At 41.4% G+C, this 144,179-nt stretch overlaps 2 protein-coding genes across 3 annotated transcripts; one reads left to right on the top strand and one right to left on the bottom strand.

The window, feature by feature from the left end:
* Nucleotides 1-37,142: 37,142 nt before the first annotated feature.
* On the top strand, nucleotides 37,143-114,187 carry RAP1A (RAP1A, member of RAS oncogene family). Of its 2 annotated transcripts, XM_032881451.1 has the most exons (10): nucleotides 37,143-37,228; nucleotides 44,358-44,451; nucleotides 50,402-50,471; nucleotides 93,104-93,187; nucleotides 97,567-97,635; nucleotides 99,656-99,712; nucleotides 102,020-102,160; nucleotides 103,956-104,099; nucleotides 109,415-109,530; nucleotides 112,502-114,187. In XM_032881451.1, exons 4-9 carry the CDS (start codon nucleotides 93,131-93,133, stop codon nucleotides 109,499-109,501), a joined length of 555 nt encoding a protein of 184 aa, XP_032737342.1. In that variant the 5' UTR covers nucleotides 37,143-37,228; nucleotides 44,358-44,451; nucleotides 50,402-50,471; nucleotides 93,104-93,130; the 3' UTR covers nucleotides 109,502-109,530; nucleotides 112,502-114,187. The 2 variants fall into 2 exon arrangements, with proteins under 2 accessions (XP_032737342.1, XP_032737341.1); XM_032881450.1 differs by lacking the exon at nucleotides 50,402-50,471.
* An 11,313-nt stretch (nucleotides 114,188-125,500) lies between these two features.
* INKA2 (inka box actin regulator 2) lies at nucleotides 125,501-137,430 on the bottom strand. Its single transcript, XM_032881449.1, has 2 exons — nucleotides 137,108-137,430; nucleotides 125,501-126,567 (listed from the first exon to the last, which is right to left on the bottom strand). The coding sequence occupies exons 1-2, from the start codon at nucleotides 137,141-137,143 to the stop codon at nucleotides 125,740-125,742; spliced, it is 864 nt and encodes a 287-aa protein (XP_032737340.1). The 5' UTR covers nucleotides 137,144-137,430; the 3' UTR covers nucleotides 125,501-125,739.
* Between the last annotated feature and the right edge of the window lie 6,749 nt (nucleotides 137,431-144,179).

Here is a 144,179-nt window from a genome sequence, read left to right as displayed (position 1 = left end):
CTCCTGCCTCAGGGATGAGCATCGCCATCCACACAATTGTCAAGCTGGAGATGTATCTACCCCCTTGTTCTCATCCCTCTCTTGCCTGTGCTGCTGATCAGTTACTTAGGCTTCTAGAACCTTCTCTTACCTTCTCATGAATCCATTTCCACTGCTTTTACTTTAGTGAGGCCTTCGTCATCCATCACCTGGATCATTAGAGTGGTCTGCTAATTTCTTCTTCTCCAATCTACCTCCCACATTACTGCCAGAATAATCCTTCTAAAATGCAAATCAGATCATGTTATTTCTCTGCTTAAAATACTTTGATGGCTCCCCAGTAGCTTACAAGATAAAATTAAAACCCCTTAAACACCTAATCCTTCATAATGTGCCCCTGCCTACATGTCTGGCCCTTATTCCACTAAGCATCCCAACACTTTCCTTTTTCTAATCATACTTACCACATGCATGGGCTGTTTCATTTCCCTGGGCCCCCTCCTCGGATGCTCTCCTACTCTCTCTCAGTGGTCCAGCTGACTAACTGCTAAGTATCCTCCTCAAACATCTCTTCCTCTAGGAAACCTTCCTTACCTCCCTGATTAGCTGCCTCTCCTCTGTTCCATGAGGACCGCCTATGCACACCTTTATCACACGGTCATCATAGCTAATGGGTTCATATGTCTGGTCCTAGAAAAGATGCTCCAAGAAAGCCAAGACCAGGTATTATTTGGCTTAAGCTGTTATAAATAATAGTAGAAGGAAATGAATGAACAAATGAGTCACTGAGCCTTCAAAAACAAGTCCAAGTGAATAAAAAGTTGTTTTATACTCAAGACGGGGGCAGAGTGTGGATAAATTAAGTAGTGACAACAGTGGAAGAAGTACGAAAAAAGCAATGCATTAAATTAGAGATCTTCACACACTGAACATCTTTCTCTAAGATGTATCATTCCCAGGGTGCCTGGGTGGCTCAGTTGGTTAAGCGTCTGCCTTCAGCTTAGGTCATGATCCCGGGGGTCCTGGGACCGAGGTCCGAGTCAGGCTCCCTGCTCAGTGGGGAGTCTGCTTCTCCTTCTCCTTCTACCCCTCCCCCTGCCCTGCTCGTTCTCTCTCTCTCAAATAAATAAATAATCTTTAAAAATAAATAGAATAGATTATTCCCTTAAATATGTGTGTTGAAACAGTTGCTATTAATGTTTTAATGTCTTACTGATATTTCATTTTTAAGTGGAAAAAAAAAAAACAACACCTAATTCATTAGGAGAATACCTTAACCTGATCTCCCAAGGGAATAAATCCAAGGGGGGGCCTAAGTACAGAGCAGAAATCCAGGCACCACAAGACATCTCAGACATTTCGGTTTTCTTGCCCAGCACTTTAACTTGGATTTAAATATCTCCAGGATCTTCTCCCAACCTGTTTCTCATCACTCCCCTGTACCCAGCCTATATTCCAGTCAAATTACACTTCTAAATTTCAACGCTCCACATTTTCTCGGCGCTGTATTTCCCCCACCTCGGCCTTGTTCCTTCCACCAAGAATTTCTTCACTCCATTTCCAACTACTTAAATACTAAGTGCAGCTTCTGGTGTGAGCACTTCTCTGATTCCTTTTGGAGAGATTAATGTCTTCTTTCTCAGGACTCTCATACCATTTTATAACTGCTAGCATATTGGATTTAACTTTTTAAACTTTGGTATAGCAAAAATTACATTAAGTTATCATATGTGGCTTTATGTTAAAATTTTTATTTAACATGTTTCCACTCTTCGAAGACAGTACAAATATAACTCTTTTAATGACATATTTCAAACAAATATATTTAAATACAGAGATTCATATGATGCACTGATACATGACTGTTCTAACTCATGCATGTTTACTGGCATACATTATTCCACTGTATAAACATTCCACAACCAATTCATCTGTCCTCTTCTGACTTGTTGCTACTTTGAAACAAGAGGCGTACTTGGCCATGATCTCCTGGGCACACATAAAAGGGGTTTCCTACAATGCCTTCCTGTGAATCATATTCTTTGAGTGGACAGGTTTGTTTCTTTGTTTGTTTTAAGATTTTATTTATTTGACTATGAGAGAGAGCAGGAGCAGGGGAAGGGCAGAGGGAGAAGCAGGCTCCCTGCTGAGCAAGGAGCCCGATGATGCTATGTGAGATGACTGAACCACCCAGGCATCCCAGAATAAAGTTACATTACATGCATCTTTTTTTTTTTTAAGATTTTATTTATTTATTTATTTGACAGAGAGATCACAAGCAGGCAGAGAGGCAGGCAGAGAGAGAGGAGGAAGCAGGCTCCCCGCTGAGCAGAGAGCCCGACGCAGGGCTCGATTCCAGGACTCCGAGATCATGACCTGAGCCGAAGGCAGCGGCTTAACCCACTGAGCCACCCAGGCACCCCACATTACATGCATCTTCAACTCCACCAGTGCTTGCTGTCGGCTTGCTGTCGCCTCTCGGAAGTTCTAGCACTGTTCTAGGCACTGGGGAGCGCACCTGAGAACAGAAGGAAGTTCTGTTCTCTCTCTTCTGTTCTCTCAGAGAGCTCTGCTCTCTGGGGCTCACGTTCTAATCAGGAGAGGGGGACACAAACGGCAAGCTGTCCCCAAATGCACTCCCACATCCTCACCAGCACTCAGATGTTTTTTTTTTTTCCTTAATTTTACTCATCTGATGGGTTTAAAATGACACCTGGTTGTGTTAATTTATCTCTGATTACAAAACGCTTGGCCATTTTCCCTTATGTGTACTCACCAGTTTTAATGGTTTTAATGTTTCTTTCTGTATCTGTTCAAGTCTTAAGCCCATTTTTCTTCCTGTGAGTTGTCTTCTTCTTTTTAATTTGCTATATATATCATTCATAATGCTAACTTTAGGGGCATCTATACATTGTCTATATACTGCTAGCTGCTGGCTTGACTTCTCACTTTCAGTCTTTTTGATGTAAAGAAGTTTTCATTTTAGCATAATAAAGTGTACCAGTCTGGACCTTTATGACTTGTGCTTTTTGTATCTCTCTCTCTTTTTTTTAAAGATTTTATTTATTTACTTATTTGACAGGCAGAGATCACAAGTAGGCAGAGAGGCAGGCAGAGAGAGAGAAAGGGAAGCAGGCTCGCCGCTGAGCAGAGAACCCAATGCGGGACTTGATCCCAGGACCCCAAGATCATGACCTGAGCCGAAGGCAGAGGCTTAACCCACTGAGCCATGCAGGCGCCCTGCATTTTGTATCTTGTTTTAAAAGTCATTTCCTTTCCCAGGATCATGAATATATTCTCCCATATATTCTTCTTAAAATCTTAAAGTTTGTCTTTGATATTTAGGGATCTAATCCACCTAGAATTAATTTTTGCACATGGTATGTGCTAACTGCATAATTTTATTTTATTTTTCTATGTGGACACTAACTGTCTTAGCCCCATATCTTAAGTGATATGTAACACCACCCACTTGTCATACAACAAATTTCCATACACGTTTGGCACAGTTTCTGGGCTTTTCATTATGTTTCATTGATGGCTTGCCCATCCTTTGGTCAATGGCATAATATTTTTTTTCTTTTAAAACGAGACTCTATTTTTTTTTTTAACTTTGTTAGTTAACCTATAGTGTAATATTGGTTTCTGGAGTAGAATTCAGTGATTCATCCCTACATACAACACGCAGTTGTATCATCACAAGTGCCTCCTTAATACCATCCCTTGCCCACCTCCCTCCATCAACCCTTAGTTTGTTCTCTGTCGTTAAGAGTCACTTATGGTGGGGATGCCTGGGTGGCTCAGTAGGCTGTGACTTTTGACTTTGGCTCAGGTTATGATTTCATGTTCGTGGGATTGAGCCCCATGTCGATTTCTGTGCTCAACTAGGAGTCTGCTTTTCCCTCTCCCACTGCTCCTTTCTGACTCTCACTCTCTAAAATAAATAAACAAATCTTAAAGAAAAAAAGAGTCACTTATGTCTTTTTCCCTCTCTCCCTTTTTTTTCTCCCCTTACCATATGTTCACCTTGTTTTCTTTCTTAAATTCCACATGTGAGTGAGATCATATGGTATTTGTCTTTCTCTGAGTTATTTCACTTAGCATAATGCACTCTAGCTCTAACTTGCAAATGGCAAGATTGATTCTTTTTGATGGCTGAGTAATATTCCATTGTATATGTATTCCACATCTTCTTTATCCATTCTTCAGCTGATGGACATTTGGGCTCTCTCCATAGTTTGACTGTTGTTGATAATGCTGCTATAAACATTGGGGACATGTAACCCCTTCAAATCTGTATTTTTTTATCCTTTGGGTAAATACATGGTAGTGCAATTGCTCAATCAAATAGGGTAGTTCTAGTTTTAACTTTTTGAGGAACCTCCAAACTGTTCTCCAGAGTAGCTGCACCAGCTTCCCACCAACAGTGTAAGAGGGTTCCCCTTTCTCTTCATTCTTGCCAATACCTGTTGTCTCCTGTGTTGTTAATTTTAGCCATTCTGATAGGTATGAGGTGATATTTCATTGTGGTTTTGATTTGTATTTCCCTGATGATGAGTGATGTTGAGCATCTTTTCATGTCTCTGTTGGCCATCTGGATGTCTTCTATGGAAAAGGGTCTATTCGAGTCTTCTGCCCATTTCTTAACTGGCTTATTTGCCTGTTGGGTGTTGAGTTTGGTGAGTTCTTTATAGATTTTGAATACTAACCCTTTATCAAATATGTCACTTGCAAATATCTTCTCCCATTCCATAGGCTGCCTTTTAGTTTTATTGATTGTTTCCTTTGCTGTGCAGAAGATTTTTGTCTTGATAAAGTCCCAATACTCTATTTTTTTGCTTTCCCCCCTTTCCTCAGCGACAAACGGCACAGCATCTTGTATTGATTTACACTAACTTGATATGTAGTAAGGCAAATGCTCCAAAACTTGTTTTTCTTCAAAATTGTGTTGCCTATTTATGACCTTCTGAATACACTACCTTCTGAATTTAGATTGAGCTTATCAAGTGCCATTCAAAAAATAAAATAAAACAAACCAAAACAACACTTGGGGATTTTGATTGGAATTGCACCGAATGTATAAATAGCCTTGGGAAGAAGTGACATCTTTACTGTGTCTTCTTTTGACAAAATACAGTACCTCTCAGTAACTACTGAGGTATTCTTTTATGTAAAAAACACTATTATTTTATATCTGCTTCCACGATTGTTTTATATATCCTTTGATTAGAGTCAATCTTTTTTTTTTTTTTTGCTGCTAGGAAATGTCATTTTAAAATTACAGTTTCTAATGATTTATTTCTCCTACATAAGAATGCAGTTGATTTTTGCATTTTGATTTTGTTTCTATGGATTTTGCTGGATTCTCTTATTTTAATAGTTTGTAGATTATCTCACATTTCTTGTATAATACATATATTGGGAGTAACAATGGTTTGTTTTTCTTTTCAAATCCTTACACATTTAATTTCTTTTTATCTTAAGGTTGCTTGCTAGGCTCTCCAGTACTCAATTTTTTCCCCCAGTACTCAATTTAATAGAAGTAATGATGGTTGACATGCTTGTTTTATTTCTGACTTTAAAGGGAATGCTTCTAACAAACATTATTGTTTGCAATAAATTTTGGGTGGACACCTTTGATCAAGTTAAAGAAGTTCCTTCCATAATGAATTGGTTAAGAATTTCTACCATGAATTAAATATTATCAAATGTTTTCCCTGCCTCCATTACGATGATGATTTGGTTGTTTTCTCCTTTAATATATAAATGTAGCTAATTACAGTAAGAACTTTTTTGAAGATACTACTTATTTATTTGACACAGAGAGCGATTTTACTTTCTTCCAATGCCTTTAGAGCAATTTATTTATATTTAAGGATTTTTATTTATTTATTTGACAGAGAGAGAGAGCACAGGCATGGGCAGCAGCAGGCAAAAGGAGAGGGAGAAGAATTCTCCCTGGGAAGAGGGGCTTAATCCCAGGACTCTGGGATCATAACCTGAGCTGAAGGCAGAAGCTTAAACTGAGCCACCCAGGCTCCCCTATTAATACTTTTCTAATGTTCTAGTATTGTATTCCGGAATATACCCAAACAGATCATAAATATTAATTCCAGTGTGTTGCTGGATTTAATTTTCTACTAGATAATTAGGATTTTTACATCTGTATTTATGAGAGATGGATCGATTATTTTCCTTTTCTATCTATCCTTCTCTGGTTTTTTTTTTTTATAATTTTATTTTTTTTTATAATTTTATTTTTTATAAACATATATATATATATATATTTTTCCCCCAGGGGTACAGGTCTGTGAATCTCCACGTTTACAAACTTCACAGCACTCACCATAGCACATACCCTACCCAATGTCCATAACCCCCCCCCAACCCCCCTCTGCCCAGCAACCCTCAGTTTGTTTTGTGAGATTAAGAGTCACTTATGGTTTGTCTCCCTCCCAATCCCAACTTGTTTCATTTACTCTTCTCCTACCACATTAACCCCCCATGTTGCATCTCCTCTCCCTCATATCAGGGAGATCATATGATAGTTGTCTTTCTCCGATTGACTTATTTCGCTAAGCATGATACCCTCTAGTTCCATCCATGTTGTCGCAAATGGCAAGATTTCATTTCTTTTGATGGCTGCATAGTATTCCATTGTATATATATACCACATCTTCTTTATCCATTCGTCTGTTGATGGACATCTAGGTTCTTTCCATAGTTTGGCTATTGTAGACATTGCTGCTATAAACATTCGGGTGCACGTGCCCCTTCGGATCACTACGTTTGTATCTTTAGGGTAAATACCCAGCAGTGCAATTGCTGGGTCATAGGGTAGTTCTATTTTCAACATTTTGAGGAACCTCCATGCTGTTTTCCAGAGTGGTTGCACCAGCTTGCATTCCCACCAACAGTGTAGGAGGGTTCCCCTTTCTCCGCATCCTCGCCAGCATCTGTCATTTCCGGACTTGTTAATTTTAGCCATTCTGACTGGTGTGAGGTGGTATCTCATTGTGGTTTTGATTTGTATTTCCCTGATGCCGAGTGATATGGAGCACTTTTTCATGTGTCTGTTGGCCATCTGGATGTCTTCTTTGCAGAAATGTCTGTTCATGTCTTCTGCCCATTTCTTGATGGGATTATTTGTTCTTTGGGTGTTGAGTTTGCTAAGTTCTTTATAGATTCTGGACACTAGCCCTTTATCTGATATGTCGTTTGCAAATATCTTCTCCCATTCTGTCAGTTGTCTTTTGGTTTTGTTAACTGTTTCCTTTGCTGTGCAAAAGCTTTTGATCTTGATAAAATCCCAATAGTTCATTTTTGCCCTTGCTTCCCTTGCCTTTGGCGATGTTCCTAGGAAGATGTTGCTGCGGCTGAGGTCGAAGAGGTTGCTGCCTGTGTTCTCCTCAAGGATGTTGATGGATTCCTTTCTCACATTGAGGTCCTTCATCCATTTTGAGTCTATTTTCGTGTGTGGTGTAAGGAAATGATCCAATTTCATTTTTCTGCATGTGGCTGTCCAATTTTCCCAACACCATTTATTGAAGAGGCTGTCTTTTTTCCATTGGACATTCTTTCCTGCTTTGTCGAAGATTAGTTGACCATAGATTTCTCTGGTTTTGATATCAAAATTCTGTCAGCATTATATAATGAGTTGTAGTCATCTTTTCTTTTTCTGTTCTCTGAGACAGATTGCCTGGGATTATGTTTCTCTTTTTCTTAAGTGACAAATCTCTGTCAGATTTGCTTATAAACTGCTCTAGCCCTTTTGTATTTTGTTTCACTTTTGTAGGTAGATTTTAAACCACCAATTCAACTTTTAAAAAAATAGCTATAGCTCTCTAATTAGATTTTCTATTTCCTCTTGAGTCAGTTCTGGTCAGTTTCATTTTTGTAGAGAACTGGACATTTCATCTAACTGTTCAAATTTAGTTGAATAAAGTTTTAACATTCTCTTTTTTAAAAAAATTCTACTACATATGTAGTGATTTTCCCCATTTTAATCTGTCAATTTTATTAGTCTTTCAAAGCACTAGCTTTCTTTTTTTAAGATTTATTTATTTAAGAAAAGGACAAAGAGCACAAGCATTGGGGGAGGGGCAGAGGGAGACGGAGAGAATCTTTTTTTTTTTTTTTTTAAGAATTTACTTATTTGACGGAGAGTGAGAGAAGGAGAGAGAGCACAAGTAGGGGGAGCAGCAGAGGGAGAGGGGGAAGCAGGCTCACCGCTGAGCAGGGAGCCGGATGCAGGACTCAATCCCAGGACCCTGAGATCATGACCTGAGCCAAAGGCAGAGGCTTAACCCACTGAACCACCCAGGTGCCCCAGAGGGAGAGAATCTTAAGCAGATTCTGCACTGCCAAAACCAAAAGTCAGACGCTTAACTGACTGTACCACCCCGGTGTCCTTCAAAGCAATAGCTTTCTGTTTTCTTGATCATTTCCATTTTAACTTAGTTTTCTATTTAATTTTTTTGAAAGATTTTATTTATTTATTTGAGAGAGAGAGAGAACACAAGAAGGGGGAGGGTCAGAGGGAGAAGTAGACTCCCCACTGAGCAGAGAACCTGACTCAGGACCCTATCCCAGGACTCTGGGATCATGACCTGATCCAAAGGTAGACATTCAACTGCCTGAGCCACCCAGGTGTCCCTGTTTCCTATTTAATAAATTTCTCCTCCATATTATTTCTTTTCTTCTACTTCCTTTGTGTGTATGCTATTGTTCCTTTTACCAATGTCCTGAGTTGGACCCATGGCTCATTAATTCTAGACTTTTTTCTTTTCTAAGTAAGCATTTTAAGGATTTTGTAGTTTCTCTCTGTAATTTCTCTGTAGCTTTTCCTGCATCAAACAAGTCTTGAAATATATTTTATTTTGCTTCTATATTACCTAATCTTAGTTATATATAAGATGATATAAATATGTATTTCTTTAAACCATTACTTATGATTTATTCCTAATGTTCTTTAAAAGTATGGTAAAATTTCCCAATTTATGAAAATGAAAGTAAGGGTTTTTAAGGAGTAACTTTTAAAGTAAGTTTTCTTGTAGTTCAGAGGATGTGATCTATAGGATACTGATTTGCTGTCGTCTGGGCTGAGACAGATGGCTTCACGATGCCATCAGAGACCAGCTTTGGTCTTTCTCTGTTGTTGTCCTGATACAGCACTTCGATTACATAGCTTCTTTGTACTTCTCACTGTTTCCAGGAAGATGGTTTGCACGTAGCAGCTGTGGTACAACGTGTACCATTGCAACCTATTGTGCTCCATAAGAAAGACTGGACAGCCCAGACTGAACAATCATGAGATTTGTCATGAAATCCATGAAGCCGTCCTCTCCCTCTGCTCATCAGCTTCTTCCTCCCAGCTGGAGTTCGGAAGCTTGGGCTCTATCTCATGCCCCAGCTCTGGACCTCAAGGCCTGCCTCCAACATTAAGCATTTAGGCAATATTTGTCAAAGTCAAGAATGAATAATTAAAAAGGAATGAGAACACTCAGCATGCTCCTCTTGCAAGCCCCAAACCAGAAACGGATGGCAAATGTTGCAAACAGCAATTCAATAGTCTTACTGAAGCTGCGGGGACTAGAACACGAGTGACTTACAGTCCAGGCAGAAGCGTTGTGTATTGCATGGGCTGGGGCCAGGGAGACAATTTCTAAACAACGACTTTCTGGAAGTCTCTCAAACATATACACTCATGGATCTTCCGGCCGACCTGTCCCACGTGATTTTTCCATTGTTCACAACATCAGCCTCACCTACTCAGGACACCAGCAACTCCCCACGGTTATTGTCCACAAAGCAAATCTAGATGATTGAGCCAAAGGCACGTGGATATTGGGGAGGGGGAGACTGAGGCTTGGGGCAAATGATTCGATTGTATTTTGCAGGTGGTGTTTGGCTGTCCCCCAGCTGCCCCCTTCCACCTTGCACTGGCCAAGAGGACACAGTTTGGGTGTGGTTGTTCATAGATATTCCCAAAGAGCAATGACGATTCTTTTGGATTCCTGACCACACCATCTCTGTTGTGGGAGAACTACGGGGTGTGTGTTCAGGCCTCTCAATGAAGTTCTAATCAAAGCACTGTTTCCTTCCCGTTGTTGCTTTTGGAATGGCCTCGTTCTCTGAGTCCAAGCTTTGACCACAGCACCTCAGCTGAATTTTTCCATAGCAGCTTTGGATTTCTGCCCTACCCCCACCCCCCATCTGCACGCCCCCATTTCCTCCCTTCTCTGTTTTGGCTCTGTGTGGTTCTTGGTAAAGTGGCTGAGAAGTAACAAACCCAAAATACCTTAAGTAACAAATGAGTCACCACACTTGAACCCGCAGAGCTCTGAAGATCGGCTGGGTATGTTAGGAGATAAATAGCAGAGGGGGTGGCTGCCCAGAGAAAGAGAGGGAGAAAAATAGAAACTAAAGGAACAAGTTGGCAGAGGTGGCTGACAGCCGCTGAGTGGGTGGAGGGGGCGGGGAACTTGGTTGGCTTGCAAAGGTGAGATCAGCCCTGTGGCTTGTCACACCCTGGCTGACTCAGGCTAAGAGCAGGGCCCTCAGGAACTGCTAATACTGGGCTGTCTGGTATAACTCAGCTGGGTAAGTCACCTGACTGCTCTCCTCTTCTGTTTACAAGTTCTGGGTCCTGGGGCTTGGAATTCTTTGTTCAGGTTGCTGCAAGGCTGCTAATCAGGGACACAATGATGTTGCTCCAGGGACATTCCCTTTCTGGTCATGTGGTATCTGGGTGACAAGAGTCAGGGTGTAACCCAAATGACTTCTTGGTACTTTTCGGTCGGTCGGGATTTTTTAGAATGCATTATTTTCCTAAGCCCTGATCTTGAAGCATAAGAGTGGAGCTGGTTGCTGGGCCAAGGCTAAGGCAGCAGGAAGGATGGGGATGACCACGATGGCCGATGGCCGACCCTGGCAGACGCTGCTCCACCAGGATGGGCTTCGCTGAGAAGCCACAGGGGTATGTGTCCTGGTTAGGACATGACTCCTACTTTTTGACACTTGTCTAAGTGAAAAAAGAGGAGAGGAGGCTGAGCCCTCAGAACATGTCTAATGGTCTGATTTCACAGCGATCTGGCTGGCCAGCCCACAATCCTTCTCGAAGACTCTCAAACTGTCTCAAGAAGCCAGAAAGAAAAACCACGTGCTCAAGGAACAAGGACCAAGAGGCACACAGTACAGCTAATTTAAGATTCCAGAAGAATCTTTTGGAAAAAGAAAAAAAAATGTATAAAATGTCCCCTGAGATAGGCTGTCTCAGATTAGGGGGAATGACAGGATTTGCTCACAAGTTGTCTGGTTCTCGTTTTAGGACAAAACCAGGAAGTTTGGAGACTAGCTGAAGAACAGAGGAAAACAAATTAAGTTGATTTGGATTTTTTAATGCCTGCAGCCAAGTTCCGCTTCAGTTGACCCTGCAGGGGGGCCTGCCTTGGCCTTGGGTTTCATCTCCCGCAGCCCTCCTGCCCCTATCCCGCATAAGTGCACAACCAGATGCCAGGACTTGGAAAGAGCAAAGCCTGATCTCAGAGGAAGTAGGGAGACTTAAAGCTAGGGAGGCTTGGTAGCCAAAGAGAAAACAAACGCAGTCCCTGTAAAGAAAGACCAGAACTCAAGACTCGATCAGGGCAAACTTTCTGATTCCCTTTAAGTTCCTAAAAAGTGCGATCTCTGCTCACTTTGACCTTCACCCAGCTGAGGCAAGGGGTGAATTACTGAATATCCTTTTTGGAAATGATGCGGGCAGATCACCTCCGGGAAGTCCGTATTCTTGGCCTCAGAAGTCTTCATTTCAAAACGCTTTTTTAAGATGCTATAAACAATATATGCTCGTTATAAAAATAAACATAGACCCCAAAAATTAGCCACAGTTCCAACACTCAAATGCTAAAGTGCTTCCTTCCAGCTTTTTTACAGGCACAGATTTATTCTTTTAACACAGTCACTCTCATTCCGTATATAGAATTTTGTATACCGCTGTTTGCTAAATATATCTTACTGGTTTTTTTCCTGCTTTCATATGGAAAATTATGTTATTATTAATTACTATTATATATATATGTAACTCTGTTATATATGTAATATACATAATAACTCTGTTATTATTAAAATTATTAATTATGGTTACATAACTTTCCTTGTATATATAAAATTAACTTAACCCATAGAGTTAACTTAATCACCCGCTCTGTTTAGGACATTCTATTTATTTCCTGTTTTTAAGACTCTGAGTGTTTATTTAATTAATGTACATAATTTAGAGATTTCCCCATCAGCCCATCACTTAGCCATGCAGTAAATTCTTCCAGTACCTGGATCTGTCACCTGAGAGCTTGAGGAGGTCCCTGAAGGATAAGACAACCTGTAGGAGCTGCCCGTCAGACCCTATGGGGGATCTCCCCTGTCTTGAGCTGTAGGGCTCATGGATTTCTGGTACAGGGGTCTTGAAGGATGTAGAAATTGCTTCAGGCAATGTCACTAGCATCTAGCTGTGTATTTCCCTGCCAGATGTGGCCACGGTTCCATCTCCAGCTCCATATTTTCCGGCATCTTGGCAATAACAAAAAATACTTCCAGTGAATGGAAAGAAGAGTAAAATGGAGGATGGGGGCTACACTTGGTGTGACAAAGCTGAGGATCTCGTTTTAAAAACACAAAGTTTCTGTCTCTTATTCTAACTTCTTACTGGAGCATTCTGATTTCTTTGGGGCTTTCCTGGTGGAGCCACTTCCTGGAGAGGTACGGTTTGAGCACCAGAGTTGGGGTGACAGAAGCAGAAAGAGCTGGCAGCATTCAGGATGGACAGAGTCATCTATGGGTCTAATTTACCATTTACCAAATAGCTCACGCTTTTGTATGGTTGTCATTAAATATTTCATGCAAATGCTGTATTCTTTCAAAGGCAAGACCTGTGTCATATAGAATATAGTTCCCAAGCATCATGGAGGAGAACATGCTACACAGCAAGCACTTCTTAGTGATTATTTCACTTAGGAATGTGAGCAATCCCCAGCTAAGTGCTATTTTCCCCATTTTGCATGAGGCAAATAAACCACAGAAAAGTGAAATAATCGTCCCAAGGGGAAATGGCTAATAAATGTTTGAGCCAAGATTAGAACCCAGGGCTAACTTCAAAGTCTGTGGCCTTTGCATTATATCATGCCACCTCCCTTGTTAAACCTAATAGATAAACATGAAAGATGAGTTCATACTCATTGATTAAAGATGGGGCTTTCCCTGAGTTCCGGAAGTCATCATTATGGACAGGTAGGATCCTTCCTAGCATTTTCTTGAGGCCCCAAGGACAACCCATGAAGACCAGGGGTCAGCCAAATCAACCGTGGATTAGGAGCTCATCCATCAGGGGATTTTTTTTTTTTAAGATTTTATGTATTTATTTGAGAGAGAGAGTGCGAGCATGACTGCTGTTTTACACCCATTATTTCATTTAACTCCGACAGCTTTCTTATGATATGATCATGGTTGTTTTTCAGAACCAGTATCATAGTGGCCAAATAATTTGCTTGACATCATATAACTTAGTCTATTTTGAAAATCTATGCTCTTTCTCCTATATCATACATAAGAAGCTTCTAAGGCTTAAAATCTCCCACTGAGTAGGGAAGCTGATGCGGGGCTCAATCCCGAGATCGTGACCCGAGATCGTGACCTGAGATCATGACCTGAGCAGAAGGCAGACACTTAATGGACTGAGCCATCCAGGGGCCCCCATAAGGTGGTTTTAATGACCCTTGGGGCCTCTGACAACGGGAGCCCACAGGGAGCTTCTTCCTCCCATATTTTTTCCAAGGCCGGTCCTTGAGACTTATTATGATTGACAGAAATGGAAACAATTGATTTACTGTGCTTTTTAATACCTTTATAACAGAATGATTAGATCATAACGTGTTTTCCCACTAGACTTGAGTTTTGTAAAGTCAAGGACCATACCTGTCATCTTCACTGCTATATTCTCACTCCTAATACAGTGCTTCAACCACAGTAGATGCTCAATAAAATTTATTAAATGGATGAATGAATATAATATATTACCAAGTCTGTGTCAAAGGTGTTGACCGGAGTTCAGGATGTTTCATGATCAACTCCCCAGGTATAGATGTGTTTCTTAGTATGTATCATCTGAATTGAGGTGGCCCAAAGCAGGATTGATCAGGGAGTGTGTGCAATCAGCTTCTATTTTTAAAATATTCATAATAAAGTCTTGGCTGGGAAGCACATAGCTATCTGACTTGGGAAGTGAGGAGTTTCCTTTCGCCCCTGCTCTTGCAGCATGGAGTGAAGATAAGCATTCTCTTTTTCTCTTGTCTTTGATTCCTCAATCAAACTGGATTTATGCTAGGCTTAGGGAGAGAATCCCTCCTGCAGAGAGTGCTTACTGCATCCTGCTTACTCCCCAGAGGGGAAATTTGGGCTGAAAGTACACATTAAGTATCTTCATTAAGCAATTAATATTGTGCCCAAGAAACAAAAAGCAAGAACATTACAAGTGGATTTTGTCATAATCCTGCATCTCCCAAATGTGTAAACTCCAGGAAAGTCCAGATCTCCAGCAGGAATCCATCTGCTGTATTTCTGGTGTGATACTCTTCTGTTTATATTTGCTCATTTCTCTCACAGAGTGCCAGGAAAGAAAAAGTGATATTTAAAAAATTCATCTGCTAGTATTTATGCAAACACATTTCTCTCCAAGTGTGGGTTGAGCAATGTGAGTGGAGCAGACGTAAATGCCTCCAAGGGACCACAGTGTCACTTTAATAAAGAGAAGAGAAAAATATGTATGCCTGTAAGAGTTAAAGATCAGAAGACAGCCACTGTCCTCTGAGCGGCCACAATCGATGGGGAGAACCTTGGATCTTCAGTCCTAGATCTGAAGGCTCATTTGAATCTGTCAGTGAATCCACAGAGCTTCTCTGTGCTGGAAGTTAGGAGATTATAAAAGCTTAAAATTCTTGATTGAGGATGTAACAGTAAACAATTATAAGAGAACATGTCACTGACATGAGGAGAAAGGGGAAGAAACTTTGGTTGAGCCTCAAATGTGTGCCAAACTTTTTTTTAAAAAAGATTTTATTTATTTATTTGATAGACAGAGATCACAAATAGGCAGAGAGGCAAGCAGAGAGAGAAGGGGAAGCAGGCTCCCTGCTGAGCAGAGAGCCCGATGCGGGGCTCGATCCCAGGACCCCGGAATCATGACCTGAGCCGAAGGCAGAGGCTTAACCCACTGAGCCACCCAGGTGCCCCATGCCAAACTTTTGCTAAGTGTTTCAGGCACATTATTTCATTTAATTCCGACAGCTTTCTTTTTTCTTTCTTTTTCTTTTTTTAAAAGATTTTATTTATTTATTTGACAGAGAGATCGCAAGTAGGCAGAGAGGCAGGCAGGGGTGGGGGCGGGGAAGCAGGCTCCCTGCTGAGCAGAGAACCCGATGCAGGGCTCGATCCCAGGACCCTGAGATCATGACCTGAGCCGAAGGCAGAGGCTTAACCCACTGAGCCACCCAGGTGCCCTTCTGACAGCTTTCTTATGATACGATCATCCTCGTTTTTCAGAACCAGTTATCACGGTGGCCAAATAATTAGCTTGATATCATATAATTCAGGTTATTTTGAAAATCCAACCTCTTTCCCCTATATCATACATAAGAAGCTTCTACAGCTTAAAATCTGTTATAGGTGTTTGTCATCTAAATACTTAGCATTTCGGCGGGGGGGGTTCGGTGGGTCAGTCAGTTGAGGGTCTACATTCAGCAACGACCATGATCCCAGGGTCCTGGGATCGAGCCTTGTGTTGGGCTCCCTATCCCTCTGCCGTTCAGCCTACAGCTCCCCCACCTCTGCTTGTGCACACACTCTCTCAAATAAATAAAATATTTTAAAAAATAAATAGCTAGCATTATGAGATAGGCGAAAGTCAGAGTTCTTCATAAGTGGTAACTTTGTAACCATCTTATGAGGTAGATATTGCTATTATCTAATCCTCCATTTTAAGGATGGGGAAACTGAGTTTCCAAACAAATAAACTTGTCCAAATTAGAAGGAAATAGCAGAACCCAGTCTGGACCCCAAGTCTATGCATTTATAAACACTGGACTACACTGCCCCTCCTTTGAGGAGACCTTCTAAGCACATTCTAGAATCCCACTCTCCCCTTCACCACCCCAAGCTTACACTGATATATTACAGATAATATCCAACAAACATAGCATTCCAATCCCTTTTAATCCCTCTTACAGCTCACATCCCAGAGGCCTGCCTGGAGGCGTCATGCCTCAGGTTGGTCAGGACTGTTACTACAAACTTGAAAAACAACCTTGGTCTTCTACACTCTCGAGGAGTTTAAGAACCAAGCATTCTGACTTCAGAGTTTCCTCCTTAGTACAAAGACAGATTCCTCTGCTTGTGATAGAAGCTGGCAGGCCTCCTCTTCCAGCCACCAGATGCCAGGAGGAGTGGCTGGCCGCATGCCAGGCCTGGAGTCCCCTTACCCTTTCCTGACCTCTCCCGTCCAGATCTCTGCCTGAAGGAGAATGAAATAAATTAGGAGAATCAAAGCAAGACAGCTCTTTCCCATTCCCTGTGAAATCCCTTGTTAGGGCACCATGTTTAAAATAGCGTAGCTTGGGGCACCTGGGTGGCTCAGTGGGTTAAGCCGCTGCCTTCGGCTCAGGTCATGATCTCAGGGTCCTGGGATCGAGTCCCGCATCGGGCTCTCTGCTCAGCTGGGAGCCTGCTTCCCTCTCTCTCTCTCTCTCTGCCTGCCTCTCTGCCTACTTGTGATCTCTCTCTGTCAAATAAATAAATAAAATCTTTAAAAACAAAAATAAAATAAATAAAATAAAATAGCGTAGCAGCCATGAGAGCAAGCCTGGGGTCTGGACTCCCAACCACAAACCCCACTTAGAGAGAAGCAAGCACAAGATGGGAAGAAACTGAAAGACTGCACCTTAACCCAAAGACACAGAGTTAGGCCTAAAGAAACTGTTTAAATCACTGAATGACTATATTTTAAACCTACTGAACTAAAATTAGTTTTTTCCCTCTTGCTACCCAGCAGGTGCAGGCTCGTAAGAGATATCAGAGTGATTCAAAGAGAAAAGAAACTATGTGTTCTTTACACATCTGAGTGGAGTGAGTAATTGCGAATCCTGGTTTACACATGAAAGGGTAAGCAGATGTGAGTTTCAGCAGTCAAAATCAAAAGCAGAGAGGCTCCTCTGGCTTCATTCCCTCCCTTCTCCATGGCAGAGGGGGGTGGGATCCCTGAGACCTTTCTTTGAAGGTCTGGTCTCTCCCCAGTGAGGTCCATGTACTTATATTTAGGCAATAAAAGAATACATTCAATGGGGTGCCTGGCTGTCTCAGTTGGTAGAGCATTCTACTCTTGACCACAGGGTCATGGGTTTGAGCCCACGTTGAGTGCAGAGATTATTGGGGGCGGAAAAAAAAGAGAACATTCACTAACCTCAACCACCATGTTCAGGGTGGGTAAACTGCCTGTCCGTTTCTGGTGAGGTCAGCGATGATGGTGGCATCCTCTGGGTCCAAAAGGAATAGAATGGCAGCCACTTTGTGACCACCACAGGGGGTAACCTCCAGCTGAAAATGAAGACCCGAGGTTTGAAGTGCCCCTCATTCCCATCACAAGAGGAAGGTGCTGAAGACCCCCCTGAGGAGGAGGAAAGAGAGGAGCAAAGCTGTCATGAGAGGCTGAGGGGTTAGTCTCAGTAGGCCTCTTGAGGGTTAACACGTCTAGGGGGTAAAGGGACATAGTGCTCTTTGTGCAAGAAGTTTGCTGTTACTCTATACATGGAAAATGTGAAAAAAAGTCTCTTCTTCTCCAGGTACCAGAATGAGCCTTCCTATCTCTGTCCATCTTCCCTGATGATAGGCAGCAGAAAGTGTAGTTGATAGACCCCCAGGTTGGGAAGTTCAAATCCCAGTTTTCTCACTTCCTTCCTGTATAACCTTGGGCCAGTTACTTAACTTCTCTGAACAGCTTGCATGTGTACTTGCATCTGTAGAATGGAGAAACTAATAGTACCTTCCTCATAGGATTGTTAGAGAAATAAACAACACATATAAAGCCTAAAGAACAGTTCTTGGCATAGAGTAGGCCCTCATTCAATTTGGCGATGATTACTTTTCTGGCAAGGGTAAAACTAGTATGATTTTGAAGGTTCTTCTAGTTTAGGGTATCCCTCTCTTTATTGACAAGTGATGTGGGTAAACTCTAAGAGGATTTTTCAACAAACAAGTCGTAGACTATCTCCCTCCATAGGCCAATGACCTTTGCAGGGACCTGCAGCCCACACCCTGGAAAAAAAGGTGTTCATTGAGACCCTTCAATGAAAGAGGGTTTCAAAATGAGTTTGACATCCTGACCATTCATGTCAATGGACGTTCTGATAACCCTATTGTGTCAGAAGAGGGTATAGGATGACTGTCCTTTTCCTGCTGAAGGCTGAGTTCAGGACCAGGCCAGTCTTCATTCAAAATGGGAGCATCAGCAAGACAACAATACTCACAGAAGGAATGTGGAGTCAGTTTTAAATGCTGGGTTTTAAATGTTGGTCTCTTGGCTTCCTAACAAGAGCGGAAGAGGGTTGTCTTTAAAAATAGGGGGGGTAGGGTTGGGGGATGGGGTAGCTGGGTGATAGGCATTAAGGAGGGCATTTGAGGGGGGGTGGGGTTATGGACATTGGGGAGGGTATGTGCTATGGTGAGTGATGTGAAGTGTGTAAACCTGGCAATTCACAGACCTGTACCCCTGGGGATAAAAATATATTATATGTTTATAAAAAAATTTTAAAAAAAATTAAAAATTTATATTCTAAGTCAAAAAAAAAAAAAAAAAAGGAGGGCATTTGAGGGGCACCTGGGTGGCTCGGTCCTTTAAGCATCTACCTTCAGCTCAGGTCATGATCCCAGGCCATGGGATAGAGCCCTATGTCAGAATCCCTGCTCGGTGGGGAGCCTGCTTTTCTCTCTTCCTCTGCCTGCCACTCTGCCTACTTGTTCTCTCTATTTCTCTATCAAACAAAGAAATAAAATCTTTTTTTAAAAAAGCAAAAAGGAGGGCACTTGATGGAATGAGCACTGGATGTTTTATGCAATTGATGCATCACTAAATTCTACCTCCAAAACTAATAATATACTATATGTTAATTAATTGAATTTAAAATTAAACAAGTTTTTAACAATATGGGGCTAATAATAGCTACATAGTAGGCTACGGTGAGGGAGAATGAAATGATTTCTATAAAGTGACCAGCACAGAGCTGGCATTCAATGTCAGTTCCTACTTCCTCTTCTTCCACTTCCTGCTGAGATACGGAGTCAGCCTACTGCATGGGGAGGGGGCAGTCATCAAATAATGCATCAGTTTATTTTCCTCCCACTTTTCTGCGGCAAGAGATCATGAAGATGGGAGGAAACAAGCACCCATGCTTCTAATCTTCTCTACCTGGTGAAAATTGTCCACCTTTCTCTTCCAGTACTTAAAAAAAAAAATCCAAGTCTATCTGATACTGAATTTATCTAGCTACTCTAAGATCATCCTGATTAACCTCAGCAAAAGTGTCCTGTGGCTCTCCATTAAGGTGGAAACAAATAAGGCCTCAAGAAAATCTACCCCAGTATGGCCCCTCCCAAATTCAGGATATGCACAAACCCAATAGGCCTGGACAGGTGAGGCCAGGGGTGAGTCTCGGCCTCAGCACCATGCTGCTTCCTTATCAAGGGAGGAGGTCATACATGGCCTGCTAGCTTCTTCAAGAGTTTAAGGACAAAGCTGAGTGGGTCACTAGTCCCCTCCAGCTTCATTAATTCACAATCATAGAGCCCTTTGTCCCTGCTCGGATCCATTCAAGCACCCAACCACCAAACTCACCATCGTTCCACCCTATTTTCCCACCTGCTCCATTTTCTTCAACCACCGGAGAATTTTTCTGAGGTGGAGCAGAGGCCAAAAACCCGGGACACCTGGGACAAGAGTCATCTTAGCTGCCACCTGACATGGAAAAGTAATAGCTGCTGAGTGCAGAAGCCACTTCCTGGAGAGGACAGAGGTACCCAATGCTGGGTTCCTGGACTACCACTGAACTGGCCCAGAACCTGGAAGCCTTCCATGCCTGTTTCCCAGCATGTGGGAAGGGTAATGATAGCAAAGGAAAATTGCTACCTACTACCCCACCTGTCATCACTCTTAAGTGTGACTGACTTGACCAACTTCAGAATGCTGTGGAGATTAAAGAGTATTTACCGTGTGTATTCTGAGATAAAAGGTGACAAAATTACCTCGTAGGGGCTGAGGCAAGCCATAGGATGTTAGCTGGAGAGCCGCGAAGGTTTGACGGACTGTTCCTTTATCTGGTTGATTGAACTTAAAATTTTTGTCTAGGTAGAACATTTTAGATAACAATTATCTTGTTTTTTCCTGTGTGAAATACCTCCACCTCATTCCTTCCAAGTTGGGGTCGTGAACAGCTGTGTTGGAATACAAAGCCCGCTCCTCCCAGTTGAACTGTTGAGGACTGCGATTTAAAAACACAGTGAACATCTTGTCGGTTCATCTTCATCCCATACCTACCTACTAAGGGGAGAGTATCTAGCTTCTTTCTTTTCTGGCCATCTCTTTTTAACGAAACAAGTAAAATTTGCGGGGTTGAGACTCTCCTCAGCTTTTGGCCTGAAAGTTGCCTTTGCTTTTCTCAGCTGGGCTCTTTCATGCTCATTTCGGAAATGTGGCTGTTTATTTGCTAGAGGGGCCCCTTGACTGCCTCTCCGCTCAAACTTCAAGAGCACAACGGAAAAGAAGGCAACGATCATTTGCAATCGGCCATCCCAAAGCTCTGGTGTGGGTCAGAGAGGGGGAAGCAGGCGAGAGGAGGCCTTGGGTGCTGTGCTCGCAAGAGCAGCACTAAGAGGAGGAAGTGGGAAGAGGCCCGGTGGCTGCGGTGGAGACTATCAGCCAAGTCAGCACCTACAGATGGGTGAGGACAGCCAAGAAGCGTGTGCCTGGTGCCACACAGGGAAACTGCCACAGAAGTCAGTATCAAGGGCCAACAAGCCGAATTTCTGCACGCCGTCTGCATTCCTGGACACTGTCAGAACGTCCCCAGACATTTGGGGTCAGAAGTCGGTTCTGATGGGTCTGAAATCTCTGTCTTATTCTCTACTCCAAATTCCCCCTCAATGCAGCGCTTGGATCCGTAGTCTTCTTCGGGTCCCTGGTACATGCTGGTTCCCCTCAAAATCAGTTCCCCAGGGGCCAGGATGTCCACCGTTTAGCCTCTACCCTTAAGTCATTTTGATTTTTTGACTTGTTTACAGCATCACTGCTCCTACCTACTTCCCATCTTGCATTGTTGCTTGCTGTCTTTGGTATCCTTTTCCTTCTTCCTCCTTTTGGGCCAACCCATGGTTGACCATTCCACAAAATGGTTGAGCAGTGAGTTCCTGGTCTGATGAACTTAGCCTTAAAACAAGTTTAGTTGCAACAATCTTGGGCCCTATGTCAAAAGTGAGGAGCAGTGTGCTTTGAATCATCCAGACCTGTCGCCTCTCTGAACAGACCTCGGGCCATCTTTATCTCATTCTGTGACTCATCATCCTCTCTGATTCTGGTTTCCATTTTGCCGTGGGGTTAGTTGTGAGAGGAAGACCTACTGACAGAGGTTCAAGTTAGCAGTGATAATACTCCATTAAACCTCAGACAGAAGCCTGACATGGTTTCTTACCTGCCAGTAATCAGTAACCACGGACAGAAGTGATTTCCAAGATTTGGGATTTGCTGGGTGGTTGTCATAGCTAGCAACCTGCATGGGAAAAGAGACACCCAAAATGAGGCTATTCTATAATGTGTTGGGCACGGTTGGTCTGCTAAGCATGGTGGCTTGCACATTTTTATGGTTTTGCCACCGTTTTGGCAGGATAAAAATCTCTAAGGGCCAATTTACCCAACTAGCCACCACCTACCCATGCAAAAACAAACAAGTTTGTTTACTGAGAAGAAAACCAAAGCTTTGGCAGAGGACAGGGACAATGTCTTCGGATCCCCAGGACCTCATGGTCTCAAAATATATTTATTGAGGTCATTTGATTATTCTGAGGGTTAATCATATGTGATTTTCCAATCCTTTCAGTTTCAGCACGGTCCTTGGAGGGTAAATCTCTGTCCTAGAGTACAGCCAGGTAATAGATCGTGGGCAGACTAAATTCTCAATTTTTATAAAACATGGAAGGAGAGGAAGAAGAGCAGTAGGAGCCTGAGCCTCTCCAATGCTTAGAATTAATTAACTGATTAGTCCACTGATGATTTTTAAAGATATTTCCCTCTAAAAATTGGTGGGGAGATACAGGTGGGTCCAAAGTAGTCACCAAGATAGCCAGAAACCCAAATACTGTTACGGGCAAAAGTCTTGGCCTAAGAGCAAAGAAAACTGGGCCATAGCATTGGACTGTGTGTTTCTGAGGTCATGTCAGCAGTCTCCCGGGCCTCGGCTTTTGCCTGCTCAAAATGCAATTTGTTCAGGCAGTACAGCTGGGGGCAGCAGGGCTTCGGGGACAAAAGCCTCCGCTGGTGAGAGAAAATCAAAATAATCCCCATTAAGTTCCCATTATCTTAAAAATTAGAAACCCTAATGAGAGGCTTCCAGAGTGAGTGGAGCAGCAGGAGGGCACCTCTGATGAATGCTGTCTTCTGTGAGGATGTCACTGGCGCGGTGGGCAGGCTGAGGGCCAGAGCTCCTCAGAGCAGTTTCCCAGGAAGCAGCCAAGATGGATTAGGCCCTTCCCCACCCCAACTCAGAAGCCGTGAACAGATAGAGAAGCACCCAGAAGTGAGGCCAACACCCCGAAGGAGACCCCTGGGCCTGAGGGGTGATTGTCTTTAACCCCGCATATCTTTAACTCTTCCTCAGACACTGAACAAATTTAACTTGGAAGGTCCCAGATTCTCAGTGTGGTGCCAACTGAAGGCAGGTAAAATGCCCACCAAGGTTCTCAGCCTTGTTCCGCTCAGATTTCAGGTAGGGGAGCCTCTGACATATGAGAAGGTAGCTGGGGACACTTCCTCAGCTGGCAGTGAGCTACTGTGGGAACACCACTCATAGACCTGGCAAATGGCCTCCAGGGTATTCTGTCCAAACACTACATCTCCTCCCCAGCTCTGCATCCCAGCTCTGAAACTCATCTAGATGTGCCTCCTCATCTGGTGGCATGGGGCCAGGAACATGCCCAGAGGGCCTAGCACCATCCTCGGGGCCTGCTAGCTCCCCCCACCCCCGCACCCCTACTGGAGCATCAGAGATTATCAGGGGCAAGTCAGGGTGTTGTTATTATTACCCTGATGTGTAATAATAAATCTACATGGTGCCATAAATTAAGGCAAGGCTCTGTTCTCACTTTACACACTGCCAATAGTTTTATTGTAACAGCTCGAAGATGTGAGTTTTCCTTTTTAGGCAGAGCAGAGGAAGCTGTGAAATGTGAAGAGAGAACAAAAGGAGATGAATGTAGTTCACAAGACAGCTTTTGGCCACCTGACGGCTCCTCAGGACATCCAACACCTAACATGTTTGCGCTGAATGGTATCACGGAACTGGAAGGCCTTACAATGCCCACGAGAATTCATTTGAATTTATACTTTCCTGTCACTGTATCTGCATTCTGCGGAGCTGGCTTCCCTAACGAGACTCACAGCCCTTTCTCTCAGGGGTGAACCTGAGCCGATTGTAAGATCACAGATTGGTTTGGGAACTCATTAACGTCAGCAAATGAGAATTAGGGAGAGTTTGTGTAGGCTGAGATTGTGATAATCTGTTCATTTTGGCAGTTACAGTTCGGGGGAGGAAGAGGGGGCGGCAGGACCCTATACCTCACCCCCCCACCCCCCAGCAAGATTATGATTCGTTTCAGACACCTGTCCAGAGATGCACATGCTCTGGCTTTTCCTTCCTTCCAACCATTCACTTCAGTTCTACAAGAGGCAAGGGAAGGCCTTGAGATAGGGAAAAGCCATCCAAGGAGTGCAAAGTTCAGGCAAGGCCTCCAATCATGCCTCCCCCATCCCCCACCACCTGACACTTAAGGAATTTTGTCACGCATCCTGTTCCTTGGTAGCAAATTGTTAGTCAGTAAAATATTTCTTTTTTTTTTTTAAGATTTTATTTATTTATTGGACAGAGAGAGAGAGAGAGAGAGCACACACAGGGGAGGGGGAGAGGGAGAAGCAGGTTTCCCACTGAGCAAGGAGCCCGATGTGGGGCTTGATCCCAGAACCCCAGGATCGGGACCTGAGCTGAAGGCAGATGTTTAATGACTGAGCCACCCAGACATCCTTCATTCAAGATTTTTTAACCTGCTGGTTCTAGAGCCTTCCTTTTATTTTCTTCCTCTTTAGGTTTCATCTGTCTGTGCTTTACATGTCACTGTACCCCTGAAAGCTTATTAAGCTGTTGAACACATAGTTGATACTTAACATATAAATGTTGATTAGCTGACTTTCAAAATAGTCATTGAGCTCATTCTACAACTACCAGCTGTCCCCCTGGTTTACCATCATCCTGGTATTATCCTTAATGACCTTCTAGTCAAGAACAACTGACTCCCTTGGTACTCCCCTTGGCAAAACCCTAATTCTCACCCCTTTACTCCTCCTTAGAAAATTCTATACTCCTTCACTGTAGTCTCACCGACAGGAAATTTTATTCTCTGAGCTTGGATGGTCTCATGAATTTTATTTTTCTCTCCTAGGTTTTTCCCCTAATACTTTCTACCTCTGGTTAATCTGTAACAACCCTAATCAGTACAAACTCTGGAAAAGCTGAGGTCATAACTTCTGAATCTGGTTTGAATTTGGGATTTGCTCCTGCAACTCAAAATTAATATTATAAATTTACTGGAAGCATGTTTCCTACTTTCTGGCCTCAAACTAGTATTTTTTACACACAAAGATTGGTATCTGGTTCAACTTATTTTTTTTTTAAGATTTTATTTATTTATTTGACAGAGAGAGAGAGACAGCAAGAGAAGGAATACAAGCAGGGTGAGTGGGGGAGGGAGAAACAGGCTTCCCCCTGAGCAGGGAGCTGGATGTGGGGCTTGATTCCAGGACCCTGGGATCATGACCTGAGCCAAAGGCAGATGCTTAACTACTGAGCCACCCAGACACTCCTCAACTTATTTATTAAATGAAAAAGAAATTTCCAACTCCTTCCCTGGCCTTTCCCTATCTCACCATTGCCCACTTCCCACACCCCCCACTCCCCCACCCTCTCCCATGCGGAGTTACTGGCGATGGGAAAGATGCAGTCCTTGCTTGAATTCCCTTTAGGTTGTATCATTGTTTGGAAGTTATTGGTTCTCATCCAGAAGCAGAAATGAACAAAGCAAGGAGTTACTGTTTTAGCTCAGTTACTGTTTTAGCTTTAGTTACTGTTTTAGCTCATAAGGTAGCAAGGGCCACCTGGGTGGCTAAGTTAAGCATCTGACTCTTGATCTCAGCTCAGGTCTTAATCTCAGGGTCCAGAGTTCAAGCCCATGCCCAACAAGTGTTAACAAATATTTATCAGGCACTTCTGTTGTTCCCAGTACTGTATTGTCCATTATATTATCTCATTTAACTTAATTCTTGCCCTTTCAGGTAATAATTGATGTTTTCATTTTATAAATGAGGAAGCAAATGTTTCAAAGTGCTACAAAGGTGACTTGTGTTGAGTGGTAGAACCAGATTTTTGGATACAAGCTCTACTGTTCTTTGCATTTCATCATGTTTCCTTTTGTCTGCTTCTTAACTATATGCTAATAGAATCCTATATGCAGGGGCACCTGGGTGGCTCAGTGGGTTAAAGCCTCTGCCTTTGGCTCAGGTCATGATCCTGGCGTCCGGGGATCCAGCCCCGCATGGGGCTCTCTGCTCAGTGGGGAATCTGCTTCCCCCTCTCTCTCTGCCTGCCTCTCTGCCTACTTGTGATCTTAAACTGTCAAATAAATAAAATCTTAAAAAAAAAAAAAAGAATCCCATATGCAAGAACTGGAATGTGTACAAGATGGCGGCTCTTAAAGAACCTACAGAATTCCGAAATCCCATTACGGCAAATACCATTCTGACACAACCCCATTCTAGAGCTGGCACTGGCTCCTGGCTTTCATCTAGTAAATACTCAAGTGATACTTCATGAAAAGTTAATAGAAATTTCTTAGTGGAAATTTGGCATTTAGGACATCTTTAAGATTGGGTCCAAGTGTCAGGCAAAGAAATAGGAAGCCTGATAGTAAGATGCTGGTTGCATGCTCCTTTATGCTATAGATTCTAAAAGTTATCCTCACTTAATTGGTTGTAAACAAAATTGAAAGTACCATGAAAATACTATGAAAATAGTACCTTTAAAAAGGTACCTGGAATCATAATGTCAACTCAAGAAAAACTGGGGGGTAGTAAATAACCATTTATGTGTCCTACAAAAGTAGCAAATGAATATGTTTCTTAGCATTGACTATGTGTAATTACCATTATGAATTTTTACATATTATTTCATCTTCACAACAACTCAATGAGGTAAATGCTATTTTCATTTTATAGTCAGAGAAATTCGGGCTCAGAGAAGTTAAGTAACATGACCAAGGTCACAGAGCTGAAAGAGTGGCAGGACTAGAATTTAAACTCACTCACACAGGATGATTCCAGAGCCTACATGTTTAATCACACTTAGAGTTGCCAGATAAAATACAGAATGTCCTGAATTTCAGATAAACAAACTCCAAATATTTCATGGAGCATATTTATACTAAAAGCATATCTGTTGTTTATCTGAAATTCAAATTTAGCTGGACATCTTGTCTTTTTGCTCAGTAAATCTAGTGAACGTAAGCACACTCTTCTGCCTTCTATAAATTTCTATCTATATCCAGGTTGCTTAATTCAGAGTTTTACATACGCTTGAATTTTATTACAGAATAAATAACACTAACTCATATCCACAAAGCTGTGGCAAGACCTCTTGGATTCCTTTTCCCTCCATTTACTGACGGCTGGGGACAGCCTTCTCCTTGATAGGGCAGTTCAGCGCAAGCTTTCATCTTCTGATAAGAAAAAACTTTGCTTACTGTTGGCGCATTCTGGCCTCCTGCCTACATTGGGCTTTCCTCCAGTGGCCAGCAGTGTCCTCTCTGGGCTCATCCTTATCCAACTTCCCTGCGGCAGAAATCCTTGATTCTTTCTAGGAGTTACAGTGCCGCGTGGCTGTGTAGCTGCTCCCTTCCAGATGACAGTGTTCCCAGAAGGTAATGGAAAAGGAGCTGGCTACAGTTTAGCAGAAAGGGTCCCTGCATATAAAGTCTGTGGTATAATACATGCAAATAGGTAATGCACACATCCCCAAATAAACAACTCTTGCTTATCTATGTGTTCACTTTCCTCTCCAGAGTAGTTTCCTGCAATGCACGACATGCACCTGACTGACTCCTGTTACCACCCAAACCACCTGAGCTGCAGAAATAGAAATTGCTTTAATGGCCACTTAGGAGACACAGGGATTGTTCTACAGATCAAAAATGCATTAAAAAACAAATATAAAGGGCTTTGGAATTAGCTCATTTTTTAAATCTTTTAATAATGTGAATAATTGAAAAGTGACCCACGTATTTACAAGCTTGGATAGTTACAGGAATCACCCTGATCATCCAGGTTTTTTAAATCTTTCAAATGGTGTGAATTTTTATGAGCCCAGGATGAAAAACTGATAGATAATATTTATTATAACATCTTGTTATTATGTCAACAGGCTCCGTGACAGCACTGTACGTGCCCAATCAGATAATTTTTACCAAAACCCTGTGAAATTCTGTACTTTTATTATATTACAGATAAGAACACAGAGGCTGCAAGAGGTTAAGCAATTTGCCCAAGGTTGCACAGTTGGTCAATGACAGAACCTGCATTTAAACCCATGAAGTCTCACTCCAGAGACCATATGCTTAATTACTGAGCAATAATGCCTCCATGACATAAGATCAGTAACTATAGCTTCAGTGGTGGAAAAGCAGTTTTGGTTTTGTTTTTAATTTCAAATCTGTTGTTAACTCTTTCATTCCAGAGGTTCTCTTTTGAAAAAGTAAAGGATATCCAGGAGGAGAAGAAGGTGGGGTGCAAGTAGCCAAGCTGGTTAGGATTAAATTAGATGACTACATCCATAGAAACATACAACCTACTAAGACTAAATCGTGAAGAAATAGCAAATCTGAACAGACCAATTACTAGTAAGGAGCAGTCTCAAAAACAGTTATCAAAAACCTCCCAATGAACAAAAGTCCAAGACCAGAGGGCTACCCTAGTGAACTCTACCAAACATCCAAAGAATTAATACCAACCCTTCTCAAACTCTTCCAAAAAAAACAGAAGAGGGAGGAACACTTCCAAACTCATTTTACCAGGATGGCATTACCCTGATACCGAGATCAGACAAGGAAGCCACAGGAAAAGAAAACGACAGGCCAATATTCCTGATGAATATAGATGTAAAAATTCTCAACAAAACATCAGCAAACTGAATTCAACAACACATTAAAAGGATCACACGCCATGATCAAGTAGGATTTGTTCTAGGGACACAAGGCTGGTTCAACATCTGCAAATCCGTCAGCATAATACACCACATTGACAAAATCAATAGATGCAGGAAAAGTCCTTGACAGTATTCAACACCCATTTATGATAAAAACAAAGAGGATAGAGAGGGAAAGGACCTTAACATAAAGGCTACATAGGACAATTCCACAGCTAGTATCATACCCAGTGGTGAAAATCTGAAAGCTCTTCCTCGAAAATCAGTAAGAAAACAAGGATGCCCACTTTCATCAATTTTATTTAATACAGTTTGGAAGTCCTAGGTAGAGCAATTAGGCAAGAAATGGAAAAAAGGTATCCAAGTTGAAAAGGAAGAAGTAAAATTATCAGTATTTGCAGATGACATGATATTACGTATAGAAAACCCTAAAGAGTCCAATCAAAAAATAATTAGGATAAATGAATCCAGTAATGTTGCAGGATACAAAATCAATACACACCCACAAACATCTCTATACTAATAATAAACTATAAGAAAGAGAATTTAAGAAAAAAGTCCCATTTACAATTTCACCCCTCCTCCAAATAGGAGAAAACATAGAAGGTGAGCTCCTTCACAGAGGTCTGGTGATGATTTTTCTAAATCTGACACCAAAGATAAAAGCAATAAAAGCAAAAATAAACAAGTGGGATTACATTGAACTAAAATATTTCTGCACAGAAAGGGAAACCATCAACAAAATAAGAAGGCAAACTACTTACTCAGAGAAAAGATTTGCAAATCCTACATCTGAAAGGGGTTATTATCCAGACTATATAAAGAACTCAAGCAACTCAATAGCAAAACAACAACAACAAACCAAACAATCTGATTCAAAAATGGACAGCAGATCTAAATAGACATTGTTCCAAAGAACAATGACAAGACAGACAGATGGCCAACAGGTACATGAAAGATGTTCAACATCACTCATCATCAGGAAAATACATGCTAGAACCACAATGAGATATCATCTCACACCTGTCAGAATGGCTATCAGAACAAAAACAATAAGAAACAACAAGTGTTGATGAGGATGTGGAGAAAAGGGAACCCTGTGCCCTGTCGGTGGGAATGTCTACTGGTGCAGCCACTATGCGAAACAGTATGGAGATTCCTCAAAAACGAAAAACAGATATGATCCAGTAATTCCAGGACTGGGTATTAATCCAAAGTCAATGGACACCTGCCTTAGAAGGATACCTACAACCCCATGGTCACTACAGCATTATTCACAATAGCCAAGATATGGAAGCAACTTAAATGTCCCTGGATGGATTAATGGATAAAGAAATTTACACACACACACTCATGAAATAAGTCAGAGAAATACAAATACTATAAAATCTCTCATATTTGGAATCTAAAAAAACAAAACAAAACCCAAGCTCATAGATACAGAGAACAAATTGGTGATTGCCAGAGGTGGGGGTATGAGAGTAGAAGCATGTGAAGAGGGTCAGAAGGTTAAAAAGCAAACTGGATGCTGTATGACTAGTACCCAACTCACAGCACACGTGACTCACCACACAAGTCAGTCAGGCAACACCTGTACTGGTTTCTGCCCTGCACAACTGGACAAGTCTACTGATCGATCGCTCGCTCGGTTGTATGTCACAGCGATCTCAAACTGCCACAAAGGATTCTAAATGCTTACTCTTGTTTTTTCTGTACTTAATGTCAACTGCTGCTATGATCTGAATGTTTGTATCCCCCTACAATTCATATGTTGAAATCCTCGGCCCCAAAGATGATGGTATTAGGAGGTGGGGACTTGGGAGGGGCTTAGGTCAAAAGGATAGAGTTCTCATGAATGGGACTGGTGCCCGTATAAAAAAGGTTCCAGAGAGATCTCTAGCCCCTTCCACCAGGTGAGGACACAGCAAGAAGGCGCCACTGTAAACCAGAAAGCAGGCCCTAACCAGAATATGACCTTGCTGACGCTTTGATCTCAAGCCTTTCAGCCTCTGGAACTTGAGAAAAAAATTTCTGTTGTGGACAAGCTACCCAGTCTGTAGTATCTTGTGACAACAGCCCGAATGAATTAAGACAATTGGTAATAAAAAATCTTATGGACCAGTTTGTGAACCATACTTAAATAGCACTAATAAAGAAAAGATCAGCTTAGCATATAATTAATTAAAATATGCAAATATGCTAATGAATTGGATGGTTGGCTTATATTCTCTTCCTAGCCCTCCCGCTACAACACACACACACACATATTCCTGAAATATTTATTGAAAAGCTACAATATGTCTCGTATATTTCAGGTTCTGAGAATATAGTAATGAACAAAACAGATCAAGTCTGTGCCCTCAAGGAACTTATATTCTAATCCAATCAATGTTTTGTTTTGTCTTTTTCCCAACCAATGTTTGACACACAAAGTTCTGGGTTCCACTTTGAGATCTTGCCAGTTAATAGCTCTGTGCTTCTGTGCAATTCATTTAATTCCTTTGAGCAAGTTTTCCCCTCTGCGAAATGAGACTTATAGCTACTTTAATGATACTGTTGGTAGGATTAAATTAGGTTCTGTGGAGTCATTCTGGAAACTGTAAAATGGTAAACCAATGCCAGGTCCTTTGTATCTTTTGCAACAGCATAAAGAAGCAAGCACTCAGTTAAGATTTGTGACTAAAAGTGTGTAAGGGCCTCTACGTGTGAGGTATATTTTTTTGTGTAAAATATGCCAGCTCTTCAAATCCTTAAAACCACTGCACCAACAGGAAAAGTGTATTAGGTATTATGGGGCATAGATACATAATCCTACTCTTCAGTTACACGTTTCCAGGAATCCTGGTCTAAAAACACATTTTCCAAACACTGATTGGATGGAAGCTTCTTTTTATGCATTTGTATCACAACCTGAATGCTTCCAAAGGCCCTGTTCATAAATTGACTGTCGGAGTAGCGAGCTATGTTAGTCCTGCTAGTTCTAAGCATGCCTGAGCTCTCTAGGATTATGTGATAGAACCGGTTGGAAAAGTGCTCTAAGTTTGGGAAGCCTTTGGAAGAACTTCTCAGCAAACCTAGCATGAAAAGAAGTATAGCTTGTCTGTTTCTTCAAGTTTGAATTTCATGGTAGGAAATGTCATGGATATATTGTTGTTTGAATTTTAAAGTAAGTTCATTAAGCACAATGATGAAAACTATCAAAAGAATATGCTCCTAGGGTGCCTGGGTGGCTAAGCCATTAAGGGTCTGCCTTTGGCTCAGGTCATGATCCCAGGGTCCTGGGATCGAGCCCCACAGCCAGCTCCCTGCTCTGCGGGAAGCCTGCTTCTCCCTCTCCCTCTGCTGCTCCTGCTTGTGTTCCCTCTCTCACTCTATCTCTCTGTGTCAAATAAATAAAATAAAATCTTAAAAAAAATGCTCCTGAAAATGATTTTTTCTTAGAAAAAAAGAAAGGCAAATCAGCACCCTCTCAGCACAGCATAGCCACAGACACTGCGGCAGTCCAACTCTGTGGACGGGAAGATCCATTCACCAGTCCAGTCACTCTCCGGGTCAGCGGGATTGTAGGTGAGATCGTTGTCACGAGCAACTCCAGGGACATCCATCTCCCGGAGCAAAGACTCCTCTACCTCCATGCTGTTTCTAGCATCCTCCAAGAACTGCCTATCAGTTGTGTCATGATTATGATCTGTTTCAAAAGCTGTTCCCCACTTCACCTTTTCCCTGTTGATTCTTCTTCTTTCATTCATTGCTTCTAAATTTCTAAGAGTGCTGCCCCAAACCTGGCGTTCCGACTTAAGACATTCTCAATTGTAACAGGAGTGCCAGGAAATAATTACTTTTCGGCTTCTTCTGCTTCTTGCCCTTTTTTGTTTCTCCCAGGATATAAGGACATTCTCTTTGAGAGTTGGTGATGGTACTCAGAGATAGAGGCATAAATGCTCTTCAGATTCCATGAAAGTGTACAACTCAATCCACTGGCTGGTTGAGGAGTATCTCATAGGTACGAGCTGCAAGGCTGACCGGAGCACTAATGTAATTAACATACAGTAATCTACAAGAAGGGATATTTAGTAATGGGTATAAAATGGCTGCACGAAACATAGGGCAAGACAGCGTGTCAGTGTCACAGGTGAGGTGAAAAAAGAAACTATGGGATTTTAGAGGAGAAGGAAAATCAGAAAAGGTTCCAGGATTTCAACAGAGTTGGGGACTGCAAGAGGGGATGTGGGGAAGGCATTGCTCCAGGTAGAGACAATATAGGCCAGGGTGTTGGCTCCTTTGTGAGAAGTCTGTAGGAACTACAGCTAGTAGTTCAAGTTTGCTTGAGAACCAGCTCTTTCTAAATAAGGGTGTCCAGCAAGATGAGTCCAGAAAAGTGGGATGGAGCCACATTCCTGGGCAAACGCCAGTTTGAAATTGATGGAGAAATGGGGATAATTTTAAAAATAGGGTGGAGTCCTGATTTGGCCACTGCTTTAGAGAGGTGGTTCTGGCAAGAACACAGGATGGATGTAGGGGAAAGGAACTAAGCAGGAGGCCAAAGAGGAGACTACAGGAAAGTCTGGACTGGGGGTAATCAGTCATGGCAGCAGAGGGAGAGAGGAGCGGGAGGTGGAAGAGATGTCGTATAGGAAGGACCTTTACCCACCCGTCTGTCCGATACAGGAGCCCCCAGCCATATGTGCCTATTTCAGTCTAATTTAAATTTGTTCAAGTTAAATAAGATTGAAGATCCAGGGGTACCTGGGTGGCTCAGTGGGTTAAAGCCTCTGCCTTCAGCTCAGGCCATGATCCCAGGGTCCTGGGATTGAGCCCTGTATCGGGCTCTCTGCTCAGCGGAGAGTCTGCCTCCCCCTCTCTCTCTGCCTGCCTCTCTGCCTACTTGTGATCTCTGTCAAATAAATAATTAAAATCTTAAAAAAAAAAAAAAGATTGAAGATCCAGTTCCTCAGTTGTGTTAGCCCCATTTCAAGGGCTCCGTAGCCATGGGGCTAGTGCACCAGACTACGTAAAGAACATGGCAGAATGTTCCATAGGATGGTGCAGACTGTTACACTTTGGGGACTGACGGGGCACAGGGAAGGGGAAGATTGCAGGCAGCTGAGGCTTGGTAGCTGAGTAACTGAGAAAGGTAGTGTCATGAAGAGAAAAGGGGAAATCAGGAGAAGGATTTAGGAGCAAAGATGTCATTTAGTTTCTGTCGAACACCAGGTAGAATAAAGTGTGGACACAAATGCATGGGTGTTCTCAGTGGGAGGAAAAAAAGAAAGGTAAAGTAAAGGCCTCAGTGGGCTCCCCTAAGGCTTGTAGAGAGGCCCTGGCAGGGTCCAGTTGGCTTATCCCCTGCTGCGTTTAGTTTCTCTCCAGCTCGTGCAGCTCCCTTAACCTCCCCCAGATCAACGGCTCAAGAATGCTGTGACAAGGGCAAGAGCCCAAAGGCCCCGCTGGTTCCTCAGTTCCATGGCTCCTCCCTGAACCCATTTTTCTCATAGATGCCTTGGCTTCCTCTTTCCCAACCACCTCACTCACCCTTCCCCATGCTTGATCCTTGGAAAGTCCCCTTTCCCCACTTATTTGACTTCTTCCTCCTGAACTATTCTTTTTCACAGGCAACACCAAACCATTGACCCCACCGTTTTTTACTTGCCTCTCTCCCCTCCCAGTTGAGATTCCAAGGTCTGCCACTATAACCACTCCCTGGTGAAGACTCCCTTACCCCCTCATTGACTTTCATCAGCAAACCCAGCCCTGGTCAAGTCCAACCCTTCTACAGTCCTCCAAGAAATAGCATGTGGCTGGAGAAGAGCACACAACCTTGCTGAATGGTCTCACTTTTAACATAGGACCACCAGCTCAAGAAGGCCCTCAGTGCTGTCCATACTATACTTCTCTAGTAACTCTTCCACTTTTCAGGGGAATTCTTGCTCAACTGCTTCTAGCTCCTTAAATAGCCAACAGCCCCTCCCCATTTACAGTCCTTCATGCATAGAGTACAGGAAAGCATGCAGCCCAGCTCTGTCTCCTCAGACCCAGTGAGGTAGTCAGCACATACAGTACTCTGTACAACCTGGGAAAATGTGCACAGTGTGTGTATGTGTAGGAGGGTGGGGAGGATGGCTAAAAGGCACCACTCCTCCAGGTGGAGTAATTACAAAAGGTGCCCCCCCTTCCTCCAGGTGGATGTAGCTCACAGCTGGGTGGGGAGAACAGGGGATGGATTTTAGCTCCCACCTGTCTGTCCCCTTCTGCTCCACAGTGGCCTGAGCATGCCATCACCAAATGTTCCACCTGACCTACCTGCTTTTGCACCCTCAGACTTTGCCTTCTGCCCCCAAATAGTGTGTGAACATACTGTCCTTGGCTCCTATCCAAGGCCACCCCCTTCACTTATACGCTAGGTCTCACTGCTTCTCATCTTCTTGAGGACAATCTTTCTCCACTCGTCTCCTCTTGTCTTCTGTTCCAACACATTTACCACTCTAAATTGGTCCAACATACCAACAAAGGAACATCTCCAATTTTAAAATACTCTCCCTTGGGGTGCCTGGGTGGCTCAGTTGGTTAAGCCTCTGCCTTAGGCTCAGGTTATGATCCTGGGGTCCCAGGATCGAGTCCCGTATCGGGCTCGCTGTTTGGCAGGGAATCTGCTTCTCCCTCTGACCTCTTCCCTCTCATGCTCTCTTTCTCATTGTCTCTCTCTCTCTTTCTCTCTTTCAAATAGATAAATAAAGTCTTCAAAAAATAAAAGAAATAAAATACTCTCCCTCTATCCCAAATACTCCTGGGGCTACTACCCTTTTCTCAGTTGCTCTTTACAGCAAACCCTCAAGAGATGTTTAGACTTGCTATAAACACTCTCTTCCTCACTTCCCATGCTCTTGTTAACACACCCTAATCAGACTTTCTCCCCTACGACACCATTAAAACTGCTTTCATCAAGGACATCGGTCACCTTCATTTGGCCAAATCCAGTGTTCAAACTCTGTCCTCAGCTTAGTTGTTTCAGCAGTATTTGATAAGAGTGATGACTCCCACCATCAAGAAACAATTCTCTTATCTTCGGTCACTCACCCTTTCCTAGTAGTCCTTTGATCTGACTGGTAGCTCCTCCTCCTTTTCTACTTAATCTCCAAGTGTTGGATTCCTCTTAGTCCTCTACTCCAGCTACTCTCCCTCCTTAAGAGCTTTTATGTAGACTTCAGGCTTAAAAAGCATCTGTGGGCTGATGAATCCCAAATTTATATCCAACTGTTGTTGGATATAAAACGTTGTACTCAACATTCCATGTAGATGTATAACCAGGAAGTATAACATGTACAAAACAGAACTCCTGATTTCCCCCATCCCCAAATTTCTGTTTGAGTCTTCCCCATCTTTTGTAACAGCACCACCATTAACCCATCCTTCAGGACCTGAATCTAAGAATCATCCATGATGTTTGTTCCTTCCCACGCTTCTTGCCAAATCCATTCCAATTCAAAATGTATCTGAATAGCCGCCTCACTCCTTTGGTGCCATCCTATTCTAAATTACCACCAACAACATCCTTTGTGGTCTTCTTGTGGACATTTGTGCTTCCCTATTGTGTATTTTACACATATTAGCAAGAGTAACTTCTAAAAATGTGAATCAGATGTGGTCATTCCTGTGCTCACCCTCCCACGGCTTTCAGTGGCTCTTAGGACAGCCCAGGAGGCTCCACAGGATTTAGTTCTTCCACACCTCTCAGCTTCACTACCGCTGCTCTCTGGCTAGCTGGTTCCATTCAGCCATACTGGCCTTTTGCTGTTCCTGCAATCTAGCACGTGTATTATTCTCACCGCTCATTTATGGGTGATTATCTTTCAGCTTGGAAAGGCTGTCCCCGCCAACCACCCCCCTACTATCTGCCCTGTCACCAACACACACACCCTTGGTATTTGCTAGGCTCATTCCTTCCTATCCTATGTATATGATAGGTGCTCAAAGGTCTCCTCTGCGGGGCAGTATCTGGCCAGCTATAAAGTCACCCCATTCCTGGCTTTATTTTTCTTCACACAACTTATCACTACCTGAAATTACTGTTTACTTGTTTGTTCTCTGTCTCTTCTCTCCCACCCCACCAGAATTCAAGCGTCACGAGGACCTCTGCTTGCCTATGGGGTTATCCCCTGAACCCAGAACAGCGTCTGGCACTTACTAGGTGCTCAATTAGCACTTGTTGAATGATTTCATTCCCTCCAAAATTTTATTCCTCCTGAATTTTCGGAACCTTCCTCATTTCGTTTCTCGCCTTAGGCAGCCTCCCACCCAGCCCTCCGCAAGGCCCCCAAACCCCGCTCCTCCCACGAGCTTCTCAGTTCTCACCATCCTCTTCAGCGCGGCTCCTTTAAGCGGACTCCGGAAAGCCGCGGGGAAGGCGGGGCCGAAGGCTTGCCAGCGCGGACTCGGAGGGGCGGAGCGGAACTGGAGGCGGAGCCTGCGTGCTGCGTGCGTGCGCGTTCTGGAGGCGCCGCCGCCGCCGCCGCCGCCGCCGCCGCTCTCGAGGCCGCCGCCGCCGCTGCTGCCGCCGCCGTCGTCGCCGCGCAGAGCCGGAGCAGGAGCCACGGCCGAGAGGAGGGAGGAGGTGGAGGAGGAGGTGGAGGAGGCGCCGGACCGGGGGGGTGAGTGAGGGGCGGGGAGCCCGAGTCGGCCCCAGAGGGAGCTGGGGGCGCGGGTCGGCCGAGCCAGGGCTGAGGCGGCTCATGTCGCCGGTCAGTCCCCTGGCTCCCCCTTCCTCCTCCGCGTTCCCTCGGTGTCCGGGGCGGCGGCCCGGGGGCCTGGCCGGCGGGAGGGGCCGGGGCTCCGGGAGGCCCTGTCGCCGCCGCCAGGGCCAGAGCCAGAGCCAACCACGCCCGCGGACCGAGCCGGTCGATTGTGGCTGGGCCTGCGGGAGACGGACGGGAGGGGCCCGGGCCGGGTGTGGGAGAGAAAGAGGACATTGTGTCCCCCCACCCTCCCAACTCCCCGAGGTGTCATGGTACAAGCCTGTTTCCCTCGCCGTCTCCTCGGACACAGTGCCCTCGCCACTCACTGTCCGAGAGATGCAGAGGACTGGACATCACTGCCTTTTCCCCCTTCTTGCATGTCCCCAGAGTAGGGTCAGACCTTCCCGCAAACCCAGCTCTCCCATTGAGGGTCACGCGAAGAGGGGGCTGGAGGGTTGGGAGAATTTTCTGCCCTCCTGTGCTAGAGAAGGTGCGGGTACACGGGAGGGTTGTTCTCTCTGCCTTCACTTCTGTCAGGGTCAGGGTCTCCCTCTCCTTCCTTTATTCCCCCAGTGCAGAGGGCTGACATCGCTACATACCACTCCACCTCCCAGCCCCTTTCCCGCCCTCTTTCCCTCACGTCTTCCGTAGCTTGCCATGTGTTCGCCTTTTCAGCGTTGCTCTTCTTGGGTCTCTGCTGCTTCCCTGAATTTTGCTAGGGAAGGGGTCACCGTGTTGGCTTCCTTCAGACTGGGGCTGGTAGGAGTGTCGCTTGTCCCCGTCAGTAAGTTAAGGACCGTGTCTTCAGCGGAATTGTGTAATCTACTGCTACGGGGAGAAGGTGAGGGAAGACACTTGTGCCCGAAAAATGAGATCTTCTCACAGGGCTAAGTGCCAGGAGTTTGGACGACCTTTTAACCTCTTGGAAAAAAGAACTAACATTGAGTTATGTATTCCTTTTTTGGGAGGGAAGATGGTTTTGTCACTGCTTTGAAGGGAGGAGAAAAAAAGGAATATCAGGGCAGGAGGTTAATGGGCCACAGCCTTACAGGTGGCCACAGTTTTCTGCTTCCTGGGTGTGGGATGATGATTCTTTCTGTTTTTATCACAGTAAGAGTAAAGTAGCAGCTTATAGTTTTATCGTGGGGCGCCTACCTTCAAAAGCATTCTGCAGGCCCAGTCTCAGAAGGGATGCTGCTGGAAACAGGATTTGGAAACTTTCTTCTGGTTTCCTGTCAGTGTGTGGAGGCGGGCATGCGTATGTGTAGTTTTTCTTTCCTTTTGATGTAATTGATATCTGCAGTATTTTGACATAATAAACACTAAATGAGGCCTGGTGCCCCTTTCTGTCTTTACTATGATTTCTTGTAACACTTTCTGTTTCGAAATTATATTTGCATTGGTTGAAATTACTTTTTAGTCTGGTGTTTCACTGAACCTTGTTTCCTTGGTATTTTCAATTATGTACTGCAAAATATGATTAGATGTGAGGTATTGAGGATCACACCTGCCTGGCACAAGGTAGGCAGTTGATATTTTGTGGATGAGTTGAGTGATTACGAAGATGTGGCTAGATACTATGTATCTTCTGTCCTTTTGAGAGGTGGCTTACATTAGAATATTCTACTTTACTTCCAATATAAAATAGTAATTCTTAACCTTTTCTAGGCCACTGACACCTTTGAGATTATGATGAAATATGTAGTCTCTCTCCTCAGGAAAAAAAAAAGTAATAGACTTTTATGCACAAAATTTTGCATTCAGTTTCAGGATCACTCTGAAGCCAAGCATAGATACCTGTTTGAAAAGCAAACTGGAATCCCTGAGTATTATTCAGTTCCATATTAAAACTGTTTAAAAGGCTTTGTTCACTTTCTGTGTGGCCTCAAGAATAACAGTGTCGATACTTACCAGACTAAACTTTGGGTCTCTAGGAACAAGATTTAAGAGTAATTGTTACTACAATTTTATGAGGAAAACTTGTCACTAATAACTACTACCAGCCAGTTTTAAGCTAATATACTAATGGCTTCCAAGGAAATAAGATTGTTGTAGTTACTTTTGGCAGCCTAAAATCATAATCACAACAGACTTAGAATTTTTATTGTACAAACTCCTTAGTAATATGATCAGCTTGAAAACGTTCACAAATCAAACTATTCATTTTTCCTGTTCTCTTCTGAGCTTGTTTATATGCATGATTTTTCATGTAGTTAATAATTATTGTATCAACATTTAATACTAATTCAACAAATGCTTTTTGAATGCCTATTGTGTGAATAAAATCAAGTTCTTGTTGTCAGAGAGCTTATATTCTCATCAGGAGAGGTGAGCCATAACCAAATAAATGCAGAATATGTTAGATGATAAAGTAGTGTGAGGGGAAAGAGAGAAGACATGTGACTGGAGCAGGGACCTGAAGGAAGTGAGTTAGGTGTATATCTCTGCAGAAGGTGAGTTAGGTGTGCTCTCTTGGGAAAGATTATAGGCAGAGAGGACTGCAAGTGCAAAGATCCTCTCCGAGTACTTGGCCTTTTGAGAGGACAGTAAGCAAGAGGGAGTGAGAGAGCTTTAGGTTAGAGAAGTAACTGAGCCTTGTAGGTCATGGTAAGAACTTTGAATTTTACTTCAAATGAAATTACCAATCAACTATTGGAAGATTTTAAGTAGAAGAGTTTGTGAGAATCCTTCTGGCTGCTGTGTGGAAATCAGCTTGGTGGGGAGTTGGGGTGGCCCAAGAGTGTAAGCAGGAAGACCAATTAGGAGGCTAATCTTTATGTTAAGCCTTTTTCGGATGTTGCAAAATAGTCCATCTACCTGTTGCTGGGCTTTTAGGTAGTTTCTGCTTCCCCTACTAAAATTACAATGAAGTGAATACTTTTGTGTATGCAACATATTCTTTTGGCGTGTATTCTTGGGATTGATTTCCAGAGGAAGGACTGCTGAATCAAAGTGTATGAATTTACTTGTCTTCTTGATGTATCTGTGAATTCCTTCAGTGAGGTATGTTGTACTAGTTAAAGTGATAGCCACAGTTTTTGATCTAGTTTAAGGCAATGTGACTTGAGTTGAGTATTATTTAATACTTGAAGAAATCATTTGAGTTATAAAAGAAAAACCTTCTAGAATGTTAGGTTGAATTTTCCAATTGCTTGAGTTTAGAGTTCTTATGTTAGTTCACCTCTCCAACATTTAAAAATAGAGTGCTAATTGTTGGGGATACAGAGATGAATTAGACAGGGTCTTTGTCCTCAGGAACTTCTACATTCTGTCCTAATTCAGAATCTAATAGTCAAATAACTTTACAGCCTTGCCCAAGTTTACTACCGTCCATGAACTTTGTTATTATATGACTGATGATCTTTTATATAAAATAGACATTCCAATCAAGCATCTAATTTTTCATATTGATAATTTCTTTTTTTTTACAAAGGAATTTTTAAATCATATCTGTATTTATTTAATTTCTGTTTTGTATGTCTTTAGAATCTTATAACTGACAGCCCCATGTTTTGTTCTTTGGAATAAATTATGCAACTAAGTACTTAGTTGAATTTTGTTGTAATTCTTTATAATTATTCAAAACACGGGGACTCTTATTAAATAAGGTTAGCATTGCATCTTTGACATTTTATTTAGTTTATAAGGGAGAATGATACAGGTCTGTTTTGATAGAAATTTCACTACCGTGAGGGCATTGCTCAGCATTTCTGGTTCTGAAATTTAGATGGCTTGATTTGGCAGGAGCCGGGAACTCCACCATCTCTAAAGTGAGTGAGTTGAATAATTGAGTTACCTGCAAGCACCTAGCACTGTGTCTGACACATGCTAGGGATCCAGCAGATAGATGTTCACTGAACCTCAAATAACCTTTAAGTTCCCAGTTGTAAAATTCTCTTATTTTAGAAATTCAGTTTAAAAATTTGTATAAAGTGTTTATATATTAATGTTGTGGTGAGTTTAAATTTGTGAACATCATCTTACTTCCTCCTGATGTTCCTTTTCAGATTAAACTCATTAATTTTAAAAAGAGTTATGGCATATTTTCAAGTATTTTCTGTCCGTTCTGATGTCATATATTGCTGCATGACTTAATGCCAAATTCACATCCTATGGAAGTGATTAGTGTTAAACATAAATTATTTAAGCTTTCTTATGTTGCTGAGATGAAGCATCCACTACCCGCCACCCCCTTTTCCTGTGCGTGAAATTTGGGGATTACAAGTGGTAGTTTTCTTGTGCTTTTCAGTCTTTCATGTACAAAGATAATATTGCCCCATTCAGGTTATGAATTTTTTTAATAGTGGTTAAGGACACTGAATGATTCATATACTCTTTACAGTCCCCTTCTTACAGTTTTGAGATGAGTGGTTAAGAGGCCAGTTTGTTTCAAAGTTAAATGATCCAGAAGAGTATTGGACCTATAAGCTTAGCTTATGATGTACTGATCAACAAAGCAGTTCAGCAGAGAACTGTGCGGTGCTCTCCTTTACACTTGAAAATAGGCCTTTTAGACGTAGAAGGTACTTGCATGCACCAATAAGAAAAGGAAAATTGTGTGTGATGATTAAGGTGGAGTTGAAACAAAAGATAATGTACTTTTGTAAATAGTCTAAAAATAATGGTTTTAATATGGTTTTCAGAAATACATGATATGCGCAGAGAGGATTAGGTGTGTTTCGTGAAATAAACTTCAGTTAGTAGACAAGTTAATGGTTGTTTTTTTTTTTTTTTTAATAAAGGTACAGATGACTTATTTATTTAGGCTAATTCCAGATAAATCTGGAAAAAAATTTCTTGCATACCCAGTTTTCTGTCTCTAGCCTATGTAGTCTCCATTGCTAGAGATTGGTTCAAATTATAGAATGATAACGTCAACCAAATTTGGAATTAAATATATAACCCTGTGTTTGGTTTTAGGATATATTTAAGTTAGTCCATATTTTATAAGAATAGGAATATGCTAAACTATACACTGTAATTGGTAAAAGATACTGTTGGATTAAGTAAAGCATGAAGTAAGTTACTTTGAATTCACAAGTACATATACCTATAACATTCATGGTTGTTTGCAGTGCTGTGCTGTACACATTTATTCTGGTTGTGAGAAATAGCTTTGCTCAGGATAGAACTGTGGTTTAGTTATCAACCACAGAAGTGTAAAAGTAAGAGAGGCACAAAGAACTGGGTGCAGTTGTTTCTTTGGCCAAATCCCAAATGTGGCTTGTAAGATTCTAAGTTAGGAGTAGGAAATTATCTCCTATTGCAGACTGAACATTTCAGATCAGTCAGATGTATAATCTGAAGAGTAAATGCATACACTGTATTTTCAATGATATTTAAAAATTCATTTATAAACGGGCTCATTCTGTTCTAGACAAGTTGGCTTTATTATAAAACATTAAGCAAGCAACCATAACTTTATTGTTTTAGCAGTTGAAATTTAACACTAATCTTTGGATTTTATGTAGTTTTCAGTATCTATCCCAAATCTTTGATGTCTTTTGATCTACCTTTTCCATTCCATTGAATGCATGTAAAAACGTTGCATGATTTTATTAATAGATTTCAGATTCAGTCATTGAACAGATGTTCGCATGACCCAATATTAGGTTCTTTGATGGAAACTGAGATGTGAGACTGCAGCTTCTATTATAAGGGATTTATAGTCTAGTAATTTATTTTGTTTGCCAGAACCTGACATATGTTTTATAAATAAATGTTGTATTTTCATGGTAGAATGGAAATAGAATGATACTCATTTTCTAAGTAACATCAATGTAATACTTTAAATTTTCTCTTACTTACTCAACGACTATTTCTGTGATACTATTCCCCCCCCCACGACTTTATTTTCTAACAGCATTTTAGTATTAACAAGCAAACAAGTTTCCTGGTTTAAAATACAGTAAAATAAGAATTTTTTGCTTAATGACTGTTTTACTTCAATTCGAGACTTGTTTTTGCTTTTGTTTTTGTTTTGGCAAATTGCTGTTCTGCATATATGCCAAAGGTAGGGACTCCCCCCCCCCCCCCCCTCCCCCCCCGCACCTGGTTCAGCTGGCAATTTTAATTCTGTGTTTAATATAAGAAGGTTTCTTTGTTGTTGTGCTTTTGTTTTTTTGTAGAACAGCTTAATTTTTTTTTCTGTGCTGATAAAAATCATCTTTTGCCACTAAAGTTAACTCTGCCCTAGGACAGAAATGTGCATGTAGAAAAAAATGCATCTATGTGCATTTTTAGTGAATATTGGTAGCTTGCCAGCTTTATTTTCAAGTTCCTCCCCACTCCAGACCTAACTATGCTGGGCTTATAAGGCAACAAGAGTATACATAGTTAATTTGCAGAACAAAAATACTTTTTCTGGTTTTTTCCTTTTGCATGTTTTGAGTTAGGATTAATTGGATATTTATTATTCTCAATAGACATACAATAAAACAATTCATTTAATTGTGGTGCTTTCTGTTGAAGCATTGGCTGACTTTTAGATAGTGAGCATTGTGCAATTTCATGAATACCACTGAATTTTGGGTGACATTCTTTACACAGTCTGAAAGTAAGTGTGAGCTAACAGGTTGTGGAAACGAAGCAGGTTTGACATTTTCTTGCACTGGGAAATGTTTCTTTTCCAAGTAACATGCCTTTATAGGTTCAGGATCATTTTCAGTGACTATAGCTGCTTACATTTTTTTTTTCTTGTTTAAAGTAATTCATGTTCCATTGTGGCAAATTTTGAAAAGAACATAAATGTAAAGAAGAAATTGAAAATCATCTATAAACCTATCACCCAGAAATAATTACTACTGACATTTTAAAATACATTTTTCTAGTTGTTTCCTTGCATGTACAGATTTTTTTTTTAATGGAATTGTATTTTTATATATACTGTTTTGTGCCTGCGTTTTTCTCTAAACAGGATATTGGTCTCCTAATTTGGGACTTTTAGGTTGATTCTTTATAATATTACTATTTTAAATAACACTGGGGCAAACATTTTTGTACATTTATCTTTGATTGCATCTCTGTTTTTTTTTTCTTCCTTTAGGATAGATTCCCAGAAGTGGGATAACTGGATCAGAGGGTGGTTACCCTGTGTATAAGAGTGTGTGTCTCACTGCACCTTCAATGGCATTGAGTAGGTCAGTTTTTACAATCTTTGCCAATTTGATAGATATCTGTTACAATACATGGGTGGTAATTGCAAAATCCTCTTATTATTAATAATCTGTAAAACCATCATAGTGTATGATTGGTAATTTGCAGTCATCTTTGAAAAAGTTGGTTGGAATGAATTTCTTTGAAAATATTGTAGGTGAAAATAATCTTTGTGACAAAAAAAGACATTCCTTGAAGTTGCAATTTGAGCACTGTTCTTTTATTGGAAAGAAGTAGCATTTTAATGTTCTCCCTTTCCTAAACTGGCAAACATGAGAAAGCTTATTGTTTAGTATGTAGTAAGTGGAGATACCATGTAAAACTAAATGATTTCAGATAGATGAAGGGGGTAGTCACATAGTTCAGAACAAAACAAAACCAACCAACAGAGGGTTTAGAGCAATGTCTCTGGACTTAGGCAGCCTGGGTTCAAGTCCTTGCTTTGCCACTTACTAAGTCTATGATTTGAGGCAACATACTCAGTATATAATGTGTGATGACTTACTAAGTATAATATTTGATGTTTCTGAACTTTGGCTTTCTCATCTTTACAAGGAGAATAATAATACCTACTTCATGATTTTGTTGAGAGGATTAGAAATAATATGTAAAACTGACTGCTTGGCACATAGTAGGCATTTAATAAGAGCCAGTTATTGTAAATTTGGGGTGGGGGTTGCCCTTATGGGGGGTAGGGCAGATATCATTTGTGTGTCCTTGTTTACATGAATAAATGCAGGGATGCAAAAGGCAATGAGCAGTGGCAGCTGGAGGGGAGTGGTAGACATTCTTTATGGTAGGAATGGCATGAGCCAAGATAGAAAGTTCAGGACAAGTTGAAGGACAGGGGATTGATTTGACAGAAGCCTGAACTTGTATAATTAGAAAATATGGTGATAAGACTATAAAGATTTGTTGGGCTAGACTGTAGAAGTCATCGAATGCTAGGTTGAGAAATATAGACTTTTATTCAAGAGCACAAGAAGTTTTGACATAAGGAAAATGACCTAGTCAGAGCATTCATCTTTTTGAAGATGAATTTGGCTACAAAGTATGAGTGAATCGAGGAAGAAAGAGACTGAGGGCAAGGAGACTGGCTTAATAACAAGAGGGTAGGTTTTGGGGAGAGTTGCTGGGAGTCATTGTCAAAGTCTCTGGGTCTTTAAGTGTACTCAGTTTGGAGATGAAATTCAAAAGAAATAGTCTGAGCCTAAGGGATAGGCCACATGGAGTTAGGAACCACTGAGAAAATAGGACTAGCTGTCCTTCGGTTGTTGCTACTTTTTTTTTTAATTGAAGGGTAAAAGATTCCTATTATTTGATCTGTGAAAAATATGTGCTTATGCTCTTCGACAAATGCATAGTCTGCAGAAATGTTATTTATTTAGCATTTTGAGTTGTTAACAAAGACTCCTCAGTTTTAGACATTCTATTTCTGGAGGTATTATCTTAAAATACTTCACTGTAAGGTTAAATTCTGCATGTGTTTTTGAGCATTTGTCCATGCACTGGACTTTGGAAGCATCAGCTATGTGAGCAGAAGTGATGAAAAGTGAAATAGAGGCTTCTTGTTAAGCAGCTTAGAATATTGCCAGTGAAATATGGAGCAATGAAAAATAGAAAATTGAGTATGTGATCTTCAGAGGAAATCCTACGTTTAATACTTCTCTCCTCTTTAGTTTCTTAATTAAAAAAAAAAAAGTTTACGTGTGCCATTCTTAGTCATTTTGGTACCTGGCTCTAGCTCCATGCTAAATTGTACTTTCCCCTTGGCTGAATAATAAGCAAGCAGGTTAGCCTACAGACTGATATTAATGTTTCTTTGTGCCTGGTAAGTAAACTCACATGGGTTGTGAATTTTCTGGTTGCTGTCTTCCTTTAATACTGCCAGTTGAGAAAAGAAGCAACACCCGATTTTTAAAAAGTATACGTGGGTTTGTGATACTTTCAAGGTGTTTGCATTTTTTAAACTAGTGAGTTGTTTTATCTTTCTTTAATGTTTCTTTTAGTTTTCAAATATTTTCCAAACTCAGAAAGAAAATCTTTATTATTAGTTATTTTCATTTAAATCTCTTGCTTTTAAAAGTATTCTTAAAAATATTTTAAGTTAGTAAGCAAATGTAGCACATAGTATTGGGGTTGTGTGTGTTACTTACTACAAATACTGTGCTTTTCTTATGTGAAACTGCAAAAGCCCATATCTTGTCAACTGAATGATACTTCATTTGCTAAAGAGACCTCAGGTATTCAAAACAGATATTTAATGTCTTGAACTATAAGATTCCAGTTGAATCTCTTTTGATTTGGTTTGAAGATATTTCTGTTTGTTAACAGGAATCAGAGCTACAGTTATTCCCCTGGGTCTGATCACTCTGTTGTTCCCTTGTTCCCCTCATAGCTGAGAGCAAGAGCTTCCCTGGTTTGGGCCTTTCTGGCACTGTCACTGTTACTGCAACTCTGGCTTCCCAGTCAGTATGTTTTACATTCTTAGAAGCTGTCCTGCTTGCATCTTGGCAGGAAAAATAAGGTATTAGATTGAGTGGCTGTTAGTCCATGGCATACAATTATAAGAAAATTCACAATTTTATACATTACATGCCTCAGTAAAACTGAAATAAAAATATTCATTTTCTTTTTATATGAGGTGACATACGAAGTGTATGAAACATTAATAGATTTTCATAGTCTATCCAAAAGGATAGAAATAAAAGAAAATGAAGCTCACTTGTTGAATAGAATGTTGTATACATTTTTCTTATTCTTTTAGTCAAAAACATTTTTTCTTACTTCCTTTGGGTTAGCAATTTTGAATGCTAAATATACGTTGTTGACTAAGAAATCGGTTTTTCCCCAAAACATTCTTAAACATTTTGGTTAGTGATCCAACAAATAGTTATTGCTTGATTATTGGGTGCCTCGTACCGTTCTAGGAACTAGAGATAGAGCAATGAATAAGACTTGCTGTCATGGAACTCTTTATACAAGTGGGGTTTGGTGGTGGTGGAGAGATGGTAAATAAGTGAACAAGATAATTTCAGAAGTCACAAATGCCATGAAGAAGCTTTAGATTGAGTGTTGAGGGAAGACTCAGCTGTTAATACTTGTTTTGAGACCTGAATGACAAAAAGCTAGATGTATGATCTGCTGGAAGAGTGAACCAGGCAGCGGGCCCAGTTAGTACAAAAGCCCTTAAGTTAGAAGCCCCACGTTGTAGTTGAGAAAGCCGTCCTGATAAGCTGAGAAGAGACTGGTAAATGGGGTTGCCCGGAGACAAATCAACATAGGTCTTTGGTGAAGCACTTGGGTTTTGTTCCTATAAATACAAAAGGAAGACCCAGGATATCACTACATACTTACCTTTATGGATAAATAACGTGTAACTTTTGAATTTAAAGTTGGTGTTACTGGTGATACTGGCTTAAATCAGTAGGGTAACCAGTAGTTTCTCTAGACAAAATCACTAACATGATACATAAATTATGTTTCTCTCAGTGGTCTGCAGAGAAAGGAATTAATTATTCTCAGTATTGTAAAAAGCCTAATGAAAATTATATATGTTCTCACAATAGATTTAAAGGTAAAATATTATATATCTTTGCTTTGACCAATAATTATATCAACTCAGATCTTTGTGGCTAATTATCACAAATCATTATCATATATTGTGATTTGCAAGCTGTTAATGAAATAAGACATCATGCTGGTACCTCAAGAACCTAACATTGAGTTTCATTAATATCTATGTCTTTGACAGTTTTGAGATTTCTGATTAGCTCTTCTTATCCAGTTAATTAAATGTCAGTGCAACTAATAGACAAAAGTCTATAAAGATGTTGAATCTGTGGAGAAAAGAGATTTTTCATAGTAAGGTTGAAAACCACTGATCAATGTCCTAATCTGTAGAGGGACCTACAGAGAGAAGGGAAGTAATATTTTTTTGAAGGTGAAGTTACTACATCTCATTTAATCTGTACAGCAAATCAGAAAAATAGATATTGTTCATTTTTTACAGATGATAAAACTCAAAGTAATTACATAATTTATAAAAATTAACAAACTGTAATGATAAAACATAATGCTGACACCAAACTTCCAGAAGGGACCTACCGCATTACAAAGCACACAATAGGTGGTCAATAAATACTTGTATCTTGCTTATATCCAAACATGAATGAGTAGCTGAAATCCCGATATCCTTATAATCATTTCTTCAATATAACACATCATTTTTCTTCTAAATGAGTCTAGAAAATTACTCAGAAATAATTGGCTTCACTTTTTTTTTTTTCCTGTAAAATTCACCCCCCTACCCACCCATGAGGTGTAAGTCATTTAAATCAATCACAGAGTACAAATCCTGAGGGAAATAAAAGACCACAAACTTGGAAAGTGTAATTTTCAGTTAGATTTTAATTGACAGTTTGTAATGTTTTTAGATTTTTAGACAGTCGAGATACCATCTCTTGTATTCACATTCAAGATACCATCTTTTGGTTCTGTGTCTCTTAATTTTTTTTAACTTAAAAATTTACAATGGTTTTCTGAACTGAGGTGGTGGAAAAACAGTAATGAAAATGTTTATGTAGCCAACATAAGTTGTCCACCTAATCTCAGACTGTTTCAGTGGTGTGGGAGGGCATACTTAGGCAGTATGAAATCTCTGAATTACTTATTTATAAAGCTTCTTCTAATCCTTCAAATGAATTAATATTCTAATAAATTTAAGTTTAGAGTTCTTTCAAATGCATACCTAATAGGAATGGATGCCTAAAGGTTGAAAGCAGATTCAGGTAATCTAAAGAGTAAAAGAAGCTATTTTAGTGGAAGGTCTCAAAAGGGAAAGGATTATGATACAGGATTAACTGTAGGAGAATGGATAATACGTGGAAGTTGCTATAATAGACTGGAAAAGAAACTTATTTTCACAAAAACAAATGAAATTGATGAAGTGTGGGCTATGAGATAAATTAATGTTGAACAAGTAAAAAGAACACTTAGGTCAGATATGGTGGCCTACAGGACCTTCAGAGAGGATATGATGAATCTTAATCATGTGTGGCAGTATCATTATTTCATGGAATATGGGATCTGTGTCTTGTTGGTTTGAGTTGGGAGTACAGTACAGTAAATCCAAATAGAATGAACAGGGTTGTCTTTGTGAAGAAGGAACATATTTTAAAATATGTTTCCAGTTGTCTGAGACTAAGGTTATGAAAGGTGTATAAAAGGTAAGTTTGTATGATATTTTGGTTCTTGGTATCCTTGAAATGCTTTTTGTTATTTTGGATTTTTTTGCTAGATTCCTATATGACAACTTTTAGACTGCTTTACTGTACATTCTGCTGCTCTTTAATCTAATCATATAGTCTGTTTAGTAAGGGCATACATGACTCCTTGATTGACATTTTCATGCTTTAGGAAATTGTTTTGCGTATAAAGTCAAGTAACAGATCTATAGATGTGTATATCTGAAAATTATGGGTGAAACATTTATTAATTTAATTATTTGAGAATATCAGATTAAGAAAAACGATGGGCAAATGAGTTTAGAAGGTGAATCTTATGTCTCAGACCCACCTTTGTTTAGAATTTCAGATGGTAGGTTATTTTGATGGTGTTTCTTTTACATTCAAATGGTAAGGTTGAAATTTGAGTAACTCAAAATTGGTCAAATAGTACTCTCTCTTAGAAAACATTTTGTGTCTTTTGAGTAGAGTTTCTCACTTAGGACAAATGCCATTGTAAAACATCCCTTTGAATTTTAAATAAATATTCATTGACTTCTTATAGTACTCCAGTGTCATAATTTTCACACTGGAATATGACAGCATTATAATTCTAAGAACCAACCAAATCTGCAAGTAAAACCATGAGTTTTGAATGAAGTGGGGTTTTAGATGATGTATTCATTCTGCTATTCCCGTTATGCTTTAGACTTGGACTACTGTCGTCAGTAGAACAAGCTTGAGATTGTGTCACTACTCAGTACCATCTGCTTGCATGGGTATGTAAGCAATAGGCCTTCGACACTGGATATAAAGAATCATCGCTTTGTGGTTGTGGTGTTCTTAGCTGGCTCTGCTTAGGTTCCATGTACTGGGTTTTGATCTTTTGTAGCCATAACACTTCCATAACCATGTTTTTGATGTTTTGATGTGCTGAAGATGGATGTGTGAAGTTTTTCAGTAACGAAAAGAAAATGCTTATTTATTTAATCAGTGAAATTTAAAAATGATTTTTTAAAAATAATCAAATACTTGGAAGAGAGAGAGCTCTTTCTCTCAAGGACCAGCCATTTCCTCTCCACCACGGTTAATTTTCTCAGTATAACAAACTACTTTTTAAGTCCAGTAAGCCCAAATGTTTTGTAGAAAATCAATCATAATTGTATTTGTCTGTACTATTTTTAAGAAGTGCTGTATTGTTAAGAGAGAAATAAACATTACTAATGTTTATATAATATCACTTCTTAGTTTTACAGAATGCCTATTCATGTATAGGCTAAAAGGAAATACCAAAAGACTAAAGTTGTTATCTTCAATTTGGGGTTATAGGTGGTCTTTATTTTTTTTCTTTGAACCTTTATTTTCTGAATTTTTATACATCATTCATATATTTTATAATTTAAATGAGTTCATTATAAATGTGAAATGAAATTTAATGAAATTTTTATTTTTTATTTTTTTAAGCTTTTATTTATTTACTTGACAGAGATAGTTAGAGAGCACAAGCAGGGGGAGCCGCAGAGGGAGAGGGAGAAGCCTCCCTGTCAGGGAGCCCAATGTGGGGCTCGATCCCAGGACCCTGGGATCGTGACCTGAGCCAAAGGGAGATGCTCAACCATCTGGGCCACCCAGGCACCCCGAAATTGAATGAAATTTTTAAAGATGAAGAGTCTTAAGGGATAAAATTAGTTTAAAGGCTTTATAAATGAATTAATAAACAGGATGCATTCTGAGATGGAATTGTATATAATGATAAAATCTGTACTTTAAAACAAAACAAGCAAAATTAAGTTGTCCTTTTTTGGGTGTAAGGAATGAGAAAAAAACTGGAAAAGCATTGTACTACTTGATGTGATGACTTGGAAAATTTTTGTTCCATTCTTCTAACTCAGGTTTGCCTCAGTTACATTCATTTTTATGCTCTTTTATGGATAGTTATTTAATTATAAGATTTTAATTTATTCATACAGATGATGTGCCAAATCTCACAGAATATTTGGAAAAACACTCAGTGAAAGATTGCCATAGTACCTACCAGCTCTTCTTATTTCTCAGTCTTTTCATCTGTAAAATGGAAAAAGAACAGTACCTATTTCTTAGACGTATTTGAGGACTAAATAAGTGTATCTGGCATACAGAAAGTGCTTAAATATTATTGCTGCCACTGTAAGGATTATTACCACCACCAAAAGGTGGCATTGATGTCTGGAAGAATTTGGAGAAGATTGCTATGGCCTGGAGCAGTATCTGACACTTTGCATCTACTACTTTGACTATTCTCTGTGTATTCTCCTCCCTTAAATAGAACTATTAGCTATGCACTTAGGAAGTTTCATTATTTATGTATGCAATAAATCTTGGTATTGGTGGCTTAATGTTTTAAGCCATAGTATTTAACACTGGAGATGTTTAATTTGGTCCAGGCAAAATTTTGAATTCTGGGTATTTTAAGGCTGATGTTCCAACAAAGTATATTAACTAGAGAATTGAGTGTAGCTGACTGCATCTTAGTTATTATTATCCAACAGTGACTTTTGTTCCTTATTGGTTTAATTTGCATCATAAGATTAGAAACTGTTTCTTTGTGACTGATGGTGCCTTGAGAAAGCCAGTGGTTAATGCTGGATTTGCAGATTTAACTAAAGTGAGTTTATTTTAGTGGCAAAATTTACAAATATTACTTTTATCTTTTATATTCTTCACAGTGCTTTGTGCCCAGTAGAGACAGTGAGTAATAGGGTGTTTGATAGTTTGTGAAGAAATGTGAATCTTCAAGTTCCTTAAAGGAAAAGAGTTTAGTAGGGATTTCTAGATTTCCAGGCTCTTAGTTTATTTTATCACTTCAGTACATAATTTTAAAAATCCCTTAGACCAAATTAAAACATATTGGTATTACATATTTCCATGGGAGCAGTATGATGATACAAGTATGCCTCATTGAATAAAAGCCACTAGCCCCATTCATAGAAATTTTGATTTTATTAGGTCTGTAGTAATGTAGATTACTTTTTAGTAAAGGTAGTTTACTTTTCATTTGATTTAGTTTACTGCAGAATCTGTAGTTTACTTCTCCAAATGATCCCAGATGATTCTGATGCAGTACGTTCTCATTTTCTTTATACTTTCATTTTAGTATTGTATTTAACAAATAGTCTGTATTGTATTTTTAAAGACTTAAAGGACTATACAATAAATTTGATATTTAAAAATGAAAATTAATGCTGTGTCTCAACTTTCATTGTATATCCCTTTGTAATTAGTTCAGTGTATATATATTACTATCCAAACTCACATAATACTGGGACACTTGGGTGACTCAGTTGGTTAAGCACCTGCCTTCAGCTCAGGTCTTGATCCCAGGTCCCATATCTGGCTCCCTGCTCAGCAGGGAGCCTACTTCTACCTCTGCCTGCCACTCCCCACTTATTGTGCTCCCGCGTCCCTGTGCGCACCTGCACGCACCTGTGCACGTGCTTGCTCGCGCTCTTGCTTTCTTTCTCTCTCTCTGACCAATAAATAAAATCTTTAAAAAAGAAAACAAACTCAAGTAATACCAGGTTCATTGTAGAAAAATTGAGAGTACTAATGAAGAAGTGTTTGTCAAACTTTTTAGCATTATTGCCTGCTTACCCTGCCCCAGTCTTTAGCAATTTTTTCTTAATTGTACCCCCATGAAATTTTAATAGCACAGATATACTCTATGTTTAGGTATTGTTTGTTAATTTGTTTTTTATATGCTAAGAGTTTTCCTTTTCTTTTTTTCCTTTCTTTTTCTTTCTTTCTTTCTTTTTTTTTCCCCCCCCTCAGTAGCCAATTTTCACCCCTATGGGAGTAACATTGCCCCTGATGAGAATATATGCAATAAGCTTAAAAAAAATTTTTTTTACCCCTTAGCCTATTAATATTTTGGTATACAACCTTCCCAGGGGTTTTCAATGCGTATTTATTTTTTCTTTTAAAAAATGAGATCAGATGCATAATATTTCATCTCCCTTTGAAAAAAATATTGTGAATTTTTTGTGAAAATGAGCATACTTTAATAATATTTAAAGATAATTATCAGTGCGTCTCCCATTATATGAATTTGCCATCATTTCTTTAAGTGATTACTTGTACTTTTAAGGGGTTTTTTTAATTACCAAAGCTCTGATCTATCATTGTAGTTGAATTGTTCCATGCATTCTCAGTTATTTCCTTAGGATAAATTCCAAGAAGTAGAATTATATTATTCTGTACATTTAAATTTTTTTGGTATGTATAGCTTAGAGTATGAAAGCCCCTTTTCCAAGGACAACCACGGTTCATTAATGATGTGCAGTAATTTATCCATTCTTCTATTGAAAGACCTTTTGTTTCCTGGTTTTTTGTTTTTTGCTGTTGGCATACATCTTTGTTTGCTTGTATTTTTCTGTATCATAAATTCCTGTTTGTGTGAGAATTGTTGGGGTCATTTAAGAATTGGAATACTGGGGCACCTGGGTGGCTCATTTGGTTGGGCAACTGCCTTCGGCTCAGATCATGATCCTGGAGTCCTGGGATCGAGTCCCGCATCGGGCTTCCTTGTACATGGGGAGTCTGCTTCTCCCTTTGACCTTCTCCTCTCTCATGCTCTCACTCACTCACTCTCAAACAAATAAATAAAATCTTAAAAAGAAAATAAAATTTAAAAAAGAATTGGAATACTTTACATGCTTGTTTTTTTTTGTTGTTGTTGTTTTTTTTTTAAGATTTTCCCTATTTGCCTATTCTGATGTTGCTACTAGATTTTGGTTACTGTAACTTTGTACTGTTGTGCTTTTATATCTGGAAATACAAAGTGTTCCATTAAGTAAGTAAATGTATCTGTATATTTTTCCAATTACAAGTTACAGTTAAGTTTGGCTGGGTTTTTTGTTCTTTGTTTTTTAGAAGACAAGCATATGTATTTTAACTAGACTCCAATAATACAGATTTTTGAGGAGTTACAATTTTAGGCTTGAGAACTTAGTGCCTAGGAGTGATTCAGAACTCTAAAAGCACTTCACAGTTGCAAAGTAAAGAAAAAAAGCTATTGGGATGTGAGCTTTCTGGAATATTTGGAACCACAACATTTCTGTCAAATATGCCTTTTAATCTCTGGTTTATCGATTGCAGTATCTTGGACATAAACTCTGTTTGCAATCTAACTTTTTTTCCTTTTAAAATATATTCTCTTTTTAATGTTTCTGGTAAGTACTTATTTTAGGTATGCTCTACTATGTTATTTCTGCTTGTTTTTATAGAATTCCTTTATATATTGTCTTTAGAGTTTTTCATACATTTTTCTGAGTCTTGGAGTCTCATAAGGTTCAAAATATATCAGAATAGTTATTATATTAGGCAATATCTGTGAATTAGCACCTGATTTTTACAAAATTTTAATCTAATGTTTTTGCTAGATCGAAGCAGGTTTCCTTATGGAAAACCATTAAACATTGCAAAAGAATTGTGCTTTGGTTTTCAAAGTAGAAATCTTTTGTTTTTTAAAAATAAAGCTAATTTTGGGATGCCGGAAGGTTCAGTTAGTTAAGTGTCTGCCTTCGGCTCAGGTCATGATCCCGGATCCTGGGATCGAATCCCGCATTGGGCTCCTTTCTTAGGGAGGAGCGTGTTTCTCCCTCTGCCTGCTGTTCCCTCTGCTTTTGCCCTCTTTCTCTGACAAATAAATAAACTCTTTTTTAAAAAAAAATAGGGCTAACTTTTCTTAGGTAGTTTCACCTTTAAATTTAAGTGCTCACACCATTACTAAAATCTTTAAATGTTGATTCTGACCCTACTATAATTATATGAGCTAGTTTTCTTTTTTAAGACACACTCTTGAGTGAGACTTTCAAATGCTCTAAGTGTTCTGGAAGAGTTTATTTACCTTTGTAATGAAAAATCCCTCCTGAGAGTACTACACTCACCACTAGGGTGAAGGCTAATCATAATAAATATAATAAACGTTACTCTACCTAGGCTGTTCAGACAGGTCTGTTTTCTAGGAGTAGCCTCTCTTGGAGTTGAGTAGTCACCACAGTTAACTTGGGCTCATTGCAGAGGTTCCCCGTGCTTTGGGTTGTGGTTTTTTATTTAGTGATTTGAAAAACCATCTGCTTTCCCTCATGGTAATATTCCTTTTTTTTTTTTTTTTTGGATGGTATGTTTTAAAAAATTCGCATCTCACATGTGATTTTGTCTGTTGAGGCTTACCATTTAACCAGGTTGGAAATTTTATTCTGTGGTGCAGAATTTAAACACTTTCTGAATATACACAAAACTGGGTCCTTTACTCAGAATCACAGCAGCAAACAAATGACAACATGTGTTTGAGCATTAACTCATTACGACTTTAGACCTTCGGTCAAGCCTTATAATTGCTTGGGTACTGCCTTACCACCCGCCCTGCCTACTGCTTTGTTTTCTGAACCCTGAAGCCATATGAAAAACTTAGAATTAATTTAAATGTATAGTCCATCTAAGGAGGATATTGTGTTTTAACTAAATGTTATATGAGATTACTATAAATGATTGAAAAATTAAGAGTGTGATAGACTTTTGTGTTTGTAAAACTTCAAAATATTTCCATTTTATTCTTATTTAATCTATTTTCTCCTCACACTAAGTATTGTGATAAATTAGTACCAGTAAGACTTTAATTAGTAATAACCATCTGGTGGAAAAGATTTTTCAATAGATTTGTTAGGATATAGATCTCCACTGAAGAGAGAAGTAGGGAGATTCTAGTTTTGTGCCCTGACAGAAAGTAAACTGCTTTTCAGGAAAGCATTAAGTAATTTTTACTAGTTTTTTATATAATTATTTTTCTATTCAAAATATAATTAAAGTAATCCTTGAATATCTTTCTAGTCATGCTGTTTTTAAAAAACTCATTGTTTTGGGGTGCCTGGGTGGCTCAGTGGGTTGAGGCCTCCGCCTTCAGCTTGGGTCATGATCCCAGCGTACTGGAATCAAGCCCCGCATCAGGCTCTCTGCTCAGGAGGGAACCTGCTTTCTCATCCCTCCCTCTCTCTCTCTCTCTGCCTACTTGTGACCTCTGTCAAATAAATAAATAAAATCTTTAAAAAAAAAAGAACTCATTGTTCTTAACTAAACAAGTAATACATTATAAAAAGAAATAACAGGTCACATAAAAAAATACAGCTCAAGTAAAAAATATAAAGGCAAAAATAATAGTTACCAGTTCGCTAAAATTCCTGTGTAAACATATGTTCACGTACGAATATTGTTTTTCCTATCTGCTTTTTTTTTTTTTTAATTTTCAGATATAGAGGTGAAACATGAAGACTAGAAATAGAAATGTTCTTTACCATGATGCTGTGATACTAAATAAAAATTCCATTCTTCAGAGACAGGTTTTGTCAAGTTCCCCATCTCTGCCCTTGCTCTTCCCCTCACCTGGATTCTTTTTTCATCATCACTCTTCTTCTTGAAAGGAGAGTAGTATACTGATGTGGTGTGTCTCCATTCTGGCTGGACTGTGCATTAAAATTAAAAGAGGAGCTTTGAGAAATAACCACATCCTGACTCCACTATGCAGAGATTCTTATTTAATTGGTCATGATGAGGCAAGACGTGTGGGAGGAGAATGTGCTTTATCTTAGCCTGCATATGGAAGCTTGCTGGAGTTTCTGAGTTCCAGTTTGGGAACGGGGAAAGCAATGATTGAGTCCAAGGAGCGTCCTCCTCAGTTTCCTGTCTTCAAGAAGGGTGATAGGCATTGACCTTTGTAATCCCTCAAGTTCAGGAATGCACTGCCCCGAACTTCTTCACTTATTCCAGTACTGGTTCACCTACAGTTTGTAATACTTGAATTCTAAGGAAAATTAACTCATTAATGCAGCAAAGATTAGGTAGACAAGGTCAGTGGTGAAGCAGTGTAGTATTGTGGGTAAGTGCACAGATGATAGAGTTTTAATCCCGGTTCTGTAATTTGTATCTGCTGAGCTTAGGCGAGTTTGTTTTAGCCTCTCTGACTCATCGATCAAATGGGGATAATAGTTTCTACCTCATAGGGATATTGTGAAGATTAGAAATATTAATATATAAAGTACTTAAAACAGTATTTTATATGGTAACTACTCAATAAATAGTACAATTAATGTATTCCTTTTCTTGTGTCTTCTTTTCTAACAACGTTACCCTTTTCTTGCCCACTCCTCCTGGAGATAAATTAATGCTTTCTTTGGTAAACTAGAGCAGGGGTCAGCAAATTTTTTTCTGTAAAGGGCCAGATAAGAAATGTTTTTGGTTTGTAGGGCCATATGGTCTCTGTTGCAGTACTGCGGGGCAAAAGCAGTCCATAGACCATGTGTAAACAAATGAGCATGGCTGTGTCTGCTTTATTTAGGGACATTAAAGTTTGCATTTCATATAATTTTCACATGTCATGAAGTACTGGTTTTCTTTTGATTTAAAGAAAAGACATTTAAGATCGTAAAAATAGTTTTTAGTATACAGGTCACATAGAAATAGGCAGTGGGCCCTTTTTGGCCTATAGGTCATAGTTTGCTGATTCCTGAACTAGAGTAAAGGAACCCACACATTCTGACTATTTTAGACACCCTTTCTTTCTTAAGCATACCTTCATTCTTTAATTTCCCTGTACTTTGGAGGAGTCTAGAAAATCACTTTTATTGCCATCAGGTTTAGAATTGAAAAATTCTATTTTGAGCTCTGATCTTAAACCATAAGTACATGTGTGAAGCGGGGACCTCTTTGTGAGCTTTCCTCTCCTCAGTGACATATATAATAGTACTTAGGGTTCTTGGGTTGCAAGCAACAGAAACAGATTTTTTATTGTTCTCGGCACCAGTACGTAATAGGTGGAAACAGATCAGTAGGATACATACACACACAACTATCTACATACACATTTTGTATGTATGTGTGTACAGTGAGAGATTTATTTCAAGAAATTGGCTTACATTGTTTTGGGGCCTACCAAGTCCAAAATTGATAGGGCCGGGCTGCTGGAAACTCTCTGGCAGCCTTGCGTAGAATTTCTTCTCATGAAACCTCAGTTTTGCCCTTAAGGGCCTTCAGCTGATTGGATGGAGCCTCCCCCCACATTACTGATAACCTCCTTCACTTAAACTGGACTGATGGTAGGTGTTAACCACATTTACATAATACCACCACAGCAACACCTAGATTTTTGTGTTTGAATAACTGGGTACTACTGTGTCCTAGCCAAGTGACATACCACTAACCATCACATCATTCAATAAATATTTTTCCATTGAAAGGATGAACAAATGGCTAAGATGGTTAATTGAAGCAGAAAAAGACATGTATTTGAAGGATGTTGAATAACAGAATTTAAGAAGTAAGCATTCAGGGGCACCTGGGTGGCTCAGTGGGTTAAAGCCTCTGCCTTCGGCGCAGGTCATGATCCCAGGGTCCTGGGATCAAGCCCTGCATCTGTCTCTCTGCTCAGCCGGGAGGCTGCTTCTCCTTCTCTCTGTGCCTGCCTCTCTGCCTCCTTGTGATCTCTGTCAAATAAATAAACAAAATCTTTAAAAAAAAAAAAAAAAAAGGAAATAAGCATTCAGGCCGAAGGAAGCCCCAAGAAGCACTGGGAGAGTTTACAGGGGTTGAGACCTAGGTAGCAGGAATAGATAATGTCTTTAGTTTAGCACAGTCAGAATGAATCTGCACTAACCATTTCCCATCCTCATATCATTCTGCTCAAGATTCAGCTTCTTAAGAGATGCTGCCTGATTGGCCTATCTTGAGTTTGGGTAAGAGATCTCCTTTGCCCAGTAGAGGATGGGACACCTTGATTGACATTTCCACCAAAACTACAGTGAGGGGATGAAGTTATTTTCCAACAGAGTCAGGATGCTGTTAACAAAAGGAGGAGGAAGGGATACTAGACTACTGCAAAATTACCAGATGTCTACTTCACCAATTCTTGATATCTGCCCACATAGAAGGATAGCTGGTAAGGCTGGCATGGACTGGGGCCAGATCACGGAAAACTTTATAGGCCCTAGGAATCCACTTGGGCCTTAATCCTGTAAAAGAAGGAACTTTTCTGGAGTCATAGACTCCAGAGAGAATTTGAAATTTTGGGGCCAAATTTTGGACCATCTTCCTTTCTTCAGAAAATTATACTTAGGTCCTAAAAAAGGTTTGTTTTTGGAGCACCTGGGTGGCTCAGTTGGTTAAGTGTCTGACTCTTGATTTCAGCCCCGATGATGAACTCAGGGTTGTGAGATGGAGCCCGACGTTGGGCTATGTTCTCGGTGTGGAACCTGCTCAAGATTTTCTCTCTCCCTCTGTCCCCCCACCCCCCACACTTGTTCTCTCTCTCTAAGAAAAGGTGGGGGGGTGGTTGTTTTTGTTTTTTGTTTTGCATAGCATTTCAAAAGATTCTCCTACCTTTTGAAGTACATCTATGGTTGGTGGGAAGAAGGGCCAGTCTCTTAACCTGAATGGTTAAGAACTTATAGGGAGAGGGTGGTATATACTACATAAGGATTTTAGGCATGGGAACCACAGTAGAGTTGCATTTTAAATAAATCATACAGGCTTGAATTGGAGGGTGGATTCAAGGGGTATAAGGCTGGGTGGAGGCTGAAAAACAATCACAAAATTACCTTTCTTCCCTCAGCTACCAGTAGTTGCAATTTTTTTATTCTCCTTAATCTCTGATTGCTCGTTGAAAGATTTGGTTAAGGTATGGTGAGGGTTTCAATTAATAAAGACGTAATGGGGATGAAAGGGAAAAATTTAAGGAATATTTAGGAGATAAAGTTTGTAGGACTTAGCTATTGATCATATTTGGGGAACAGATTATCTGTGGCCATGTATGTTTCTAGCTTGCATGACAGAAAATTGCTGAGGGAATTAGTAGAAAGCAGGTAGAGGGATTGACCTTAAATGTGAGGGGGGCTTTATCCCCTGAATGGGACTTGAGGAAAAAAGATGTAGTGACTGGACTTGATAAGTTTACCATTGAGGGGGAGGGAATGAGAGAGGAAGTAAAGCAATGATTGGTAAAAACATGATGTGCAGTACCAAAGGTCCAAGTGAGATTTCAGACCAGGAATTTGTGGTAGTGACTTGAGTTACACAGTGGTCTTTTCTCCAGCAATAAAGAGAGACTTTTAAGATCCATTCGTGGTTGGGGCACATGGGTGGCTCAGTCGATTAAGCATCTGACTCTTGATTTCATCTCAGGTCATGATCTTAGGGTCTGAGATTGATCCCTGCGCCAGGCTCCATGCTTAGTGGCAGAGATGAAACTGAAACACAGAGAGGTTAAGACATTGCCTGGGATTACAGAGCAAGTTAGTAATGGAGCTGGACTTCAGACCCAAAATTTAGTTTCCAAAGTCTATGCTTAGCTAGTAAGGTACACTGATGATCACTCTTGGAATCCAGGTTTGGGAGAGGAGGGATGATAGGCAGGAAGATGGTAAAGGGATCAGTGTCTGAAATTTTAGTGCAGCGGAAAACTTGTACTTAGGGTTTTCCTCAGATTACAGATACACACAAACACACACCATTTATACCAGGCCAGGTATTGCAAAAAAGGAAATTAATTTAGACATTTGCTAGTAATTCTTAATGATCAATTCTTAATGATCATTTTCATGAATTATATTTGGACCACACAGTTCTTTGCTTCGTTTTTACATGCTGATAGTAAGATATTCTTGTAAAAGTAAACCTCTTTATTGCCTTTTGTATGCTTCATCACTGCAGTTTTGACAGAACCTTAGTAAATGACCAGATTTTTTTCAACTCTTTCTCTTTGCTCTCATAACATTAATTTGGCAGGCTTTTTCAGTTTAGTGAAAAAATTTATATCCACTGTACTGCTGCTTAGTAGGGGAGCCCTGCCAGTTAAAGCTAGAGATGTTTTGTTCTAATTTGGAGAGATAACATGTGTCTCTCTATCTTTAAGTTCTCCATCAGATTTCCTTTTTTTTTTTTTTCCTTTTTTCCCCTCTTTTAACTTGGTACCCAGTTTGTAAATACAGTTCTGCAAATGCAGACTAAAGGAATATAAAATGAATGCATCCCTCAGAGGGGAGTACATTTTCAACATAGAACTAGTTTCCTTTTTCAAAAAATGTTTGGCTTTTTCCAATGGTGTTGTTACCTAAAAGCGATACAGTTTGATAAATCAATCAAATTAACACTTTGAGAAAAAACATTATAATATTTTTATCTTATGAAATATGAACAACTGGTTTTATTTTCCTTTATCTCTCACTGCCTTATATTTTTAGTAGATCAACATAATGGGTATTTGTGGCATTAGGGACCACAGTAATGCTGTTGTTTTTTTCCCCTGTGTTAATCTAGATACCGAGTTAAATTTGATGTTTGGTGCTTGGTAGGCTTTACAGATTGATTTGGGCTAATAATTTCAATTATTTGCTTCTAGCCAATGAAAGTCATTGTTAGAAACAGGACTAGATCTAGATGTTGAGATTTTAGCCTCTAGAAAATTTAATCATATATGTTTAATTGTAGTATTGGCCTTTGAACCCTGACCCTCAAGGCTTTGGTAATAAAGTTTTTCCTGTAGTCAGGTGGCTTTCAGTTTGACTATAAATACTTTTTCCCAGTTAACAAGCTTAGTTCAAATCTAGGCCTCAAAGTAAACTCTTTATACTTACAGAGAATTGGGGGGAATTTGGGGTGCCTGGGTGGCTCAGTTGGTTAAGTGTCTGCCTTCAGCTCAGGTCATGAATCTAGGGTTCTAGGATCCAGTCCCACATCCAATTCCCTGCTCATTGGAGAGCCTGCTTCTCCCTCTCTCTCTGCCCGCCACTCTGCCTACTTGTGCTCTCTCTCTCTGTCAAGTAAAAAAAAATAAAAATAAAAAATAAATAAATCTTTATACTTACAGAGAATTTTAATAGTTATTATTGATTGGTATCTTTTAACTTAATGTGAAGTTATTTAAATTGGTAAATTGTGATCAACAAAATATTGTAGTAATTCATTTTTATAGAATTTTGAGGATTATGTGAGTCCAAAAGTATTAGACTGAAGGCACAGTGTTAAGAGTAGGTTAGTTCATAATTAATTTGTATGTAGCATTGTTCAGATTTCACAGTTTATATATGCTGTTGTTTGATACTTTCATACATACCAAAGGATTGAGATATGTCTAAAAACTAAAAAATTTCTAATCAATGTGAATGTGTATGAATGTTGTAGATAACCTGTCAATCTTTTAGTTTGTACTATATTGAGAATTTATTCTTCAGTGAAAATAGCTGGTATACTGGTTGTCAAGAATTCTACATAGAAATTCCTCTATAATCATATTTTCAGGTGTTTTATAACAAAGTTACCACTCACCTGTGCTGTGTAATTTATTTGTGGTATTTTGTGTATGTGGTTACTTGGAAATTTTATCATCTATCATGGGAATATTTCTTATGACAATATAAAGATTGTTCTCATACCCCTACATTTTATTTTTGTATTTTTAATTATTTTATTAAATGTTGGGGGGAGTTTGGCAGTTCTTCTTAATCTCCTTAAATGTTTCCAGGTTTGTGACCCTTGGTCACTGTCTTTTAACATTCTGATTTCAAATACAAGATTTGGGGATTATTTACCCCTTATACAACGTTTTTTAGATAAAAGAAAGATACAATTCATTCAGACAGGGACGCCTGGGTGGCTCAGTGGGTTGAGTCTCTGCCTTCGGCTGGGATCATGATTTCAGGGTCCTGGGGTCGAGCCCCGCATGGGGCCCTCTGCTCAGCAGGGAGTCTGCTTCCCCCCTCCCTCTCTGCCTGCCTCTCTGCCTACTTGTGAGCTCTGTCAAATAAATAAAAAATCTTAAAAAAAAACCAATAATTCATTCAGACATAACTTTAAGAAATAGAATTAGATACTGTTATTGAGCACGTGTTTTGCAGGATTAATATTCTTTCTAGTTAGAATTTTCTTGGCAAAAATATTGTAATTTTCAGAGTGGAAAGTATTTTAAAGCATTGGTCAGAATTGCATGTTCAGTTGTAAATAGTGGTTTCTTAAAACATGCAGACTCATTAGGTACCAGACCTTACATTGATGTATACGTACGTTAAAATGGGAGTAGGGAAAGTGGAGTTGGGATTTGTTGGTTATGCTGATGGAATGTGGGTGGACCTGGATGATGACAAGTATTTCCTGGTGATCCTTTCAGTTGACAAATAATATTTGAAATACTGTTCTCTGAGGCAGGTAGTCTAGCACATTTCAGCCACAGTAACTTAGACTTACAGTCATTGGAATGGGTTTTCTTAAAAGAATGTAGCCACTGTGAGCAATGTAATCTATTGAAACAAGGGTTAATTTTGAATTAAAAAAAAAACTAAATAGAAGCCAATATTAAAATAAGTATATATAGAATTGTTATCTCAGCCCTTCATTCATCACCCTATTTTGTCTTAAAGGCTTCTGGTCGTTAACTACTTTTAATCAGTTTTGTAGTAGTTGGACGAGGAAAGAAAATGGGATGAAACACATAGCTGGAAATTTTCTTTCTTTTTTATGTTTTGCTTTTACTGTAGAAAATAAAATCTGATAAACAATTTAGGAAGAGAGCATAGAGTTTTGGTTAAGAATGTGGGCACTGGCGTCATATTACCTGAATTCTGATTCCAGCAGTGCAAATTACTGTGCGCAATCTTCGGTTAAGATACTTTTCTTAGCCTCACCTTCTTTAGCTGTAATGGGACAATTATAAGAATAACCCTGCTTTATGGTCATGAAATTCAAATGGTATGGTCCATATGAAGCACTTATGTTAGCAATGAATATTAGGTATTATCATTGTTTTATTATGCCTTTTCTGTTGATCAGAACTTTACTATGGACTCTGACTTGATTTTTGAGGTTACTCTTTGATTCCCATTGAATTTTTACCAGGCAGTTTAGTGTTTAAAGGACTGTTTAGTACATTTCTCTTTTTAAATGGAATAAGCTAAAGATGCAAAAGATTGAATGTTGTCTTAGATTCCTAAGACCTGGAGAACCGGTCTGAATACTTTTATGCACTTGGTTAACCTTTATGCCATTCAGAATGTGAGACCAGTTTGTGCCAATTTCCATTCCTCTGTTAGTCTTAAAACACGAATCACCAAAATGTTCAATGATGTCATTAGGACCATTAGGAAAAATACCTGTTATGACTATGAAGATCCAGAGAACTCTTATTCATACTTACCTTAATAATGAAAGCTTGGTTTTGGTTATTTCTTCTAACAATATATTAATAATGTTATTAGTAGAGTGATTTTTATAGACTTTCATAAACTTTGTCTCGTTTGATCTTCACAATTTTGTGGAAAAGGTAGGACAAATGGAATCACTCCTACTTTTAAAGATGAGAAATCTGGACTTCAGAGAAGTTCAGTGACTTGCCCAGAGATAGTGATGTCTGCTGTCTCTCACATTAGTTTTCATTCTACTGTATCAAAGAGTTTCTATGCAGAACCAATTCCTTCTAGATGATCAACCTGTAATTTACAGAATGTAAAACTCAAATTGTTGAAATTACTGGATTTTCACATTTGCCAGAAATATGTACCTTTTGTTTTGTTTTGTTTTGTTGGCTATATATCAAGTTAGAATAATAAATATCAAGTTCTGCCAGAGTAAATTACTATAATTTTAATCTTATTTAAGCTGTAAGATTTAGAGATACTTGATGTGGAAGTATATCCTTAAACTGCATTTGGTGCTAGAAAGTTATTTTAATAAGTTAATTAACTCTCAATATAATTTTGATTCTGAGGGGATTGTGAAAGATTTTTTTTCTCAGATTCTTAACAATATTCTTAGTCAAGTTGCCCAGTTTCAAAAGAAAAATGACTTTTTACTTTCAGCGATCATTTTAAAAGCTAGTATTACACTTTATATTGTGTAAATACCAATGGGGAGATGCATATTTCATTTGACTGGGGACATTCTTTGAGAAGTTCAGCTAAAGTATTTTTAGATCCTCTGCTCTTGTATTCATGGGCTCTGTGCACATCACTATGAAGGAGTGTGAAATAGTCTTTACCTTGCTTTAACAAAGTTGAAGCATTGATAGAGAAGGTAAAGCTAATTATGACACAAAGTAGAGGCCGCCAAACTATAATCTAAGGCCTGATTTTATATGGCAATTAAGCTAAGATGGTATTTGCTTTTGTTGTTTAAAAAAAACAAACAGGAGAAATGTAACATAGACCATATATGGTCTGCAAAGCAAAAATATATTAACTGTCTGGCTCTCTACAGAAAAGGTTTGTTGACTGTGAATTAGAGGTATATGTATCACATAAGATAAAGTATAGCTAGAAACATTAAGGAATGCAAGCCAAAAACACAATGAGATACCATTTCACACCCATTGGGATAGCTGTAATGAAAAAATGGACAGTAACAAGTGTTGACAAGGATGTGGAGAGATTGGAATTCTCATGCACTGCTGGTGGGAATGTAAAATGATAAAGCCACTGTAGAAAATAGTCTGGCAGTTCCTCAAAAAAGTTAAACATGGTTACCATATGACCCAGCAATTCCATTGTAGGTATAAACCCAAGAGAATTAGATAGAAACATATGTGTTCCATTAAAAACTTGTTCATAATATTATTAGTCACAATAGTCAATGAATCCATCAGCTGATAAATGAATAACCAATATGTGGTACAGCCATGCAATGGAATATTACTCATCCATAAAAAGAAATGAAGCACTAATACATGCTACAACATAGGTGGGCCTTGCATTATGTGTGAAAGAAGCCAGACACAAAGGACCACAAATTCTGTTATTCCATTTATAAAAATGTCTAGAATAGACAACTCTATAGAGACAGAAAGTAGTGGTTGCCAGAGGCTGGGGAGGGGAAATTGGGAGTGACTAGTATTGGATGTAGGGTTTCTTTTTAGGGCAATGAAAATATTCTGGAATTAGTGGTGGTGATTGTACAGCTTTGTGAGTATAATATAAACCACTGGATTATACACTTTAAAATGGTGAACTTTATGGAATGTGAATTATATCTCAACAAAAGAAAATGTAACCAGAGACTAAGTAGTTTTATAAAAGAAGTAATGAGAGGTCAGGTAAAGAAGGCATGCATTGACTGATACAACATTGAAGTTGGGGCTCGAAATGCACCTCAGAGGGCATGGAGAATTTGTGGATAGAAAAAGAGGAAATAGGTATGTATAGCATTACAGATCTTAGGAGTGGGTATAAACTAAAATTTTGGTGCTTGACAGTAGAGGAAGAAGTGGCAAGACTAAGGAAGAAAGACAAGCTGAATTTATTTCCATGAGATATCTAAACTGGCATATTTAACTGATTTGTCCTGCTAGGGAATCATGCTTTGCACTGCCATTTTTATGGAATAAATTGTGTATTCTAGGCCAAAGCAGGAATTTTTTATTCCAGCCAGAAAGCAAGAGCCATGTACTTTTAACAGGTTATTGTAAGGATTTTAGTTCTCAGTATATGCTTTGAGGAATTTGCTGCCATCTTTTTTCTTCTTTTTCAAGTTTTTACTTGAATTCCAGTTAGCTAACGTACAATGTAATATTAGTTTCAGATGTAGAAATCAGTGGTTCATCACTTAAATATAACACCCAATGCTCATCACAAGTGCCCTCCTTAATACCCATCACCCGTTTAGCCTACCTGCCTTTAACCTCCCTTCCAGCAACATTCAGTTTGTTCTCTCTTGTTAAGACTCCGTTTTCTGATTTGCCCTCTTTTTTTCTTTTTTCCTTTATGTTCATCCTTTTTGTTTCTTAAATTCCACATAGGAGTGAAATCATATGGTATTTGTTTTTCTTGTTTCCCTTTACATAATACTCTAGCTCTAGCCACATCATTGCAAATGACAAGATTTCATTCTTTTTGATGGTTGAATAATATTCCTGTGTGTGTTTATACACATACATCTTTACCCATCCTTCAGTGGATGAACATTTGGGCTCTTCATACGTTTGGCTATTGTTGATATTGCTGCTATAAATATAAACATCAGGTGCACGTATCTCTTTGAATTAGTATTATTTGTATCCTTGGGGTGAATGCCTAGTCATGCAGTTGCCGGGTTGCAGGGTGGTTCTATTTTTAACTTTTTAAGGAAACACCATACTGTTTTCCAGAGTGGCCACACCAGTTTGCGTTCCCAACAACAGTGTAAAGAGGCTTCTCCTTTTTTGCTTTGTTTTGTATTTAACCAGTTTTAAGTCATACAAGTATCTTTCTGATTTTTTGTTGTTATTCAGAACAAAAACCCTTAATAATATGATTCATTATACTTGCCACTTTACACTTTGTAAAGTTTTCTATTGCCTCATTTAATCCTCTCACCACACCTGTGAGATAGATGGTATTGTTCCCATTTTAAAGATGAAAGAGGCCATATGATAAAGTGATTTGGAGGTAGGATGGGGCCACTGGAATCAAAATGCCTGGTGGGAATACTGGTTTTGCCATTTACTTATTGTGTATGAGTTTTGAGTTACTCTAACCTCTGTAGGTTATATGTTTTATGCAAAATGGTGATTATAAATCTTAAGTTGTATTTAAATAATTTATAGAAGTAAAATTCTTAGAATCATGCTTGATGCATAGAGTAAGCCCTCAATGTTCTGCTGTTATTTATAGATCATAAGAATTGAGTGAGACTAAGAAGTCCAAAGTCTTCCAGCTAATAAGCGGTAGAGCCAGCACTTAATTACAGGTATTCTTAATCCAAGTTTGGTTTTTTTTAGTTGCTTTAACCAGATTTTATTATATACTTATTTATTGGCCATACATTTATAAACTTTCTAAACTTTTCATTTACATGGAAACCAGACAATAAACGGAATATTAATAACACAGGAGATTTTCTATCCTCTTTACAATAGAACTTTCATTCCTAAACCCAGTTTTTTGCTTTTATCCACTGATATCCAGTCCTTAGCTGTTATAAACCAAATTATGAACTATGGAGGGAAATTGACAAAGCAAAATAATAGATTTAATCACAGTTAACAAAAATTAACTTGAATATGATAAAATGTACAATTAAAAACAAATAATACCAAGGGAAGATACCTGGGATAATCAAAAGGGTGGCTGTCCTTAATAAGTAAGCAGAAAAGACTGATTGATAGGATAAACAACTTTTTTCAAAGACGAATGAGAAAAGAGTAGGCAGTTTGCAAAAGAGAAAAGACATGACTGATAAATACCTGAAAAACGTTTAACTTCACAAGTTAGTCAGAGAAATTTAAGTTTAGGATAATACAGTTTTGATAATACAATTAAACCAAGGGTATTTAAGTTACAATTTAAAAAATTTAAGTTGAAACTCTGTGCTGTTAGGGATATAGTGAAATAGGACCATATATTCCTGATAAGAATATAAATTGATAAACCTAGTAGTCTCCATGAAAAACCTTAAGAATGTTCCTACTCTTAGACCTAGTAATGATCCATCTGAGAATGTAACCCAGAAAAAAATGATAACTTTGGATAATAATTTATATACAAAGATTCATTGCAGCATTATCTATAATAGAGAACATCTGGACATATCTGGCCAAAAGAATAGTTAAATTATTGTACATTTATTATAGTATTATTTGTTGAACAGTTTTCATTAAAAATTTTAATGCCCTTGAGAAAAGATGAGATAATGTTTGGGGGGTGGAAGCAAGATTCAAAATTACAGCACTAACATCTGTGTCAAGTGGTAAACTGAAGTCTTGAGAAGAAGTAGTTCATTCTGGACAAACATTTTTTTTTTAAGATTTTATTTATTTATTTGACAGATCACAGGTAGGCAGAGAGGCAGGCAGAGAGAGAGGGGAAGCAGGCTCCCCGCTGAGCAGAGAGCCTGATGCGGGGCTCGATCCCAGGACCCTGAGATCATGACCTGAGCTGAAGGCAGAGGCTTTAACCCACTGAGCCACCCAGGCGCGCCTGGACAAACATTTATTGAGTAACTCTTAAATGTTTAATGTACTGAATGTCTACCCATTATAAAAATAGAGTAAATAGCACAAAATACCTCTTGAACCCCAAACTTCTTTCCCTTGTAGTAGTAAACACTCTTTCCTCTGTTCTTTAAGCAGTCTCCTCAAAAAATTTTCTACCGTTCTGTTTCCACTTTCTCACTCTTTCCTGAATTCAGTCAGGCTTTTGTCTCTAGGTTAGTCCACTGAAATGAGCTCCTCAAGTCTCCAGTGACCCCCAGTGGTCAGTTTCCAGTCCTCCTGTTATTGGTCATCCGGAGCATTTAGCAGTTGATCACTTAATTCAGATGTTTTCTTCTCTGTCTTCCAAGAAGCCACACACATGGTTTTCTCCCTTCCTCACCTGCTTCTTATCCTCCTTTGCTGACTGCTCTACCTATGATTTTTTTTTAAGTTAATATGATGAAATATATATTTTTAAAAATTGTGGTAAAATACACATAAATTTACCATTGCAACCATTTTAAAATATATAATTCAGTGGAATTAAGTACTTTTACATTTTTGTGAAACTCTTTCCACCATACATGTCTAGAATTTGTTTTATCTTCCCCAACTGCAACTCCCTACACATTAAACATTTAACTTCCCATTCCCCCTCTCTTCCCAACAACCCTAACAACCCTAACAACCACCATTCTACTTCCTGTCTATGAATTTGACTGTTGACTACTATAGGTATTTCATGTACCTTGGAATCATACAGTATTTGCCTTTTTATGACTGGCTTATTTCAGTTAATATAGTATTTTCAGGACTCATCCATGTTGTGGCCTATGTAAGAATTCCCTGCCTTTTAAGGCTGAATATTCCATTTATGTATATACCATATTTTGTCTGTTCATCTATTGATGGACACTTGAGTTGCTTCCACTTTTGACTACTGTGAATAATGCTGCTATAAACACAGATATACTACAAATACCTGTTTGGGTCTTGCTTTCAGTTCTCTTGGGTATATACCCAGAAGTAGAACTGCTGGATCATATGGTAATTCTGTAAGTAATCTTTTGAGGAACTGCCATACTGTTTTCCACATTCTCATTAGCCGTGCACAAGCATTCTAATTCCTCCATATTCTTACCAATACTTGTTATTTGCTGGTTTCCTCATTTGTTTGTTTCGTTTGTTTTGTTTTAGCAGTGATGTGAAGTGGTATCTAATTAGGGCTTTGATTTGCATTTCACTGATGATTAATGATGTTGAGCATCTTTTCCATGTGGTAAAATACACATAAATTTACCATTGTAACCATTATTGGCCATTTGTGATTTTCATATCTTTGAAAAAATGTCTACTCAAGTCCTTTGCCCATTTTTTAATTGTCTTGTTTGGTTTTTTGTTGTTAAGTTGTAGGAGTTCTTTATATATTCTGGATATTAACCCCTTGTCAGATGTATGACTTGTAAATATTTTCTCCGATTCCATCAGTTGCCATTTTACATTATTGGTTGTGTCCTTTGATTCACAGAAGTTTTCAGTTTTGATGTAGTCTAATTTATCTATTTTTTCTTTTGGAGCTTGTGCTTTTAATGTCATATCCAGGAGATCATTGCCAAGTCTAATGTCATGAAGCTTTCCCTTATGTTTTCTTTTAAGTTTTATACTTTTGTTCTTACATTTAGGTCTTTGACTCATTTTGAATTAATTTTGTGTAAACTGTAAGGTAAGGATCCACCTTAATTCTTTTGCATGTGAATACCCAGTTCCCCAGCACCGTTTGTTGAAAAGACTGTCCTTTCCTCATTGAATGGTACTAGCTAGCACCCTTCTTATGTCATTTGACCATTTATTTAAGGGTGTATTTCTGGGCTCTTTATCCTACGAATTTTGTTACATTGTATTTTAATTTTCGTTCTATTCAAAATACTAATTTCCATTTTTGTTTCTTTGAATCATGGATTATTTAGAGACATGTTATTTTGTTTCCAAATATTTGGGGATTTTCTTGACGTCCTTTTCTGATTTCTAGGTTAATTCCATTGTGGTCAGAAAACATACCGTATATGGCTTAAATTCCTTTAGATTTATGGAGAAATGTAGTCTAGATTATAGATTATAGTCAATTTTGGTAAATGTTCCATATGCCCTTGAAAATAATGTGTATTTTGTTGTTGAAGTATTTTATAAGTACCAGTTTGATCCAATTGATTGACTATATTGTTCAGCTCAGATATGTCAGATCTGTCAATGACTGGATCTGTCAGTTACTGATAAAGGGGTGTTGAAGTCTCCAGCTATAATAGCAGATTAATCTATTTCTCCTTGCTGTTCTATTTTTTGTCTCGTGTATTTTGATGCTCTGTTGTCAAGCACATACACATTAAGGATTGTTAGGTCTTCTTGGAGAATCGACTCCTTTATCGTTATATAATGTCACTCTTTACCCCTGATAATTTTCCTTGCTCTGAAATCTGCTTTATCTGAAATTATAGAGCTACTTCAACTTTTTTTTTTTTTAAGCGTTAGCATGGTATATTTTGCTCCATTTACTTGCTCCTTTACTTTTAATCTATCTGTTTTTATATTCAAAATGGGTATCGTATAGACAGCATATAGTTGGATTTTGGGTTTTGGTCCACTTGGCAGTCTTTCTTTTAATTGGTGCATTTAGACCATTGATATTTAAAGTGATTTTTGATATGTTGAATTAATAGCTACCATAGTTGTTACTGTTTTCTATTCAATGCCCTTATTATTTCTTTTTTGTCATCCGTTCTTTTTCTGCTGCCTTCTGGTTTTAACTGAACTTTTATATACTTTCATTTTTCTCCTCTCTTACCACATCAATTATACTTTTTTTAGTAGTTGCCTTTGAACTTAAAATATACCTTTACAGCTAACCCAAGTCCACTTTCGTACAACACCATACCACCTTACAAGGTTGTACATGTACATCATAACAGTATTCCCAGTTCCTCCCACCAGTCTCTTACAACATTGCTGTCATTCATTTCACTTATCCATAAGCTGTAGTCACCTAATACATTGTTAATATTATTCCAGATGAGATCAGGCACATTCAGGGTGGAATGGCCATAGACTGTTGTTATTATTATTCCAAACAAACTACTATCTGTTAGATCTCTTAATGATAAGAAAAATAAAAGTTTTTATTTTACCTTCAATACATTCATATTTAAGTCCAAGTACCAGCCCTAAATCATTTTCCTTCTTTCTAAAGAACTTCTAACATTTCTTGCAGGGCAGGTCTACTGGCAACAAATTCTCCAAATTTTCGTGTGAGAAAGTCTGTATTTATCTTTCTTCTGAAGTATAATTTTGCTGAATACAGAACTGTATCTTAGTGGGCTTTTTCTTTCAACACATTAAATATTTCACTTCCCTCTCGTTATGCTTGTGTAACTTCTGAAGAGAAATTGGATGTAATTCTCCTCCTTACTCCTCTGTAAGCAGGGTGTTGTTTCCCTCTGGCTTCTTTCAACATTTTCTTTCTGTTTTTGATTTTCTGCAGCTTGAATATATGCCTAGGTGTAGATTTTTTGATATTATTCTGCTTGATGTTCTCTGAACATCATGGTTCTGTGATTTGGTACCTTCTGTTTATTATTATTGTCTTTTGATTATTATTTATTAATTACCAATTATTTTTTTCCTCCCAACTCCTCATTCCTTTTGGCCCTGAATTCAAAGTATATCTGGAAGATAACTAATTCTTACCACTCCACCGCTACTACTTTGTTCCATGTTACCATCTTTTGAGTTGTTTCATTTGCTTTCACATAGTTCTCCTTACCTCTGCCCTTCACTTCCTCCTTCCTTTGACCACAGAAGAGCAGGATATCTGTTTAAAATTTCAGTGGGAACCTGTCATCCTTTGCTTACAATAGTCCAGTCACTTACCATCTCAGACCAAGTAAAAGCCAAAACTTACCATGGCTTGAAAGCCTGTATTTAGCTGTCTCTTACCTTACCTTCAACTGTCACATTGTACTGCAGTTAAGGTGCCCTTTGGAAGTCAACATACATCTCAGAGGTGTGCATAACTCTTGTCTAACTTCCCATTGCTGTTAGGTGCTCATTCAAATACCAGTTTTTCAACTTCTAAATCTCCATGCCCCATGAACTCCCTGTCTTCCTTTCCTGCCTAATTTTTTTCCAGAACACGTTTACCAGCTGATTTGTGTGTTTGACAGGAGAGAACATGGCACGTTAGAGAAAATTAAAGAAAACCAGTTGGCTATAGCACTGAGAATGAGAGACACAGATTGTGAGGTGAAGCTGGGGTAGGAGTTAGGGACCAAATTGTGCAGACCCTTGTAGGCCATCTTAACATTGTTGATCTTTATTTAAAAATAGTGGGGAAAGCACTGAAATATCTTTTTTTTTTAAAGATTTATTTATTTATTTGACAGAGAGAGAGAGAGAGAGAGAGACATCACAAGTAGGCAGAGAGGCAGGCAGAGAAAGAGGAGGAAGCAGGCTTCCTGCTGAACAGAGAGCCCAATGCAGGGCTCTATCCCAGGACTCTGGGATCATGACCTGAGCGGAAGGCAGAGGCTTTAACCCACTGAGCCACCCAGGCGCCCCAGCACTGAAATATCTTAACTGGAGGGATTTTGGAGGAGGGTCAATAACATGATTAAATTTGTCTTTTTATAATGATCATTCCAGCTTCATTGTAGAGAAAAGATTGGAGGGAGAAAATTGGATGTGGGGAAACCAGATGAGAGGCTGTCACAGTAATCCAGGTATAAGCTGATGGTGGCTCATCTGACCGGGGTTGGTGGCCATATGGAAAAGAATGTTTGGAATTGTTTGATTCTTATGAAAGAATCCACTTACAAACATATGTGGTCAGCAGTTTATAACTCCTGATTGGCAGATTAACAGCTCCCGTTTACATGAGCTCCATTGGATTCCATTATGAGAAAATAAAATTGTTCACCCAATGTAACTCTTTAAAATAGATCCTAGAAAATCAATAGTTTTATATCTTTTTATATATTTCTTTGTGGTAGGCACAAAACCAAAGATCCCTAATTAAGTTATTTATTCCTATTTTAATGGCCAATTTCTAGACCTAATCAAATTGATTTCTCTGTCATGAAAACAAGGCTTTAAGTAATTTTATTATATTTTTTCTGACCACCTCTCATCTCAAAAATCAAGAAGCTGATTAGGACTAAGATTGTTCTCAACGGGATTTTTAAGAGACTAAGATGATCATCTGTGGTATTTCTTGTCATGAATCTAGGCACCTTTGGCAACAGGAACCTGAGTAGAACTTCAGAGTTTATGAAAATCAGAAACTCAGGACAACTCTAGCTGTGCTAAGATAGATTTAAAGATCTTTAAGCAAGCAAACTAGCAAACTGGGATCCTAACAATAGTTTTCTAATGTGGCAGTATTTTCATCAAACCAAAATGTTGGTCCTATATTTGTTTCACTTTTAAGAGGGAAAAAGTATTTAACTTCTCCCATGTGAGGCATTTTATTTTATATGTGCCTGAAATATGTTGTATTGTTTAATTAGCAGAAACAAGTCATCTGAATCCAGCTTTGTTTTGTTAATAAGAAAATTGCATATTAATGAGGGCAGTTAATTTGTCCATGCTCACGCAATTTATAGAGTGTGGTTTTGGATCCAGATATGGCAGCAGAAAGATCTTTCATTTCAATCAGGTGTGTTAATTTGGGTTCCTTCGGCTCTACTTCCCTTATGTGTTTATGGTTTTGAAAGAGCCGTGGGCCCCTGAATTCAAAGGTTCAGAATCAATAAATTTTATTAATCTGTCTCCTGATTTGGGATTCCTAATCTGACAGTGCTATCCACTCTTGGCCTCTATTACCTTTCCACAATTCTTGTCAAAATACCGGTAACACTCTAGTTACAGTAATAAAGCAGTGGTGGTAGTTACTTTTTAGTGGATAATATTTGCCAGGCATTATACTAAGGGCTGTATATGCATTATCTTATTTGGTGTCCACAGCAACATTGCTGAGCTATGTCCTTTACTTTAAGATTAACCAACCCTCTTTCTGTCTCAAATCCCAACCCCATTTCCTGCTTTCCTAACTGATCTCTCTGCTCCAGTTTCTCATTCCTTTGTTCCAACCTACACAGTTCTCATAGAGCTTTTTTTTTTTTTCTTTTCTCAAATTCTGTGCTCAAAAGCCTTAGGTGGCTTTCCCCCACTATTAGGAAAGGTTCAAGTTCTTAGAATATCAAACAGGGCCTTCGGTAGCTTGCTAGCTTACTGTTTATTGTCTGTACTCATTCCTTTCCCATTGCCTTTCACTGAAAATATTCAAGCCACCCAGCCTTTTTTCTAAATCGTTTTTCTATTAGACTCTTCATTTTATTGAGTCTGCCTTTTTATATGGTATTCAATGTCTACAATACTGCTTATGTCTCTACCCTCTTCCTCTGCCTCATCTTCAAGAAATAACATGCAAGGCATGCAGTGAAAAATCTCCCTTCTTTCCATGTCCCCTCATTCCTCAGTTTCCTTCCAAAGGTAGTCTGTGCATTTACAAGTTTCCATGTACATACATGAGTTAGAAGGAAGTTTGCAATTTGACTAGAGAATGTGAACTCTGGAACCAGGCTGCCTAAGGTTGAATCATGGCAGCTCTTCCTAGATTTATGGTTTGGGCAAAGTACTACCTCATAAGCTCTTTGTGAGGATTTCTTACAACAGTGCATGGCATGTGCTAAGCTGTCAGTAAATGTATGCTATTATATTATTGTTGTGTTGTTTTATAACAGAGCACAATACATTGAAAGAGAATGGCATTTAAAATCAGGAGACATCAGTTTGAATATAACCTCTTAGTTATTTTGTGCCTGAGTCATTTAACCGAAGTTGAAACTTGCATGATTTCCTCATCTTCAAATTAGGATAATGATACACATTGATTTTGGTGAACTCAACAATAAAAAGAAAGAGCTTTGTAAATAATAAAATGGTGTATAAAGTTTAGTTGCTATTGGTCACATCATCTTGTTTTCTAGGAAAGGTAACAACATTTCAGCTGATGATAAGAAGTGAAATAATCTTTAAAGGATAGAGATATCAGAAATTTAGTGACAGTTACGCTATTTTGCTTTATAAATTCTAAATTCATACTTTTTTTATTAGGTGTGGCTTGTTTTCATATTAGTCTTACATCTTAAAATTATGATTATATAATCTATATGTCAGTGCCATTAAGGGAAAAATGTTAGAGTAAATATGTCTATTTGTGCAAATGTATCAATATTTCAGAGTTGGTATAATTAGCTATGCTTAGCATAAATTAGTAAACCTAATTTGGTAAACCTTATCTTTAAGGAAAAAATTTTTTGTCAACCTAGAAAATATTAGTCACTGCCTATAACATTTTTTTTTTCATGGTTTGCAGTTGTGTTATTTGCCTGTGTTGATAACAGTTGCTGAAGAAAATTCATTTTACTTAGTAGATGGTCATACCTGTAAAAAGAGTTTCCCTTTGATGCATTTTTTTGGATGATTTATGCTGTTGTTAAAACAAAGGGCATTCACCTTTTTTTTTTTTTTTTGATAACTCCTGGATTCCACAGTGTATATCAGCACCCAAAGACACAGAGAATGGCATATTTTCGAGTACTGTGATATTCTCCCTTCCTTTCTTAATGAGAGGCATTTCCAGTATCCAGTGTTTAGGAGAAAAAAAATGTAGTCAGGTCAGTAGTAAGTAGAGCAGAATTCTAGCCAGGCAATATGGAACCTGAGTTCAGGCTTTAAACGTTTCCCTGTATTGCTTATGAGAATGAGATTGCAAAAAATTACTAGTAGATAAAGGGAGGGGGAGATTTCTAGAAATAATATACATTTTAAAAAATTGTAGGCATAATGTATAGCTTTAACAACAGATAAGCTTAGAAAATTAGTGAAGTTGGAGACAATCTGAAAAGTAAATTAACCATAATAAAGAGACGGGTGGGAGGTAGGTAAGAGAAGAAAAGAGAAATAGAAATTTCTAGTTTTCTTTAATTACTATCTCTAAGTAATGATGGATTGGTTGGATGCTTTGCTGTGCCACTACAGCTTCTACTTCACTGCCTTTCTGATAGTGAAGTTTGACTACATGACAGGGTTTGGGTAGTTTTAGATGGAAATGGAAGGTATGCATGCCTAGGTTTTAACCTTATAGGTTATGCCTATAAAAGGAAAGAGATATACCTTTTCCTTCCTGTGGACCGGAATGTGTACATGGTAGTGAACTATTTTTAGCTTGTGGAAGAGGGCAGTATTCCAAGGACAACAGAGCAATGAGATGTAAGAACTTAGCTCTCTGACTGCTAAGTTGCCCCCTGGACTATATCCCTTCTGACTGTCATACGAGAGAGGGAAGAAACTTGAATTTTGTTTAAGCCCTCTTATTACAGTTGGGTCTCTTATTACAGTAGCCTAGTCTGTGTCCTAACTAATATAAGAGGAGCATGAGAAAATCTAACAAATCTAAGCAGAATCTAGATATGAAGAAAAACGAAATAGAAAGAATTGTTTGAGGAGATTATGATTGAGAATTTCTAAAACTGCAAAAAGACACAAATTCAAGAAGTCAAATAAAGGATAAATAAAAATATAATTTGCACACAATGAGTGATCTTAAAAATAGCCAGAGAGAGAAAACAGATTGTTTTTAAAAGATCTATAGTTAATATCTTTAAGAGTATAGGTAGTATAAAGTTTTCAGTTAATAATAACTGAGAGTTTACTACCAATAGAACATCTAAGACAACTTCAAAAAGGCATACTTTAGGTAGAAGGAAAATAATCCCTGATGGAGGGTTTGAGATATTAATTAGAAAAGAAGAAAGGCTGAAAATTAAAGAGCCAAGCGTCCAAGCTAAATTGGAAAAAGAACAGAATGAAGAAGTAGACATAAAAGCCGATATTAAAGAAATAAAAAAACACGCTTATAGTAAAGGATCAACAAAGCCAACGTTGATTCCCAGAAAAAGACAAACCTGGTAAGATCAATCAAAAAACAAAATAAAAACCCAAAAAACAGAGAGACATAAACAATAAGAATGAAAAAGGAGCCACAACCACAGATGCTATAGGATTATTATAAAAAAGTATACCTAAGTAACTTTTTGTTTAAGGAGTAATTTCAAATAATAGATTATTGCATGCATTGTCATAAGAGTATATTAAGCTTTTTTAAGACCACTTGTCAAATTTGCTTTCCTGAATAAGAGGTTTTGGATTAAATATTTTAATCCTTCACTTGAATTTTTGGAAAATTTCAAGGGTGCGGTGAATGGGATGATTGCCTCAATCAAACTTAAGTCGTACAGTATTAAGATTTTGGTAAAGATTTGCTTGGGGATAATTGACAGATGAACTTCTTTTAAAACAGTAGAATTTGTCCCCCTTTCTAATATATGAAAAAATGGGGAAGTGTCACTCAGTAAGGAAATGCAAGAACGTAAGAAACTGTAGAAGCCTTTTGTTCTTAAAATTGTTTTTTTTTTTTTAAAGTGTTACTGGGGCGCCTGGGTGGCTCAGTTGGTTATGCTTCCAACTTGTGATTTTGGCTTAGGTCATGATCTCATGGGTCCTGAGGTTGAGCCCCATGGTGGCCTCCTCACTCAGTGGGGAGTCTGCTTGAGATTTTCTCCCTCTGCTGCACAGCACCACCACCACCACCTCCCAACTCAATCATGCGCTTTTTCTCTCTCAAATAAATCATTTTTTAAAAAGAAAAGAAATAGGGAAGAGAACACTAAAGCTAGAAGTTTGAAATAGCTGTTGTAAGTTAAAGAAGATACAGTGACTGCTTTTTTTTTTTTAATTTTAAGCTCTTTAGTAATGCCTGCTAATAGTACTAATTAGCACATACTACTTTTAAGAAAGAGTAAGAATTAAAGCTTTTGCAGAAGAGACCAAAATGACTATAGAATTTGGAACTTTACCATTTGAAAAAGGAAGTAGGACTGCTTATTGAAAAAGAGGATATGGGGGGGTGGAATAACTGTCTTCAAATATTTGAGGGATATATAGACTTACAAAGAGGAATTCTTTTTATTCTGTTTAGCATCAGAGGACAGACCCAGTAAGTGTCCACTACAAAGAAATAGAGCGGTGTAAAGAACATTGTAACGAATTGGTTACCCAGAAATGGAATGGACTATTTTGTGAAGGTGAAGTTCAAAGGGCTTAGATGACCATATCTAGAGATATTTTTACACTGAATTTCCAGAAAAGAAACACCTACTATATTTCAGGTATCTGTTGTTGAATACTGACTTCACTATTTAAAACAAGAAAAGACAAAACCAGCTGTTTGTACGTGTCATAAGATTTGCTACATGGAAGTTAAGTGTATGGTTTAGCAAGTCTTTTATATTTGTCATCCTAGACTTCATAAAATAAGCTCTTATCATTTGTGTTTTGCAGACTTCGGATTTAGGACTTCTTTTTATTGTATCAGGACTACTAATCTGTTTTGTCTTATTCCTGTTATCCTTTGTTTACCTTTCCTGTTGTTTATTTTTCATTTTCTAACTCTTGGTTGAATTGGTCAAGTTTTCTTTGCCTGTTTTTCGTCTAGTGATTTTTAAATTATATGTAATCTCATTGTTTACATTGCATTTTTCACCTGTCTAGATTTACATTTTTTCGATGTATAAAGAGATTTGGTATCTTTTATTTTTTCCCCCTAAGTAAGGGAAAAACTTCAACATGCCTTTACTTTCCTTCCTAACTCCTCTCAAACCAATGTGGAGATAATCATAGAGTTTTATTTCCAAGTTTTTGTACTTGTTTTACAGCAATAATTAGATTTCTAGCCTTCTAGCCACAATTTTTACTGATTTATCTGTTTGGCATGATTTCTTATTCTTATACCTTTTCTTGAATCATTTTCCCTTTTTTTGTTGGCATACCTAAGTAAGTTTTGATATTTTTTTTTGTCATTTAGTTCTAATTGCTTACTTTCCATTTTGATTTCTTCTTTGACCAGTGTATTATTTAGAATTGTATTTAACTTACAAATATTCTGTGTTTATGTAGTTACATATTTGTATTAATTTATAGTTTGATTGCACTATGGTTAGAATACTCTGTGTGATTTCAGTTCTTTGAAATTAGTTGAGCCCAGCATGGCCTTGCTAGTAAATGGTCCAGGGCCACCTGGCTGGCTCAGACGGTAGAGTGTGTGACTCTTGATCTTGGGGTTATAAGTTGGAGGCCCACATTGGGTGTGGAGACTACTTAAAAATAAAATCTTAGGAAAATTAAAAATAAAAAATATGGGGTTCCTGGGTGGCTCAGTTGGTTAAGCATTTCACTCTTGGTTTCGGCTCAGGTCATGATCTCAGGGTCTTGGATTGAACCCTGCTTCCGGACTCAGCAGGGAGGCTGCTTGAGGATTCTCTCCCTTTCCTTCTGCCCCTCCTGCTGCTCACGGATGCATGCACTCTCTGTCTCTAAAATAAATAAGCCTTTTTGAAAAATTAAAAAATAAAAATAAATGATCACGTACACTTGAAAACATGTGTCGGGGCACCTGGGTGGCTCAGTGGATTAAGCCTCTGCCTTCGGCTCAGGTTGTGGTCTCAGGGTCCTGGGATTGAGCCCCATATGGGGCTCTCTGCTTAGCAGGAGTCTGCTTCTGCCTCTCTCTGCCTGCATCACTGCCTGCTTGTGATCTCTCTGTCAAATAAATAAACAAAATCTCTAAAGAAAAAAAAAGAAAGAAAGAAAGAAAGAAAAAAATGTGTCATTTGCAGTTGTTAGGTATAGTGTTCTATATATATATGACTCAGGTTAAGTTGATTCATTATTTGGTCAAATCTTATATGTATTATTACTGACTTTATCTTCCTTTTCTGTCAGTTGCTGAAAGGTGTGTTAAAATCTAATCATGGCTGTGCATTTCTCTAGTTTTAGCTTTAGTTGTGTCACTTTCACATTATCTATTTTGCCTTATGTTTTAATTTTCTTCCCTATTGAATATTTATTAATGTAATTACTGATACATTTGCATTGTCTGACATCTTTCCATTTATTTTCAGTTTTCCCATCTGTTCTTTGTTCCTTTATATTTTATTTTCTTCCTGCTATATTTAGTTATTAAACCATTCCAAACTATAGTGGCTTAAAGCAGTAACCATGTATTATCACCCATAAATTTTCTAGAGTGTGGAAGTAAGGAGTGGCTCAGCTGGGTGGATCTGGCCTAAGGTTTCTCAAGGTGTTGGAGTCAGATGGTGGCTGTCTGTGATCTTAAAATCTTCTTTATTCACAGATCTGTGGGTACTGAAACTGTGAGGGCTTCTCACATAATTCTCTCTCTCCCATTGGTCTCTCCAAAGTGGTGGCTTCAGGGCATTCTGACAGCTCTGGGCCCCATGGCATGGCTCCCAAAAGAGAGACCCAAGAGGAGGTTCTGGCCACCCTTTCTAGCATCAGAAGTCAGACAACATCACTTCTGCTATATTATGTTTAAGAAATCTGCCCCTGATGTCATAAACACTGGGTGTTAATACGCAACCAATGAATCACTGAACTCTGCATCTGAAACTAATAATAAACTATGTTAATTAATTGAATTTAAAATTAAAAAAAAAATCGTACCCATATTCAAAGGGAGGGGAATGTATTTTTCTCTCTAGAAGCTTTTTAGGATTTTTGTCTTTACTTTCAGTGGTTTGAAATTTCAGCTCTTTTATGTCCAGTCGTGAATATCTTTTGTTGTTGTTATTATGTGTGGCATTCATTGAGCACTTTAAATCTGAAGATTACTAATTTTCTTAGTTTACCTTGGGAAATGTCTTTCTGTTATTTGGTTATTTTTCTATTTTTTTACTTTTTCTATTATTTCTATTCTGTTTCTATTATTTCTTCAATTTTTCTGTTTCTAGATGTCCTGTCAGATAGCTGAGATTTATCCTTCTTTCTTTCATACCTTTCCATCTCTCTGTCCTTTTGTTCTGCACTCTTCAGGTAGGTTCAGTATATTGCTTCACTGACTTGCTTTTCAGCTATATCCATTTTTCACTTCACCCCATACACTGATTTCTTTTCTGGTGATCATATATTTTATTTTCTAAATTTCTAGTGTATCTTTTGCATAGACTTGATAACTTCATACATTTCTTTAGGGATATTAATTTATTTTACAGTGCTTTATAGGTCCTCTTAACTGTTTTCTCTGGGTTTTGTTGTTCTGTTTGTTGAATTCATTGCTTCTGTCAAATTGTTTTCCTCAAATCTGTGATTGTTCTTCTTGAGAATCCCTGTTGACCTGTATAAGAACTTATCTCCTTTCATTATGGGAAGGGGTAGGAATGCTGTTGGGCAGAATGTGCCTTATTTTAGACTGTGAAGACTAATTTATAAACTTCATTTGCAAGGATGTGATGTCTGATCACTTTATATACATCCTACCCCCAAAGTGCTAATCTTGAGAAGAACAAGAGAAGAAAGTGTCAAGGAAGAGATTCTTGCAATGAGATAATAATATGATTTCATGTGACAAAAAAAGTTGAATCAGGGTCCTGGGATTTAGCCCCATATCTGGCTCTCTGCTCAGCAGGGAGCCTGCCTCCCCCACACTTTTCTGCCTGGCTCTCTGCCTACTTGTGATCTATCTCTCTCTTTCTCTCTGTCAAATAAATAATCTTTAAAAAGTTAAATTTCTATTACGATATATTATGAAGAACATTGTTCTTTTTTTATTTTATTTTTAAAGATTTTATTTATTTATTGGACAGACAGAGATCACAAGTAGGCAGAGAGGCCATTATTTCTGTATTTACTGAACCACCACCTCAGCATGTGTGGTCAGTTATCAGTTTTAAAATATTCATGGCTTCTGGGGTGCTGGGTGGCTTAGTTGTTTGAGTGTCTGACTTTTGGTTTCAGCTTAGGTCCTGATCTTGGGGTCATGAAATAGTGCTCTGTTGGGCTTCAAGTTCAGAGGGGAGTCTGCCTCCCCTCTCCCTCTGTCTCTCCTCCTTCTCTAAAATGTGTAAATAACGCTTTAAGACAAAATAAAATATTCATGGCTTCTGTAAGTATAATCAACAGTATAACTGCTTGTTAAGAAACTACCTTTAGTGTTCCTTAATGTAAAAAATTTTTTCTCCAAAATTTCTCATCACGACCAAATTTCCTTAAATGAATTTTGTTTTGTAGGTTCACTTGTGTAGGAGAAACTAATTCATCTTGTAATTAATTAGTTTACATATTTAAAAACTGAAACAACAAAATTGGGATTGATTTGTGTCATAAAGACAATTGTTATTTTGTGAAATTTAGAAGTAGTTTTGCTTGAAGGAAGAATGAAAAAATTATATTATAGCTTGGACTATAATGTTAGGAACTGAAGATTGACTTAAAATTTAAACATAGTGTAATGTTTATTCTTGTCCTCCTTATTTGTCAGGGAATCTTAACCAGAGTGAGGAATTTTCTGGTGCTGTGTTGGGAGTGCAGGGCATAAGAGATTTCCATAAAAAGGCATGGGATTTGCTTGGAAGAACATAGTGGTTTTCTAACTTGGCAGTAATGAGTTAGAACTAACTCCTTTCAAAAGAAAATATTAATCCACATTATACCTTATTGGGTATTTGTATGTGTGTATGTTTTCTTATCTGAGCTATATTATTTTTATATTTGCATGTATCTGTATGTGTATACATTCATGAGCCAATGGTATTTGTCAGTTATGAAGAAAATAATTTTCTGTACATATAGTATATATGAAAAATAGCTTTGAGATTTGAATATCTTACTACTTGAGTTGAGGAACAGGGGCCAAATATTTTGTTGTTGCAGAATACCCAAAATAATTTGGCCCTATCTGAGTGCTTTTCCCAAATTCTGTTGCCCGAAGAGGCAATTTGGGGAATATAAATGAGCCTTGCTATATTAGGATTCCCTCATGAAAGATACACATTTTTGGATTAGATGATATATTTACATCTTGTTAAAATGACAGTGGTCCCCAGCTGAGAATCACCGGGGACCTGAGAACGGGGTTACAGATGACACAGATCTGTCTATGTGTGTGTGTGTGTATGCTCTTGTGTTTAATAATCAAGGTGTGTGTTTGTTTTTATTGTGTGTGTGTGTGTGTGTATGTATGCTCTTGTGTTTAATAATCAAGGTGTGTGTGTGTTTTTATTTTGTTTCCGTGGAAATAAGAGAACCACCTGATACAGATAGAGGTATAGTGTCCAGCACAAATCTCTCCCAAGTCACATTTTCCTCTGGTTTCCTGTCCATCTACATTGCAAAATGTGGTCTTTTCTCAGGGCTCGATTCTTAGCTTTCTTCTGTTTTCACTGAATAAATTCTCCTTGGTTGATCTTATCTGCTGTGGTTTCAACTCCTAACACTTCTTACAACAACTCCTAAGTCTGTACCCTCTAGCGCTTTGGTTTCTGCTGAGCTTCCAGACTTAAAGAGTTTTAAATACCACATACTACCTACTTTTCCCATAGAAATTTCAAACTTAATTTTGGGTAAGAAAATTAACTTTCTTTTTTTTTTTTTATTAACATATAATGTATTATTAGCCCCATGGGTCAAGGTCTGTGAATCACCAGGTTTACACACTTCACAGCGCTCACCATAGCACATAACTTCCCCAGTGTCCATAACCCCACCACCCTCTCCCTACCCGCCTGCCCCAGCAACCCTCAGTTTGTTTTGTGACATTAAGAGTCTCTTACGGTTTGTCTCCCTCCCGATCCCTCTTGTTTCACTTACTCTTTTCCCACCCCCAAACCCCCATGCTGCATCTCCACTTCCTCATATCAGGGAGATCATATGATAGTTGTCTTTCTCTGATTGACTTATTTTGGTAAGCATAATTCCCTCTAGTTCCATCCACATCGTTGCAAATGGCAAGACTTCATTTCTTTTGATGGCTGCATAGTATTCCATTGTGTATATATACCACCTCTTCTTTATCCATTCATCTGTTGATGGACATCTAGGTTCTTTCTATAGTTGGCTATTGTGGACATTGCTGCTATAAACATTCAGGTGCACGTGCCCCTTCAGATCACTACATTTGTATCTTTAGGGTAAATACCCAGTAGTGCAATTGCTGTGTCGTAGGGTAGCTCTATTTTTAACTTTTTGAGGAACCTCCATGCTCTTTTCCAGAGTGGTTGCATCAGCTTGCATTCCCACCAACAGTGTAAGAGAGTTCCCCTTTCTCTGCATCTTTGCCAGCATCTGTCATTTCCTGACTTGTTAATTTTAGCCTTTCTGACTGGTGTGAGGTGGTATCTCATTGTGGTTTTGATTTGTATTTCCCTGATTAGCTTTCTTTTTAAGCCTCCTTTTAGCCACCTAATTTGCTTAGAGTAGATACTTAGGAGTTACCCTTTATTCCTCTTCATTCCCCTAAATAATAATCTGTAACTAGCTACAGAGGCCGGTCAGTTTTACCTTCAGAAAACCACTGTCCCCTAATCAGCCCTAGTGCTGCTGCACAGGCCTGTGTCATTTTCCACCTGAGCTATTTCAGTAGCTTCCTGGCTATTCTCCCTGCCTCTGGTCTCTCCTCCAGTCCATTTTATGTACTGTGAACAGTTGTCTTTCCAGAATATATACCTGACTGTAGTACTTAAAAAACAAAAAACAAAAAGAACACTGTTTTCAGATCTCCTGGGTGGCTTATTTGATTACGTGTCTGCCTTCGGCTCAGGTCACGATCCCAGGAGAGACCTGCATCGGGCTCTCTGCTCATTGGGAAACCTGCTTCTCCCTCTTCTTGCCTGCTACTCTCCCTGCTTGTGCTATCTCTCTCTGTCAAATAAATACATAAAATCTTTTTAAAAAGTCACTGTTTTCTCCCGCATTGCTTACTAGATAAATTGTAGACTCTTTTACATGGTGAGTGCCTTTGCAAGCATAACCCAGTCTCCGAACCCTACTCCATTTTTCCATACCTTGCTTTTTAAACCATGTGTTCTGGCCACACCCAGCTTTGTGGTATTCCCTCTATCTTGTGAATTTAATGATCTAGAGTATTTCTTCAAGCTGTTTCCTCTGCTTCATGCCCTTTCCTCCTTACCTGGAACATTCCTGTTCAGTTTTTCATTTAGTTCTGAAGTAACCTCCATTGAAAAACTAAATCTGCTCTCTCCTCTGTTTCTGCTTCCTTCCCCAACCCTTTAATCTCTGCTCCGTAAAAACTTTGTTCACATAATGTTGTAATTACTTAGTTTTTCCTCCAACTTGAGCTCCTGGAGGATGGGAAACATACTTTCCATTTTTGTGTCCCTTGCACCTAATACAGAGCTGGTACCTGGGAGATACTTTGTAATTGTTTTTTGATTCAGAACACCGATCATACCTGTGGCCATGTCTGTTGGATAGTCTGCTATAATTCATCCTTACTATATTTCTTAGTCAATAAACGCTGCTGGAACAAATTACCATAGGCTGGGTGGCTTAAACAACAGACTTATTTCTCATAGTTCTAGAGGCTGGAAAGTCCAGGATCAAGCACTGGAAAATCAGGGGTCTGAGGAGGACCTGCTTTCTGACTTATAAGTAGCTGTCTGTATCTTTACTTGGGTGGAGAGTGAGAGAAGCAAGCTCTTGAACTCTTACAAGGGCACTAATCCAGTCATCTAATCTTCAACTAATCCTAATTATCTCCCAAAAGCCCCACCTCTTAATATCATCACACTGAGGCGACACACTCAGCTTATAAGACTATATATGTAACTGGTATTCTAAGAAATTTCCCTTTTTTCCCCATTGGATTTTCTTAAATTAATTCTATTGAACTACAATTTACATGTAATAAAATGTCCCTTTTTTCCTTCTTAAACTTTAAAATTTATTTTTAAATTTTAATTCCAGTATAACATACAATGCTGTATTAGTTTCCAGGTATATAATGTAATGATTCAATTCTGTACATTCTGTGCTTATTTTGATAAGTGTACTCTTAATCTCCTTTCCCTATTTCCCCCATCCTCCCACCCACCTCCCCTTGGAAACATCAGTTATCTATATTTAAGAGTCTGGTTTGTTTGTCTTTTTTCCTTTGTTCATTTATTTTGTTTTCTTAAATTCCACGTATGAGTGAAATCACATGGTATTTCTCTTTCTCTGACTGACTTATTTCACTTAGCATTATACTTTCTAGATCCATTCATGTTGTTGGAAATGGCAAGATTTCATTCTTTTTTATGATTAATACTACATTCTCTACATATACCACATATTCTGTATCCATTCATCTATTGATGGACACTTCAATTGCTTCCATAATTTGGTTGTTGTAAATAATGCTGCAATAAACATAAGTGTGCACGTATCTTTTTGAGTTAGTGTTTTCATATTCTTTGGGTAAATACCCGGTAATGGAATTATGGTAATTCTGTTTTTAATTTTTTTTTAAGAACCTCCATACTGTTTTCCAGAGTGATTGCACCAGTTTTCATTCCCACTGACAGTGCATGAGGATTCCTAAAATGTACTTATTTTAAATGTGCAATTCATAAAGGGGGCTCCTGGGAGGGAGACTTGGTCAGTTAAGCATCTGCCTTCAGCTCAAGTCATGTTCTCAGGGTCCTGTGATGGAGTACCGCGTCTGTCTCCTTGATCAGTGGGGAGTCTGCTTCTCCCTCTGTCTGTCCCCTGCCCACCCCCTGCTTGTGTGCTCTCCCTCTCAAGTAAATAAATGAAAAATCTTCCAAAAAATACATAATTCAATAAAATTTAATAAATGGGAATACCCCTGTAACCACCTCTATAGTCATTATCCCTGCCCCACCACTGGCCCCAAGTAATTTTCCTGCCCTGTAACTTAGTTTTGTCTTTTCTAGAGTTACATTACATAAGTGGAATCATATAGTGCTCGCTCTTTTGTGTATTTTGCTGAGTGGTTTTTGGGGATTCATTATCTTGTTGAATCTGTCAGTAGTTTATTCTTTTTTTTTTTCATTAATGAGTAGTAGTCCCTTGATTGGGTATACCACAATTTATCCATTCATTTCTTTGTGGATACTTGGGCTGTTTCTAGATTTTGGCTATTATGAACAAAAAAAAGAGTTGAAATTCATTTTTCTTCTAGCTTGAGTTATTAAAAAAAACCTGTCTTTTACATACTGAATTACTTCTGCCCTATCTTAAACAGTCTATTCCTGTGTAACAGATTAACACAACTCTTTCTGGGCTTAAAGCAACATTCATCATTTATTGTCAGTTTCTGTGGACCAGCCTTTTGGGAGTGGCTTGACTGGAAGGTTCTGGCTCATGGTCTCAGGAGACTGTAGTCGTCTGAATTAAAAGCTTGACTAATGGGTGCCTGGGTGGCCTCAGTTGGTTAAGCGACTGCCTTCAGCTCAGGTGATGATCCTGGAGTCCCAGGATCAGGTCCCACATTGGGCTCCCAGCTCCATGGGGAGTGCGCTTCTCCCTCTGACCTTCTCCCCTCTCATGCTCTCTCTCTCTCTCTCAAATAAGTAAATAAAATCTTTAAAAAGAAAAAAAAGCTTAACTAATATACTTCTGAAGGGCTCTTATTCACGTTTGGTAAAGTGTGCTAACTGTTGGTAAGAGTCCTCAGTTCCTCTCCAGTTGGGCCTCTCTGAAGGGCTGCTGGTTAGATGTTCTCATGACATGGGGAGTAGCTTCTCTTAGAGTGATACCAGAAACCATGGTACAAGCTGCAGTGCCTTTTAAAGGAGGTCACGTATGGTCACTTCTGCCATATTCTATTGACATATATGGTCACACACCCAATCTTAGGAAGAAACTACACAAGATATATGAAAACTGAGAGTGAACAGTATAAGTTATGAATACCAGGAGACCAGGATCTTTGGGGGGTTATCTTGAAGGATGGTTATGACAGTTCCTTTATCAAAATTGAACTGAAGATATATATGTGGTTTTATTTCTGGACTTAATTTGGTGTCACTGATCTGTTTTCCTTTTTGACAGTATAACAATATCTTTATTACTGTAGTTTTATGTCTTAAAATCAGGTAGCATAACACTTTTTCTTTTTCAGAACTCTATACTAAGTATTTGCATTTTCAAAAAATGTTAGTCATCTTGTCAATTTTTACAAAAAAGAAACCTTCTAATTAGGATTGCATTGAATCTGTAGACCTCGCTTGGAGAGAATTAACATCTTAACAATATTATGGACATATCTTAAGATAACATGGCATGTCTCTCTAATTACTGTGTCCTTCATTTCTCTAAGCCATGTTTTGTAGTTTCATTATATAAGCTTTGCACATATTCTATTAAACTCATCTTTTAAGTATTTTATTTTTTATTGGATACTATTGTAAATTGTATTTTTTTGTATTAAATGGTATTTTTTTTAAATTACACTTTTCAGTTCTTTGCCAGAATATACAAATAAAATAGTTATTATTTTTTTGTACTAACCTTTTATCCTGAAATATTCACCTGTTAGTCTGGTAGCTTTTTGGTATATTGTACATATGGGATCATGTTATCTGTGAATAAAGACAATTTTACTTCTTCCTTTTACATAGGATAGACTCTACTATAACTAGCTTAGAACAATGTTGAATAGAAGTGGAAAGAGCAGACATATTGGTGGGGAAAAAAGAGAAACAGTGTAATACTAATAGATGCAGAAAAGGTATTTGGAAAAACTCCAATATCCATTCCTGAGAATCCATGTAAATGTGAACTCTAAAGAATGTACAAGGTTATAAAGAAGATGTGAAACCAAAATGTTTGCATTTGATTAGCGTAACCAAAATGCTAACTGATTGGAGTAGGTAGGGATTCATAATCTGGGGTCCCCAACACTTCTATAGAAAAAAAAATCTTTATTTTTCCTTAACCTCTAGTATTTGTTTCTATTTTGAATGCAGGCAACAAATCACAGTAGTGATATTAGCAGCAACTGTGACTTTGTCACCAACAAATATTACTTTTAACTTTCCTTCTATCTTTATTTAAAGATTGTTTCTGGGGCTCCTGGGTGGCTCAGTGGGTTAAAGCCTCTGCCTTCAGCTCAGGTCATGATCCCAGGATCCTGGGATCGAGCCCTGCATCTGGCTGTCTGCTCAGCAGGGAGCCTGCTTCCCCATCTCTCTCTGCCTGCTTCTCTGCCTACTTGTGATCTCTGTCTGTCAAATAAATAAATAAATAAAATCTTTTAAAAAAAAAAATGTTTCTTGGTGAAGACAACATGGTTCGGTCTTGCTTTCTTATCTTGACTTTGAATTGAAATGTTGGAATATTGAAATAGATGGTTTACATTTAATATGATGGTATGGTTGCCTTTTAATTCTGCTCCCCTGCTCTTTTCTTTTTTGCTTTTTTTCTATTTTTTCTGCTGGTTTGTTTTTGGTTTTTTGGGGTGTTTTTGCTTGTTTGTTTTGTTTTTGCTTTTTTGATGAATCAGTCTTTTTTCACTGGCTGCTCTGGGTTTTACACCATGCATCTTCAGCATATGACAGTTTACCTTCAAATAATATTATACTACTCCAAATACACTGTAAGAACCTTGAGCAACAGGCTTCCAGTCCCCTTCCTTTTCTGTGCTATTGTTGTGCTGTTACTTCTGTTTGTGGTATAAAACCTTATAGAACATTATTATTAGTTTTGCTTTAAGTAGTCAAAAAGATCTTGAAGATTTACTCTCATTTACCATTTCTGGTACTTTTTATTCCTTTTGTAATCGTCATTCCTTTATGTAGATCCAAGTTTCCATCTGTTATCATTTTCTTCCACCTGAGGAACTTCCTTTGCTTTTTTTAAATGGTACTGATGAAATTTTTTTCTAGCTTTTCCATCTTCTTCCCTTCTTTCCTTCTTTTGTTTCATTTCCTTTTCCTCCCTCCCTCCCTCCCTTTCTTTTCTATCTGAAAAAAAGCTTTATTTCACTTTCATTTTGGAAGGATAGATTCATTGTATTTAGCATTCTAGATTGACCATTTTTTTCTTTAAGCATTTTTTTTTAAAGATTTTATTTATGAGAGAGAGCACACATGAGCATGCATGAGAGGTGGTGGGGGGAGTGTGGAGCAGAGGGAGAGGGAGAAGCAGACTCCACGCTGAGCACAGAGCCTGACACAGGGCTCAATCTTAAGACCCTGAGATCACGACCTTAACACAAATCGGGAGTCTGATACTTAGCCAACTGAGCCACCCAGGCACCCCTTCTTTAAGCATTAAAGATGCTCCATTTTCTTCTTTTTTGCATAGCTTCTCAAGAAGTCTGAGTCTTCTGGGATTTCAAGAGAATTGCCTGTTTTTCAACAAGGGGAGCTTTCCTGACCAAAATTTCCAATATTTCTCAGCACCCTAGAATTGTTCAGCTTATAGATCCCTACTTATTCTTTGCCTTTATGTCATGGAGTCTCATCCTGTATGTTCTGCTTAATGTTTGGCCAGAGACTCAAGTGAACTTTGCAGATTTCTGGAATTTTCTGTGCTTAACTGCCTCTTCTCTGATGCACATTTTGGTCTCTGCTTGAGTTCTTCTTCCCTGTACCACAGTCTGAAAAGTTCCTCCAAACATAAAGCCACGGCAGGTGTAGGCCTCACTTCATCTTGTCGCAACACTCAGAGATCATAGTCCTCCTATACTGCTTATTGTCGGATGTCTGAAAACAGTTGTTTCACGTATTTTTTCTGGTGTTTTAGGTGTTTACTGTGGAATAGAAAGTCCATTCTTACTTATTCCATCATGGCCTTTGGAAATTCTTACCTGCCGTGTTAGCTTTTAAGATAACTATGGAGATAAAAAATAAAGTTTATATATATATATATATATTTTTTTTTTTTCCTTTCTAGCAATTTGGGCCTTATGGAGCATATTGCTAATCCCTAGTTATAGAGTTTTAGCAGTTTCATTAATATTCCTTTCATATCCTAATAGTTTTCAAGTAACATTTTACATGGTTCAGCTATAATAGTATAATGGACAAAATAGTATATAATTACTATATGTTATTTTAAGTAAATAAAATAGCATATACATTAATGCTAATGAGTGAACTTTTCAAAAAAGTGTGTTAAGTCATTTAAACAACAGCTTTGTAAAAAAATAAGTTCGTGATTGTAGTTATAAGACAACTACTAGTTTTAACCCGCTGAGCCACCCAGGGACCCCAAGACAACTACTAGTTTTAATCACCTTATTTTCTGGTCAAACACTCTGACAAGTAACATGAACAGGCCCTAAGGATGACTGATGCCTAGTCAAAGGTGATCTTTAATGAATTAAAATGCCTGGCAGTGGTTCTATAAACTTAGCTTAGAATCTGCATGGTTTTACTGTGTTCCTCTGTTCCCCTTAATAGCCTTAAGGGAAAAAGCAAACAAAAACCAAAGTACATCATATATTTCATGTAAGAGTTGCACATTCTTAGGCTATTCTTGGCAAGTTTATTAATCTTTAGATTTTTGTTTTTTTTTCCCCAGATTGTCAGTATTTAAACAGACCACATCATGCGTGAGTACAAGCTAGTGGTCCTTGGTTCAGGAGGCGTGGGGAAGTCTGCTCTGGTAAGTTAGCCACCTAACCCTAACTTAATTAGTATAATACAAGAAGAACATTGATATTTGCTTGTCTTAGACTTTTAGTCATTAGTGAGAAAAGGTGGCAGTATTTTTTATATGCCTAGTATTTGGCCCATAGGGGACAAAGATTCATTCAGTAACCACAGATGTGTAGCTTACAATGGTGCCTCATTCAGTCTTTCACTTAAGCAAATATTTACTGACTGCCTACCATGTACTTAGCACTCTGTGATTGTAATTCAAAGAGGAATAAGATTGTTCTCATTTTTTAAGGAACTTATATTCCAGTGGGGGAATACTGATTATTTCAAATACTAGTGGAGTAAGTCCTACCCTACTTCCACCCTAGACTTAAGTGAAATGAAGTTATTTTTTGTAGACATGCTGTATTTATTTAGCAGATATTCATTGAGCTTCTATACTGTCAGACTTTAGGGTGACAATAGTGAACAAAAACAGTCACAGTCCCTCAGAGCTTACCATGTAGTGGAAGAGATATAATAGTTACAAAGTTAAATGAAGAACTACCTCATTATAATTGTGAAAGAGATACTTTGAAAGAAAAGTACAGACTGTTAAGAGAGACTGACTGCTAGGACAAATGAACGTCAGTTAGCATTCCACCCAGGTCTGTGGCATGGGTGAACTGGAAGGCAAGTAGAGGGAAATGAAGTGAGAAGCAGGGACCACATCATGACTTGAAGGCCATATGAGAACTTGACTAATGTTGTGAGAACCCATTGAAAGTGTTTTTGTTTTTGTTTTTGTTTTTGTTTTTGTTTTTGTTTTCAGGGGCTGGGAGGTGGGAGGGGTGTTGACAGGATTAGATACATGTTTTAAAGAGAATACTTTGTTCAGTGTGGAGTGATTTAGGAGAGAAGCTGAGTGGACACGGGAGACCAGTTGGGAGTTAATGCTGAACCCCAGATTATTGTGTGGAACCTTATATTGGGGCTGTGGCAGTGAAGGAGAGAAGAGTAGATGTTTTGAGAATTAAATAACTTGGTGCTGGATTGGTTTGAGGACTAGGAGAGAAGGAGTTGTTGAGGATGATTCCCAAAGTTCTAGTTGTTGAACTACTAATTTTATGGATGGATCATTTAAGTAAAAGTGAATTACTGGAGAATGAGCAGATCTGAAAGTAAAAATCAAAAGTCATGTCAAATTTGGTTATGTGAGATGTTAAAGTAAATACATCAAATAAGTACTTAGTTCCTCAAGATAATAACCTTAAAAGAAACTTACATGATTTGGGGCACCATGTATATATCAGCAGTATTTAATTTCATGAGAATTATGTTACTTTTAAATTAGTACCTGTAAATTAGTACCTCTGTGGTGAATGAGAATATCTGTCATTTTAGATGCATATATTCAGGGCACCTGGCTGGCTCAGTTGGAAGAGCATGCGACTCTTGATCGTGGGGTTGTGAGTTTGAGCCCCACACTGGATGTATAGATTACTTAAATTAAAAAAAAAAAAAAACTTAAAAAATTAAATGTATATAACTTTAATTCAGCAAGTCTCTTGAAATTTCACATATAAGTTCATATATACAGAATAACATGGTCAAGGTTATCGATTGCAACATTCCTTACAGTGGTAAGAGTCTGGAAACAACCTAAATGTCTACCAGTAAAGGTTGGTTAAAAGTAAGTTTTTAATACACATTTTGAGTAGAATAATATATAACTATTAAAAAGAATGCAGCAGCTCTGTATGTACTGATATATAGTGATATCTCAGATGTATTATTTAGGGGGCAAGAAGGTACCACACAGTGTAGATGATCGTTTGATAACAAAGAAAAAGGGAGGGTGAGAAGCAAGATAGTATAAAATGTAGAGACCATCTCTGCAAGGTTAAATAAACTATACTGGTTACTTGGGGGTAGAATTGGATAATTGGGAACAAAGGTGATAGGTAGGGTTGGTTACTACTGCATACTCTTTTGTGTCTTTTGTATTTTATCCTATGCCCATGGTATTAACTTTTCAAAAAAAAAAAAAAAAATCCATAGGAATAATTGAAGTTGTCTAGGGAGAGATGAGAGAAAGAACAACTCAGGACTGAGCTCTGAATACCTCTCAACCTTTAAAGAGTAGATTGGATTGAAGGATCCACCATAGAAGAGTACATCTTATACTTGAATGTAAGGAAAGCATCTTTACCTGACTGCCCAGAAGTCAGGTTTAAAGGAGAGAGGAAAGAGATGATACAGAAAACACGGAGGTAGCTGGACTTGATAAAAGCAAGCTTCAGTAAGGCGATGGTGCCCTAACTGTGCTGGGGTAGGTTGTATAGTAAGTGAGTGCTGAAGAAACAGAACCCCGACTGTAGACAGGTGAAGAAGTCTGATTATCAGAGGGAGCAGAGAGAGGGGGGTGAAGCTGGAGGAGTAGTTGAGTTATGGGAAATTTTTATTTCTGGGTGGGAGATGGTAGAGCAAATGGTTTGTGTGCTGGAGGCAGTAATCCCGTGGAAAGGACAGTGGTGATATTGGAGAGGAAGGGAGTAATTGTTAAAGGTGTCAAAAGTTCAAGAAATAACAGAACTAAAATTAATGAATCATTGAAGTAACAATTAGTAAGCTCATTGTGCGCACACCAAAAAGACAGTTTGCAAACCGGGAACCTTCAAACCAGAACATGGAATGAGCCTCAGGGGTATATTGTTATAATAAAGCAGCTGATAGAGTGAGAAAGCAGTGACTCTTCAGTGACTGGTTATCGTGTTAGAATTTTCTTTAAATAATAGAGAATTGGTTCATGGTTACCTCATATCAACCTTGGGAAACTGTATGTTTTGCTTCTGATTTCCAGAGGCATAAGCAAGAAATGACCTCTAGGTCAATTTAGCTTTGCTAAATAAGCTAAATTAAGCTTTGTTTACATGACTAAACTGGTTTTATCTGCTCAGGGAATTTTCAGGCTTGTCTCTGTTTTTGATTTTAACACAGAAAGGACAGTAGGTAAAGAAGGTAGAGGAGGACTTTTATAAAATAAAAGTCGGTATCATTGAATGAGATGTCCCTGAGAACTGAGATGAGATTCAGAGAAATAATGAAAGCTTGCTTTATGAAGAAGGAAGTGAAAGGTGGGAGATTGTTTTTTATTTGTGCTAGTCTCTAACAATGGGCTTATAGAAAGCACTTAGATTCTCATACCAGCTTCTGCGTCTAGTGTCTAGCTATAGCATATGTTATATACCCTTTGGAAAAACACTGTAAATTTATGAGAAAAGTATTTGTGTCATGGTATAATGAGGACAGTAGGTTTTTTCCTAGACATCTGCTCTGGACCACATTTTGAGAACCTCTGTTCTAGTATAAGCATATTAGGAAGTTTTCCACGATCGAATTCTACAAAGTACTAAGATGATGAGGTGATTGAATCCTTGATAAAAATAATGATTAAAGTTTTTGGTATAATTATATCCTGAGTCCCCTTTGAAGAACAGGAGCTTAGTAAGAGGAAGAAGTTTGAAGTTTACTATATTCCAGTTAATGTATTTAGCTCAAGCTTAAACAGTGCATAATTTAAGTGTAGGTGACCTCAGGCCACATTCTTACCTTTCCTTACTTTTATGTGGTAGTGTACCAGACCCTATTTGAAAGCTGTCCAGGCAATATTTCACAACCATCTTCAGTACTTCTTTTTATTTACCAAATGATAAGATACCTAGTGTGAAGTCACTGTGTTTTTAGAAATCTTCGAGGGAGAAGTAGGTAATCTGGAAAAGATGAGTAAGCAGTATTTCCAATGAAAAAAGTAAGGCTTCGGAAGCAAAAAGGTTGTATATTTGGAATCTCAGCTGGCAGATGGGAAAAATAACTACTTCTAGGGAGAACATAGAACTTGGATATGACTATAAATTTAGTAAATTCGGTACTTTTTAATTTCCTTTTCTCTTTTCCCCCACAATGAGACTGTTTTAAGATTCTGGAAGATTTAGAACCTTTTGTCTCATTCCTTTAAAAGCATGAAATAAAAGTTACTATAGATACATAAAGAGGTATTAGGAGTTTAAGTACTAGTAAATTTTCATTTTTTTCATTAATTAGGATCTGTGTCCTTATTTGTATCTTTGTTGTGTTTTGAAACAATATAGTAATTATTTCACAGTGGGAGTTGGCTGCAGCATTGCTGACAGCCTTTAACATGACCATCTCCTTTCTCAATGTGCCCTCTTAGGTATGGTTGTATCCTTGTATTGAAAAATGAGACCGTACATCTGCATATTTACCCAGAATTTTCACGTAATTTCATTTAGTCTTTATCATTTTATAATGGTATAAGTAGCATTATGGAAGAGTTGATTTTTCTTTTAAGTGCTTAACTTTTCTCTGCTTTTTTTTTTCTAGACAGTTCAGTTTGTTCAGGGAATTTTTGTTGAAAAATATGACCCAACGATAGAAGATTCTTACAGAAAGGTAAAATGTGAAACTTGTGTACGCGTGCTTACAAATAGTTTCTTAGGACTTTAAAACTTGATCCATAGAATTGCTTTTTAAAAATCTTTTTTGCAAAGTGATATAAATCTTCTGTAACTGTTTTTAAAAGTTTCACCAGGACAGAGTATTTCTCATAAAATACTACTTAGCTACAGAGAGCTCTGTGTTCTGTTACTGATTAGTAATCTGTTCTTTAGTGTACACATTCTCCTGGTAGAGGGTATTTTTAATGTAGACTAGGTATATTTTTGACAACTCTTTTTGTGAAAATTAAGATCATTTTTATGCTCGAAGTTAACCAGTGACCAAAAGTTTTTATTTTGGTTTAGTTTTATAATAACTTTAAGAGATTTTTGACTATATATCTTAAGACTATAAGAAATTTGATATTGGGTTCTGTATGATACTATAATGGTAGATACATGTCATTACACATTTTCCCAACCCATAGAGTATATAACACCAAGAGTAAACCCATAAAGTAGACTATGGGCTTTGCATAATAATGATGTTTCTACGTAGGTTCACTAAGTGTAATACATGTACCAGTCTGGTGTGGGAGGCTGATGGTAGGAGAGGCTAGTGGGGAGTTGGAGAAGGGTATATGGAAACACTGTATTTTCTGCTCAGTTTTATTGTGACTCTAATGCCAAAGTTCTAAAACATGAAGATTATTCAAAAGAAAAAAATAAGTCTTGACCAAAAAATACTATTTTATTTCATTTTAGTCTAGCATTACGGGGAATTTTCATGATTTTATTTCCCAAGTATGTTAAGGAGGGAGGCAGAGAATTAAACCTTTCAACAAATAGGAAAGGATTACTTTGTTAGATGTTGTAGAATTTACCTTTAGTGGTGTCATAAGTTTTGTTAAATTATATAAGCTCATCCAGCCATACTGGCAGAGCAGTTTTGTTATCTGCAAATTGGAAATAAAATTGTGTTCTAGGTACATGGAGAAACTACAGACCTAACTCATGATTCATTTGAGCATGCGCACTTACTGATTGATTGCGCAGGTCCCCACAGGAGTCCTGTAAGTGGTGCCACAGTGGGTTTGTAACACTGCCCATGGTGCTTCTCAGTGATCCCTGAGCTGACACAGAAGCATTGAAAATAGGCCTTATGTCAATATGTTTATTTTTAGAAGTCAGTGTTGCAGTACTAAAATTGCCCCCCAAGACGCTGCTGGCTAAGCTGTAACTACAAACAGATCTGTACCTAGAATGTTGAAGATTGGACACTTTTCTTGGTTACTTCTTTATTAAAAATGTTCAACAAGGTTCATAGTTGATACTTTCTTTAGGCCAACCTTCTCTTACTTTATAAAACACTGGGGAGATAAAATTTCAGTATATAATATAAATTTAGAATATAAAATTTTACCTAATGCACATAGCTCTTCCAAAGACGTACCTTTTTCTTAAAGTCTTGAGGACTGTGTGAGTTCAGTGTTACTCATTTTAGTACCTCTGCATTCCCCTTATCTCTTAAAATTTTTCTGTGTATTTAATTTGGGGCATATTTTGGTAAAACTTTAGTAGTTGGAACGTGGTAAATTGGCAGAATTTTCTTTAAAATCTTGTCTGTATTTTGAGCTATTTAATACATTTGTGCTTTGTTTTCTTTGAAGATAATATATACATAATTTTCTACATTTTTTATTTCTGTTAGAACTATACCTGTTTGTTGCAGTTTTTCTTAAATGAGAGGATATGACCATTGCCTTATAATAGCAAAAATCATTACTCAGTTTATAGTGGTCAGAAAATATCTAAACTCAGCATTAACAATCCTGGCTTCTGTAGTATTAATAGAACATGCTTGAGACCTCCTGTTCTTTATTATAGTACCAAGTTAAATCTCAGCCAGTATAGCAAACTCCTAGAGAAAAGGCTTTGTAGTTGTTAATAGGTACTTGGAGCGAAGAGGTGGCAGGAAATTAGACTGACGTTTTAATTTTGATATTACTCTTTATTTTTCCTTCCTTCCCCAACAGCAAGTTGAAGTAGATTGCCAACAGTGTATGCTCGAAATCCTGGACACAGCAGGAACAGTAAGGATGTTTTCTCTTTTTCTGATAGATTTTAGTTGGTGAGCAGGTTTTATCGTCTGAATAATTCCTCTGAGTAAAAGTAATTGTTCTGATTAAGAACTAATTATCTAAAAGTAGGGTTTCTTAAATTTTCTTATGTGCTTCCAACCATCTGTGTTGTACTTCATACCCACATACTACTCTTAACATTGTGTTGAGTTCGCCTACAGAATGTGTACATTGCTTATCTTCTCTCTATATTGAGGTAAAGGATTACCCTATCACTGCTTTAAAAAAAGGGGGGGGTTTAAATCAAGAATTTTAGTTAAAATAGGTATTTCTCTGAGTTTCTATAAGACTGTGTCTCTTGGCACCATAGTCATTAATTTTTATCAAAATTGGTTTTGCCTTTTATTAGTATTTTAACATCTCAAGGGGCTGTTGACAGGTACATGTTTTCTGACAAAAATCTTTAGGATTATTTTGAGCCTCATTTTTCTCGACTTTAAATGACTGCTGTATGATGACATTAGTATGTCATAGGGTGCTTCTGATGATCAAATGAGATAGTGATTATAAATCCCTTGGCACAAGTGATATATAGTTATATATATGAGCTCCAAGTGTTTTCATTGCCTTCATTTGTCATCTCCTTGATAATTTTGTTATTAATTACTAATGATTTCCTGTTATACTGCCATAAATGCACATATTAAGTGATTTTTCTTTTTTTTTCCATATATGTAGACTTCACCTGTTGGGCAATTCTCAGCTTTAGAATAGATGGTATTCTTTAATGTTGTAAGTTGTTTAAAATTTAGCACAAATTTTCCACATAATTTTATAAAAATGATGAGAAAGTTTCATGTCATTAAAAAAAGCATTTAAGTAGACTGGAGCAGTTGTAGTGCTAATGATACTGTATTTTTCCATTCTTTTGTGGGAAAATAGATCTTGATTCCAGTAGGAAGCTTGGGGTCATTAGAACTACATCTTTCTTATATCTGTTGACTCAAAATATCTCCCCCTTTTGCCATTCCCCCCTATTTCCTTAGCTTCTGAATCAGCAGTCATTCCCCTCCGTTCCCAGATATGCCAAGAGTTAAAGAGCACTTTTCTCCTTTTGCCATTCATCACCTCCACAAGTGTGAAGGAGGTCTTTGTTCTTCTTGTCCAAATTAAGGAATTTCTTCCCTACCATAGAGATCTTTCCTTTGGGCCTTTAAATATCTTGTCATTCTCCCATCCTAGTGCTCAATGTACTGGGTCATAATTGCCTCTTAGTTGTCTGTGTCCCCAGGGCCTTCCATAAAGCTTGGAAAGTAGTTGATCCTCGTTGTGTCCCAGATCACTCCTTATTCCTTGAAGATTTTTACTCATTCTCTTCATCACTGCTTCAGGCAGAATTCTTGGTGATTTTAGTATTCAAATAAAATCTGTATGGATATTATAGATGATCCATTTCCTCAGCCTACCAGTTTATTGACCTCCATACTGCTTCAGCCATTCCTGCCCATGGTCTTACGTAGACTATATGATTACCAATAACAGACTATATGAATACTACCTTCATCTCACTTTTAGGCATGCTATTCTCCACCTCTTGTTGTTTTATCTCACTTTCTTTTATACTTTAAGCTTCGCTGGAACCTTCAGTCCATTTATCCCACCATCTTTGATTGTCCTCATATCCTAACCCCCTCTTCACATAGCTTCAAATCCATGGCCTGATCATTATGATCAGTCCTCTGAATGTATCCTCAACTTCCTTGGACTTTTCAGCAACCTCCAACGCAGTTGATCACTATGCTCTGTAAAAATTTTATTCCTTTGGCTTCCAGGAACCAACATTTGCTTGGTTTTCTCCCTCTATCATTGGTTATTCCTAAATCTCCTTTCCTGAGTTGTCTTCATCTCTCCAACCCCTTAATGTTGGAGGGCCTCAGGATTCAGTACTTGGACTTCTCTTTTCTAACAGCACTTTCTTGGAGGTCATCTTTAGTAGCGTCAGAATAATTTAATTAGGATCTATATGTAAAAAGGAATTATATACAGTTTTCTAAACCACACAGAAACCATGGTATATCATGATAAGGTGGTTAAGATCTCCCTTCTCATTCCTTAGTTCATTGTCATTGCTTCTAGTTGTGAAGTAGGGAACAAGAACATCTACCTCAAAGTTTCTAAAAACTGTGTAATAGGTCTTATATTCTTGTCATGAGAGCATGTAAGAAAAAATTCAGTAGCTTATATATGATTAATCAGATTTAAATTGTTCCAGTGTACATTCAAGAAATCATACTTATAATTGTACATTTTTTATTATAGGAACAATTTACAGCAATGAGGGATTTGTATATGAAGAATGGCCAAGGGTTTGCACTAGTATATTCTATTACAGCTCAGTCCACGTTTAATGACTTACAGGACCTGAGGGAACAGATTTTACGGGTTAAGGACACAGAAGATGTAAGTATTTTTCTATTTGTTTTAAAGATTGTATTAATTTATTTGAGAGAGAAAGAAAGAGACAGGACACGAGCAGAGGGGGAAAGGGAAAAGCAGACTCCCTGCTGAGCAGGGAGCCCATGGAGTTCAATCCCAGGACCCCAGGATTATAACTTGAGCCAAAGGCAGATGCTCAACCGACTAAGCCACCCAAGTGCCCCTGTTCTTCTCACTGTAAGACATACTGCTATCTCTCTGTGTCCAAATGAAAAGTGTCTCGTTTTCTATTAAGAGGATTTGGAGGGTAGCTACCACATATCTGAAGTCGTGATCAAAAAAATTTTACAACTTTCTAAATTTACCTACAAATTATATGCTAAGATAGAGGGCATGTATGATAAAGTGTTCATTGTGCTGTGTGTTAATAAGTGCATAGGGAAGGAAGAGGAGTCAGAGTACTTGGTAGAAGTGGGACTTGAGTTGAGCTTTGAAAGGTGGTAGTTATGTTTCAGAAACAGTGTTCAAAGAACATTAGTAAGAGCCATAATGGTATTTTCCACTTCTATAATTCTCTTGGTATAGTTTGTACTTACAGTTTTTTTTTTCCTTTGAATTATTTTAAAGATTTTAATTCACTGGGTTTTCGTAATTTTTTATTTTATTTTTGTTGCAGAATTCTTGTCTTATTTGATGAATAACGTCGTTGTTGTGCCTTTTTGCAAAGATGAAATGTATATTTTACATGTTTACCTCACTTTTGAACTACAGAGAGTTCCTTTTCAGTTGTATAAGTTGGGATATAAAATTTCATTTGTACCTTTCTTTCTGTTTTTGCATGTTCTTTCTCATTATTAATGGGAACATATGTACCTGCTCAGGACCTTAACTTTGGGTAATACTGTAGGCGGAAGGGATTTCTATCAAATGACTCAAGATCATCCATAACCTAGTGAATACTTCTTTTCCTTCCCATGAGTAATTTATCAAAGAGACTTCTGTTTTCATAGGCAATTACATGCAAATCACTGAACTCCGGTAATGTTAATCTCTTCATCTCGTGTCATAATTAAAAAAGATGGACTTGTTGATGTCTAATATGTCATCTAACATGTGATAATTGCCTGGTTTAGGTACAAGATCCACCATGTCCCTTAAATCCTTTCTTGTGTATAGTGCCCATCACCTCACAAATGACTGTTCTGTGGACACCTTTTATCTTAAGGATGTTATACAGTTTGTTAGCAACTTGTTTTATTGCAAGTAGGGGCCGCATTTCTGCTATGGGGGAAAAGGGAAGGCATAGCTGCTTTGTGGCTCTATTTTAATTGTTACTGCTGCTTAATATCTCACCTAAACTGGTCTTCAGATCTAATGTCAAATAAAGAAGTAGAGCTTGTTACCTTGTTGGTCTTGCCAACTACTTTTGGAACCTGTTGGACCTGGGAGATGAAGCTCTTAAACCACAGTTAGGCCCAATGAATACATTCTTCTCTGCATTGCAGGAGGTTCCTTTTCCCTCAGATTTTTGTACTTGGAATTCAGCTATATTATTAGTAGTCCACATGAGAATTATACCATTATATCCTTAAAGTAATTTAGCTAATGAACATAGTAGCATCTCTTCCATATTTTTTCTGTCTCTTCCTGTTCTATCTACCTTCTTTCTCCCAATATGCGTACATAGAATTTTTTAAGCACTTGGTGAAGCTTATTGTCCTAACTAATAGATTTCAATTGGTGACAGGTAGTTACTTACTTAAAAGAGGCTAAGGAACAAGTACGCTAGTGCTCATATTGTGTTTTTTCCTTCCCATAGGTTCCAATGATTTTGGTTGGCAATAAATGTGACCTGGAAGATGAACGAGTAGTTGGCAAAGAACAGGGTCAGAACTTAGCAAGACAGTGGTGTAACTGTGCCTTTTTAGAATCTTCTGCAAAGTCAAAGATCAACGTTAACGAGGTAACCTACAGCTGCTAGACAGCACAAATAAGTGCCTTTTTAGTTATCTTTCTTTTAAGGTAATAGCCAAAACCAAATTTTTTGAAGAAAAAAAAATTGTTCTTCTAATTGGTCTTGAATCTATCAGTGTACAGAGAACACTAAGTAATTCCTAGAAACCATATTTTCTCACTTACATAAAATCACTTTGATGGTTGTGATGAAGACACTTATATTTACCTTACTGGCAAAGAGAAAGTTTAAGTTAAACAATGTGTTTGAAGTCCTGCTAAGCTTCTGAATGATATGCCGGAAGGTAGTATGTGCAGATTGTCCTATCACCCTTGCACAGTTATCTATGCACATGTGTGTAAATAGGTTGTAAAGTCAAGTAGGAAAATATAAAAATCAAAGTAGTTATTGAGCTTATGAACTTAGGTTATACAGAAAGATATATGAGGTAATACATCATGGGTATCCCAGAATTTGGTGTTTTGAGTCAGGCCTTCCTTTGGTTTCTAACTCATGGGAGAAATCTGAGCATAGACGTGGAACTAGAATTCACCCACTCTTTGAGGCCTGATGAGGCAGGTGCCCAAGGCTTTTTTCGTCTCTGACTTAAGCCTTCCAACCATCTTGAGAACAAAGCTGTGACAGGACATGCTTAATCAGCATGCCCACTGACTGGGTGTCAGTCCAGTACCCTACTGGATCCCTGAAGATCTGTGCAGTTCCAACTAGCACCACCAACCGACCAAAACCTCAAGAGGTTCTCTTTGCTTTTGTTAATTTTAACATATTTAACATAAGCTTTTTAAAACAACGAACCAACCAGAGGAGGCTTCTCTCCTTTCCCTGTAATGCATAAGTCTTCACTGGCCTGTTTGCTTGTCATTTGTGGCATCACAGGTAATCTGTCAGCTCAGCTCACTCATAACATATGTGAGAGTTACAAGGGCCTTAGGTTATCAGCATCCTGTGTTTTTGTTTGCTGTTCCTGTCTGGCCTTTGGGTCTGTAGGTCATTTTTCCTTGACTTAATATTATGCTTGTAGGCTGTTGTTTGACTTTTAAAATGATTAAGTTACTTTAAACATCTGACAGGCAAAAAAATTGAGCTTGTTGCACATCCTCTCTTTTTAAATAACCAAGAATGTTAAAGCTTGCTTTGTTAGGTAAAACCAATTTTTGTAAGTACATAAAATATTCATAAATTTCATTATTCAGCAGATACTGATTGTGTACCTGTGTGTCTGGCAGTGTGTCGGGCACTGGGGTAACAGTGATCCAGACAGACACTGTTTCTGCCCTAGAGAAGTTTACATCCTAGTGGGTGAGATCTTCAGCAGTCATTTCTTTTTCATTGCCAAGTAAATGAAAGGAAGTATGATACGCTTTTAGCTTTAGCTTTCTCTGTTGTGGAATTAGAGTTTTATAGATATTATTTAGAAAAATGTAACTAATGATAAAATTCTAAGTTGTTTTTTTTTTTTTTTAATTTTATTTATTTGAGAGAGCGTTCATACAAGGTGGGGGGACAGCAGGAGAGGGAGAAGCAGACTCCCTTCTGAGCAGGGAGCCTGATATAGGGCTCCATCCCAGGACCAGGATCATGACCTGAGCTGAAGGCAGATACTCAACCAACTGAGCCCCTAAAATTTTAAGTTTTCATACAGTCTTTTCTCAAAAAAGAAAGGAAGGAAGGAAGAAAAAGAAAAGAAAAGGAAAACAGAGATAAAAAGCATTGGGAGGGGGCTTATGCATCCTTGCATGCTCGCTGTCTCACAAATAAATCAATCTTGGGGGGAAAAAGCATTAGGATGATGCGTGAGGTTGGCTAGGGAAACAGTAGTGCAGGGTCACCACTGTAGGATGATTGACCTTAGGGATCTGGTTCCTTGCTATCCCTGTTCTCACCCTCACTGGTACCTGCCCACCAGGTTCACAGGACATGGCTCTCTGGGGCTGAGTGGGGTCAGGATCCACTGAGCACCATGGGCTGGTGGTGTTCCTTACTTATAAAGCATTAAATGTTTGTGGGAACTCCTCTGCTACTTGTTAAGCCTCCTGGATTATAGTTTCCAGTGCCCCAGAGCTCTGTTTTCACAGCAGTGTTGTTAAACCTTGATGTGAGGGTTTATTAAATGTGGAGAACAGTAAAACAATATGGAATACGTTAGCTATTTAAGGCTCTTTACTCTTGTGAGGGACATACAAACTTTAAACTAGCGTATAATATTTGAGTTTCTTTTAATGTTTCTCTCTCTGTAGCCTGATAATACAGATACAGAGTTCCTTTGATAGTTAATAGTTCATCAGACAGCTAATGCTTTGTGAATATACATGGGATTTCTGTTGGATTCAAATTTCAGATCACACAGGGACATACTGCTTGGCTAAATAACCCTCTAGTTCCTGCCACCTATAGCAGAGTATACATGTTCAACTCTTATCCACGCCAGTTTTGCTATGTTCTGAAAGTGGAATCACAGTTCTTTGCTGAGGCTGGAATCATAATTGGAATCAAGACATCCCAGTTGAGTAATGGCAGAAGGATTGGGAAAGTATTCTTTATTCACTTTAGATTTTCCTGGGGATCAGAGAGAGATGAGGAAGGACCTAGGTGGAGGCCTCTGAGTGTGTCTAACCAAATACTTACTATAGCTTGAACTTGCCTTCATCACTGAACCAGCTGTTGGAGTGAGGTGGGCCTCATTTGCCAAAGAAGTCATTGAGGATATCACTGCGAAATCAGTCAGTGTAGTACAGAAACCCCAAACTAGCTGGCATGAAGAAACATATGGCTTTGATTCTTTGACTATTTTAGTTTATCCTTTTAGTTTTTTATCTTATAGTTTATGCATTAAGGCTGGGGAACAAATGAGAACTTGTTCGTGGCTATGCATATTAAGTTCTTAGAGGGTTCCAGAATTGTGAAACAAACTGCTGTTTTGTTCGCAAATCCAGTGTTTTCAGCTTTCTTAGAAATAACATAATAGAGAACTTAAATGGTTTGAAAAAGATGGCAGTGGGGAGGATAGAGCAGAAAGAAAGGAGTATAAATGAATCACTTAAAGCTTTGAGACAAATCACTCAATAGTGGCTTTTTTTTCCTTTTTAATAATTAGCCTTTTAATCTTAGGACCATTTTTAAAAATACATGAAATTGTTTTATCTGAGGACCATCTTAAAAAATGATTTTAAAAATTATTTTACTTTTAAAATTTACTGAAAGTATTTAAGAACAATAAGAATTTGTTTACTCTTCATCCAGATTCACCAGTTAACATTCTGTCAGTGTTTACGTATCAAACTCCTTTACTCCCAAATACGTTAGTGTATGTACCATTATATCAAAGACATTTTCTTACGCAACCACAACGCAGTTACTAAAATCAAGAAAATTGTTATTTGCACAGTCCCTGTTCAGTGCATATTCAGATTTTGTTGTTTGTCCCTGTAACTTTTGATAAACTTTTTTTTTTAAGATTTTATTTATTTATTTATTTGACAGAGAGAGAGAGAGAGAGAGATCACAAGCAGGCAGAGAGGCAGGCAGAGGCAGAGAGAGAAGCAGGCTCCCCACTGAGCAAGGAGCCTGATGTGGGGCTTGATCCCAGGACCCTGAGATCATGACCTGAGCTGAAGGCAGCAGCTTAACCCACTGAGCCACCCAGGCGCCCCACTTTTGAAATACTTTTACAAAGCGCTATTTATTACAGACGAGTCATAGTAAAGAGTTTCTGTGATTTTTGCTTCTCAGGTCATTAGTTAGTAAGTATTTGCATTTCAGAGCAAAGAACCAAATTCATCTGATCTGTTTAATTGTTCCAATATTTGGGCATACTTAGCACTGTGAAACATATAAACACGTCAGAATTAAAATAATCTGCTTCTGTGAAATAAATACTATTGAATTTATGTCTTTGATGCCTTCCATTTTTCATCCAAAATGAATCAAAAAGATGTATTAATAGAGATTGTCACTTCAGTTGGGGGTCACATACTTTTTCTCTTTTTCACTTTAGCCAAAATTAATAGCACCAAAAACAGCAAACATAAATCATATGCTTTTACATGTGGTATCTCGAGAGGAACATGGTATCTCTTCTGTCCTATTCTAGCCAAAAATATACATAAATCTTAGCATGAGGAAAGATCAGACAAACCCAAACTGAGGGAAATTATATAAAGTTACTAACCATCTCTTTTCAGAAATGACAATGTCATGAAAGCCAAAGACTGAAGAACTATTCCAGATTTTAAGATATTAAAGTGACAGAAAATTAAATGCAGTATGTGATCCTAGATGAATCCTTTGAGGGTGGGGAGCAGGAATTCTATATAGGACATCATTGGGGTAACTGATAAAATTGGGATCTGCACTGTAGATGATACAGAGTAACATATCAGTGCTTAAATGTATTCGATGTATAACTGTAACATGGTTATGGAAGAATATCCTTGCTCTTAGAAGATATACACTCAACCACTAAGGGCCCTGTTGTATGCAGACTACTCTCCGATGATTTAGAAAATAAGAATGTATTTAGAGAGAAATGATAAAGTTCACATGGCTAAATGTTACTAATTGGTGAATTTGGGTAAAGAATATACACCAGTCCTTAGTATTCTTGCAACTTCTCTGTAAGTTTGAAGTTTTTTATTTTCATTTAAAGATTTATTTAAGAGAGAGAAAGCAAGCACACATGAGAGCGAGGGGAGGAGCAGAGGGAGAGGGAGACAAGCAGACTCTGTGCTGAGCGGGAAGCCAGTCATGGGGCTTGATCCCAGGACATTGAGATCCTGTCCTGAGCTGAAATCAAGAGTCAGACACTTAACCAGCTGAGCCACCAAGGTACCCCAAGTTTGAAGTTTTTAAAAAACAAAATAAATGTGTTCATATTCAAGTTGACCATCAACTGTTCCCTTAATCATTATGTTTTGAAGCATATAAGATTCCATGAGGAATAAAACGTCACTACCTTGTTTTTCACTACTGATATTTTTCTTGTTAATATTGAATATTTAAGAGCAAGTTTTTAACCTTGTTTTTCACTACCTTGTTTTTCACTACTAATTTTTTTTCTTAAGTCGATATTGAATATCTAAGAGCAAGTTTTTTCCCTCGTGGTAAGTTGATAAGTCTTGCTTTACCCTGACCGAGAGCCACGTTTTAAGAAACCTGCTGTTAAAGCAGCAAAATACAGATCCAAGAGCAGAATAACATTTAACAGAACCAAGGTGGTTTTGTAGAGCAAAAGCTCAAGTGTTTGTTGAATAAGACTTTTTTTTCTTGTGTTGTGTTTTGTTTTGTTTTGTTTTGTTTTGTTTTAGATATTTTATGACCTGGTCAGACAGATAAATAGAAAAACACCAGTGGAAAAGAAGAAGCCTAAAAAGAAATCATGTCTGCTGCTTTAGACCCACAGTAAGCAGCAGCTCTGAGCCAGGTAAGATACTGAAAACAGAACAAATGCCTTGCTCATGCTCTTACTTTGGGCTTTCCCCAACCCTAACCACTTCCCATTTCACTTGTTAGGGTATTTCCAGGTTTCTGCATCTTGTAAATGTGATATATAGCGTGTAGATGTGTTCATCTATTGCTAATTTGTCTCTCTCCTTATGAGATTGTAAGCTGACTGAGGGTGAGGACCACAGATGTTTTGTTCACTGCTGTGTCCCCAGTGCCGGCTACAGAACGAGTATTCCAAAAATAGAATTCCTTCCAGGGTCCCTCCTGAGTTCCTGGCAAATTAAAGTCGAATGTGGTTCATCTGAAACAAAATGCTTAAGTGCACATTTGATACGTTATTTCGAAGTGAACACACCTTTGTGTATCAGTAATAGTCATTCCTCCCCCAGTGTAACCCCTGCCCTGATTCCCAACACCATCATTGGTTTTGCCTCTCTTTGAACTTAACATTCGCAAAAACAGGTATTATGTCTGGCTGCTTTTACTCAAAAATATGTTTTCGAGAATTATCTTAATAAAGATGTAACTGCAGTACCATATGGCAGTAGTTCATTTTTATTGTGTGACTGTACTAGCAGTCTGTTTATGTATTTTGCTCTTGATGGACATTTATATTTTTGAGAACTTTATGGATAATTCTGTGCAGTCTTGCATGAGTCTTTATGCACATGTGCATCATTTCTCTTTGGTGTGTACCTAGGAACAAAATGGCCAGACTATACACTTATATATAGGAGACCAGCTTTAGTAGATACTGCTAAAAGGTTTTTCAAGGCAATTGGACCAATTTATACACTTGCTAGCAGCTGATGAGTTCCACGTCCTCCCCAGAGTTGGTGTTGTCAGTCTTTTTAACTCAAGCCATTCTGCTGGCTGTCTGATGCTATGTTTTGGTAGTCATTTCCTCTCGGGTCTAGTTTGATTTCTTTGAAATGTTTTGTCTGTAGACTTCTAAGTATAGTTGACTTTAGTACCATTTAAGTTTTCATTAAAGTGACCCCACTGGAGAGAAATTAGTGGCAGCATTGAAGCTGCCTGTCAAGTGAAAAACCACGCCCTGTGGGAACCATGTGTTTTTCTCTAATTATGTATATGAAATCCCCTGAACAGTGTCTACTTATCTTCACGAACTCTACAAACTATACCATAATGGGATATTTTCATGAAGTGATTTTATGAGGTCATTTGATGCTGGTTATGTGCATATTACTAATCTAGGTCTAGTTAGAGGAACGTCTACTGTTCCCACTTGAGAGTTGGTTACACTTAGTCTTGTTAGTCGCTTGGGTCCATCAAGCAGATTACCTGTTCCAGAGCACCAAATTAATGAATATGTGCTTCCTTAGAGACCTAGATGAATCTCTCTCTTCAGGGAAACAACTGTGTAATTGTACCCCCCCTTTAATTTAGTTTAATTTAATTTTCTTGGTACCCTCCCTTCCTAAATGAAGGTCAAGGAAAATGGGGAGAAAGGAGGGAACAGCATGGGATTGCTTCTGATTGGATTTAAGAAAGACAGATTCTGGTCAGATGTTTGCTTTATGCTTTTAGTGAAATCTTGACTCAATAACTGTAAATCATTAGCTCCCTGAAGGTGATGATTTTAAAATTTGCTGGTGTTTGTTTAGGTAAGGATGCAAAGGTAAGGAAAATAGGACTCCAGTTCCTATTCTGAGCTATATCACCTAACTCTCTTACTTAAGTCAACTATAGTTGATTGACTTGCTGATGCCATTACCTTAGCTGACCCTAGTTTAATTTCCAGTTCTCTAGAAAATGTTCTAGCTTATGTTTAAAGGAAGAGGTGCCATCTCCTGGCCTGTTACAAAAATTCATTCATATACACCCTGCAGTGTATTGTGTATTACCTGAGAGAAGAGAAATCTTGGCCTTCATCTAGAAATGAGATTTTCATCCTGGTTGTATAAATTCTTGGGTTCTGATATGTAACTCGGCCTAACAATATATTTAATAAGTCACCTGAACAAATGATGGGTCAGTTAGCAGTCAGAATACTTGGCAGAGCAAAGAAATCACAGAGTGATTATAGACTGGAAGTGCCATGTTGGTTCCACTTGAAAAGTATCAAGATAAGGGGTAAATTTAAGTAGCTATGTATGTTTTTAGTAAGAGTACATGAACCATAAGGGCAGTGTATCTGACCTTGCCCTTTAAGCAAGATTGTATTGAAACATGTTAATCTCTTTTTAGTATGTCCCACTTCTAAAGACTCGAAGAGGAAATTCTTCCTTTAACCTAGTTCTTTTCTGCTGAGCAATACAACTAATGTGGAGCCTTCTGCCCTTGCATATGGGGGTCAGCTCTTTCTGTGTCATCTCTTCTGGTCCTAACCTGTATTAGAGGTGGTAATCCTAGGGACACCTGCATGGCTCAGTCGGTTAAGCGTCTGACTCTTGGTTTCAGCTCAGGTCATGATCTCAGGGTCATGAAATTGAGCCCCTCCGACGAGCCCTAGCATTGGGCACCATGCTCAGCATGGAGTGTGCTTAAGGGATTCACTCTCTCTCTCTCCCCACCCCTCCTCCCATTTGTGTGCACACTCGCTCACTCGCTCTCTAAAATAAATAAAATCTTAAAAAAAAAAAAAGTGGTAATCCTAATACTCTATAGTTCTGAAATGATTGGATAAAGAAATTTTATACACAGGTGTCATTTCCTTTTTGGGGAAAAAAAAAGATGATAATGGGATAGAAATAAAATAATGACTGTTTTCCTTTTTACACACAGGACTGTCAGATGGTGAAATTAATAAAACTAAAATGGCCCTGTTACTGTAGCTGTTTAGTATAATTTAGTTGTCTAGTAACAATCAGCCCATATCTGTTTCTTTCTCTATGATTATCTGCTTGTTCACTACCATCTTCTGACATCAAGAGGTTAGCCATATCTATGTATATATATAAATATATATCTGTTCAATGTTCTAGATTACAGGAATGAAGAACTGTTGCCTAATTGGGAAGTGCCAGCATTCCAGACTTCAAAAAATTAAATCTGAAGAGGCTTCTCCTGTTTTATATATTATGTGAAGAATTTAAATCTTATATTGGTTTGCACAAATTCCCTGGAGAAAAAAAATTGCTCTGTGTATATCTCTTGGAAAATAAGACAATAGTATTTCTCCTTTGCAATAGCAGTTATAACAGATGTGAAAATAAATATACTTGACTCTAATATGATTATACAAAAGAGCATGGATGCATTTCAAATGTTAGATATTGCTACTATAATCAGATGATTTCATATTGACCTTTTTATCATGATTCTTCCCTGTCAAGCACTAAAAGTTGAACCATTATACTTTATATCTGTAATGATATAGATTATGAAATTTCCCCTCAAACTCATTGCAGCAGATAACTTTTTGAGTCATTGACTTCATTTTATATTTAAAAATTATGAAATATCATTCTGTCATTATATTCTAATTAAAATTGTGCATAATGCTTTGGAAAAATGGGTCTTTTATAGGAAAAAAAACTGGGATAACTGATTTCTATGGCTTTCAAAGCTAAAATATATAATATACTAAACCAACTCTAATATTGCTTCTTGTGTTTTACTGTCAGATTAAATTACAGCTTTTATGGATGATTAAATTTTAGTACATTTTCATTTGGTTTGTGTGTTTTTGTTATTGTTTATAGATTTAAGGCTTTTATTTTATAATGGCCACATTGTTTTAAATGCAGTAGTTCCTTTCTGCCTGTACCTACAGAACACTTGGCTTTAAACCCCTAAGTCATTAGTAATTTCTCTAAGAACAGACCTCACACTTTCTGTTCTAGATGTATTTATTACTCCTATACAGCAGACTACATCAGACTACATAGAATAGTTTTGTATATTCTCTCTTGATCTTAAAGATTGTATCTTATTGAATAAGATATCCCACTGTGTATTATTTTTATATGTAAAAATAAGTTTAATACTGTATCAGGGGTTAACTTTACTATTTAAAATCTTCCACAGCTTGTAATTTCATCAAGGGAATCCTTTTGTCATTGTTAATTTGTTGGGCATAAGCCCACCAATGAAATGTTATGTAAAAATATTCAGATTTGCTTTATAATAGATTGAAGAATTTGAGAAAAGTGGGAAAAAGTGAAAAAGCATACAAAGAATGTATCAGTTGCTTTTGCTTCGACTATATATGAGGTAGTATAGTAGTCGTAGTATGGAAAAAATCGCTAAGTTAAAATTTTAGCTGGCTATATAGTGGTGCTTTTCTTTTCCTTCCCAGTTGTTTCTGTTTTTACAAAGATGGCGCTCGATGAGGACATGGATCTAGGGTATCAGTATGATTTACGTGTTCTCCATAGAGGTAGAGCAGAACAGCTTGTCAGCCAGTTAAGTGCTGGTGAAGGAAAGAAACAAGCTGAGAAAACCCTGTGCCTTGTTCCTGAATACTGAGGAGAAGACTAGTCCTAGAAAGTCTACATCACTGCTCAGGGATCTAGATACTGTCTCGCTGCAACCAGGTGTGAAGTAGTGTTCAGACCTTGCTGAGACTTTCCAGGAATGTGGTCAGGCCATCGGTTACTAAATTCAGATTTAGGAATAAGATTTCAAATGTAAACTCTGACCAACATGAGAAAATGTTAAAATATTGTTTAAAAAAAAAATTTTTTGGAAATTGTATTCTTTTGAGTTTCTAATAAATTTAGTTAACTAATACTTTCCATCTACTGATCCAGTGACATGTATGCCTGGGATTAAGGGGCCAAAAATCTAATAAATGCAATAAATTAAAAATAAATAAGTGAAGCATTAGGGCCAGTTTGTCCAGGTCAAGGTAGCATAATTTAAGGTCCTTTGGAGCCATTCTGCTTGAAGACTCACCTCTCAGACATTCTTTTGGACTTAAAATCATAGACAAACATCTCACACATCAGTAAAAATCGCTAAATATTACCTGTTCCATAGGTTGTGGTGTTATTTGCCAGATAGATACAAAATCATTAAGTAAGAGTAACTCCCAAGTTAGAATCTGCTGGACTAAAGCATCAGTTTGTCCTGTTTTAGTACGTGGAAGAGAAAGACAGTGCTGGATTCCTTGGTCACATCTTGCACAGTCCACTCGGGATGCGATAGGACTGTGAGGAGATGTCCCGGCAGGACCTGCTGAAGTCAGGGACGTGCGTGCTGTTGCCAGGGAACCTGCCGCTGCTGAGTGAGGCACAAGGGTGGCCTGTCAGAAAGGGAGATGCGTGTGCTTTCATCTTGTCCCTGTGGACTCTGTAGTCTTCGTTCCAGAGGGGAAGGAGCCCCAAAATAAGATGTAGTTGATGTATTTTTTATAGCTGAAAAGTCAAAAAGCCCTCAAGGATATTATATATGAATCTCATACGATAAGTATCCAAGAACCGACACGACGTTTGTATTTGTGACTCTTTAAAGTACGATGCCTTTGGCAGATGAGTAACGTATATAATTTAAAGGAGGCTTGATATCATAGTTGATAATTTTTCCCCCATTAAAACAAATGACTAATGGCTTAACTAGTGCCCCCAAACAATCTAGTTTTAAACAGTAAATACATAATCTATCATTCTACCCTCCACCAGGGGGAGCTTCAGTATCAGCTAAATCTTTCTACAAGCCTTGAATGAATGGTATGAATTCAATCCATTTGTTCTTATATATAAAACGCTGCTTGCTTCACAAAAAGGCATGAGGGCCTTTCCTCAAGAATTTGCAATCTACCGGGCAGGAAAGATAGGTAAGAAATTCATCAAAGATATGAAAATGCTGTAATTTATTAAACGGTGGTCACAGAGTTCTCTTAGGAACGTTTGGAGAAATATGGGTATTGGTATGTTACTCTCTTTCCCCCACAGCTTTGAAGTAATCTCTCTTTGGCATCTTGATCTGCCATCATAACTGACCACCTTTTACCCCTCAGTGAAACAGTCTGCTTCTTTGCAGTTAGAACGTACGTAGGAAAAATTAATCTTTGGGAAGGCACTGATCTTTACCTTATTACCAGCATTATTAAAACAGGTTACTTGGTCTGGAGCTATTTTTCTCTATATAGGAACGTTCTCCATTACCTGGACCTGCCCAGGTTTAAATATTTTTGCCTCTTTTTTTCTCATTAGGTACACATATTTGTTAGGTCGTATATCTGATTTTTGTTTTTAGGACTGAGAAACAGAAAGATTACCTCAGTATTTTCCTTGTTAAGCAATCACAGTAGAAAGCTAGAAGACCTAAAATATGCTCTTGTAAGTTGTATGTGTGTAATGAAACCAGCGTGTGAAGAGATTGGTATGTGGAGGAAGAATATAGCTTGTAAAATAACCTTTTGTTTTATTTGGGTCTTGTACTTAATTTAAGGTGCTACTTAAATATGTATTAAAATAGCTCCTCTTGGCTCGGCTCCAAACTTAAAAGGGCAGAGTGGTTTGGCTACTTGTCCAGGATCTGGAAAAAGCCCATCTTGTTCAGGGAAGGAAATGAATGTGAGCTTTGAGGTAGTACAACCACCAAGCTTTTAGTACTTCTATTCCCCCAAAATGTAAAAAATGCAAGGTATTCTTGAAAATGTAGTACAGACATTACATTGAATATGAAATTTTTTTTCACTGCAGTTCCATCTTGGGTTCGCTGAATGCACAGTCCATTTATTTAATGCCGTGTCTTAACTTAAATATTCTTGTTGAGAACAGTTGGAGACTTTGAACTAGATGCCTAGTTCAGTTTTCTGGGAAGGCGACATGGATTCTGTTTCGCAGACATTAAGAAGAGCTTTAAAAGGGAATTGGGGGATATAGCTCTGGCTTTTTAAGAAGCAGCCTCCTGTGGTTCTGGGCTCAAGGTGTGACATACATTTCCTGCTAATTGCTTCTCTTAAGAAGCATGGGCTTGGCTGTTCCTCTTGAGGAAAAACCTTAATAAACCTTCCCGTTTTAAGCAGTGATGTGACTCTTATTTTGAGCTGTTGTTTTCAATGTGTTTGTCTTTTTGTAAAGCTTAACCATGTGCAAGTTCTTGTGCTTTTCAACCATTTAAAAATTCTTGCAGGCCATAAAAAGCAGATGATCCTTAGGGGCCTATCAGCAAATAGGTGCTTCCACTCTATGCCTGGTTCCGATCTGCATGTTGGGGATACAGCGGTGAACAATACAAAACACAGCCTCTTCCCTCGTGGAATCTTCAGCAGGAGACCGAACACGTCCGTGTGTGTGCGTGTGTTTGTGTGTACGCGCAATGAGGAGTGCTGTGGAGAAGGGTTAATGGGATAGGACCTTCAGAGTGCTGGGAAGAGAGAATGTTGCGGTGGGTCGAAGCTTTCTATCCTTGTTGAAGCTCCTCTTTGTGTAAATGTGTGAAATGTGCAGCCCACACAGCTGCTGGGAGGAAAGAATGGCCTTCGCGCGTCGGGAAGGATCTTCAAATGCCATGAGGTGGACGTGTGCCTACGTGTCGAAGTACTAGCGTTGGCCGCGTGAGGACCACAGAAGGGGCTTTAGCAATAGGTACAAAGAGCATGATCTGACTCAGCCTCTCATCAGGACACTCTGGCTGCCGAGTTGACAATAGCCTGTGAAGAGCAGTTAGGAGAAAGTGGAGCCACCAAGACCTCTTGAGAGGAGTGAAGGATGACCCCCCAGATTTCTTGCCAGTAACCAAGATAGTAAAGTTTGTGGCAGGAGCAGTTTTGGGATTTCCATTTTTGAATAGACTAAGTGTTAGGGATGGGTCAGGTCCTGGAGTTGCACCGTAGGCAGTTGGGTCAGTGTCTGGAATTCAGATGAAGAGACCTGGACGGGAGATTCAACGTTGAATGTTTAGGAACACGGACCTAGCGTTAGGACCTTAGTATTGATTGTAGATAGAGAAGTTCAGGGACTCCATCATGAGGTCAGGAGATGAGGAGGGTTTGGCCAAGGAGAACATGAAGGTCGTTGGAGATAACCAGGTGTGGACTGGTAACAGCCCATGTTGGTGCCCTAATGGGCATAGCCCACAGAAGAGGCAAACTGAATAGGGCCACATGGACGGAATCTAGCATACAAGTAAAGGGCCTGAATAGGGCCAGAGACTGGGAGGTCACAAAGAACTTATAAAAAGTACCATAAAGAAGTGTTACACAAAGAAGTAGGAGATAGAAGGGACCGATGCTTTCTGTTGTGCGAGAGCCGAAATGCTTCAGGGAGTGGAGTTTGAACTAGGCCTTAAAGGGTATAACTTCAATAGGTGAGAGTGGGGGGGTAGTGTCACAGACAGATACGCAGAAAACGGGAGCGAGAAGTTGGCACTAATGTGGAAGTGATGGGTTGGGGAGTAGAGTGGAGCCATATTGTGGCAGACTTTGAAAGGAGGGGGTGACCATCTAGTAGGGTGAGCTAGGAAAATAGGGCAGCTCATCCAGGGGTTACAGAGAACGTGGGGATGGGGAAATTTCAGAAGAGATCTGGGCAAAAATGCCAGGGTTGCAAGGGTGACTCCCCATGGGCGAATGGTCTTTCCAGTCTTCATTTCTTAATTCGTTTTCCCCGTCTCTACTGAAGCTGGTCTGAGTCATGTGGTCATGATCCTTTGCAAACAGAAGCTCAACTTAGAAGGAAACCAGCATTAATCCTCTGGCATGCAAAGATACTAGACAGGATTGAAGAGTAAAATGTCCTTTATTAACTCCATGGCTCTGCTCTACCTAACATGATTTTGCTCCCCTTTAGGTCTTTTGGTCTCTCAGGGGCAGGCAGCAACTCTCAGTCCCACTCTCACACCCTCCCAAGTTTTCCTCTCCCTGCTCTTAGCTCCCAGTGGGAGACAGCAGCCTCTGGCCCTCCCAACCCTTCCCTCCGAATCCACCAGTGACCCAGAAGTCTAGGAAGGGGGCTCTTTTCCTTAATGGGTAGCTGCCAGGTCCCATCATCCAGGCCTCCCCTCGTGGCTGAAAGGAAAGACACAGGCCACACTGTAGCCCCCGTCCACCTTTTCCCTCGCATCACCAGTATCCCCAGTTGGGTGGTTGGGGAATTTGAAGGAGCTACCAGGGTTAAGGGGATGATAACCATGCAGCCTTCCCAGCTGAGAAAATAGGGCATGGAATTGTGGCACAGGCACTGGGAGCTGCCTGCCTTTCCAAGGAGGGGATACATTTAATGGAGAAGTTTAAAGAAGGTATCTGATCCCCACACTCCCAGCAGGGTCCCGAAGCCAACGCCGGAGGATCTGGAATTCTTTAGGCCCTTGAAATCTCAGATGCAGGGCCTAACCCCTTATTTCCTGCTATATAAATGGACTTACATTAACAGATGCTTGGGACCTCAGACCAGAGATTCTAACACCTGCCTAAGTCAGTCTGGCTGGGTGCTCCCTGTGATAGAGAGCCGGCTCCCTGGCCGCTCCTGCATTGTCGCAGTGCGCAGAGCAGGCTTCAAGCCAGTGCTCACAGGCCTGCCGGCTTTCTGGGGCCAAGCTCCCAGGCGGAGTCCATCTAATTCAGGTGCTACACTTGGCCCACTGGGAGGAATCTCTGTTGGTTTTTTCTGTTTTGTTTTGTTTTTTTCTTTTTTTGCTTAAAAAAAAAGTTTATGCCTCCTACCCTCCTCTTTCCCACCACTTTACACCAATGACTACAAATGCTGCCTTGTGGGCAGCTCAGTCCCCCGGAGACAATGCCTGGAGTGTGGCCAGTGGCAGGGTTGGAGGTAGGGAGGCCTGAACGCCCAACTCTCAGCTTCCTTCCCTGTTGCCCCGCCCTGACTGACCCGCCATAATCACAATGGGTGAAGGAGAATCTAGCAGACTCAATGTCCCCAGGAGGGGTGGGGATCCCTGGCGAGGCAAGTTAGGGAAAAACTCCTTGGGCAGAGTAAGGCCGGGGCCAGAGGTCGTTGCCAAAACGGACGAGGAGATGAGCCGGGCTGGCAAGACCGGTGGAGAGGGCGCAGGCGGGAAGGGGGACCCATTGGGGCCGGAGCAGACCTGGGAGAGAAGCGGCTGTGGTGGCCATCTGAAGGGCCCGAGCTCTGGGAAGCTCAGTGGCTCGGCAGCCCCCCAGGCAGCCTGCGGGAGAACAGAACTGGCCTGGGCAGCTAGGGTGGAGAAGCCAAAGTAACAGGTGGCACAGAGCGGACTGCACCCCAGCTTGGAGACGGGGCTAGGAAGGAGTTTGTCAGCTGTCCTGAAAGTGAGTCTTTGGAGCAGCCAGGCTCAGCAGAGGGCTCACCCCAACGTTGAGAGGTCATAGACACACCGAGAGCCCTGTGCTCGGCCCCGGAGATACAGAAATGAGTAATGAGTCCTTGCCACCCTGGAGGGGCTCACAATCCAGAGGGGAAGATCAACATGATCAAGAGCAATTGAAAAGTGGGTCCTGTGGTTGGGTGTACAGGCACAGATGCGGCCCCTGGGGAGGGCTTCACAGAGGAGGTGCCCTTTAAACAGCCCATGGGGGGACCTAGAGGCAAAGAGCCCACACTTGGAGCACTGAGTAGCACACCTCCCTAGAGGATCAAGGAGCAAGCCCCCCCCCCCCAGGGTCTGGGTGGGCAGGGCCGGGCCTCCAGACACCTAGGAAGGTGAGGCCCGGTGAGGAAGAAGACATTTCCTTCTGTTCCCCTGTGCTCTCCTCCCATGGGCAGCCCATGGGCTGCGGCCGCAGCCTCCTGTCATGAGGAGATGGGAGTCTTAGGGCCACCAGGCAGCCTTGGGCAGGGTGTGGGTGGCCCCTGCTGTGTCTGAACCAGCCCTTCCTGACCAGCTGGAGGTGGCCAGCGGGCTTCTTTCTGGGACTGAAGAGAGCAGGAAGAGGAGAGAGGAGGACAGCCCAGAGCTGGGTCGTGGTCAGGAGAGGGTGGAGGGGCCAAGCAGACCAGAGGTGATTTGGGGCAGTGATTCCTAGATCCCTGGAACGGGGAAGTCGGTCAGCTGGGGCGCCATGCCCAGAGGGGCAGATCTAGGGAGAATGGATTCTGTGGAGTGGAAGCCAGGGAAGGCAGCAGCTGTGGCCTCAGTACGTGGAGGCAGAGCCTGCTCCCTCCTGCACCCACGGCCCCGCCAAGAGGCAGTAAAAACTAGTCGCGCAGTCCCTTGTCAGACTGTGATTGCCCCGAGCACTGCATCGAGGGGTAGGCACCCCCAGAAGGGCTCCCTGCCTCACAGTTCCTCAGAGGCCTGTATCTGACCAGAAGCACAGATTCTCTCCTTCAGAGAGACCTGATGGTAGGGGGGCAGGGACCCTACCTAGAAGGGGAGGAAGAAAGAGGAGGGCTCAGGAGGGGACAGAATGCAGACTCTGGGATGTTTCAGGGACACTGCCAAGGCTAACTTCACTGTGACCGCTGGGTGTGCATGCGGCAGGATTTGGGGGGAGTTCATCTGGAGCTTGGAGGCCGTGGGCAGAGGGCATGTCCGGATGCTTGAAGGGCAGGGAGAGAAAAGCAGGTACTAAGTCCTTTGTCAAATTCAGAGTGAATCTGGGAGAGTTCTCCTCATCCTCTTTGTTTTAAAGTCTTGGGTAGAGGAAGCAAGAGGGAGGCAGGGACATCCTAATACTACTACAGGGGCGGGGGGACTGCTGTCTGGGACACCTGGCTGGCTCAGTCAGTAGACTGTGCCACTCTGGATCTCAGGGTCCTGAGTTCAAACCCCACGTTGGGTGTAAAGCTTAGTTTAAAAATAAAAGTAAAAAAAAAGAAAAATGGTACCAAGGGGGTAACTACAGTCTGAGGTCCTTATCTTGCCCCATTGCCTGGATCTACTAGGCCCTTCCTCCATGAGCACCATCCCGAGCCCTGAGACTTCCTGTGACAGAGGGTTTCAAGGAACCTCTGGCCCCCTCAGGGGGAGTGGATCTTAGCAGGACAGCCACTAGCCCCTTTAAGCCATTAGTCCCCCCGGGGTGCCTGGGGGGATGGTAGGGGATGAGGTGTGGAGCTTGGCAGGGACTCTAGGGACCAAGGCCTTAAAGAGCAGAGAGCAGATCAGGGGCTGGACTCTTCTCAAAGCCTCCAGAACTTGGCTCATTCAACTCTCTAGTGCTTGCCAGAAATGTGAGGACCTGTGGGTTGACTGTGAGGGACAGTCAACTGTCCCTCACAGCTGGGGACAGAGGGACTGTGATGGACAGAGGGGTGTCAGTGTTCCCTAGAGCCCATCCTCAGGCATCGGGGTCCTCAAGCACCATTTCTGCGCTCACTGCCCCACCCCCCGCCTGCTGCCCTCTCCATATACACCCTCCACACACCATCCTCTATGAGAGAGTGTAAATTGCTTGTCATTCGGCAAATAGCAGCCCACCTGGCTTGTATTTTTACCATGTACAAAAACACTGTAGAGAAGACAATAGAGAAACCTCTTGTCTTCTCTGATCCTTGCTATAGTATGGTGAGGTAATAGGGTCAGGGTACACTCAGAAGAGGAAACCAAGCCCCAGTGAAAGTTTTTGTTTTTGTTATTTTCAACGGTTTAGCTCTGGTTCACATGGTTAGTGCCTGAACCAAAGGTCAGGCTGTCCAGTGAGAGCTTCTGCTGTGTTCTAGATGGTGTGTGTTACATTTTCTAAATCTGCAGCAGCCCTCCATTATCCCCATGCCATCGACAAGACAAATGAGGCTCAGAGAGATCAGGCGACATCCTCAAGCTGACAGGGACAGAAATGGGTCTCCTGTCCTGTTGGGACACCTCATCCAGTGCTCATTCCAAGGTACTGGCAGAAGTGACTTAACTGCTTTGGGGGAGGGGGGCGGGGGACCTGAGGTGCATTGAAAGCTGGAGATAGGCCTCTGCTCCCCAAAGTCACAAGCTGTGATTTTGCTTTTATGGAAGCCCTGTAGGAAATGGGTGACTTGGGAAAGATGGGGTGCCCCCTCCCTAGCAGGGAGCCAGGGGGACGTCATGGGGACAGAGCCAAACCAGGTCTCTATTCCTCTGAAGTTTGGGTTCAGGTCTCAACCTGAGGGGTGGGTACAAGAGAAGTGCTTGGGGGGCTCTCTGGGAAAGAGGGTCCCAGCCCTGACGGGTTGGAAAGAGAAGAGAAGGAGGAAAGGTAGGCAGGCCCTGTTCTTCCAGCTTCTGCTTGAGGTCAGGGAACATCTAGAGACACGCTCTGGCCACAGAGCCACAGAGAAGCAGGTGGAGGCCTGAGCAGATGTCTGGGCCAATCAGGGGTCCCCTGTACCTGCCAGGGAAGTGGGCCAGGTGTGAGGCGGGGCTCCATGCCAGGGAGAGTATTAAATGAGCTTCCAGCTTATTTGCATATCCTAATTAACCATAAAATGAGCCCCAGGGGCAGAATTAAGCTGTCAGTTTCCCTCTGCTTCCACTACCTCCCCCTCATCCCGCTGCTCCCCACCCCTACACCTCCCTGCATCGCTTAGGTCCCAGGCATTCCCATTCACCTCTCCCCTCAGCTTCAGTGAAATACAGTCTCCATCCTGTCACAACAAAAGCCCAGAAAAAGAAGGAAAAGGAAAAGGTGGTGGTGGTGTTGGTGATGTGTGTGTGTGTGTGTGTGTGTGTGTGTAAAAGAACTGGCCATAGCCTTTCATTAGCAAAGCATGACCTCGTGATGAGGGCATTACACCAGCCCAGTCAAGACCAGGGCAGAATTCCCCCCACCGGACAGTGAGCATTCCATTTATTATCCATGCATGGATAATATGGGGAGGACAGGTTTTGTTGTTGTTCCTCTTGACTTGGCTTTTGGAGCAGAAAGGGACACTTCATGGGGTAGTGTGAAAAACACAAGGCTGGAAGTCCATCGGGACCATTTCAATCCCAGCTCTGCTGTGGTGACCTTGGGCAAGTTGCTCAGCTTCTCTGAGCATCTCCATGTACAGTGAGAGGACCAGCAGCCACTCCCAGAGTGTGGTTGAGAAGGAAATAAGAATGCAAAGACGGCGGGTGCCTGATGCCTGTGAGTTCTGTTGGCGGCAAATGTCACTCCTGTTTTGTTCTGGCTCCGAGTTAAAGTGAGTTTTCATGCCCTTGGAACCCTTCTGGCCAACCGATGGGTTGGGAGTTGCTTCTTCTCACTGAACCCCTTGGGCTGGGAACCGGGTCCTATTCCTTGCTGTTTTTAGGTCCTGTCGCGGTGCCTGGCACTGGGAGAAGTTCAACAAAGTTTTGTTAAATTGGTCTGGATTGCGATGACCCGTCCACAGAACAGATGAGTCACAGATGAATGGCCAAGAAGGGACCTGGTTTCCTGTGGAATCATTCTGGATGAAGAGCTTGGTGACTTCACCACGGCCCAGTGGGAGGAATCTTCTCTCCCTCCCTCAAACACACACACACACACACACACACACACACACACTTGAACCCACATGCACCGCCCCACCCCCCAGCAAGGCAGCCACAGCCGGTGGGCTTTCCCCCAGCACTGAACTGGAGAGACAGGAAGGATGAGCAGGGTCTCGCTCTTCCAGAAAGGGACGGCTCACCCGGCAAACTCCAGGGAGAGTAGAAAAGGCCGTTTTGCAGCCAGACAATGCTGTTTCAAATCATGGTTCTTCCATTCGCTAAAAAGCCCCATCTGGGGAGCCTGGATGACCCCTAAGGGCTTCCACTGATTTACTGGGAAGGCAATCCTTCAGGGGGTCATTCTGCAGTTTGAAAGGCATGGTTCTGCACACTGCCTGGCAAATAGCGAGCACTGGAGAAAATAAATAAAATTAGCACCTTCTGTCTGGTAGCCTCCGCCACCAAGAACTAAGCATCTCCCATGTGATTGAGTGGGGCTCTGAGAGTGGCCCTAACTGGCCCCGACCCCAGCTGTGGAGCTGCTGTCCTAAGCCTCCTCCCTCCTCCATTTCAGTCTCCAAGGGTCCAGGATGCAGGAAGAGCCTTTCTTGTTATTTTTCTCCTCCAATTTGCTGTTAATGCTCCGAGGGCGGGAAGGCGGCTCGCCTCTAATTGCAGCTGTCACCCCCCATCAGGCGGATGGGAGCTCAGCCCGGAGGGGCGAAGGGAGGAGACGGGGAGGGCTTGCAGGGCGGGCCCGGCCCAAACAGAGAGCCACATTGTCTCTTCCCAGCCAGCGGGCGTTCCCGGCGGGCGGGAGCCCGGCAGCTCCCCAGGGAGCGCGGAAGGCCACGTGCGCCCCTCCAGGAAAGCTCTAGGCGCCCCGGGCTCGGAGCGGAGCTGGCGCCCGCCTGGCCCTTCCCCTTCCCCGCCGCCGCCGCCGGCGGTCTGGTCCAGCGAGACGGGGGCCTCCGCGTCCAGGACTGAGGGAGGCCGCGGGGGTGAGGAATCCAAAAGGGGCGCGATTCGAAGGGGCGCACCTTCGCCTTGCTGGGGGGCCTCCGTGGGCTGTGTCCAAGTGCGGGTTGGGTGCTGGAGGCGGGGTGCTGGGGAAGGAGCGCGTGTGACTCCAACGCCCAGCGGCTGCCCTTCCTGACAGACCTGCACTGGCCTGCCTCCTGCCCGCAGGTGGCATATCTAGGCTGGCTTCCTTCCCTGGAAAATGGGATAATAACTGCCCTCCTTGCTTACTCCAAAGGAAATAGTGGATATGAAAAGGCTTTCCAACATTTAAAGTGCTTTACCAGTATCTTTCCTGTGCTTTTGAAAAAACATGGGGTATCTCAAGCCCTCCTGTAGGTACACTCCTTATTCCGCCCATTTGTCAGGACCCGGCTGAATGGGCTGAAATCTTAAAGGCAACAGGGGTGGGGGTGGAAAGTTCCTCTCTGTTGATCCCAGTCCCAGGAGGGCCTGGATTTCATGCCTGTACCTGGGGCAGTGCTTCGCCAAGGAAGCCAATGGTTATAAGGTTGAGACCACAAAAGATAGGTCTTTATTGGGGGCCTCTTTGGGGGAACCTGAGACCCCAGTGCCCTGATCCATACAGAATGTTCAGCTGAGGTCTTTGGGGGCCCTGAAGGAATGTCAGGATTGCCTGGTCTCCTCTCCCTGCCAGTCATTGTCACCTGCAGCCCCAAAGTGAGCACTTGTCTCTCTCTCTCTCTCTGTCTCTTTCAGTCTAGGAGCCCTCCCCTCCCACCAGCCAGCCCCCACCACGGCCTCTCTCAGCCACACATCTGTCAGCCCTACTCCAGACACTCTTGCTGCTTCTCCCTCCTTTCTCGAGGAAAGGAACTCGGAGTCAGGCTTTCAAAAGCCACAGTGCCCACATGGCATCTTCCCAGGGCCCAACACCGACACCTGGACCTTTTGGGTTCAGTCAACTTTCTGTCTCTAGGACTCAGACCCAAACAGCTGTGTTAATATCAAAGCCAGAAGGTGAGGGTTCCAGGGCCTTGGGGCAGCTTGTGGAAGGACTTTCCCCCCTTCTGGGCTCTGCAGGGCCTGGGAAGGGGAAACGTCCAGAGCCCTTGGAATGGCTCCGCTTCTTGACCTTGTGTGAGCGGGCGGCCCTGGGCTCCGAGGCCGTGGGCGTCACCCAGCCCGGCTTCTCCTTCAGCAGCCTATCTCGGTCGGGCCGCACACTGCGCAAGAACTTCCTAAAGATGTTTGCCGTGAGGGCAAACCTGCGGCCCAGCTCCCGGGACGGGCCCTTCTCCCCTTTGGGCTCCCCTGCCTCTCCTTTCTCCCCACCCTTCTCCAGTTCTGGCAAGTCCAGCCAGTTGCCCACAAGGTCCGCAAAAACGTTGTCGCCTAGTACCAGAGGTTGGCGGTTGCGGCCCCGGGACATCAACGTGGAGGTCCAGTCTTCCGGTTCCACCGGCTCTCCCCCCGGCCGGGCCCCGCTTCGGTGCTCTGGTAGCTGTGCCCTGGCCAGGGGGTCCGGATCCCGCCCGCAGACACTCCTCTGGGATGTACACTTGGCGCCCAGAGAAGGTTGGTTGGAAGGGGAGCAGGCTGAAGGCCTGGCAGGAACTCTGCCACCCTCCCATGGAGGGGGCTCGGGCTGCGTCTGCGGGCTTTCCGAGCAGCCGCGGGCAGGACTCCCTCCGGAGACCTCCAGCTGTTCCAGTGCCGCCTGCACCTGCAGAAGCTTCAGTTCTTGCAGCGCCCCCATCATGCTGTTCATCTGATCCTGGAGGCCATCACCCACCTCCTTCATGGACATCTGCAGGCGAGAGGGAAAGCGCAGGCCCGTGAGCCGCGGGGACTGGGGGAAGGGCTGCCCTTCACCGGCTGGAACCTAGACCCCCCACTGCCCACACATGTACCGCCGCCCACTGACCCCACCTCCACCGGGCCCAGTGCAGAGCAGCTCAGAGCCGGGAGAGGAGGAATCTTAACGCAGACACGGCTGGAGAACAGAAGGATGAACGGCAGCGAACATGCTAAGGCGGACGCTGTCCTCAGCCACATATATGTGAATATAGATAACACAGGGATCAGTTAAGCTGTCTTAAAGAAAAAAATTTTATTTGTTTATTTATTGACTTGAGAAAGAGGGAGAGCACAGAAGGAGTGGGAGAGGGAGAAGCAGACTACCCGCGGAGCAGGGCGCCTGATGCAGGGGCTCGATCCCAGGACTCCAGGATCATGACCTGAGCCGAAGGCGGATGCTTCACTGACTGAGCCACCCAGGCGCCCCCAGCTGATCTGCCTTTAATCTCAGCAACCAGTCTGTGAGGTAGGGACTGGTCTCGTTGCCAAGTTACACATGAGGAAGAGGAGGCACGGAAGTTGCTCAAGGTCACCTGGACATAAGAGGTGGACCTGAGACCAGTTCAAGGGGGCACGCGGTCGTGGTGGCCATCCTTGTCCTTTCATGTACTGTGTCCTCTTCTCCCCGAGCCTCCCCGAGATGATGACGATGATGGCCACGATGGTTTGCGAGATTTTACTATGTAACAGGAATTGAGCTAAGTGTTCTAGGCCTGTCACCTCTTTGGATCTTCATATAAACCTTATGAGTTTGCTATTACTGCTCTCATTTTAACAAGTTAGCCCTTGGGTGGGGCGGGGTTTGTGTGTGTGTGAAGTAACCTGCCCAAGGTCATGCACGCCCAGCTCATGCTGCTGGGACTCAAACACAGGACGCCTCACTCCAAATGTTCTGACCCTAACTAAATGACCAAGCCTGCTTCAAGATGGTGGGGCTGGGGAGCTGGGCTTTGAGGCTACTCTGCCCTCCGAGAGGCAGTGGAGAAGGGTGGAAAGGGATGTGAGGGCAAGAGAAGGAGCTCAGATTCCCGAAGATAAAGGGTAGGCTGGGGGCTTCCTTTCACTGCCGTGCACATCTGGCCAGTCAGGAAAGAGAGCTAGATTTCCACCACTCTTCCCACCCCTTCTCTGCCCTCCAGACACCTGTCCTCCCTCAGCTGCTCTTAGACTTGGCTCCCATGCTCTTCCTGCCTTCTCAGCCCAACTGGCTCCACGGCTCGGGCCAAGAGTGGGGACACCGGAGGCCAGCTCCCCTGTCCCTTTGTGGGCGTCTAAGGCCCGGGTCCCAGGTGCCAGCTGGAAGGGACTGAGAGGCTGACTTGGGTGAGGGCCGAGTTTGGAGGCTGGGCAGGGGATGCGTGGTCTGATAACATTCACAGTCCAAGCTGCCTTGGTCCCGCCAGCTCCCTCCCCAGATCTGCTCATGTTACCAATAGCAGACCTCGAGTGAGGGGACCATCTGTTTCTTAAGCCCCCCAGAGACCTGCTGGGATCGTCTTACCTCCCAGCCTGGTCCTAATGCACAGAACTAAGCCCACAGGGCAGAGAGCTGGAGGGATCGGGAGCGGAGGGGCAGAGGCGCTCAGGACAGCACTGGCAGCTGACCCTTTTAGGCTCTGGGTCAAGCCCTCCCCTGTCCATCTCAGCCCTGACAGGGGCAGGGCACCACACCGGGCTCTCCTGAGCCAGTGGCACTGACGCCCGGAGGACTAACTGTCCCTGCTGGCAACCCTGGGATTTGCCGGATTGCCCTGGCGAGCTCTCTCCGTTTGAGTGGTGGCTACAGCAGGGAGAGATGCAGCCTGGGAGGTGGCCGTGCTTGCCGATGGCCCCTTGCTCTGACCTCTTTGGCTTCCAGCCTCCTGGCCCCTTCTCCTTTTGGAGCATCTGGGAGGACCCAGGGCAGAATCCGAGCAGACCCTAAGCCTCAAACCAAACTCCTCCAGGTCTCTAACTGCAGACTGCTTCTCTGACTTCCCTTTTTCTGCCCCCTCCTTCATACCCTTTTCCTCCTCACCCCAACTGGGATGTCAGAGTCCCTTTTGGCTGTTCTACCCAGTGCCCCTATTCCTATCCCCAGATGTCTCACATCTGCTTTTCTGTCTCCTGGAACGCAGAAGCCTCCTGGAAGGCCTTCCGGCCACCAGATCAGTCTTCCCAGCACGCTCCTGTGATCATGTCACTCAGAAGCGTCTCTCTGTCCCCCACACTGCTATCAGAACCTTTTCAGGGACACAACTCAAATGCCCTTCCCTCGAGTGCTACTCTCCTCCCCGCCCTGGCATCCTCATATGTGTAAAGGCTCAGTTGTTCTCAAAACATTCATTGAGCGTCTACCATCGAGGGCAGGAGTGGAGATCTACGCATGGTTAGGTCTCCCCAGAACCTCGCTAGCATCTTACCGCTGCCATACACCCAGAAAACAGAGTACCCCTGAACGCCCCAAGTCATCTCTCCAGCCCTGCTGCCCTCAGGCAGTAACACACTCCACAGGGGGGCAAGTCAGGGATGTGGTTCAGGGCTTCATTTCACCAACGGGCCAGGACTCTGAGCTTGCAGGCTTCCCTCCAGAAGGCTGGAATGCAGTCCAGGTCAGAGGCAGTGGGAGGAATGAAATGACCCCATTCAATCTCTTCCAGTATGGAAAAATCCCGAAGAAATAATGCTGACATTTTGTACGGTTTTCCAGTGAGAATGAATGTGTGCGTATGTATGAATTCGGGCCGGCCCATAAAACAGAGGCCCCATTTAAATAAACAAGAGGTGAAATTTTACTCCTATGGAAAATCATACTCTGCACTGGTTAAGGTCTTGGGTTCCAGAGACAGATGGCACAGGGTTCAAATCCCAGCTCGGCCACATAGTAGAACCTGTGTGACCTGGACAGGCTATTTAAATTGTTTTTCAGTTTCTCTGTTCTTCCACATGGGAATAAGAGTTTCTGCCTCATACAGCTCTCGTCAGATGAGGCAAGGTCACTGTGTTTACGTGTGGCCTGGAGGTGAGTTCTGGTGGTTATTGTAAGACTTCCTAAGAACGTCCAGAACACTTCTTCCTCAGTGGAGCTTAGCACGTAGTAATAATAGGACTCCATTCATCTACCCGGTCCAATCAAGGAGAAACACATCTCTTGTCCTGTCTCTTCTGCCCCACCCCTGCCCCCCACAGAGGGAGTACCGGGGAAGGAAAGGGAAGCCCCACATCCTCTTGTCCATTCTCAGGACGGCTTGGTTGGCCAGCCACAGTGCTGACACTGAGGGCAGAAGGCAGCTGTGAGAGGGAAGACCAGAGGAGAAGGAAGTGAGGGAAGTGGGGAGGGTCAGGGGAAGTGGGGAGGCCGGAGCATCAGCTGGGTGTTGACTGAGAGAAAGCTGCCTTTCCCAGCCCCAAGGGGAATGATGTCACCCAGGGAGAAAGAGCCAGAGGGCAAGCTACTGTCTTCTTCTGGGGCGTGGGACCTTCTCAGATCCCAGGGTTTCTCTTGCCTCAGGAACACAAGAGGGAGGAGTGTGGGCTGGGAGCAAAGGAGAGGGGCCAAATCAGAGAAGGTCCCAAACTAGATATTATCGACACTAAATCCCAATCCCCAAACTGCGGGGGCTGAGTTCCTCTCTGGCCTCCCAGTGCCAAAGCCTCAGGTCCTTCCTCAGGACAGGGACGCAATCCTGCCCAGCTTGCCCTTAGGGGCCAGTTGGAAAAGTCCTTAGAGGGTCTACTGGTTCTGGTTAGTCTGAACGAGAGTGGATCTAGCAGCCTGCCCTCTGTCCAACCCTAGTCATGCTCGCTGACGCGCACACATGCCAGAGCGGACCTGCTCCACCATCGGACATACTACCCCTAACAGCACATCACAGAGACGGGTGGGGGTCTCCTTGCTGAGAAAGATCGTGAAGGTCTCACCACCCTCCTTGCAAGACCCCATATGCTCACCAGCCATCTCCTACCTCCTTGACACTTCCTGGGCCTCAAAATGTTTCATCCTAAAAGTTTTCTTTCATTTATTCATTTGTCAGTGAGAGAGAGAGAGAGAGAGCGAGCGCATAAGCAGGGAGAACAGCAGGCAGAAGGAGAAGCAGACTCCCCACTGAGCAAGGAGCCTGACTCGGACCTGATCCCAGGACCCTGGAATCATGACCTAAGCCAAAGGCAGGCGCTTTAACCAACTAAGCCACCCAGGCCTCCCTTCGAAGTTTTCTTCACATCACACTTCAGTGTCTCCCGATGCCGTTCAATCTTTCTCTGTGTGTGAGAGCTGGATGGCCCCTGGGCACCCCGCACGGGATCCTAGCTGCCTAACTCAGAGGAGTCCGGCCAGCCGTCAAGTGATAAGCTCTTTCCTCCCGCCTCGTCGGACCCCCAAAGTTACTCTGGCAGACTGGGGACCACACGGTACAGAATAAGAAACGGGATCTGAGATGTTCATTTTCTCCCCCGATGTCCTTCCCTAGACCGCCTTCACGGTTTTCACCAAATCCACGTAGGACCTCCTTCCCTACTTGATGGTGCATGTACGTCTGTTCGTCTAAATAAACCGTCTTTAGGCAGGAACTTACATGAAGTGCATATACTTGTCATAAACAGATGGTGACTATCTAAAACTACAAGTTTTTCATCGGAGCGTCGCGTAATGTCACCCAGAGGGCCTCTGGTGCAAAGGCGGATCTATGGCCTGGGGTCCGAGGCGTCTTCGTGGGAGGACTGGGACCCCAAGCCTGGCCCTCTTACTCCAGTCCAGTGGGCTCCTCGTGCCATCACGATGTGGCTTCTCAGCCCCATGGGGCTGTTGTGAGAAAAAACCAGGGTAGTCAACGCGACATGCAAAGCACAATTATCATCCCTTGGGGAGAAAGCGCACGAAGCCTTGGAGGGGCTCCAAGACTCAATTCAGCTGCTTTCCCCTGACGGCGCCTCTTCACTGAATCATCTGAAGGAAGAAGGGCCGTCTGTCTGGAGCTGAAGGGGAAGACATCTCTAGCAAGTAGACCCCACCATCCTTGACCTGCAGCACTGTGCCCTCCAGGGCTAGGTCAGCTGCCCATGGACAGCACCGTCCCCCTTGGCACTCACTGGGCCTTTTTGATATGGGAGGCGTGGCCATGGGAAAGTGACACCAGCATCCTCGGCAACCTTCCCAAGCCCTCTCCTAGGCCCCTGATGGATCCCACAGCTGTGCCCTCCAACCGTCCATCTCACGCCCTCTCCCAGCTCAGCCGGAATCCTTTGACACAGGCTCCGGCTTTGCCCGTGGACCTGGCAGTGTGCCCTGCCTCGCTCCCCCCACCCCCATGACTCACAAGACCCCCACACAGATCCTTTCAGCCCCTCTGGAAGCTACAGGGAGGTTCAGGGCCGGAAATGGGAAAAGCCCTGCTTTTGCCAAGTGGCCCATTCTCCAGGCCAGTGAATAGGGACCTTCACAGTCCCCTGTTCTTGGCTGCAATGAGCAACAGGAAGGTAAAGAAGAAACTGTGCCAAGAGCTGGAGGAGGGCGGAGGGTAGAGAAAGAAGGAAGTGTGACATGGATGAGCCCACTCTCGGCTGAACCATCTACAGGGGGCCATGGGCTCGGGCAAGAGGCAGACACGTGAAGAGGGGTTCCCAACGCTGCCTCCCCTGACCAGCTTTAGCTCCTCTCCACTGCAGGCAGTCCAGTCACGACCTCCAGAAGCTACCTCCCTTTTCTCCTTTTCCAGTTCAGGCCTTCCTACTCCCCTGTATGGGCTTTGCTATCACCACCTAACTCAGCCTCCTGCTTCGATTTCCTCCCTCCTCCCCTCCACCCCATACCACACATCTCTTAGATGCCAGAGCCAAACTTTCATCCTGCTTCTCCCAAAGCCCACAGAGAAGGGCAGGCTGTTTAGCATGGAACTCAAGGCCCCCATAGGCTATTCACAACAACACTCTCAGCCCTGTTGCTCACTGTTCCTCTGCACGTACCCTATGTCCTAGCTAAAGCTTCTGTCATCTTCAAACATCCCTCCCTTTCCATCTCGGTGCTTTTCATTCCTGTTGCTTCATTATCTATCTGGAATGCTGTTTTTCTCTTGGTCACCTCCCTGCTGATCCCTCAAGGTCAAGCTCAAATGCTCCCTCTCTACAGAGTTTTCCCTGATCCCCTGGCTGGAGATAATTCCTCCCTTCTCGGGGCACTGCCCCGTGCCTCTATGTAGCACGCAGCCTCTATTTCTGTACTGAACATATGCCTACACGTACTGGTTAAGAGTCTAAGTTCTGCCGTCTGAATGGCTGGGTTTGAGGCCTTGCTCTGTCACTTACCAGTTCTATGACCTTGGCCAAGTCACTTGACCACCTCATGTCTCATCTGTGGAATGGGAATAATGGAAGTACAACTTCTTTGAGTTGCTTTGGCAATTAAATGACATAATCCATTACATGCCTGGTGTATGGATAAGGGTTAACATCAGCACATGTTATTGTTATTATCTCCCTGATTGAACGGCGGGTTCCTTGAAGGCAGGATCTCTGTCTGTTTGTATTTGTGACCACAGTGCTAGGGTCTGGCCAGGTGCTTTAAACACTGGATGAGCTCAGTTAATGTGTCCTGTGAATGAGTGACTCACGCGGACCAGCCTGATCCATCCGTCAGGACAGTTAGCACTGTGTTACGTGCTAAGGACAGATAGCCGTTATTTAATCTTCACGGTGGCTCTATAAAGCAGGTATTTTAAAAAGCCTGCTTTAGAGACACGTGGGTGGCTCAGCCGGTTAGACATCTGCCTTCGGCTCAGGTCATGATCCCCAGGTCCTGGGATCCAGCCCCACATTGGGCTTCCTGCTCGAGTGGAGCCTACTTCTCCCTTTGCCCGTCTTCCAGCTTGTGCTTTCTCTCTCTCTCTCTCTCTCTCAAATAAGTAAATAAAAATCTTAACAAATTTGTTTTAATTTTAAAAACCTGTTTTACAGATGAGAAAACCAAGGCACAGGGAGTTACGTAATCTGCCCCAAGTCCCACAGTCCACACTCCTCCCTCACTGACCCTACCCTATTCTTCACCCTAGATCTAAACATCAAAGGAGGTGACATTAGGAGATTCTTGGCAAAAGCTTTTTTCTGCCTCAGGAAATTTGCTCTTTGGTCCCAAGAGCTGAAGGCTGTTCCTACTGTATCTCTTCTGTCACCTTCTTTTGTCCTTATCTTGCCTTTAGGCCCTGGTCTGCTTCCGCATGTCAGAACCTCTTGAACTTGTGGCCCCTAGTGGCTAGATAAATGCCTTCTAGGAATACTGAGTTGTCCTAGAAGGACCTTCTCCAGTCCCAGGGATGTCCCTCTGCTGCTTCATCATGCCTCAGCTAGGACAGGCATTCCAGGAGTCAGCCTCCATCAACCTCCCCCTCCTCCAGGAAGCCTTCCTGGCTTAGCTGGACTTCATGAGCCCCCATCACTCAGCCTTGCACACTCTATTTGCTCTACACTGGTATTGACTCAGGAGGAACAGCCTGTGAGCATCTTACATGTGCTTCTTCTGTGTTCTTGTGTCTACCCCCATTTGTTGGAAGCCCTCAAGGGAGCAGTGTGTAAGAACAGCTGGTCCCAAGGCCTTGTGTTCATGCAGGGCCCCTCTCTGGTGGCTGGAAAGGAGAAAGCTATGTTCTCTGCTGAGTTGTGGCAGCCCGGACCCCCTCATACTAATGAAGACGTGTGTCAGCTGCTGTTACTTGCCTGCCCCATTTCATCCCTGCAACGGACCCCAGTCCCCTTCCAGGAGCGGGGAAAGGGCCAGTCCTCTAGGCATCAACCTAACTGAGCCAGGATCCCCAAACACTTTGCCTCCCCACAGGGCTCACTTGTTAGAGTGCAATTTTCTGCTCCGAGAAATTGAGAAATTCTGCCACTTTGGTTTTCAGGAACACACTCTTCTTGTCTAGATTTTCTGGGCCAAGGACAGGGCCAGGATGCAGGAGAGGGACCCAGAACACCCTTGACAAAAATAATGTCACAACTTGTTAATGCTTCCTTCTCCAGCAGTTTACCCAGTGTCTGTAGGACACACACTTCTTGAAGGGATTTGGTGGCATAAATGCATGTAGAACTTGACCAGTATAGCATGCGTGCCATTCCTGGGCATATACTAACTTAAGGCAAAGCCAGGCAACACACAGTCCTCCTCAGTGGCAGGGAAGAATCTGCCCGAAATAAACACCGCCTGCCACCACCCTCAAAAGCTCATGACATAAAACGCCTGTATGCCTTTCCCACCCCCTTGCTGACCTGGGGTATAAAGAAACAAACTCTTCCTATCCTAGTCACAGCCAAGCTGCACTGAAGTCAATCCCCACAGTCCTCAGAGGAGCCAGAGGGCTGAGCCTGGGCTAACTCAGCTCTACTTTCTTCTTCATTCCCATTGGGGAAACTGAGGCACTGAGATATGGTTCAGCTACCTAAGCACTGGGCTGAGATGTTGGGGAGTAAAGGGAACTCTAATACCTCTGCCTGTCACTGCTCTGTCTCATTTCTGGGCAGCCTGGCAAGAGGGGAGAAGGAGGGGCAGTGTGAGGGGTGGGGGAGGGGGAGGGGAGGGTGCTGAGCTCTCCCATCTGAGTGTCATTCTGGGCCCTAGGCCAGGCATTTGGCTTCCTCTCCAAGAGAGTCAAAGGCTGAAGCTGCTCAGACAAAGGGCCAAATGAAAGCTAATGGGGAGCTTGGTGACTTCAGCCTCTCCCCTTCCTCCTTGCGGGGACTAGGGGGCTCAAGTCCTTGGCAGGAGAGGGTGCAAATCAAGACCTGGAGCTCAGCTCAGTGCAGATTCCTATTTGCCTTTTTTTATTCTCCTGGCATCCTCAGACTATCTTCCTCCCCTCACCCCCTCCCACCTAGGGTGCTATAAAAAATGCAAATCAGTAGGATTTTAAAATTCAAGCCTATGCCAGGAACACCCACAAACCCTCTATTAAGGCAGATCCTGAGGTGGGTGGTGTGGTCCCAGATTCCAAGCATAAAAAGAGGACTCTATTAGATTCTTTTTTCAGCATGGGCCTTGGACTTCAGACATGATCTGTGATGACCTTGACCTTTCTGATCTTGGACAAATGAATGGGAAGAGTCAGAATTATATATGCGTGGGCTGAGCCTGACCATCCCAAACTGACACGGGAAGCACGGGAGAACCAGCATGGGAAGGGCCAGGATGGAAACTCCTCTGTCCCTCACCTAAGCAGCATTTCTCTGGATAACTTTCCCATCTGAGTGTCACCACAAAAAGGGCTTGAAGAGGAAGTTCCAGAGAAGTGACCATTGACCTGAGAAGGCAGACGCTGGAGTGGGACAGGAAGAGCGCCTTCGAGCCTTGACCAGGAAGCATCAGTGAGAACACCTGCTCTGCGAGCTGCCCTCCCCCCAAACTGGCCCCAGATACAGCTGCCAAGTTTGGAGGGGTGGGGGTGGGGTAGTGTAGAGTTTGCAGGAGCTGGACAGGATGTCATGGAATCTGGAGAGCCACGGATCCAGGTCTGCTGTTGAGAGCCTGGGTGCCCCTGGCTCTGGAAAGAAGGAAGAAAGAAGAGGGGAGAAAAGTGAGACCGAGGAGAGGTCCACTCCAAGAGAAACTAAAAGGAAAAAAAAGAGGTAGAGGCAAAGGAACAGGAAGGAATTGGATTGAGAGAAAGGTGGGCCTGGGGGCCAAGGTGGGGCGGGGCGTGCATATCTGCGTGAATTCGGGTGGTTGCAGGAACAAGAAAGATGGCAGGTGTGTGTGCAGGGTGGGGTGGTATATGAAGTCGGTGAGAATCAACCTAACAGAGCTTTGGGGGCACCCATCCCCCTACTTGGGTGATGCCCGGTTCCCAGCCCGAGCTCCTTCTCCTGACCCCTGCACCCTTGGCCTCCGCAAGCTCCTTCCGCACTCCCCACGCCCAGCCCTGACATCTGGTGGGGCCCCCGCAGCTCCGCTTGCGATCTGCCAGGCGGCGCCCCTCCTCCGGCGCGGGGCCCTCCCCCGCCCTTCCAGCTGCCAGCACCCCCTCCTTGCTGGCAGACAAGCCCGGGCAGACAGCCGGCCCGGCCTGCCCCCGCAGCCGCGCCAGCTCTGCCAAGCCCGGCGGGGCTGGGGGCCCCAGGCGGTGCCAGCTCCCCGCGAGCCAGCGGTCCCCAGCCGCCCTCCGGCCCGCGAGCGCCCGGCCCTGCTCCCGGCGCCCAGCCAGCCCCGCGGGGGGACCCCGAGCGGTCCCAATAGCCGCCCGTCTGGGAGTGCGCCCCCCGTGTCTCCCGCCGCCTTCTCTGGGCGCATTTCAGTCTGGGTTTGGGTCGCTCGGTCTCCGTCACTCGCTCGTGTCTGCCTCGCTCTCTCAAATCTTTGCTCCAAGTTTCCTCGCGGCCCTTGCCCTCGGAACAGGCCCTGCCCTCAGCCTGCCCGCCCGCTCCTCGCCGGCCTTCCTCCGCCCTCGCACTCCCGGCTACCCCGCCCGCGGCGGGGGCCAGGTGCGGTCCGGGCGGAGCAGTCCTCCGGGCCCCGGCGCCCGCGCCGCGCTTACCAGCTCCTGTTTGAGGCGGCGCAAATAGCAGTCCATTTCCCTGCTCTCTTCCTCGTGCGCCCATTTGCCGGGCTCGGCTCCTCAAGAGCGTCCCCGGGTGGGAACAGCTGGCCCGGGCCCCCGCGCCCCGAGCCTCTCGCAGCGCGGAGCAGAGCAGAGCCCCGGCGCCCAGGCCCGGACTTAGAGCTGCTTCCCCGGCTCTCGCGGCGCGCGGTCCGTGCGGGGGGCGGAGGAAAAGTGGGACAGCCTATGAGAATTCAGGGGGGATGCCTTCAGCCAATGAGATGGGCGCACCGGGGGCGCGGGCTGGGCCTCGGCGAGGGGAGCCTGCCGCGGGCAGTGGCACGGAGCTAGGACAGCGGCGACTGGGGGCTGGCCGGACGACACCTGGTCCCCGCACGCACGGCGGGGGGTTTCGTGACGCCAGACTGTACCGACGTCCCCCAACAGAACACGTGATCCCCGTTTGGTCACAAAGAGAGAGCACCGTCTTACGCGCGCGGGCGCTGGGTAGCGGTCTCAGTAAAAGGCCGAGTGCCTTAGTTTCTTTCAACCTTGTTTCCCAAACTCCGATCAGAAAAGGAACATCCTCCACCCAAGCAGCCAATCAGCAGCCCTTTTGAACTCTGGAAGTGTGCTGGAAGTCTGGAAGTTTGCGTGTACTTCACTTCCTAGTGTAGGGTCCCTCCAGCCCTACTCCTCACCGGTGGAGCTGAAGAGCCACTGTTCGGTCCATTTGCTTATTTAACTAACACATGACCGAAGCAGAGGCTCTGCTGTATTCCCCGCCAAGTGTGTTAAGTCTGGGGATACTGAATGAAGAAGACAGGGAAGGAGGTCTCTGCTCTCGAGAACAGGCATGGGGGAGGGGTAGCGAGGGATAGGGTAGGTTAAAATAAACAAACACGGTAATCTCAGGTAGTGATTCTTGGTGAAAAAAAAAGGGGGGGGTGGACAGGGTCATGGGATGGGGGCTGCTTTCGATAGGGTGGGCAAGGAGGGGAGGAATAGCCCCTCTCTTCCCCAGTACTCCTCCAGCGTCAGTTATCCTGACTGTTGCTCTAGGGAGGAGGACGCAAAGTTGCTCGATCCTATTCAGTGGACAGGGCCCTAGCCCGAGCCCGAGCCCGAGCCGGAGCCGGAGTCGGAGCCGGAGCGGGAGCTGGGGCAGGTGGACCTGAGAGGGGCCGCAAGCCGGCCGGGCGTCCCTCCCCTCGGAGCTCCGGACCCGCCACGCCAGCCGCAGCGCATAGCCGGATTGCGGGTCCCTCCCAGTGCCTAGGCGCCGCACCACCCTCCCCCACCCGCCCCAACTCGCCCCGCCCCCCGGGAGCTGGTGTTGCAGGACCCCAGAGTAATTAGGGTGATTAGCGACGTTTTATTTCAAGATAATTAAGGGGAGAAAGTTTGCCTCAGGCAGAATTTGGGTTCTCTGTGACAGAACCGTGCAGACGCGGGAGAAGGGACAGAGAAAGCAGGTGCTGCGGTCATTCCCATCTTTGTCAGCAAAGAGTGCCGCCCCTGCTCGCTACTGAAAGGCGGGAGAGAGGCAGGGAGGATAAAAATGAACATCATCAGAAACGAAGACTTCGCAGAGTCCATTTGGATGCTTCCATTTAACTTCGGGTCCTCACAGGGAATTTTGCCCCTGTCTTTCAGTCCCCTGAGTGCTCCCCCCATCCACCCCGCCTTTTGGACGAAGCTGCAGCAGCGGTAGCAGATGGTTCCAGAAAAGAAAGAAGAGGAGTAGGTGAGTCAGAACCGGGTCCGAAATCTGTGTCTCAGTGACGGCTTGCCAAGCCCAGGGACCTGCGCTTCCTCTGCGGTCCCTGCTCAGGATTCCATGTGGGTCACAAAACCCGGGGACCGCAGGGTGTAGCTGAGAAGCTACTCAATTCCCAAGCTGCGGAGCCTGACATTCCATTTCCTTCCTCTTTCGAGGTCCGGTAACCCGGGTGAGTCCCGCCCCGGTCCACACAGCGCTGTGCTCCGCCCAGCTTCGTTGCAGTTTGGAGCCAGAGATCCCTAAGGCGGGTCTTTCCGTGGTACCCCAGGCGTGCTCACCGTGGGAGCCACCCCCAAGGACTGAGTTGCAGTCCCCAGAGTGGCTGAACCTTTTCTGGAGTTGAATCTTCTGGGATCGAAGCAGAAAGGGGCACCTGGCCACTATCATAATCTACAATCTTACACGGGGAGAAACACCACCAAAGGTTCCCCCACCCCTGCAGGCCTTGCTCATTCTTAGAGCTCCAGGGCCCAGCAGTAGCAGCTATAGAAGGCAGTGAGTAAACAAACATTTGTGGTCCGGGGTAGAAATAGTCTTTAGAGTCAAGTTTAAGCCACAGTTTTGCCACTCCTGAGGGCTCCTGGACTGGAATCCTCTTGGAGGTTAAGAAGATGGCTGCAGTTCACACCAAGAGATGCAGGCTGATCTCCTGTAAGAACCTTAGACGGAGTGGTCGGCCTCCCTAGCCTGCTGACAGCACACTCTGACTTGCACAAATGCTTCCTTTTTACAGGGCCCAGCTTCCCTTGTGTGTAGTTCAACCTCTGTGAGCCTAACACTTTTCTACTCCTTATGAAACTCTACTTTGACAATGATCTGTGATGTAGTCAGGACAAGAGGAATCCATCTCAGAGATGAAGAATATATTGTTAGCAAAGCCAGACTGTATTCCATCCACTTTATATATATGTATAGAAAATAAAATCCCTTAAAGTGTATACATCTACATGTATATACATATATATGTATATGTATATAGATGTATATACTTTAAGGGATTTTATTTATTTATTTGACAAAGAGATCACAAGTAGGCAGAGCAACAGGCAGAGAGAAGGAGGGAAGCAGGCTCCCTGCTGAGCAGAGAGCTTTATGCGGGGCTCGATTCCAGGACCCTGAGACCATGACTTGAGCCAATGGCAGAGGCTTAACCTACTGAGCCACCCAGGTGCCCCTATACATTTTAATTGAAGTATAGTTGACATATAATATGCTAGTTTCAGGTGTATGACATAGTGACACGACAGTTATATACATTATGAAATCCATCTACTTTAAAAAGAATTTTATATTTATTTTTATTTTTTATATATTTATATATTTATATATTTTTTATATTTTTATAATTATATTTTATATATTTTTATATTTTCATTAGCATATAACATATAACGTATTATAATGTATATATATGTATATGTATATAATACATATAATGTATTATAAGGTATTATTAGCCCCAGGGGTACAGGTCTGTGAATCATCAGGCTTACACACTTCACAGCACTCACCATAGCACATACCCTCCCCAATGTCCATAACCCAGCCACCCTCTCCGTATCCCCCCATTCCCCGGCAGCCCTCAGTTTGTTTTGTGAGATTAAGAGTCTCTTATGGTGTGTCTCCCTCCCGATCCCATCTTGTTTCATTTTTCCTTCCCTACCCCGCAAACCCCCCACATTGCCTCTCAAATTCCTCATATCAGGGAGATCATATGATAATTGTCTTTCTCTGATGGACTTATTTTGCTCAGTATAATACCCTCTAGTTCCATCCACGTCGTCGCAAATAGCAAGATTTCATTTCTTTTGATGGCTGCAAAAATCCATCTACCTTTAAAGGCAAGGAGATGGCAAGAGAAAAAAAATTGATGACTGTGATCCCAGTGCAGGGCTCCAAAGAGAGGTTTCAGACAAAACTTGCTGCTAGTACTGTGTGGTTCCCACAGGGTTTTGGACGAAAATGGCTGGTGGACTCTTAAGTCCTTTCATGACATTGGGCCATTGCAAACTTGCCCTGAGAAGGCCGGTGTTGCATGAGGGTGTGAGGGTGTGTCTCTTACCTTGCTTCTGAAGAGATAGTTCTGTCCTTGGGGCAGAGTAGGAGGCAGGAGCAGGAAAAAGGACTGCTGCTTACATTTTTCTCTTTTTTTTCCTTCTTTTTTTTAAAGGTGTAAGTGGTAGAGGATAAAGCTTGTTGCCATAGTTATATAAACACGGATAAATATTACTCGGCTGAGGATGGGGGATGGGGGGCATGATTCATTTTTGCTGAAGAAGAATCAAATAGTTCCACCTCCTCTCTCCTGCACCCCGGAACCCAGCCTGGAGGGAGGAAGAGATTATCTCATTTGAAAATTAAAGAATATGTCAAAGGTCTGAGATTGGCTGTGAATATATACTTTCTCAAAGCCATCCAGAGCTGGGATGGAACCCTCAGAAAGGCAGCTCAGCATTTGCCCCCTGCTGGTGGGATCGATGGGGTGGGTGCTTTTCCTGAGGGTAAGAGTGCTGCTCCTGGAAACCGGTGTCTTAAGGGTGTCAAACTCACGGGGTTCGCCCAGCCTAGTCAGGGCGGGTGGCCTCCTCTGTCCCGCTGCCAAAGCCTGGAGGTCCTGGCACCAGTGACTGAGCTCAAAGGGAGAGGCAGAACTAGTTGTGTCCCAATAGAGCTCACATCCTAAACGAAACAATGGAAACCCTGCTGTTCTGGCTCTGCATCCTGTGGCCCCCACCTGGAGGTCCCCACCCACCATGTCTCAGCAAGCTCTGGAAGGGGCATCCCCGGGTGAGGCAGTGCCCATCTCCCCTGGCAGCGGAGGAACCAAGGAGCTCATATGGAGGTGAGGAAAGACATACGGGGCCACACGCAGTCTGGAAACCCCATCATAACATACCCCTCCTCAGAGTGGGTTCCGTATCCCCGCTGCCCTCCTGCCTCCACACCCTGGGCCTGCCGACAGCCCTCATCCCGAACCCCCTCCCTGATCCCCCACACCTCCAGAGCATCAACAGGAAAGGCTGACCCTAGAGATAAACGCGTGCTGTTGGAATGTGTTCAGATAGCACTGCGGAACCGCTGCTCTCCCCAGGCAGAGGACCTTGCCTGGCAGGCAGGCCCGGAGGAGCTGAGCAGAGATTGTGCATCTGCGCGTGAACAGAATGCATCAGGATGGTGGGGAGGAGGCTGAAGTGAGGCCTGGCTGTTCTCGAAAGAATCTAACTCCTAGCTTTAGTCCTCTGTCCTCCTTAGACAGGGTGCTGGGCTCCTCTATCTCATGCAATCCCTATTCCAGGTGGGACAACAGAGGGACCAAGTGGCCTATATGTTAGGAGGGCTCTAGGTTCTGGAGGAAAGGTTCACTTTGGATTTCAATTGAAAGATATTTTGACTGGCTGGAAGAATTGAAGAGTCTAGTTGTGAAAAAAAAAATTCCTTAGCTTTTATGTCTTTAAACACAGGGTGTCATTCTCCCCACTTACAGACAGAGCAACTGAGGCCCGAAGAGATTGGTCTGTATGGTGGTGGAACAAAGTCTTCCGGTTCCCTCTTTCTACTACCTACTCTGGCAAAAGCAGGAGGGATGTGTCCTAGGGATGGGTTACTGGAGATGACTAGAGCCACTGAGAGAGCAAGCCCTGGAGCCCGTCTCCCGCCCCCCCTCCAACCTGTCCACAAACCCCACCATCGATTCACGTAGTGCCAGCCTATGTACCAACCTCAGCCTTAGCTTCTCCATCGAGTCACCTGCCTGTAAGATCAGGCCATTGGTCTTGCAGGTGCTGAAACTTCTTCGACGGGCAGGGAAGGAAGGTGTTGGAGGAAGACATAGCAGTGTAGTACTTTGGGAAAACTCCAGGTGTGAATGGGCCTTCTTTCTTGAACAACTCAGAGGGAGTCGACTAGTGCAAATTCAGACTCATCCAAATAATGAACCATAATTGAGACCAATCCAAATGCGGGCGGCTACCGAGCCCTATTTTGGCATTATTGGCAACTATGGGTCTTGTGCTAATGGTGCCTAAGCAATGGCCTCATTGCTACTTGGGAAGCAAATAGTTCCATTTTGCAAACATTTACTGGACGAGCAAATATTTTTTAACTGCGAAGAATACTTGAAGAATGTCTGGGCATGGCTAAAGGAAATGCTTATGCTGGTAGAGGCACACTGCACGGAAAAGGAGAGGGACTCGTTCTCAGCACTCTTCTGGGGACATTCTGCCACCGTCGATGACTGGAGGCCCAGCGCCGGCTTCTCTGTCACCTTCCCTCCAGTGGCCTGCCACTCAGAGTGAGTGCTCATTTCATTACCAGGCTACTTACCACCCCAGCCAGCTTCAGGTAGCTGTGAGCAAAAACCAGGAGTCGGCAGCCTGCCAGGGGAGACTTGTTAGCAAGCCAGAAAGAAGGCTACCTGCTTCTCCTCCTGAGGCTATGGGGCCAGAAGAAAAAGAGGTCACGTCTCAGGGTTGGCTTGCTGCGTGATTAACTTCCAACAGGCTGGTTCCTAAGCATTTTCTGGTCTTCTGCAGGGACCTAGAGAACTGTGCTAGCCCCATCAGATGTCAGCTCTGTGGTATCTCTGGGGACCCAGAGGGCAGCTGGGGCCGGGGTGACAGCTGCTGCTGGGAAGGTTTCTGCCTGACCAGAGAGGCAGGACCCTCTCCGAGGGGTTTTGTGGGGATGGGGAGGGGGGCCAGTGGCTCCCAGCAGTAGCAGTCTACATCTAGAGAAAGCTTTGAATTCCAGAGCGGAATGGCAATGAGGCCAAGAGACCCTTGTCATCACTTCACAAATGAAGTTGCGTTTTAAAGAAGAGGCACTGACCGCACAAAGGGGTTTGGGTTTTTACTGCCCCCCGACTTTGGACAGGTTTTCTTTGCTGTGATTATTCCCCATGAATCATCACCCGTAGGAAGTAACCCAAGCACTGGAGAGTGAATAATGAAGTCCCTAAAAGGTCTATTGTGTGTCTGCCTGGAGGGTTTTGGAACTGACTTGTATTTTCATCTTTCGGACTTGGAGTCATAGAATTTTGGAGTGGAAGAGGACCTTCTAGATAATCAGGGGATTGTGACCTCATGGAGAGACCAAATGTCAAGACGTGTGGGTCTGAACCTCCCGTCTGTCTCTAAAAATAGCGCCCGCTAACATTTACGGAAGGCTTTCCCTGTATCAGGCGTTCATCTGTTCGTTCTTCCCAAACCCTCAGAGGCAGGGGCTCCTATTACCTCCATTCTGCAGACGAGGAAGGGAGATGAGCCAGAACTCCCCTCCAGTCACACA

This window comes from Lontra canadensis, unplaced genomic scaffold, assembly GCF_010015895.1.
Source record: "Lontra canadensis isolate GAN:19392208 unplaced genomic scaffold, GSC_riverotter_1.0 scaffold75, whole genome shotgun sequence".
Lineage (NCBI taxonomy): Eukaryota > Metazoa > Chordata > Mammalia > Carnivora > Mustelidae > Lontra > Lontra canadensis.
This window is presented reverse-complemented; position numbering and strand designations above follow the sequence as displayed.

What these genes read in the sequence shown, in the direction of transcription:
- RAP1A (XM_032881450.1), top strand. Translation starts at nt 93,131, where the DNA reads ATGCGTGAGTACAAGCTAGTGGTCCTTGGTTCAGGAGGCGTGGGGAAG. An exon ending in GCGTGGGGAAGTCTGCTCTG is followed by an intron (nt 93,188 to 97,566) that starts GTAAGTTAGCCA and finishes TTTTTTTTCTAG; the next exon opens with ACAGTTCAGTTTGTTCAGGG. An exon ending in GGGTTAAGGACACAGAAGAT is followed by an intron (nt 102,161 to 103,955) that starts GTAAGTATTTTT and finishes TCCTTCCCATAG; the next exon opens with GTTCCAATGATTTTGGTTGG.
- INKA2 (XM_032881449.1), bottom strand. Translation starts at nt 137,143, where the DNA reads ATGGACTGCTATTTGCGCCGCCTCAAACAGGAGCTG. An exon ending in GCCGCCTCAAACAGGAGCTG is followed by an intron (nt 126,568 to 137,107) that starts GTAAGCGCGGCG and finishes TCTCGCCTGCAG; the next exon opens with ATGTCCATGAAGGAGGTGGG.